Below are 118,125 nucleotides of genomic sequence, written 5' to 3'. Positions count from 1 at the left end.
GTATTGATGTGGGTCTCTGCTCCAGATGTGTTCCATGGTGTCTTGTGGATCCTCCTTGTAACAAATCCTCCTTTCTCATTCTCCCCCTCTCCTGGCTGGGATCAGAAGTCCAGCCATAGTCTCTGCTTTGCTCAGCTATTGGCTGATCAGCTCTTTATTGACAATTCAGAGAACAAATGGGGAGAAGTGTTTACACAGTGCCATGTCCGGATTACAACAGATAATTGGGGTGGGGTAGGGGATAGAGGGTGATCAGCATTTAACAATGCAAGGTTAATCTTTACACAGTACACAGTAACATTATGCCTACATATCTGCTTGTGTGTGTGTGTGTGTGTGTGTGTGTGTGTGTGTGTGTGTCTGTGTGTCTGTGTGTCTGTGTATATACGCCTGTGCCACACAGCATGCATGTGGAGGTCAGAGGACTTCCTGTGGGAGTTGATTCATTCCTACCACGTTGGTTCTGAGAATTAAACTGGCCAGGGAGGCTTGGCAACAAGTGTCTTTACTTGCTAAACCATCTCCTTTGACACCATAATGGTCATTTCTCAAAAATGTTCTATTTTCTTTCTGTAAAGTACACATGATATCAAGTGTTTCATTTCCAATATTACTCACTGTTGTTAACTACATTCACACAGTGTGGGACCATCACTACTAATGTTCCAGAACTTTCCTCATCTCCGATGAAAGGATGAAAGTTTATTTTAATAACTGAAAATCAGTTCTCCATCCCTCAGGCCCTGTACACATGCTCGACCCAAGTACAATTTCTACGTTTTGTTTGAATATATTTCTTTACTCTGCATACCTCAAATAAATAGTATTAACCTGTTGTCCTTTCGTGTCCAACTTATTTTACTTTGCATTGGTGCTTGGCATTTTTCCTGATACTGTGCTGGCCAGTTTTTATGTAAATTTGACACAGGCTAGAGATATTTGGGAAGAAGTACCTTAGTTGAGAAAATGCCCTTACCAGTTTGGCAAGAAAGCTTGTAGGGTATTGATTAGTGACTGATGCAGGTGGCCCAGAATTCCTTATATAGTCGGGAAATTAACCTACGAGACATGATTTGTAAATGTCTTTTTCCCCTTTTCTGAGTCTTTTTAATTTCTTGATAGCGTACTTTAATGTTTCAGGGTTTTTCTTAATTTGGTGAGATCCAATTTACTATTTCTAGTTTGTTGTCCTTTCATTGTCATAACCAGATAATTAATGTGAAATTTAGTGCCATGAAAAAAATTTATATTGAATATTTTAAAAACATTGATTTTACTTGATTTTTACATTTTCAGAGATGATATCAGCTAGTGTTTGAAAGGACTGGAAACGTCAAAACATAAAACTAAATCACTGGGAATTTAAGGTTAAAGTAATCCATAGACATTTGATTTTCACGTCCTGTACATAGCAACTCACTCTCTCTGTCGGTCTCTGTCTCCCTTCCTACCTCCCTCCATCTCTCTTTTCTCCTTCCCCCATGCACATATTTTAGTAGAGCAAAAAAGTTAAAAAGGAAGGGTTCTCACGCATAATTGACTGATAGGTATTATCACAAAGGACTCTAGCAGAACTGTATAGCCTTTCATAAAAGCCACTACAACCACATGCCTATAAAATCTATTTATAGACAAAACGATATGTGATTTCTAGGCATGCATGCACACACACACACACACAATTTCTGTGGAGGCATTTACCCAGAAACTATCATTCAACCTTAGTCACCTTACATTTTGGTTATTAATCCTTGAAGTCAAGGACAACTATTTCAAAATGCCAGACGTGTCACTCCTTATTTTTGCCCTTATAATTTTCCCTTTGCCTCAGCTTCTTTGAATATGCACAGGACTTATTGAGGAATATGTGTTCTAATGTGCAGTTCTAGACTATTCTCAAATCTACATTGTACTGCTGGCAATCTCTCAGATTCTCGTTTAGAATGACAGAATCGATAGGAAGCCTTGAATCTTCTGGATTACACCAAGTGACTCCTAGATGTCACACTGCCTCATGGTTCTGAAGCTCTTGGCATTCTGGGTGGCTGTATTACCATTAGATATTTTAGATGCTAGTTAAGTATCCAATGTGCATTTCTTCAGTGTTTGCTGTCCCAGTGAATTCTCCACATGAGCCGTTTGCTGTCTCATTTCCTCTTTTTTAATGTGAGCTGGGTATTCCCTTTACCCTGGAAATGTCTATACTCATTGCTGAAAGGACTTTGTTCTTTTCTTTTAGTCTTTAACAATGTTAAACCATGGAACATAACCAAATGGGAAGGTCATGCGTGTTCATCTGGCTTCAATTTTACTTATACGATGTTTCTGTCAGATTTTAAGCAATGTTATTTTAGCTTCATAGAGCTAATAAAAATGAGCCCTTTCTTATTTTGGTGAAATTTCTCATTAAATGAGGAGGAAATCATTAGTTGGGCTGCCTGCTCTTGGAGTTTTCTTTCTTTTTTATCAGATATTTTTTATTTACATTTCAAATGTTATTCCCTTTCCTGGTTACCCGGCCATAAACCCCCATGTCATCCTCCTCCTTTTCTTCTATAAGGGAGTTCCCCCTCCCCAACCACCCCCTTATCCCCTCCACCCTGACATTCCCCTACACTGCAGGGGTTAAGCCTTGGCAGGACCAAGGGCTTCTCCTCCCATTGGTGCCCAACAAGGCCATCCTCTCCTACGTATGCAGCTGGAGCCATGGGTCTGTCCATGTGTAGTCTTTGGGTAGGGGTTTAGTCCCTGGGAACTCTGGTTGGTCAGTACTGTTGTTCTTATGGGATGGCAAACCCCTTCAGCTCCTTCAATCCTTTCTCTAATTCCTCCAACGGGGACCCCGTTCTCAGTTCAATGGTTTGCTGCTAGCTTTTGCCTCTGTATTTGACATGCTCTGACTGATCCTCTCAGGAGACAGGCTCCTGTCAGAATGCACTTAATAACTTCATCAATATTATCTAGTTTTGGTGGCTGTATATATATATGGGCTGGATCCTCAGGTGGGGCAGGCTCTGAATTCCTTCAGTCTCTGCTCCAAACTTTGCCTCCATATCTCCTCCTATGAATATTTCTACTCCCCCCCCTTTTTTTTTATTAACTTGAGTATTTCTTATATACATTTCGAGTGTTATTCCCTTTCCCGGTTTCCGGGCAAACATCCCCCTCCCCCCTACCCTTCCTTATGGGTGTTCCCCTCCCAACCCTCCCCCCATTGCCGCCCTCCCCCCATAGACTAGTTCACTGGGGGTTCAGTCTTAGCAGGACCCAGGGCTTCCCCTTCCACTGGTGCTCTTACTAGGATATTCATTGCTACCTATGGGGTCAGAGTCCAGGGTCAGTCCATGTATAGTCTTTAGGTAGTGGCTTAGTCCCTGGAAGCTCTGGTTGCTTGGCATTTTGTACTTTTGGGGTCTCGAGCCCCTTCAAGCTCTTCCAGTTCTTTCTCTGATTCCTTCAATAGGGGACCTATTCTCAGTTCAGTGGTTTGCTGCTGGCATTCGCCTCTGTATTTGCTGTATTCTGGCTGTGTCTCTCAGGAGCGATCTACATCCGGCTCCTGTCGGTCTGCACTTCTTTGCTTCATCCATCTTGTCTAATTGGGTGGCTGTATATGTATGGGCCACATGTGGGGCAGGCTCTGAATGGGTGTTCCTTCAGTCTCTGTTTTAATCTTTGCCTCTCCCTTCCCTGCCAAGGGTATTCTTTTTCCTCATTTAAAGAAGGAGTGAAGCATTCACATTTTGATCATCCGTCTTGAGTTTCGTTTGTTCTAGGGATCTAGGGTAATTCAAGCATTTGGGCTAATATCCACTTATCAATGAGTGCATACCATGTATGTCTTTCTGTGATTGGGTTAGCTCACTCAGGATGATATTTTCCAGTTCCAACCATTTGCCTATGAATTTCATAAACTCGTTGTTTTTGATAGCTGAGTAATATTCCATTGTGTAGATGTACCACATTTTCTGTATCCATTCCTCTGTTGAAGGGCATCTGGGTTCTTTCCATTTTCTGGCTATTATAAATAAGGCTGCAATGAACATAGTGGAGCACGTGTCTCTTTTATATGTTGAGGCATCTTTTGGGTATATGCCCAAGAGAGGTATAGCTGGATCCTCAGGCAGTTCAATGTCCAATTTTCTGAGGAACCTCCAGACTGATTTCCAGAATGGTTTTACCAGTCTGCAATCCCACCAACAATGGAGGAGTGTTCCTCTTTCTCCACATCCTTGCCAGCATCTGCTGTCCCCTGAGTTTTTGATCTTAGCCATTCTCACTGGTGTGAGGTGAAATCTCAGGGTTGTTTTGATTTGCATTTCCCTTATGACTAAAGATGTTGAACATTTCTTTAGGTGTTTCTCAGCCATTCGGCATTCCTCAGCTGTGAATTCTTTGTTTAGCTCTGAACCCCATTTTTTAATAGGGTTATTTGTTTCCCTGCGGTCTAACTTCTTGAGTTCTTTGTATATTTTGGATATAAGGCCTCTATCTGTTGTAGGATTGGTAAAGATCTTTTCCCAATCTGTTGGTTGCCGTTTTGTCCTAACCACAGTGTCCTTTGCCTTACAGAAGCTTTGCAGTTTTATGAGATCCCATTTGTCGATTCTTGATCTTAGAGCATAAGCCATTGGTGTTTTGTTCAGGAAATTTTTTCCAGTGCCCATGTGTTCCAGATGTTTCCCTAGTTTTTCTTCTATTAGTTTGAGTGTGTCTGGTTTGATGTGGAGGTCCTTGATCCACTTGGACTTAAGCTTTGTACAGGGTGATAAGCATGGATCGATCTGCATTCTTCTACATGTTGCCCTCCAGTTGAACCAGCACCATTTGCTGAAAATGCTATCTTTTTTCCATTGGATGGTTTTGGCTCCTTTGTCAAAAATCAAGTGACCATAGGTGTGTGGGTTCATTTCTGGGTCTTCAATTCTATTCCATTGGTCTATCTGTCTGTCTCTGTACCAATACCATGCAGTTTTTATCACTATTGCTCTGTAATACTGCTTGAGTTCAGGGATAGTGATTCCCCCTGAAGTCCTTTTATTGTTGAGGATAGCTTTAGCTATCCTGGGTTTTTTGTTATTCCAGATGAATTTGCAAATTGTTCTGTCTAACTCTTTGAAGAATTGGATTGGTATTTTGATGGGGATTGCATTGAATCTGTAGATTGCTTTTGGTAAAATGGCCATTTTTACTATATTAATCCTGCCAATCCATGAGCATGGGAGATCTTTCCATCTTCTGAGGTCTTCTTCAATTTCTTTCCTCAGTGTCTTGAAGTTCTTATTGTACAGATCTTTTACTTGCTTGGTTAAAGTCACACCGAGGTACTTTATATTATTTGGGTCTATTATGAAGGGTGTCGTTTCCCTAATTTCTTTCTCGGCTTGTTTCTCTTTTGTATAGAGGAAGGCAACTGATTTATTTGAGTTAATTTTATACCCAGCCACTTTGCTGAAGTTGTTTATCAGCTTTAGTAGTTCTCTGGTGGAACTTTTGGGATCACTTAAATATACTATCATGTCATCTGCAAATAGTGATATTTTGACCTCTTCTTTTCTGATCTGTATCCCTTTGATCTCCTTTTGTTGTCTGATTGCTCTGGCTAGAACTTCAAGAACTATATTGAATAAGTAGGGAGAGAGTGGGCAGCCTTGTCTAGTCCCTGATTTTAGTGGGATTGCTTCAAGTTTCTCTCCATTTAGTTTAATGTTAGCAACTGGTTTGCTGTATATGGCTTTTACTATGTTTAGGTATGGGCCTTGAATTCCTATTCTTTCCAGGACTTTTATCATGAAGGGGTGTTGAATTTTGTCAAATGCTTTCTCAGCGTCTAATGAAATGATCATGTGGTTCTGTTCTTTCAGTTTGTTTATATAATGGATCACTTTGATGGTTTTCCATATATTAAACCATCCCTGCATGCCTGGGATGAAGCCTACTTGATCATGGTGGATGATTGTTTTGATGTGCTCTTGAATTCGGTTTGCCAGAATTTTATTGAGTACTCCCCCTTTTAAGAAGGACTGAAGCATCCACACTTTGGTCATCCCGCTCCTTGAGCTTCATGTGGTCTGTGGATTGTATCTTGGGTAATTCAAGATTTTGGGCTAATATCCACTTATCAGTGAGTGCATACTATCTGTGTTTTTCTGTGGTTGGGTTACCTCATTCAGGATGATATTTTCTAGTTCCATCCATTTGCATAAGAATTTCATGAAGTCATTGTTTTTGATAGCTGAGTAATATTCCATTGTGTAAATGTACCACATTTTCTGTATCCATTCCTCTGTTGAAGGGCAGCTGGGTTCTTTCGAGCTTCTGGCTATTATAAATAAGGCTGCGATGAACATAGTGGAGCACGTGTCTTTTTTATATGTTGGAGCGTCTTTTGGGTATATGCCCAAGAGAGGTATAACTGGATCCTCAGGCAGTTCAATGTCCAATTTTCTGAGGAACCTCCAGACAGATTTCCAGAATGGTTGTACCATTTTGCAATCCCACCAACAATGGAGGAGTGTTTCTCTTTCTCCACATCTTTGCCAGCATCTGTTGTCACCTGAGTTTTTGATCTTTGCCATTCTGACTGGTGTGAGGTGGAATCTCAGACTTATTTTGATTTGCATTTCCCTGGTGACTAAGGATATTGAACATTTCTTTAGGTGATTCTCATCCATTGAGTATTCCCCAGCTGTGAATTCTTTGTTTAGCTCTGAACCCCATTTTTAAATAGGGTTGTTTGACTCCCTTCGGTCTAACTTCTTGAGTTCTTTGTATATTCTGGATATAAGCCCTCTATCAGATATAGGATTGGTAATGATCTTTTCCCAATCTGTTGGTTGCCGTTTTGTCCTAATGACAGTGTCTTTTGCCTTACAGAAGCTTTGCAGTTTTATAAGGTCCCATTTGTCAATTTTTGATCTTAGAGCACAAGCCGTTGGTGTTTTGTTCAGTAAAATTTCCCCAGTGCCCATGTGATGAAGGTTCTTCCCCACTTTTTCTTCTATTAGTTTGAGTGTATCTGGTTTGATGTGGAAGTCCTTGATCCACTTGGACTTAAGCTTTGTACAGGGTGATAAGAATGGGTTGATTTGCATTCTTCTACATGCTGACCTCCAGTTGAACCAGCACCACTTGCTGAAAATGCTATCTTTTTTCCACTGGATGGTTTTAACTCCTTTGTCAAAGTCAGGTGTTTAGGTTCATTTCTGGGTATTCAATTCTATTCCACTGATCTATCTGCCTGTCTCTGTACCAATACCATACAGTTTTTATCACTATTGCTCTGTAATACAGCTTGAGGTCAGGGATGGTGATTCCCCCAAAAGTTCTTTTATTGTTGAGGATAGTTTTTGCTATCCTGGGTCTTTTGTTATTCCAAATGAATTTGCAAATTGCTCTTTCTAACCCTATGAAGAACTGAGTTGGAGTTTTGATGGGGATTGCATTGAATCTGTAAATTGCTTTTGGCAAAATAGCCATTTTTAATCCTGCCAATCCATGAGCATGGGGTGTCTTTCCATCTTCTGAAATCTTCAGTTTCTTTCTTCAGAGATTAGAAGTTCTTGGCATACAGATCTTTCACTTGCTTGCTTGGTTAGGGTCACACTGAGGTATTTTATGTTATTTGGGACTATTGTGAAGGGTGTCTTCTCCCTAATTTCTTTCTCAGCCTGTTGTCCTTTGGGTAGAGGAAAGCTACTGATTTGTTTGAATTAATTTCATACCCAGCCACTTTGCTGAAGTTGTTTATCAGGTTTAGTAGTTCTCTGCTGGAACCTTTGGTGTCACTTAAGTATACTATCATATCATCTGCAAATAATGATATTTTGATTTCTTCCTTTCCAATTTGTGTCCCTTTGACCTCCTTTTGTTGTCTAATTGCTCTGGCTAGAACTTCGAGTACTATATTTAGTATATAGTGGGAGAGTGGGCAGCCTTGTCTAGTCCCTGATTTTAGTGGGATTGCTTCACGTTTCTTTCTATTTAGTTTAATGCTGGCTACTGGTTTGCTGTATATGGCTTTTACTATGTTTAGGTATGGGCCTTGAATTCCTGATCTTTCCAGTACTTTTATCATGAAGGGGTGTTGAATTTTGTCAAATGCTTTCTCAGCATCTAATGTGGTTTTTTTTTTCCTTTGAGTTTGTTTACATAGTGGATTATGTTGATAGATTTTCTTATATTGAACCATCCCTGCATCTCTGGGATCTAGCCTTCTTGATCATGATGGATGATCATTTTGATGTGTTCTTGGATTCAATTTCAAGAATTTTATTGAGTATTTTGCGTTGATATTCATGAGGGAAATTGGTGTGACGTTCTCTTTCTTTGTTGGGTCTTTGTGTGGTTTAAATATAAGCGTAATTTTGGCCTCATAGAAGGAATTGGGTAGTGTTGCTTCTGTTTCTATTTTGTGGCATAGTCTGGACAGTATTGGTATTAGGTCTTCCATGAAGGTCTGATAGAGTTCTCCACTAAACCCATCTGGTCCTGAGCTTTTTTTTTTTGGTTGGGATACTTTTATTAACTGCTTCTATTTATTTAAGAGTTATGGGATTGTTTAGATGGTTTATCCGATCCTGATTTAACTTTGATACCTGGTCTCTATCTAGAAAATTGTCTGTTTCATCCAGATTTTCTAGTTTTGTTGAACATAGATTTTTTTGAATCCTCAGATTCTGTTGTTATGTCTCCCTTTTCATTTCTGATTTTGTTAATTTGGAAACACTCTCTGTGCCCTCTGATTAGTCTGCCTAAGGGTTTATCTATCTTGTTGATTTTCTCAAAGAACCAGCTCCTAGTGTTGTTGATCCTTTGTATGGTCCTTTTTGTTTCTATTTGGTTGATTTGAGCCCTTAGTTTGATTATTTCCTGCTGTCTGCTCCTCTTTGGTGTATTTGCTTCTTTTTGTTCTACAGTTTTCAGATGTGCTGCCAAGCTGCTAGTGTATGCTCTCTCCAGTTTTGTTTTGGAGGCACTCAGAGCTATGAGTTTTCCTCTTAGCACTGCTTTCATTGTGTCCCATAAGTTTTTGTGTGTTGTACCTCATTTTCATTAAATTCTTAAAATCTTTAATTTTCTTCTTTATTTCTTCCTTGAGCAAGTTATCATTGAGTAGAGCGTTGTTCAACTTCCATGTATATGTGGGCTTTTGGTCACTGTTGTTATTGAAGAACAGCCTTAGTCTGTGGTGATCTGATAGGAGGCATGGGATTATTTCAATCTTTTTTTTATCTGTTGAGACCTGTTTTGTGACTGATTATATGGTCAATTTTGGAGAAGGTACCATGAGGTGCTGAAAAGAAGGGATATTCTTTTATTTTAGGATGAAATGTTCTATAGATATCTGTTAAATCCATTTGGTTCATAACATCTGTTAGTCTCTCTTTTATCTTCTGTTTCCATGATCTGTCCATTGATGAAAGTGGGGTGTTGAAATCTCTCACTATTATTATGTGAAGTTCAATGTGTGCTTTGAGCTTTATTAAGGTTTCTTTTATGAGTGTAGGTGCCCTTGCATTTGGAGCATAGATATTCAGGATTGAGAGTTCATCCTGGTGGATTTTTCCGTTGATGAATATGAAGTGTCCTTCCATATCTCTTTTGATAATTTTTGGCTGAAAGTCGATTTTATTCTATATTAGCATGGCTACTCCAGCTTGTTTCTTCAGACCATTTGCTTGGAAAATCATTTTTCCAGCCTTTTAGTCTTGGGTAATATCTCTCTTTGTCACTGAGTGTGGTTCCTCTGTTTAGCAAAATTTGGGTCCAGTCTGTTAGTCTACGTCTTTTTATTGCGGATTGAGTCCATTGATGTTAAGGAATAGTGATTGTTGATTCCTGTTATTTTTATTGTTCGAGTTGGAATTATGTTTGTGTGTCTCTCTTCTTTTGGTTTCTTTGCAAGGAGATTACTTTCTTGCTTTTTCTAGGGTGTGGTTTCCCTTCTTGTGTTGGAGTTTTCCATCTATTTTTCCTTTGTAGGGCTGGATTTGTGGAAAGATATTGTGTAAATTTGGTTTTGTCATGGAATATCTTGGTTTCTCCATCTATGTTAATTGAGAGTTTTGCTGGATACAGTAACCTGGGCTGGCATTTGTGTTCTCTTAGGGTCTGTATGACATCTGTCCAGGATCTTCTGGCTTTCATAGTCTCTGGTGAGAAGTCTGGTGTAATTCTGACAGGTCTGCCTTTATATGTTACTTCTCCTTTTTCCCTTACTGCTTTTAATATTCTTTCTTTGTTTGGTGTGTTTGGTGTTTTGACTATTATGGGACAGGAGGAATTTCTTCTCTTGTCCAACCTGTAGGCTTCTTTTATGTTCGTGGGCATCTCTTTCTATAACTTTGTTGAAGATATTTACTGACCCTTTAAGTTGGAAGTATTCACTCTCTTCTATACCTATTATCCTTAGGTTTGATCTCAGTGTGTCCTGGATTTCCTGGATGTTTTGGGTTAGGACCTTTTTGCATTTTACATTATCTTTGACTCTTTTCTCAATGTTTTCTATGGTATTTTCCGCAGCTGAGATTCTCTCTCTCTCTCTCTCTCTCTTTTTTTTTTCAGAGCTGAGGACCGAACCCAGGGCCTTGTACTTACTAGGCAAGCGCTCTACCACTGAGCTAAATCCCCAACCCCGAGATTCTCTCTTCTATCTCTTGTATTCTGTTTGTGATGCTTGCATCTATGAATCCTGATCTCTTCCCTAGGTTTTCTATCTCCAGGGTTGTCTCTCTTTGTGATTTTTTTAAAAATTCTTTTTCTATTTCCATTTTTAAATCCTGGATGGTTTTGTTCAATTCCTTCACCTGTTTGGTTGTGTTTCCCTGTAATTCTTTAAGGGATTTTTGTGTTTAGCTGTGTTGTCTTGTATTTCTTTAAGGGAGTTCTTTATGTCCTTCTTAAAGTTCTCTATCATCATCATGAGATGTGATTTTAAATCCAAATCTTTCTTTTCCGGTGTGTTGGGATATCCAGTATTTGCTTTGGATGGAGAACTGGGCTCTGAGGAAGCCAAGTCATCTTGGTTTCTGTTGCTTAGGTTCTTGCTCTTGCCTCTCACCTTCAGGTTGTCTCTGGTGTTAGCTTGTCTTGCTGTCTATGCATGGTCATTCTGTCTGTGAGTGTCTGGCTCTGTTCCTTCCCTTTTCCTCTGTTGCTTTGTCTTGATTCCACAGAACAGGATTCCCTACCTTTGTTTAGAGTCAGTGTGTTCCTTCATAGGAACACATTCTAGATATTGTTAGTTGCAAATTACTCCTACCAGATATGGTGAGTTTCAAACTTTACAGACTTTTGGGTCATGCATTTTCCATTCCTCAAGTGTTTAATCATGAGGTAGTTTAAAAATGTGTGTTACGGCGAGGCAGGTCATGGTGGCTCATATCTTTAGTCCTAGCACCTCAGAAGGCAGATTTGTGTGAATTCATCCCAGCCTGTTCTCCAGGGTGAGTTCCAGGAAAGCCAAAGAAAGCAATGTCGAGAAACCTTGTCTCAAACAAACAAACAAACAGTAAAACTGTAGTACGTACTTGGGTGTTGCTGTGTCTTCTGGGTTTAAAGAAAGAACTAGGGCAGCTCAGTGGTGTGAGCACCTGTGATCCCAGCACTTGGGAGACTGAGACAGAAGTACTGGAGCAAATGCAAGGCTGGCCTGGGCTACAAACCAAGTGCTGGTTTAGCCACAGCTAAATAGCAAGAGCCTATCTCACGTAAAACAGAAATAGCCTACAATCTCCTGAATGGCTTACGCCCCAAGCTGTTTTCTTCTGATTACTTTTCTCCAAATATAAAATGTGAAAACCAGAGAGGAGAGGAGAGAAGGTGGATTTGTCAAGAGTGATTAATATCCTATAAGAGGATTGAGCGTATGAGACCTCAAATCCCTCCTTCATAGTGACACACGTCCTCCAACAAGGACACACCTCCTAATAGTGCCATTCCCTGTGGGTCAAGCATTCAGACACACGAGTGTATGGGAGCCATTCCTATTCAAATCACCACACTTCAGCCCCCCTTTTTTTCCTTATCTGAATCGAAAAAAATTTTTTTTGAAAACCTCTTAAAGCCAAGCATGAGTTCTACCGTCAAGATTGTCCAGCCCCCAAATCAGCCTTTAAAGCATTTAACTGAAAGTGTCTCTTGTTTTTATTTCCTTTATCGCTGGGAGGGTAACTGAAATTCATTGCTTAGTTTCCAAGCATTTAAATTAATTTGATTATTTTTTTGTTTGCCCAATTACTCTGTGATCAGTGAATGCAGTAGAATGATTTAAATCATAAGTTTGCAGAATGGTCTGACATATGTTGCATGAACATTTCCAAAGAATGTGTTTGGTGTATTGTATGTGCTATTTAGGTCAATTTTGGTAACTACTATTTGTATCTCTTGTATGTTGGTGGACTTTTTATTTCTCATTTTTCTCCATTTTTCCTAACATATTTGGAAATTATATTTTTTAAAGATATTTATTTATTTAACATGTATATGTGTGTGCTTGTATAAGTTTATGTATACCACTTGTGCATACAGGATTCTACAAAGGTCAAAGAGGGCATCTGGCCTCCAGGAAATGGCGGTATAGACGATTGTGAGCCACCGTGTGGGCACTGGGAACTGAATGTCTGCAAGAACAGTAAATACTTTTAAGCACTGAACCATCTCCCAAGCCCCAGAAATTACGTTGTAAGTCTGTATGCACTGAGGATTTCATACTTTCCTAAAAAAATAATACTTTTATCATTATGGAATATCACTCATGATCTTGAGTAGATATTTCTTTCCATAAAATGGAATTTATTACTAGTATATTCCACGTGGCTTTCTTTTGGTTTATGTTTACTTTGTTTTTTTATTTAATGGTTTTTATTTTTTTAACATGCAATTATTCTATACCTTGTCATGTGTTTCTTGTAAGCAACATTATAAAATAATTAGAAAATAACTACTTGTCTGACGATGTATTTAGATAATTAGTATATTTCAGTTCATTTATTTTTGTATGTATGTGTATGTATGTATGTATGTATGTATGTATGTGCATATGTACTTACCATGGCTTATGTGTGGAGGTCAGTGGACATCTTGGAAGTTTGTGTATGGGAGTTGGCTCTCCTACAACCATTTGGGGAATTGATCTCAGATCATCAGGCTTGGCGTTGTGTGCCTTTAGTTACTAAACCATCTCTCTAGCTTTATTATTTCATTATTTTAATGAACAAAAAAGGTACTGATATACATGCTGGGCCATATATATATGTATATGTATACATATATATACATATATATATATATGTACATATGTATATATATATGACTCCCCAAACCTGGAAAGCAACTACCTTGTCTTCTCCCTTCTCCTCTTTTTTCTTCTTTCTTCCTCCTCCTCCTTATTCTTCTCCACCCCTTTTCTTGGTCTCCTTTTCTTCCTCTCTCCCCTTATTTCTCCCCCCACCCCCTTCTCTCCTCCTTCCAGACTGAGCTGTGCCGTTTTTCTCTCTAAGAGTCTGGTTCTGCTGTGTGCTCTTTTTGCTCTACCCCAGTCCTTACGAATTGGTCCAGCTTTACCCTTGAGAGGACATTTAGCTCAGTCTGGAAATATTTCCGCCTGCCATCCTGGGGAATGGAGGGAAGACGTTTCTCTTCGCGCAGGCCCAGGGCGCTTATAATCACCCTGCCATGCCTGGGATGTCAGCCACAGTGCCTGCTCCAACACCGCCACCGCTGAGGCGCGGATCGTTATGTGTTTTCTGTTTGGAGATTTGTACTTTTTAATCTGAGCTTATACATCTTGGCGGTTTGTGTACGAGGCATTCTGAGAGTTCCGGTCTTTGTATTTTAACAGGTTTTTAGCATCTGCCCGTTGCCTAGGGACTTTACTATTAGGGGACATCCTACCTTCTCAGTCTGTTTTTTTTTTTTTTTTTAAATTTTTATGTTGTTTCGTTTTCTGAAAACTTGATTGTCTATTTTCTCATAAAAGAAATGGAAAAACAAAAAACAAAAAACAAAGCCAGGATGTCAGGTTGTGTTTCCACTCCTAACAGTTGTGGTGAAGGTGGAAGAGGGTTCTTCCTGCAGGATGCAGACATGCAGAGAGCCGATCTCTGAGATGCACTTCTCCTCTAACTGCCTTTTCATCCTGGGGAGTTGTTAGATTTTCTCTTTGTTCTGACAAAGTGTCTGGCAGAAGCCGTGGGCAGAAGGGAAGGATTATTTTGGATTGAGTTCGAGAGGACGGGCCGACCTAGAAGGAGGTCAGAAGTGTGAAACAGCTGGCCCTGCTGTTTTTACAGTCATGAAACAGAACAGAACACAAGCTCCTCCCCATCTCCCCTCCCCCACTTCTTTATATTCTGTCCTTGGTTTAAGTCTCTAGTCCTTGGAATTTCCCATCTCCGTTAAATCTTCAAAAGTTCTCTCACAGACATACTTTGAGGAACTTTACTCTAGTCACATTGGCACAGATGATAGCCAAGAAAAGACATGGCCAAAGCAAGACAGGAAAAACAAAACAAAACAAAGCAAAAGAACAACCAACCAGCCAACCAAACAAAAACCAAATCATCTTGTGGCTCCAGCTCCCATATATGGAGTTCTTGGTGCATCATTGGGGCACCAACTTTTGGGTGGCCCTGACTGTCCATCTGTCACCTGTTGCACATAAAGCCCCTCTTGAGCCAGTTCCATCCAGTCCATGCCCGTGGCTTTCCTAGATGAGTATCTCATAGTTCCCTCCCACCCCCTAACCTTCCCGTTTCATTCAATGGCTTTTTAATGCCTCCTTGTAGGGGGATTCTGATCTGACCGTACAGTGTCTGGCCTCAATGGCTTTCCTGCCTGCAAAATCCAGTACCATGTGGAGAGCATTGACACGTTTTGTCAGCTCAAGATGGACCTTGGCCCTTTTGGACTTCACTTTCTGTGGCCTCTGTGAGTATTCAAGGCTGACACAGGAAGACACTTCCACTGAAAGACCCCCGGAGCGGGGAGACCCTCACTCAAGTCTCAGGATGATGCGACCCCCGAAGAACTCACGTGAGACCGTCCTTGCTGTAATAAACATGAGGTTTATTGACAGGAACCAGTGCACTGGGGTCGAGACTCCTATCCCACGCAGGGGCAGTGGAGTTTGACCCCGAGAGGCTGGGAGAAAGGGTATTTAAAGGGAGAAACCACAACCCAAGGGGGCAGGGATGGTGCCATTGGAAAGTGTGGAGAATACCAGTGAAATATCAGGAGGAGAAGCTTCCTGTTTCTCAAGATTGTTCTCTAAGGGCCTTTAAGTCCTTTTATCTAGTTCCTGGGAGAGCAGGCTCAAGAAATGTGACCTTTTACTTACAGGTAGAGGGCGGGGTCTGGAATTTGAGGTATTTAGGGCTTTTTTAAACTTCTGGCTTCTTAGCTGCATTTTTTTTAATTAACTTGAGTATTTCTTATATACATTTCGAGTGTTATTCCCTTTCCCGGTTTCCGGTTAGCTGCATTTTTTATTCTTTCACCACATGCAGCCAGTTTGGAACAGGGAACCTCTGATGGTATTTATGAATAATATTGTAATTAATTCTTTAAGAATTTCACACCATCTTGAACATATTCCCCTTCCTCTCCCAACTCCTCCCATCCCTTTTCACCCAATTTGAGATTTCCCCATTGAATCCAGGTTGTGTTTCTCAGCTGGTCTTGTGAGTGGGACACTTCTAGCTGTAGCAGAAAAATGTGAGGCAGCTGGTCCCGTTGTGCTGCTGAGTATGGAGCGGATATGATGCTGGAGTGTCACTTGCTTTCTTCTTTTTATTCAGTCCTGGACCCCTGTGCACGGAATGTTGGGAAATGGTGCCCAACCCAGTTGAATGAGTCTACCTACCTTACTTAAAAACTTGGGAATGCCTTCTCAGACGTACCAAGCTTCCTTTCCTAGGTGATTCTAATCTAGTCCAACTGATAATGGAGGTCAACCATTGTGGGGAACATCCAACCTTTATTCTGTGTCTTGTGTGCCAAAGGAAACAGAAACTAATGGGTAAGAGTCTGATGAAGAACAGATGTGTGTGTAGTCTTAAACTTACTCGTTATAAAGAGAAAAATAGATTCCTTTGCAGGGAAGGCAAACTACATGATCAAAATCAGTGAATGGGAGGAGGGTGCCTGTTTGAAACATGAAATTGTGGAGAGCCCCCAATTTTCAGAAACAATGTCTAACTTCTCTTCTGTGTTGGACTCCCCATCCTGAGCCTCCCAAAGGGACATGGCTCAGTACACAAAGGTACTTCCCTATAACCTTGATGATCTGATTTTAATTGCAGTCACTGAGGTGGTGGATAGTCTGTAATCCCAGCATTCCTAGGGTGAGGTAGGAGGCAGAGTCACCTGGAAGGTTATGGGCTGTAAGTGCTGAGGCGGTAGGAACAGCAAGATAGACCTGTTTCAGCAAAGTGGAAGGAGACAGCCGACTTCTGAACGTTGAACTCTGACCATCATGTACACACTCACACATGCACTTCACATGCACAGCATTCATATACATACAATCACATATACCACCCTTACCCACATACAGTCACACACACTCACACAATCACACATAACATAGCTACACACACACACACACACACACTCACACAATCACACAACACACTCACACACAACACGTACATACTCACTCACTCATAATACATACATAAATAATTTTCCGTAAAGTGCTCTTATTCCAGGACCATGGCAAATCTTCCTCTTTTGGCACATCCTTCAAACTGGCCTTTGAAATCTGTTCCCTTTCGTTGGTGCAATTCTCAGGCTCCTCTAAGAATCAGCTTTCCCGGTGGCTCTGTCTTTACCATTCCACAAAGTTTGGGGACATGACTCTTCTTTTGACACCTCCAGTCTCTCTACCTTCTTTTTTTTTATACCTTTAAAAACATTTCATCAATGGGATGCTAATGGAATTATCGGATCATCTATTAAGTCTAAATTCTATTTTTATTCAGATGTCCACTCCGTCTCCAGGAATCGAGGCATCTCTAGGGTGGGTCCCACCAGCCATTCCAGTTTGAGTGGTCTGAAGGCCACTTCAGTCCCCATTTCTGTAAGAATAATTTTAGCCCTGGTGATGGAAGAGGATGTAGGCTGGGCCTTCCAGGAAAGCTTTGTTCTTGGCTTTCCTTGTGTGTGAAGTCCTGGAAATGCCCCTTTCCTTGGTTATTTATTACACATGGGTGTGAGTTCTAGAGCTGCCGGGTCCACCTCAGGACTGGTGTGGGGCCCGTGTCTGATGAGGCAGAGCAGAGATAAAGCAGTTACCTTCAATCAACCATCGATGACATTGTATACCTGGGCTCTGAGTTCAATGAGTTGACCAAAAGTTCTCCTTTTCTTTTTTTCTTTTCCCCTTTTCTTTCAATCCATATACCCTGACTTAGATAGCTGTGCTGATCCAAGATCTAACATGTAATTTATCAATGTTAGTGTCCTGGCTTCGTGCTGTGGTCATCATGTGCATGAGCGTTTGCGTTTCAAAGTTCTAGTTTATGGCTTATCTACCCCCATTGTGTGATTTCACATAGAAGTACTTTCCCTCCCAACCACCGGGAATAGCAAGGCTAATAAAATTCCCGTCTTGCCTTTGCTGAGAGTGTTGTTAAAGTTTTCTGTGTAAAGGCTTTTAGCCTTTAAGTTGCATGATGTATTAAAGAGCAAAGTGTAGGGCTGGCTTATAAGCTATAGCTGGTGATCTGTAAAATCTACCCATTATTGTGTACTCTCTCCCTTTCCCCACATGAACACACAGTTTACCTTACACGTTTTACCTTAACCCCAGTTAAGTTTTATGTTCTTTATTTCATTTTTTCTTTCTAAGTTGATCTCTGACACACTTCCGTATGCTGGAATTTTTTATTTTGTTAATATAATTGTAGTCATTAACATAGTTTAACAGTGTTGTTTTGATAGACTTCTTTAAGTCTGTAGACTCACTGCTTATCTTTTGTTGAGCTTAGTCCAAGTTAGTAAACAGGTTGGTGGCATTAGAGTTCATCCTGCATTCGAGTTTTGCTTTGTTACATTGTCTCACACCCGATTTGAAGCCAAGCCTCCTATCTTCCTGTCTTGCTTAAGCCAGCAGATCTCAGTGGTAGACTTAACCCATTGGCTGGCTTTGCTGGAAGGCCCAAAGAAAACTGCCCTGTGCCCCCCTCTTTCCAGCATCTGCTGTAGAGTTGGTGCAGTGCTTAGAGCTGTCAGTTGTATGCCTCTCGGTCTTCACCTTAGTGTTGCATAAACACGGAGGGAACCACAAAGTCTGAAGAGGTTAGATAGCTTGTTAGCAAATTGTTGATCTCTACAAGTTCTATGTAGGACATTCCCACCACTGCTGCTGCTGTATATGGTTTCTGTCATGCTAGTGGTCTAGGAAAGGGTATGGTTGATGATCTCGGATTCAGTAGACAGACAGCCAGTGTCAAGTGTCAGACTGGAAGCCAGCATGGAGCACAGTGGTGCAGGTGCTTCTATTAGCAGCTGTGACTGTAGACTTGGTCATGTCCCCTTACCATGTGACATGCTGGGAGGTACCGCATGTCTCCTCACAGCACAGGCGCCAGTTCAGTGACTACCTTATGAAGACGGTGGTCTGGTGGGGTGTATAAAGTATAGGCTTGGCTTCTGATTTAATTCCAGATGTCCCCAAGTGTTGACCATTGACAATCTCCATTGAAACTTACAGCATGACCAGCCTTCTACAGAAATTTCTGAGGTCTTGGTAAAGAGACTAATTTCCAAGGTAAGTCTGGCTTCTGGTAGCCAAGGCACTCACTGAAGTGCGGGGAGACAGTCGTGAATGGGTTTCATTAGAAGAACCTGACCCTGCTGCTTACTGAACACGGCTATAGGCCATGAGTGATGGAGAGCCACGTGGTATGGTGTCTTGTTAGAGAAGTATTGATTATAGGACCAGTGATTTTAGGTGTATCTCACATTTAACCTACATCTTGGAGCTACTGCTTTTAGATGACTTTTCTCCTCTTGTCTAGCAACATAAACATTTCTACGCTAACTAAAATACAACATTGTTGTTTTAATTAACTCAGTAATTCCATGGGAAGACTGGGGTTTTTCCTCAGCAACGTGATCTCTTCTTAGCCATTGTTGGTGATGTTGTGAGTTCAGTAGTTATCCCCCTAGGGAATCCATAATTAAACTTCACTTGTTTATGTGCAAAATGCTACATTTTCCCACAGTATTGCATAATAATTCAATGGGATATTTCTTGCCTTAAAACAAAACTTTACAGGAATAGTAAACTGTGTAACTGAGGTTAATATTCTTTGAAATAAAGCAACATTGTAATCGATTAGTTGAAATTGTTCTAAATCCAAAAATAAGTATATGGTTTCATTATTAACATTCCATCTAGTCCACACCAAAAATAAGTATATGGTTTCATTATTAACATTCCATCTAGTCCACACCAAAAATAAGTATATGGTTTCATTATTAACATTCCATCTAGTCCACACCAAGTGATTTACATGACAGTTAGCACCTCTTTATAAAGATGCTTCCCATTATGGCTGTGGTCAATTGGAAAACAGCAGGAAGAGCAACGATTATGAAATAACAATAGTTTTTATGACATATTCAACTATGTGGTAACTACGCTGTATTCGCAAGAGTTCTAATCAAGGCTGGATGAGTCAGCCTGGTAGGAGGAAAAGGGTCCCTAGAGCAGGCAAAAGATTTAGAGACAATCCCTTATCTTACTGTTTGGAGTCCCACAAGAACACCAAGCTCCACAATCATAACATACATGCAGCCGACATAGCTCAGACCCACACAGGCTCCCTGATGGTTGATTCAGTCTCTGTGAGCCCCAGTGAGTCCTGCTTAGTTAATTCTGGTGACTGTGTTCTTGTGTTGAAACGACTCTGTTAGTCCATACAATCCTTCCTCCCCTTTTCTTCCAGATTGGCCGAGCTCTGCTTACCCTTTGGCTGTGGGTCTCTCTGCATCTGTTCCTATCAGTTGTTGGATGAAGCCTCTGAGATGACGATCATGCTAGGCTCTGGTACAGCAGAATAGTATTACTAGGAATCATTTCATTCAGAATGTCAAATTATAGACTGTCAATTTATAATACATATCGACAGGTTATTATATAGCAGAGAGGTAATATTGGTCTTCTGTTGAAAAATCAAGAAAGAACCTTTTTTGGTTGTTTCTTGAGAGGATAAATAAATAAACAGAAGGGAAAAGGTCCCCTGATCAAAAAGTGCACTGACTGAGTGTGACAGTACTCTTCTTTGACACATCACAGAGCATTGTCTGTAGTATTAGGGGTAATGTAATACCATCAAATTCTTACATATTATAGTCATATATATATGAATACAAATTTAAAATTACAAACACCGAATCATGACTACATGATTTTGGAGTCTTAACTCACAGCACTAACATGTTTCTTACATCCTAACAGCTTGTTTAGACCTGAACAAAGCTTCATTGAGCGTACTAGTAATTTTCAAATGACTTGATAAGACTCTGCTTGTGGTATTTTGCTTTTTATGAATTAATTTGAGGAAAAGAAGGCAGCTGCCGCACTTCACCTACTTCGACACTGCTCTGTTCTGGATTGTATAATTACAAATGTATGTATGGAAACTTAAAGGGATCGCAGGTTTCCCAGGATGGAGACATCATTTAGTGCGTCTCATTGGTGTGAGCATTAGACAGTGTAAGATCAGGCATGGGAAAAGGTTTATCCTCTACCACAGTGACGCTAGGACAACAGGCCTCTTAGTGAGGTTAATCAGTCATAGGTGGGAGTTTATCAACAAACTGCCAACATCCGTCATGTCCCGCTGACAAGAGCTGGGCATCACGCCTTCACAGGTTTGGAAGATTACATAGACTGTCTTGCCAGTGCTTTTACTTTCTCAACAGCAAAAGAAACACATTTTAGCAGAACTAAAATATCACATTCTCCGAGGCGCAGAAGAATAGAAATACATCTATCAATGTCAGAGATATTGATAGGACCCTGAGAAACAAAGCCCAAAGTGGAGGTCTGCTAGTGAGTACAGTGACATCAGCATTTTTCCCTGTGTGTTGAGAAAAATGTATAACTAAACGATGTCTCTATGAGAGAATCCTCCCTGAATAACTGTTAGGAGGAATGCCATTCTTCACGCCTTGATCTATCAGAACTTTTGCATATTTCTGCCGCCTGTTTGATTCCAGAGTCATCCTGGAAATCAGGTGAAAATTCCAACAATACCCCACCAAGAAGGCATAGCGATATACATATTTATTGCAACGGCATAATGGACACATGTGGGCAGACATATTTCTTGTGTGAACTTTTAACACCTGCAAAAGAGTCTGTCCCCTTGTGCCCAGTACATCTGGATCCACGAACAAAAATACCTGTGGTGGTCAGGCCGTGGGATGGACAGGTTGTTTCCGCATTGGAACTGGAGTTCACAATTCTAAAGCATGTCCTCACAGTCTTATGTCTATAACTTCTGGATCCTTTGCTTTCGTTGTGGCATTGTTATCCTCCGTGACTATCAGTGAAGTTTGTATCTGATAGGACTGCCACACTCAGTTGTTCAGGTCTGACTCACTCATTTGGATTTAGAGTTTATCTGCAAGCTTCTTTCGTAAAACTCTTGATACAGATGACTGCTAAGCGAGTTACTAAGTGACTTGTTTAATAAACTGAAGAGTGTAAGAGTATATATTTTATAAAAGATTATCCTTCTATTAGAGATGTTTAAATCAGATGGTGTGTTGAATATATATATATGCATATATATATATATATATATATATATATATATATATATATACTTGAGTTTCAAGACGCTAGTAGGGGCCAGGTCCTAGTTTGGGAAATGAACCCTCTCTAGAAGACAGCTGCCTTGTGTGTAAGAATGTATGTTTGATTCTGTTTGTGAGTATGTGAGGAGAGAGGCAAAGGTGTCTTTGCACACAAGGCAGTCCACGTGTATACCTCGTACACTTACACAGGGTGAAGCACAGGGATAATGTTTTTTCTTTGGGTACAATTACACCAATCTGTTTTAAAGCACGTTTTGCTTTTGCATTTTAGAGTTCTGTTAAGTTGGATTTCCGTTGGAAAATAATTTTCACAAAACCCAAAATATCCCTGCCCTAAGAACTCCTATTTAATTTTACATCTATATAAAAACGACTGTCTCCGGGAAGGAGTTTCTGAACAAATCAAGGCTGTGTGTATGCAAGTCTAGGTTTCATGCTGTGTGGCTTAGGTTGGCCTTTAATTCATGAATTTAAGAGAATTCTACTTTAATTTTCAAAGTAGCTGGGACTTGAGGTGTGTATCCCATGCCTGGTCTGATCTTGGTTCTTGCATAGGGTCCATCGTGGTGAGGCCCCCTGATGAGCGTCCCTCCCTCCAAGACAGCACCTCCTTTCCAGGGCTCATCTGTCTGTTAAAAAGTTTCCTCTGGCATTGCTGACAGCAGTCCTTTCTCATTTGCGCCCAATCTCCATGTCACATCTTGGAAACTGACCTTGGCTTTTGGTAAATCTCTGAATCCTGGGTTAAGAACTAGACCAGACACCCATCCTTTCTAGTTTCATCCCACAGAGTTCAAGGAGACATCCTGTATTTGAGTAAGATCTGGTGCTTGTTCTTCCCCAGAGCAAGACAAAGATAGCCATCTGTCTGTCTCTTTTCCTAAAGACTACAATAAATGGCTAAAACTTAAGTGCTAGTGTGAACGTAGTCCCATTCTAGGGTCAGTAAAGATTCATAATTCTAAGGTCCAGACATAGACTTCTTTTTAAAAATATATTTATTTATTCTATATAAGTACACTGTAGCTGTCTCAGACACAACAGAAAAGGGCATCAGATCTCATTACAGATGGTTGTGAGCCCCCATATGGTTCCCGGGAACTGAACTCGGGACCTCTGGAAGAGCGAGTCCATGCTCTTAACCACTGAGCCATCTCTCCAGTCCCCAGACATAGGCTTCTTGGAAGTGAAATGAGGATAAACTCATGAGGCTTTGAAGCCACTGCTATCATGATGCCAAAACTAGCCCTGAGACACATATTGAGGCTTCAAATTTTGGTAAAATGATTGTCCGTTCATTGTGCAAGCCTCTTTCTTTTCTTTCCCCCTTTCTGTTCCTCTTGCTTTGTTTCTTTGTGGACTGAAGACAGAACCCTGTTCCCAGCGATGCTATTCAGAGGCTCTGCCACTGAGCCGTATCCTAGGCTACTGCGGGTGCTGTGTTAGCTTGGTTTGCTTTCTTGCTTGTGTTTCTCCATGGATGCTGACTCACAAATACTGCCGAGAAGAAGGCCGTCATGGTTCGCATGCATCTTCCTCCCCATCGGGTTAGTGTGGCAAACTCTCTGATGAATAAAGGAAAAGAATTAGTAGCACCGAACGCTAAGTCTCAGGAAATAAAACAGTAAATGCTACAGAATGGCTGCCTCTGCGAAGTCAAGATGGGCACAGAATTGAGGAAAATAGAAGAAGATGCAGATCCCGGTGAACATGCCGAGAATGGTCTCTATATGCAAACTCTTTCTGAGTTCATCTAAGCATCTGGGTCACTATCCCGTATCTTCATAACGTTTTTAAGTTCTGACACAATAGATGACTGTAGGAAGCAAGTGGCTTTGAGGAAACTACCCTGGAGAGGGGAAACATGAGTCTTAGTAGCAAAGGTGACAACGTGGGACCAGTGGCACAGTGTGGTGTGCAAAGTGGATTGTGCCTGTCGCACAAAAATAGCTCAGACGTTTCCTTTCCCTTCTTAATCAAACTGCAAAGGGAGTAAACGTTTTTACACAGAAGGGTTCGGTTAAGAAGAGGGATCAGGAAATTTAATAAGAAATCCAGTAACCCGAGTCACTTTGCTACTTAGTTGACTGCATAGGTCATCTCGACTCTATGACAGTATGAAAACAATATGCACTCAATGGAAACTACACATTTTTAATTTTGATCATTTCCCAGGCCCAATCCTCTCTCCTGACACTAGGTGGCAGTAGTGAGCCACAGCAGGCACCTTTTCTTGGAAAATGAACCAGTTCAGGTTCCAACGTATTGTGTTGCAAATGGTGAGTCTGGGTTAAATGTAAATGCAAATTTAAACTTATGGTTGTTTGAACGTACCATAGGCATATAGGCTATAACCTCATGGGGAGGAGCACCTGTATGCTGACAGTCGATCAACTGGGTCTAATGACGCAAGCACGCAAAACCAGTTCAGAAGGCAGAGGCAAGAGGATTGCCAGCTTGAGAGAGCTTGGGCTGTATAGCAAGCTGCAGACCAGCTTGAGATACTCAGCAAGACTTTTCTCAAGTCCTGCCTTCTCCCAAAATAGGGAAATCATTTTAATAATTTTCAATGTGCAATTAAAAGACTGAAATATTAAATCGATTATACAAATACGCAAGGGAGTGTAAACATACAAGAACGTCTCATTTAGTATCAATAGGTGTGACTGGATGAGGACAAAGGTCCCGAGGGATACCGAGAAGGCACCAGCCACCCTGTGCCTCGTCACTGTTCTCTCCTTTACCCCCCCCCCCCACCAGGTTTTAGCCACGTTAACCTACTTTTATTGGGATATGGTAATTGCACAAAACTATGGGTTTCACTATATTTTTCTCACATAAACAATACTCTTTGGTTTTTTTTTTTCTCAGCATCTCTGTTCTTTGTACCTAATTTTCTTCTTAGACTCGTCTAGGACAGCTGCAATGTCATGTCTGTGGTGGTCATCTCTACTTTCTTGCAAGGACAGGCCTCTATCTACTTCACAGAGATACTTGCAGTCCCAGAAGCACTACAGAGCAGTCATTGGCTTACAGCCTGCTTCCTAGAGCTGACACAATTGAGCCCACCCCTTGTTTCTTCAGCAACTTACATGCTTAATACAACACACACTAGATAAATACTGCTATATCTTATCAATATTGATTAGCAGTATCAATATCAATTATGCTACAGACCACTGTATCCTTGGTTCCTTCTAAGATACTCACCAAATTGTACACAGTTAATACGTGAATGAATAAACAAAGCATAGGAAGAATTAAAACATTTTATGGTGCTAAATTTTTTGATGGAACTCATGTAAGAAGCAAGTTAACTGATTGATAAAGTATGCCAATGTATGTAAATCTCCAGCAACAAGCCCTACTAGTGAGGAATTTAGAATCAGTTAAAAATGCTTTTCTTTGGTGATAAATCAAAGCAACCGAAGCTCAGTGTTCAGGGTCATGGTGATTCAGAGTTCTTTCTACAGCACAGTGCATCGAGCTTTCTGTGAATCGAATCTAGGAATTGTTGAGGTATATTGATCAGTTCTGCCTTCCTGAAGTGTGATAAAGAGGTGTCTGTTAGGTATTCGAGGGCACAGTTGAGCTGATTTTGCAGAACTCGTGTGACTAACCACTGTAAGGAACAGGGCACCGCACAACTGATTGCACATGTTCAGGTCTGAAAAGGAGTAGCTGGTTTACAGGTAGGATGTGGTGGCCTGAAGCTTATCAAGGTTCTGTCTGTAAAGCAGAGTGACAACCTAGACAGGGAACTGTGATGCCAAAGAAGTGTTATAAAGTAACGATACTGTCACCTGAAAAGTCTGGAAAATGTTATTCTCCTTTATCTACTCAGGTCACATTATTTAACTATGTATCCTCCTCCCATCTCCTTTTCCTGCTTTCGAATATCAACAATGTTATTTATATGGGGAAAAAAGTGTCCCAAGATTCCTTATGTGTTTCCCAGACTTCCTTGGTGGTACCTTGAGTCCACTATAAACACCTGGATGAAAAGTGAAACCTGGATCCTACTCTTTGTCTCCTTCCTTGTTAGTGTTTCCTGGTCTCCAGGCAGGACTGAAGCCCCTCCCCGTCTGATGTCCTCAGTGCAAGTGAATGGTATCAGTGTCCCAGCTGCCCTTGGCATTGAGTGTTTCTTCTCCGTGGACTTTTATCCACTGATCATCTTTACTGATGACTGTTGCTTGAATCAGTTTTTACTGTGATGGACTACTTTATAGTTTTTCCAGGAAAATATTACTGTGCGGCAAACAGTATACTATTCTGACCCACCAAGCATAGTCAGATGGGTAAGTGCTTACACTGTTGTCACTACCAACTCTAGTTCCAGAACAGTCCCATAATCCCCAATTGGAATTCTGTGCCTATGAACCAACATATGTGTAGTCTGTCCAGCCCACACTCTCCAACTCTCTATATCCTTCTATTTTCTTTCTATAAGGTTCTAACTCTGTGTACCTTCTTAAAATTATGCAAAATCTATACATTTATGTGATTTGTTTCACTTAGCATAGTATTGTAAGGTTCATTCCTACCGTAACATGCCAGAATTTCAAAGCTCTTTAGAGATAAGCAATAAGCTATATATCTATATCATATATTTTGTTTATCTACTCATCTGTAGATGAATGCATGGGTTATTGTCATCTGTTAGCTACTATGACTAATGCTGTTATGAACTGGTGTACAAAACCGAGTCTTTGCTTTCTAATATTCTGGGTATCTGGCTAGAAGAGGAGTCACTGGGTTATATGGTAACTCTTAGTGTTTAAAGAACCACTGTGTCCTTCACAGTGGCTACATCATTTTATTTTCAATGGCAATAAATCTGGCACATATTTTTCTTACTCTTTCACATGTATTATGTTTCTGGGAAATTGCCTCCCTAATATATATGGAGCAGAATCCTGTGGTTTGAATTATATTTTCCCAATACCCAGTGTTATTTTCCTTTATCTACCCAGGTCACATTGTTTAACTATGTATCCTCTTCCCATCTCCTTTTCCTGCTTTTTTTCTTTCTTTTTTTCTCCATCTTTATTAACTTGGGTATTTCTTATTTACATTTCGATTGTTATTCCCTTTCCCAGTTTCCGGGCCAACATCCCCCTAACCCCTCCCCTTCCCCTTCTCTATGTGTGTTCCCCTCCCCATCCTCCCCCCATTGCCGCCCCCCCAACAATCACATTCACTGGGGGTTCAGTCTTGGCAGCTTTTCCTGCTTTTGAATATCAACAATGTTATTTATGTGGGAAAAAAAGTGTCCCAAGATTCCTTATGTGTTTCCCAGACTTCCTTGGTGGTACCTTGAGTCCACTATAAACACCTGGATCCTACTGCAATGAGTATCTCTTTGCATACTTTCTGGCTATTCATACATAATTTTTGGAGAAGTATCCATTATATATTAATGTAATATATTATATATTTTATTATCTTTCTGTGTCTGGGCTATTTCACTTAGTATGGTTATTTACAGCTCCTATTATTTACCTGTGAAAATTTTAACTTCTTCTGTTCTTAACAGCTGAATGATATTTCATTATGCAAATGCCCCACATTTTCATTGTTCATTCATCAGTTGATGGGCATATAAGCTGTTTCTAATTTCCAACTATTGTGAAGATGAAGCAATGAACATGGATGAACAGTACCAGTGTAGCAAGATATAAAATTCTTTGGGTATATTCCAGGAGCAGCGTAACTTGGTAACATTCTTTATATAGTTTAAATGTCAACTCTTTACAAGACAATTTGGTTAGCAAATAACTTGTTTTTTCTTTTTTTCTTCCTCCCTCCCTTCTTACTTTTTTATTGTTCTCTTTTCTCTTCCTCTCTTTCCTTCTATCTTTTTTGTTTGTTTGTTTGTTTGTTTGTTTGTTTCATGTGTCTTTGAGGCAAGGACTTGCTAAATAGCTTTGGCGATCCTAACTCTGTATGTAGTGTTAGATTGGCCCTAGATGGGTCTCAAACTTACAATCCCATTTCAGCCTTCCAAGTGTTTGGATTAAAGGATCACCAGCATGTGTATGATGTCCTTTTCAATCTGTTACTTTATACATCATTAAAAAAGATTTATTTATTTTATTTCATTAGGTGAGTGCCTGCATTATGTACAAATGCTGTATGTATATGATGCTGACAGAGGCCAGACAGAGCAGTCAGATTCTCAGGAACAGTAATAAGCTGCAGCGTGGGTACTGGAAACTAGGTCCTTTGTAAGAGCAGTGTGTGTTTGCAGTGGCCTTCGTTTTACTCACCTTGGGGAAGTAAGGTCTGTGTGCTGTGTCTTGTTCAGGCACAGCATCTAAAGTATGGCCTACAGATCCAATGCTGTGAAACTTTCTTCTTGTCTGTTTTCCAGGAGGTTTATAGTTTCTACTCTGACCTTCGAAGCTTTGATTGATTTCAGGCTTTTTTTTTTTTTTTTTTTTTGCATATGGTGAAAGTCGTGGACCCAGATTTATTTTCTTTTAATGTGAGCATCCGTTTTTACTTTTCAGTTGTTCAAAGGAACACCTTTTCCTTTTCAATAGAGCTGAGAACAGCTTTGCAATTCTTGAACTTTCTCAGGTTAAGGCCCCTTAGCAAATTCATAGGGACCCCTACCTCAATAGAAATAGTTGATGATGATGCCAATCATTAATGCCTACACATGTAAGACTATTCAGACCTAAACTAAGGGGCCATTTGAAAACCTGTTAGGTATAAATGATAAAAAGCACATGCTAATTAGTTAGCAGTTAAACTTTTACTAACAAGCACCGATCATCCATGATAATGATTTCTTGTGCATATTGTTTTAGTGCATTTTGTTCTCACTCCCGTTTCTTTGTTTTGTCCCTCCCCCACCCTTCGTTGATCCTTTTCCTTCTCCCACTGAGTCCCCCTGCTACTTTCGTGGTTATTTATAAGGAGCAGAGTTATTTATAAGAGCGTGCAGCATACGGTCATCAGCTGCCTATAAATCCTCAGGGGAGGGCAGGGCATTGTGGCAGTCCCTTACCCATAGGAAATATCAATGGTCGCAGTCCTGTACAGGTCCTGTTCAGGCAGTCATGGCTGCTATGATCTCATGCATGCAAGCCATGCCACTCCTGGAAGGCTGCCGCACAGCACGCCTTGCTCTCTTCTGCTTCTCACGTCATTTCCATCCTGTTCGTTCACGGCATTCCTCAAGCCTTGGGGAAGATGGTTTTGATGCCTGATTTAGGGCCCAGCCTTCAACAGTCATTTATTTTCTTCACTCTCACCAAGTAAGACTCCACATTAATCACTAACCAGTACGGAAGGGATTTTCATTGACTAAAACGGAAAGCACTAACCTATGGGACCAAACGTAAATACTCAGAAGGTAGTTCAGTGGGCACAGGATGTCTATTTAGCACGGAGGAGCTTTCTACTGGACCGTCTTCAGCCACAGCCTCAACCAAGGCTTAGAGCACCAGGTATGAACTTGACTCCTGTTTCTATTTCCAAATAAGGATACGTGGATTTCCTTCTTTCCTATTTGTAACTCATTCATTTACATCTCTTGCCATCCAACTTTGAGACTGTATTGAAGAATAAAGAAAGTGGACTCTTGTCTTCTTCTTGATTTTAGTAGAAATTCTTTGAGTTTTCCCTGTTAGTATGATTTCATTGCACAACAGTTTTGCTGATAAGAGTATGCATGTGCAGGTATCTCTGAGGTAGGATGTACAGCTCTTTCCGTGTATATTCAATATTCAGGAGTGGTACAACTGGGTCATATAGTAATTCTATTTTTAATTATTTGAGAACCTCATGATTTCCATGGTGCCTGCACCTGCTGACACTCTTACCAACAGTGACCAAGTGTCTCTTTGCCCACATCCCTGCCAGCATTTGTTGTCTTTTGTTTTCGTCGTGGTAGTCATTCTGAAAAGGGTGAGGTGGAGTCTCAAAGCTTTAGTTTGCCTTTCTGTGACTTCTAGGGATGTTGGACACCTTGAAAATTATCTGCCAGCCCTCCGTATTTCTTCTTTTAAGAAGTCTCTGTTCAGTTTCATAGAAGTCTCTCCCTTTTATTGGCTCTTTTCCTTGTTTAGTTCCCCCCCCCCCCAATTCTTTGTGTACTCTGTATACCAATGCTTTGCTGGAAGTGTAGCTGGCAGTGATTTTTCTTTTCTTTTTTTATTTCTGTGGGCTTCACTGGAGTAACAACTAGCTTCCTTTGGTATACAGTAGGTTAGCAATTTTATGACTTGGTTGTGGGTTCTATCCTTGAATGACTACGTTTTTATTTTAAAAACTTGTATCTAGGCTTGCTTGCGCCTTCATGTGTTTCCTCTAACTGCTTGTGCTTTGGGGTCCTGCAGTGGATAGTCGTCCTCCATTTGGAGTCCGTGCTTACGAGGGGCGAGAAGCAAGACTATAATTTCTGTATTCGATATTTATAGATCTAGCGTTTCTAGCACCTTTAAAACTAAAAGAGGCTATCTTTTATCCACTATGTATTTTTGGCATCTTTCTCGAAACTCCTGCGGCTGAACCTGTGCGAGTTCGTATGTGAATCCTCCATCATTTTCAATTGATCGACACATTTGTCTTTGTGTCAATACCACGATGCTTTTCTACCTATGGCTCTGTGAGTGGCTTGAAATCAGGTATGTGGCTGCAGCATTGTTGTTCAAGTTCTTACAGAACACAACCTAGGTCTTTTTCCAAATAGAGTCTAAGATTAAAAAGCAATAATGTGGAGAATGGCATTGGGACTTTTATGTGGTTTTTATTGAACCTGTAGGTTTCTTTGGGTACGTTAGCCACTTTTGCAATATTAGTTCTTACAACCAGCAAAGGTGAGAAGACTTTCCTATCTTCCAATGTCGTCTATTTCTTCCCCGACTGATTTAAAATGTTCATTTTTGAGGTCTTTCATGTGCTCGACTAGGGGTGTTTTTCAATGCATTTCTTTGTTTCTGTGGCAATTGTGAATAGGAATTTTGCCCAGATTTCTTTTTCAGCATCTTCGTTGGAAAATAGGAAGGCTACTGACTTTTATATATTGATTTTTGTATCCTGCTACTTTTCTGGAAGCATTTATCATTTCTAAGAATTTTCTGGGGCTCTTTAGAGTACCCCATGAATAGAGTAATACCCTCTTCAAAGGAGAACACATGGATCTCTTCCTTTCTATTTGTATTTTTTCTTTTACATCCATTGCCATGTTACTTTAGCTAAGATTTCTGGTACTTTATTGAAGAAGACTGGAGAAAGTGGGCACTCTTGTCTTGTTCCTGACTTTACTGGCAATATTTTGAGCCCCCCCCTTTCAGTACACTGTGGACTACAAGTTTGTTGTATGTGACCTCTGTTATGGTGATCTTGTTTTCTTTTATTCTTGTTTTCTTCAAACCTTTTATGAAGAAAGGACGTTGTACTTTGTCAAAACCCTTTTTTGGCGTCTATTGAGATCACGTGACTTATGTCTCCAATGGCTATTGTCTACATTTGTTGATCTATGTATGTTGAAACACCCTTGACTTTCTGGAATAAAGCAAAATGGATCACAGTGAATGACCTTTTCCATGTATTATTAAATTTAGTTTTCTGGTGTTTTGTTGAGAATTTTTGTTGTTTTGTTTTTTCAACTGAAATATTGGTCTATACGTTTCCTTCTTCATACCCACCTTCCTTCTTTCCTTCCTTTATTACTTTCTTCTCTTTTTCATTGTGTCTTTATTTTGGTTAGCATAAGGATAATGCTGGCTTCATAAACTCTATAATACAAACAGAAACTCCATCTCACTGCTTTCTATAGATTTATTCAAATTGCTTATCCTCTCTTGGTTCGACTTTGGTACATGGTATGCATGTAAAATTTCATTTATTTCTTTTAGAATTTAAATTTAGAACTTAGTGGAATATGTTTTTAAGATTTATCTTAATGACTTTCTGAATTTTGTTGATGTCTGTTATAATGCTTTCATTTTTATCTCTCATTACATTAATTTTGTTTTTGCAAACTTTCTTTTGATTAATTTGGCTAAGGGTTCGTCAATCTTGTCTATTTTAGCAAAGAATAAACTCAGTTTCATTTATTTTGTATTCCCATTTCATTATTTTCTACATTTACCTGAATTATTTATTTCTATTTACTGATTTTAGGGTTTACCCGTTCTTGTTTTGCCAAAGGCTTCAAGGGGTATTATTAAGCCATTTATTTGAGTTTCTTCTGATTTTGCAAAGTAGGCTCTTTTCTCTATTAGGATTGCTCTCTTTATATTCCATAGAACTTGGTATGTTTCCAATTTCATTTAATGCTAGGAATTTAAATTTATCTTGATATTTTTTCTTTTAAAGATTCATTCAGGTGTATGGGTGTCTTGCCTGCATGTTGCCAATGCCAAATGCACGCAGTGCCTGCAGATGCCAGAAAAAGGCATCAGATTCCCTGGAGCTGGAGTTTCAGACAATTCAAGCCCATGTCCTGTCCTTTGAAATACTCTTAACTACTGAGCCTTTTCCTGATTTCTTCAACAGCCCATTCATTATTCAATCGTGTGTCTAATCTTCATGCATTTTTATGTGCTCTATCTTTTCTATGGGTACTTATTTGTAATTTCATTCTATTGTGGTCAGAGAGAATACAAGAGGTATACTTTTCCTATATAAGTTAAGACTTTCCTTGTGTCCTCTCTTAAAATCTATATTAGAAAAATCTCCATTGGCTGTTGGAAAGAATTCTAATGTATTTGGGGGGGATATTCAGTAGATGTCTGTTAAGTCCCTGTGATCTACAATGCCATCTCCCTTCCCTCTCCCTCACTCTGTCCCTGCCCTCCTCCCCCATCACGGTGATCTGTCAGTGGGTGAGAATGGGGTATTGTAATCATGTACATCTATTATTGTTCTGTGCTTATTCTGTGACTTTATATATAGTTGTATTTGTTTTATGACATTGGGTATACCTGTGTTTGATGCATATATGTTTAGAATATGATGACTGGTTGATGAGTTGTTCTTTTGTAAAGTTTATTTAATTTTTAATTATGTGCATGTATCTATGTGTTGGTAGTGTGTGGCCAAGGAGCCCAGAGGTGTGAGATTCCCTTGAAACTAGAGTTATAGGCAGTTGCAAAGCACTGATGTGGATGCTGGGAGTTAAACTTGGGTCTCTAGAAGAACAGTTCAGATCCTAAGCCACTGGGCAATCTCCAGCCCAGAATAGGTGCCTTAGTATAAACTGACCTTCATTTTCTTTCTACTAGTTTTGGCTTGAAGCCTATTTTGTAAATTATTAGAACAGTGACACCTGTGCCTTATTTTCAGTTTCTTGGCATAACTTTCCATCCTTCATCCTAATGGAGCATCTTCCATTCATTTGAGGTAACAAACAATAGATTTCCTTTTAATCCATTCTGTTAGTCTGAGTCTTTTTTCTTTTTCTTTTCTTTTTAACCTCTGTGTTTTCCTGATTAAAGCAGCAGATTTAACATCAGCAGTCGTCTTGGTGTCCCCGAGCCTGCCCCACACCTCGTGTGTGTGTGTGTGTGTGTGTGTGTGTGTGTGTGTGTGTGTGTGTCTGTAAGTCATTGCTTAATCATTCCCACAGACCTCAGCCTTCCCCTCACACTCTGTTAGCTTTTGTCTATTTCCTCAGAAGCACTTTCTCCTGCTTCCCAATGTTCTCGCACAGTTTTGTTCAGCTGGGTGCTAATTTATGTCACTTTGCAGTGGGTTCTGTCTGCTTCCCTGCAGAGCTCTCACCTGCTTAATAAGATCGTTTAAGGAGCTTGTCTCTTGCAGGAAAAGAGTTTCTTGTGTATTCTGGCACATTACTTTTCTGAAACTGAAATCTGATTACTCAGCCCTCATTTCCGGTTTTTATTTGCTTTCTTGTGGTGTTATTTTGCTGTCACCAATTACAGAAAACCAAGCTTTGCAAAGAGATAATGACACTGAAAGGCAACAGCACGATCTAACACTGAAAAGGTTGATGACCTCACATTTGTAATCTGTGTGGTGTCTGCCTGATAGCCATTGCATTGTGCTTGCCATGAATCTGCATCTCAGCATGTCCTAAGGTATGGAGTGCTGGAGTAACTGATGGGACGTCTGGTCCTTTGCCCCCATGCTTTCAACTTCTGCTCTAATGACCACATTGCAGTCCTAGCCATAGCCTGGAAGGGCTCTGCTTTCACCCTACGCTCTACTCCCAAATGCTCTAATCATGCTGGCACGTCATCTGCTGCATAACTCTGTCTCCTAATTCCTGGCTCTATCTCATGAACAGCTCAAAGATCTTGCACTTATCCAATGTCTGTCAGCACAAATGCATTTTCTATCAAAGACAATCATTTCAATTCCCTGCCAATGTTGCCGATCTGGTCAAGCATTGAATATTCTGTGTAAATTGGGCATTAGTAGTCCCCTAGCATCAGCTAGACCCTCTCTCCTGCCTGACGGTTCTACAAGTGAGTTATCCGCACAATCTACAAATGATTCTAAATGTCCCCTTAAATTTTAGATTGCCCACTACTATCCTACCACCCACAAAGACCTCTTTTAGTCATACCTTTGTTTTCTAATCTTAGCTCCCGTATCCCTGTTCACTTTAAAGGGGAATGCCACTGTGTCTGAGTAGATTTGTCGCTGAAGATTAATACTTTACTACTCCTGTTGGAAGCCAAGACTGATCTAAGACTCTCTCAGAGGCCCCGATGAAAGGACAAATGGAATGTCACTTCTGTGTTCTTGTCCAGGAGCAGACTTTGGAAGCTCCAGTGTGGAGCTGGAGCCTGGGAGCCAAAGGAATTCAGGTTTTCATTCCTGCGAACCTAGCTTCCTCCCCTGAAGGGCCGTGATCATCAATCCTAAGGCAGCAGCTGTATCTGAGAAATCTTGTGCTCTCTTTGCTGATATTATCTGACTTAGCTGGCCTTTGCCTATTCTCCCCCTACAAATAGTAGATAAGATGCTGTACTTGATAAACGTGCTCAACATAAGTCATGAGCTTATGTGGACTCCCTGGTTCCAGCTATCTGCCTTCTTCATTTCTCGTTCCTGGTCCTCCTTAGAGACACTTTTGCTGTTGGACCCTTATTCCTGCAGATTTGGGTTACTCCCTGCTTGTACTTTGTGGAAAGCCATTCCCAAGACCCCCTGCTTTATAATTTGGGCCAACAGAATAGAAGCAAAGACACATAGGAGTAGGAGGAGACAGAAGCTGCTGACCCTGGAACTCATCCATGCCTAGCTTTAAGTCTTTGTTAGGCTACATCTCCTGCCACGTGAACTTCTCCTATATCTGATGCATTTTTTTCTTTGCTTCTCTATGCCTGAGGGACAGTGATTTCTGCTTTTGGCACAAGAGCGGTTTTTCGATTTTTCTCCAGTTATTTGGATAAACAGCATCTTTTCGGATCTCTCCATCACTCTTTCAGACTGTGTCATCTGTGGATACACTGGTGGGAGCTCTCTGGATCATGATTATGGTGAGGACGAATTAGCAATAATTACAGCAACACTATGATTTATTGAAAACGTTTGAGTTCTAGGCATAATAGCAGCAGCTTAACATGTATGATTATATTAAATGCCTATATTGGGGTCACTGTGGCATGTTCATATTTCCCTTCTACAGATGAAAGAAATGTTATAGACTTATGTATGTGTGATGGTTTAAATGGGTTTGGCTCCCATAGACTCATGTGTTTGAATGCTTGGCCCATGGGGAGTGGCACTTTTAGGAGGTGTGGCCTTGCTGGAGTACATATGGCCTTGTTAGAGGAAGTGTGTCATGGTGGGGGAAGGCATTGGCTTTGAAGTCTCTTCCTATGCTCAGGATCTGCCCAAGCAGATGATGTCTCCTCCTGGCTGCCTGTAGAGAATAATCTCCCCCAACCTGTCTTCAGATCAAGACGTAGAACTCTCTGCTCCTCCGGCACCATGTCTGTCTGCATGCTGTCATGTTCCCCACCATGAAGATTATGGATTAAACTTCTGAAAGTATAAGCTTTCTTTCCTAAGAGTTGCCTTCCTTAGGGTGTCTCTTCACAGCAATAAAACCTGAACTAAGACAGTATTTAAGAGATATAAGTAACTCTTGAAATCAAAAATTGGGAAGAAGAAGACTTTGGATTTAAGCCCCAAGAGTGCTGCAGATTCAGTGACGAGCTATCTAAGCACAAGAACTCACCTCACTTCCAAACTGCTCATGACTTACCCAGAGCAAGGAGCAGCAAGGAAAGGTCAGATATCTGCTCATGGTGTTACTCCGGTGACTTCATTTGGGTTCAGAATTTTGCTTGTCAATTACTTGGATCATGCAGAATGCAAACTAGCCACCTCTGGAGATGCAGATTATTTGTTTGAAGTTCTTCACTGATGCAGTACCCTGGACACAAATGCTTGGGGGCAGTGAATAGAGATGAACATTGGCGTTATAGAACACACAAAGAAAGTCTGACACATTGATCAGGGGCTTGATTTAGTAGAAGGAGCATATGTATGCTATTGAAGACTTATATTGTTAATTTTAAATCTTGACATTCCATGATATAGAAAAAAATAAATAATGGTGCTTTTTGGCAAAGTGTTGCTCTAATTTAGGGATTAAGTTATACTAGGAAACATTAGATTCCCAAAGAGAGTAATAACTGTCCTCTTACACCTTAACTGATGGGTGCTTTAAAGTATCTTTTCACCTTTGCTCTCAAATTTGAGGTAGAGAATAGAATAGGATAGTAACATGGTAACAAGAGGTAAAGAAGAAGAGGAAGAAGGAGGAGGAGGAGGGAGAGGAGGAAGAGGAGGAGGAAGAGGAGGAAGAGGAGGAAGAAGAGGAGGAAGAGGAAGAGGAAGAGGAGGAAAAGGAGGAGAAAGAGGAGGAGGAAAAAAAAGAGCAAACCATCCAGATCTCTTCTGTATGCCTTCCAATATCTCACACAGCTAGGCTTCCCAGGTCTCCTCCAAGGTCTAGCCAGGTGCATTTTCCTGATCTCCAGATCCACATCTTCTACCCAACCTGCTAGGTTTAACCCAGGTTCCACACGTAGTACTCTAGCCTAGTCCAGCCATCCCTGCATGTACTGCCGCCCATCTTTAGGTTTAGATGCCCAGAGGTTGGCAGTGCATGTGATCCAGCAATCACCAGGCTGCCTTACTTGCAGCCACTCACAGATCCATTCTGCTCTGCTTCCAACCAGCTTATATACTCTAAACTTCCCACATTCTTCTCCAAAATAGGATCTAGCTTGGTGATTCTCCCTGACCAACTCACCCATCTCATCTCTGAAATGCCAGATCTAGCCTGTCTCTCATCCGGTATACCAGTTTAACCTGTCTACCCCTGACAGTGCCCAGCTAACATTTAGGCTTCAGACAGTATCCATCTTACCCATAGGTTCCTTCTGTGTTTTCAAGCAGCCCATTCAGCCAGACTTCCCCCTTCCTTCTCTAGGGTCAAGTCTGGTCACTATCTCTGGCCTGGCATTCCATGCCTTCTCCCCAACTCACTGCATTTAGCCAATGTCCCATAAACAGTACTCTGGCCTAGTCTACTCACCTCCTGCACCCCCAACCTCTAGGCATTAGTCAGAACATCCCCTGTTACCCAGAACCTACAGGATAATTCCATCCATATTCAACCTTCCCACCCAATCAAATCTAATTACTTGCTCTAACTTGGGCCAGGAAGAACAGGAACCCAGTCTTTGTCTACCCAATTTCATCCCATCTAAGCCAAACTCTAGGCCTAACCATCCCACACATTCTTTCTTATGCCCCAACCCGCTCTGTCTACACCAGAGCTAGGAAAAGAAGTCTAATGATTAGCTTTCATACAAAATAGCAACACTATGAAACATCAAGCCAATATCTTTTCTTAAACTCCCTGTTCTGTAGAAATGTTTGCCACTAAGGAATACCTAGATGAACCCAGGACACAGGATTTAAAAGAACAATGATAAACATCATCGAAAAATTCAAGGAGTTTATAGAATGCACAAAGAAACAGCTCAGTGAAATTAAGGACAAAATATTAAAAAAAAATGTCTGACTGATGCCAAAGAAAAATCAGACAAGGCTAATAAAAATTACTAAGAACTTGACACTGGAATCCAGTAAGGTTATACAAATATTGAAGAGTACTCAAGTTCACATGAAGATGGTATACAAAACCAAAACCAAAACCCAAAAAGTCATTAGAAACCCAAAACGTCCTCAAAGTGAAACCTTTTTTTTTTTTTTTTTTTTTTTTCCGGAGCTGGGGACCGAACCCAGGGCCTTGCGCTTCCTAGGCAAGCGCTCTACCACTGAGCTAAATCCCCAACCCCCTCAAAGTGAAACCTTATAAGAGAATGAATAAAGCAGAAGATGAAACATCAGAAGCTAAAGATAAAATAGAGGATCTAGTCCAAATAAGCACGTATAAAAATTACAAAACACAGGAAAGGAATATACTGAAAATGTGGTACACCATGAAAGCAAGCAAACAAACAAAACTACACAAAAAACAAACCTTTAAATTGCAGGCATAGGTAGGGCGAAGAAACCAAGACAATGGGGTAGCGTAGATCTTCAGCAAGATCACAGAAAATATATTTATACAGATACAAGATACACACAGAATATCAATTAGACAAAAGTAGGAAAGAAAATGTCCACAACATAACATAGATAAAGTGCTCGAAGTACATACCAAAGAAAGTATATTGGAAGCTGCAAGAGAAAAAAATGCAAGTCATGTATATGGGAAGAACTGTCAGGATAATGGCTGGTTTCTCAATGGAGTCTTAGAAAACTAGAGGAACCTGGAGAAATGCATTCCAGGTCTTAAAAGACTTTGATGGCCGGCCTAGATTAATATATCCAGTAAAACTATCTGCCTAAATTGAAGGAGAAGAAAAACTTCTTATGATATAAATGGGCTAAGAAAATAGATTCAAAAAGAGCAAATATAAAGAGAATTCAGGGAACTATTTTGAGCTGAAGACAGGAATAAGCGTAGCGGGGAGACTGTAGAAAGAATACAAAGACATAATCATTAAAACAAGATATCACCGAGAACACAGAAAACACCACCAAAAATCACCAGCAGTGTAACCATAATTAACACATGTCAATTGCCTCAAATTTTCAATCATAGACCACTGACTGACTGGATGAGTCGAGAAACAAAATCTGTTATCAGATGTTACTATTGAAAACATAAATTCTGGGGTGCTGAATTTTGTAAAATTGTAAAAGACAAAGACTGACACTAATCCATTAATAATAGGTGTTTTTTAATATTTCACTTTGTTGCATAAATTATTAGATGATTAGATGATAATCCATGCTACCGCTGGCAAGGCACCAACAGACAGACTGACCTGTTCTCAGCCTGGCAGACTCTGACTCAAGGCTCTGAAAGCTTTTTTTTAATAGAAAAGGGGAGATGTGCCAAAACCTTCCCCTAATGAATAAAGATTTCAAGGGACCAATCACTGGACGAGTAGGCAGGACTTCTGAGTCAGGAAGAGGAAGAAGGGAGGCAGGAGAAAGGAACTTCCTTTTGGAAGGGAAAGAGCATGAAACCAAACCACAATGTAAAGGGGGGAGGCCCCCTCCCCTCTCCCCCTTCAGGTGGCAGATCCAATGGGATCTGCTACCTGAGGATTTGTAACTCAGAATACCTGACAAAATTAGGATGCTAATTTCTGCGCCCAGCGAATGTGCTACCTGTTGACTATAAACTAAGATTGTGTGGTGTTTTCCTTCATGTGGGCACCCCAGCCAGCCATGGAATTTTGGAAGCGTGGGTTTGTGTGGCAACAGCCCACCATGAGAACGTAATGAACCAGGTGGAGAGATTTCAGAGCTCTGAGTTAGAGAGTCTGCTAGGCTGAGTGAGACAAGGCTGAGTAACCTGTCTGCTGGTGCCTTGCTGGCTAGTGTGGAATGATTTTTTATATTTCATGTAACACCACTTTGTTCAATAGAGAGGTCATCTGGCCCATCTGAAATAAAAAATAAATAGAAAAACATCAGAACATGTTAAGACCATATATCAAATAGACTGAATAGATAGCTACAAAATACTACATGAAACACCAAATGATACACCCTGACACACACAGAACTTTTATAAAAACAGACTATATCCTGGGACAGAAAACAACTCTTTTACCAATTTACAGAGATTGGAATAATTCTTTGTATCCTATCTAACCAAGATATAATAAACTGAAACTTGACAGCAAACAAATCTCTAGCAACTACGCAAAGTCATGGAGATTAAATACCTCATTACTGAAGGACTAATGGGCCAAAGAAGAAATTAAAAAGGAAATTATAAAATTCCTGGAACCAATAAAAATGAAACAGTAACATAACAAACCCTCCCAGAGACATTGAAAGTAGTCTGATAGGAGAAATTCATGGCTCTATGTGCCTAAATTAAAAGGTCAAAAAGACAAATCCTGTAGGGAGAGAGCTAGACTCTCAGAAGTGCAGACAATCCTGAGAGCTCAGAGGAGACCACCACTCCTGTTCACATTCCTGGGCCAAGAGGAACCTGCCTAGTGCCCTCTGGATACAGGAATATAGGAGCAGTCAGCGGCAGGACTCTTCTGGTTTCTGCCTGAGCCTAGAGCTGAAAGCCAGTAGCCAGGAGCACTGACACACCTGAGAGCAGAGGTAAGACCAACTGGAGGTCAGCATGTAGAAGAATGCAAATCAGTCCAGTCTTACCACCCTGGACAAAGCTCAAGTCCAAGTGGATCAAGGTCTTCCACATAAAACCAGATACACTCAAATAGAAGAAAAGGTGGGGAAGAGCCTCGAACACATGGACACTGGGGAAAATTTCCTGAACAAAACACCAATGGCTTATGCTCTAAGATCAGGAATCAAGAAATGGGATCTCATAAAATTCCAAAGCTTCTGTAAGGCAAAGGACACTGTCAATAGGACAAAACAGCAACCAACGGATTGGGAAAAGATCTTTACCAATCCTACAACAGATAGAGGCCTTATATCCAAAATATACAAAGAACTCAAGAAGTTAGACTCCAGAGACACAAATAACCCAATTAAAAATGGAGTACAGAGCTAAACAAAGAATTCTCAGCTGAGGAATATCGAATGGCTGAGAAGTACCTAAAGAAATGTTCAGCATCTTTAGTCATCAGTGAAATGCAAGTCAAAACAACCCTGAGATTCCACCTTATACCAATCAGAATGGCTAAGATCAAAAAAGGTCATATCAGATGCTGGCGAGGATGTGGAGAAAGAGGAACACTCCTCCATTGTTGGTGGGATTGCAAACTGGTACAACCACTCTGGAAATCAGTCCAGAGGTTCCTCAGAAAATTGGACATTGCACTACCTTAGAACCCAGCTATACCTCTCCTGGGCATATATCCAAAAGATACTCCAACATATAAAAAGAATACATGCTCCACTATGTTCATAGCAGTCTTATTTATAAAAGCCAGAAGCTGGAAAGAACCCAGATGCCCTTCAACAGAGGAATGGATACAGAAAATGTGGTACATCCACACAATGGAATATTACTCAGCTATCAAAAACAATGAGTTCATGAAATCCATAGGCAAATGGATTGAACTAGAAAATATTATCCTGAGTGAGGTAAAAAAAAAACAAACCAAAAACCAAACATGGTTTGCACTCAGTGATAAGTGGACATTAGCCCAAAAGCTCAGATTACCCAAGATACAATCCACAGACCACATGAAGCTCAAGAAGTAGGTCAACCAAACTGGGGATGCTTCAGTTCTTAGAAGGGGGAACAAAAATAATCATAGGAGGAAATATGGAGACTAAGTTTGGAGCAGAGACTGAAGGAAAGGCTATCCAGAGACTGCCCCACATGGGGATCCAGCTTATACATATGTAGCCACCAAACTCAGACAATATTGCTGATGTCAAGAAGTGTATGCTGACCGGAGCCTGATATAGTTGTCTCCTGAGAGGCTTTGCCAGAGCCTGACAAATATAGAGGGGGATGCTCTCAGCCAGTCATTGAACTGAGAAATGGGTCCCCATTGGAGGAGTTAGAGAAAGAATGGAAGGATCTGACGTGGTTTGCACAACCCCATAAGCACAACAATGTCAACCAACCAGAGCTCTTAGTCACTAAACCACCACCATCCAAAGAGTATGGATGGACAGACCCAAGGCTCCAGCTGCCTATGTAGCAGAGGATGGGCGTGTTGGGCACCAATGGGAGTAGAAGCCCTTGGTCTTGCCAAGGCTTGATCCCCCTAGTGTAAGGGAATGTCGGTGTGGGGTGGCTGGACAGGGGGTCGTTGGGTGGGGGAACACCCTCACAGAAGAAGGGGGAGGGGAGCTGGGATAGGGTGTTTATGGACAGGAAATTGGGAAAGGGGATAACATTTGAAATGTAAATGAAAAATCCAATGAAAAATAAATAAAAAAGAAGAAAATATAGGTAGTTCCGTTTATGATACTGGTATAGGAGAGAACTTTCTGAACAGGAGTCTGTTTGTATAAGAATTAAGGCCAACTGTTCTCAAGTAGGATTTCATAAAACTAAAGATTCTGTGCAACTAAAGAAACAATCAGCTGGATGAGCAGTAAGCCCATGAATGCAAGAGAATCTTTTCCAGCTATACATCTTACAGAAGATTAACATCTAACATATATAAAGAAATCAAGAAACAAAATGTTTTTTTAAAAAAACTGAGTCATTAAAAAAATGGTCCTGGGAACTTTCCTAAAGAAGAAATAAAAATGACTAAAAGAAAACATTCCTTTAAAAGGTTTATTTTTTCCTACAAATAATAGAAATGCATATCAAAACAATTTTGAAATATCATCTTACCACAAAAAATCCACCAGCACCACCAACAAAAACCCCTGACAACAAATACTGGAGGGGGTTTGAGAGAAACCGAGCCCTAACTCACTGTTGTTCAAAGTGATGTAGCCAGTATGGAAAGCACCAGGGAGCCCTCAAAAGCTAAAAATAAATTTGCCACATGATTCAGCCATACAATTCTGTGGCATATGCTCAAAGTATTGACATCTTATGCCACAGCTACTCGCTCAGCCTTGTTCATTCCTCTCTGTACAACAGCCATAAAATAGAAGTGCTGTAAAATGTTTTCCAACTGAAGAATGGGTAATGACAATGTGGTACATACACACTATGGGAATGTATTCAGTCACAATGAAAAATGAAATCATGAACTTTGCAGGTAAATGGATGGAACTAAGATCATGTTGAGTGAGGTAATTCAGTCCCAGAAAGAAAAAAACATTACACGTTCTGTCTCCTCAGAGGTTCCTAGGTCTAAATCTTCCAATATGAATACATATCCTAGAGGAACTCTAGAAAGCAGGGAATTAAAAATGGACCATTGCTGGGACAGCAGGGTGGATGAACAATGAAGACAGGAATCAGTGTACAAGTGATCTGACTGAGGAAATGGGAATGGGGTGGTATTCATTACGGCAGAGGGGGGAGGAAGGTAAAATAACAAGAATGTCTACAATAAACATAAGGGTCACATTATTTATCTAAAATAACTACATAATTCTGTTTATAAATATACATATATAGTTTAAACGAACTTTTCTTAGGTGGTCACCCCTCTAAGAGATAAAGATTACTAAAAACCAAACCAAACAACCAATCAATCAAACAAACGAACAACCCCAATTCCATGCATGAGAGGTCCTCTTTTGAGTTTTTAGTCAGAGCTTTCCATGAGACATCCAAAGCATACAGCTTATGGCTATTACCTTTGGCTGTTCCCAAGAGGCCAAAGGTAAATTCCTATTCATGAAGATACCATGCGGTTTAGACACAGAGGTCTGAGCTAGAATTATCTTGAAAGTCCACTTTCTCAGGATTAGTTTTTATGGTACCAGAAGGTGTCATGCAAGCTTCCAAAGAAGGGAAGCCACCAAAGTCCAATCCAGCTATGGCATCTATGGGCCACAACAAAGACTAGCATGACACAATAACCCTAAGGGTATAGTAGTGGCATTCAATAACCAATAGCCCTCTGGTTGGACTTACAATTCATTTAAGAAGAAAAAATATGCCTTGGAGAGGAGCCTACAACTTTTACTTTAATAAACCAACATAATCCTTAATTACATCCTGTGTTTATGTCCTTATACCCACAAATAAGTATATTTCTCGCCTCTCATCCAGGAAATCTCTCTTTCCAACAAAGAGAGACATGAAGAAAAACCCACATCTGTTCAAAATGCAGAGTTGCGAAGTCCAGTTATAACTGATATATCACAACACAATATCTACCCCTAAAGCTTGGGGATCATTGTGGAAGAAGGCTTGTAAGAGCCACAGGATCAGGGAGTTTGTTGAGAATGTCTCTCAGTAAAGTCAGAAACTACATCCACGAAGTCTCACCAACATAACTGTCTAAACATGAACTGAACAAGGAACACGGACATCAATAGAGATGCTAATGTGGACAGGGAAAGCCCGGGAGGCCTCAGCCCTATATAAAGAAGCACAGGCATCTAAGGAATGTTCAGAGCAGCAGAAGTAGTCTCCTCTATGGAGATCACATCAGTTGGTTATCTAATACCCAGTAACTACAACATACATATGACCGACATTATACAGACTAAGCAGATTATATCTAGGATTTTATGCATACATACATACATACATACATACATACATACATACATACACACACACATACATGCATGCTATAACAATAAAAAGGGGGTCACGAGCATGAAAGAGAACAAGAAAATGAATGTAGGAGTTGTTGAAGGGACGAAAAGGAAGAAATGATGTAATTATACTGTAAAAGTGTACGTAGAAATAGAAGAAAAGAGTAACAGAATGGGAAAAAAGAAAGAGAAAAACAAGAAGAAAAAGGCCCCTTCCCCTTTCCCCTCTGATTCTTCATTTTAAAATATTAGGGCAAGAAAGGATAGACAGAAAGGACATCAGAGTTCAGCTAAGGAACTCTGTCTTCTCTTTCTTTCTTTTTTTTTTTAATTTTTTTTTTATTAACTTGAGTATTTCTTATATACATTTTGAGTGTTATACCCTTTCCCGGTTTCCGGGCAAACATCTCCCTCCCCCCTCCCCTTCCTTATGGGTATTCCCCTCCCAACCCTCCCCCCATTGCCGCCCTCCCCCCAACAGTCTAGTTCACTGGGGGTTCAGTCTTAGCAGGACCCACGGCTTCCCCTTCCACTGGTGCTCTTACTAGGATATTCATTGCTACCTATGAGGTCAGAGTCCAGGGTCAGTCCATGTATAGTCTTTAGGTAGTGACTTAGTCCCTGGAAGCTCTGGTTGCTTAGCATTGTTGTACATATGGGGTCTCGAGCCCCTTCAAGCTCTTCCAGTTCTTTCTCTGATTCCTTCAACGGGGGTTCTATTCTCAGTTCAGTGGTTTGCTGCTGGCATTCGCCTCTGTATTTGCTGTATTCTGGCTGTGTCTCTCAGGAGCGATATACATCCGGCTCCTGTCAGTCTGCATTTCTTTGCTTCATCCATCTTGTCTAATTGGGTGGCTGTATATGTATGGGCCACATGTGGGGCAGGCTCTGAATGGGTGTTCCTTCAGTCTCTGTTTTAATCTTTGCCTCTCTCTTCCCTGCCAAGGGTATTCTTGTTCCCCTTTTAAAGAAGGCGTGAAACATTCACATTTTGACCATCTGTCTTGAGTTTTATTTGGTCTAGGCATCTAGGGTAATTCAAGCATTTGGGCTAATAGCCACTTATCAGTGAGTGCATACCATGTATGTCTTTCTGTGATTGGGTTAGCTCACTCAGAATGATATTTTCCAGTTCCAACCATTTGCCTACGAATTTCATAAAGTCGTTGTTTTTGATAGCTGAGTAATATTCCATTGTGTAGATGTACCACATTTTCTGTATCCATTCCTCTGTTGAAGGGCATCTGGGTTCTTTCCAGCTTCTGGCTATTATAAATAAGGCTGTGATGAACATAGTGGAGCACGTGTCTTTTTTATATGTTGGGGCATCTTTTGGGTATATGCCCAAGAGAGGTATAGCTGGATCCTCAGGCAGTTCAATGTCCAATTTTCTGAGGAACCTCCAGACTGATTTCCAGAATGGTTGTACCAGTCTGCAATCCCACCAACAATGGAGGAGTGTTCCTCTTTCTCTGCATCCTCGCCAGCATCTGCAGTCACCTGAGTTTTTGATCTTAGCCATTCTCACTGGTGTGAGGTGAAATCTCAGGGTTGTTTTGATTTGCATTTCCCTTATGACTAAAGATGTTGAACATTTCTTTAGGTGTTTCTCAGCCATTCGGCATTCCTCAGCTGTGAATTGTTTGTTTAGCTCTGAACCCCATTTTTTTTTATTTTTATTTAGTTTTTTATTTTTTTTGCAATCAGCAAGAGGGTTTATTGGAAAACACAGGTACCTGCGGGCACACAGTCTCTTCGGAGGACTTGCGCCCCAGCAGCTCCAGCATGGGGCTTTTTTTTTTTTTTTGGTTCTTTTTTTCGGAGCTGGGGACCGAACCCAGGGCCTTGCGCTTCCTAGGCAAGCGCTCTACCACTGAGCTAAATCCCCAGCCTAGCATGGGGCTTTTATAGGGTTTGGGGAAGCAGAAGCGGGCATACAGAAGCAGATGCATAGTTACGGGGATTGGTGGGTTTAAACGAGGCATATAGACATGTTCCCATATGATTGGTTATCTCACATGATGAGGTAATAAGGTATAGCTACACACATTGGCAGGTTTGAATCATATTCGAATGAGGTTGTAACGTGGTAAGAGAGTACGTGCGGGCTGGGACGTCCTGAATGTCGGGGGCTAGGGGCTTATCCCTTCCTGCCAGGTGGCCTGTGAGTCAGATCCAGTTCTCCTAGTCTGTTCTGTATTCCTTTCCTTTTATGGTCTGTTAGTTTTAACGGTGACTCGGCCCTAGGTATCTGGGCGTGCCTGGGCTCGTTCAAGCCTGTTGCAGCTCTGAGTTAAGACTCATGGGGTGGGTCTTTCATTTTCCCCCATTTTCTTTTAGACTTGAGTAAAATCCTTTACTCAAATCGAATTCTAAGGAATCTCTTTCTGTTGTCTTACCCTCTGGTATTGTTGGGTGAGAACAAGCGTCTGAATGACTGAGAGTCTGTTCTTTATGAACTGCATCAATCTGTTTAGAATGCAGGGGCCAAAGAGGAGGATTAGGAGGAGGATGATTAAGGGTCCCATCAAGGTGGACACCAGGGTAGCAAACCAAGGGGATCGGTTAAACCACCCCTCGAACCAGCCTTGTTGGGAATCAAACAGCTTCTGTCTCTGGGCCAAGCGTTCTCGGAGCTTAGCCATGTTGTCTCTCACTAATCCTGTATGGTCTGCATAGAAACAACATTCTTCTTTTAGAGCAGCACATAGCCCTCCTTCGTGAAGGAACAGCATGTCTAGCCCTCTCCTATTTTGTAAGACTACTTCAGACAAAGATGTTAAGGACTTTTCTAATGCACTCATGGATTCCTCGATAGCTTTTAGATCTGCATTCATGGCCGCTTGTAGCCGCTTGTAGCTGACGAAAGTCACCCGTCTCGATGAGGGCGGTGGTCCCCGTCCCTATACCTGCAGCCATTCCTCCTAAGGTGATTCCTCCTAAGAGTAGAGCTAGGGTCATGGTGATGGGTTCTCGCCTGAATCGAGTCAGCCCCTCAAAATGTGAGTATATGTACTCGGGCCCATGGTAGGTGACCTTAGGCCAAATTTCTACCAGTACACAGTAGTCGGAGGATCTGCGGAGGATTACTGCGGAGATACAAGGTGTCAATCCGGTGTTACCGGCCCAATAGGTGCCTGTAGGAGCTGCTAGGTAGTAGCTTCCAGTGGGGATCCTCTTGGTGATAGCGCAGAGGACCTGGTGAGTGGGGGGTATGGTCCCTATACAGAGTCCCTGTCCTGAGACTTCCGGCAACGTCAGCCTATGGCTAGGGAGGGTTGTGCAGCTGGCCGGGGCCGTGGTCTGATTAGTATAATTCCTCATGACTGCCACACCCTCATAATAGGGCGGGCTAGAGACCAGGTACAGCCAGCATTCTTGGGTCTTGTCAGGTTCTGAATAATTGAGTGCCAAGTATGCCCGGTCACTAAGTTGATTAGCCGGTCTCCCATTCCTAGCAGCCGAGGGGCCAGTGTGGAAGGGTCCCTAGTCGGGGAGGGAGTTGTCAAGATATCCCCGGAGTTCTGAGTGGTGTTTAGCCATAGTGGGGGTCCAACCGGGGGCAGTGCCGGTGCTGGTCGGGAAGGGGGCTTTTGATCCATGAGGACTGGGTTTAGACCAATCTCTTGTCTGACCCGTTCTCTCACCAGTTAGAGGGAGAACAGGAGTCCTGGGTTAGTTTGGCCAGGGGTATACAACCGTATCCCCCACCTACGCCCCACCTTCCAGTCTGTGTTTTTACCTTGATCCGTGAATTCTATTGTAATTCGAGATTCGCCTGGAGTCTCAGGGGAGAAGGCCACTAAGTCCCCCTTCTTGGTCCCCCACCATCCTCGAGTGTAAGTCTCACACCCCCACTTAGCGCAGTAGAAAGTCTCAGGACCTCCGCACTCCCGTGTCCTCTTACCTCCGGGACAAGTATACCAATCAGAGTGTCTGCAGGGTGGGTATGAGTTGTGGGGAGTCCGCTCAGTATGCTCCCAGGAGTCCTTAGCCAGTTGACAAAGGTCGAAAGTCAAAGGGGGCCACCAGGTTCCTTCAGCATACTTACCATTAGCTAGGACTTGAGACCAGCCTGTCTCTAAATTAGTTATTATCCAGGACATATTATATACCTGGTGGGGGCTAGCCCCCAGAATCGCCCCACCCCTAGTCCATAAGACAGTTAAGAGCAACAACGTGAAAATCTTAGCTTTAGGGGGTTTTGATTGCGTTGAGCCTTCCATGTCTGGGGCGCGATGTTGTGATCTGCTGTTTCCTCAGGTCGGGCTGCCTTGGCGTGAGATGCGTGGATCCAAACCGCAATTCCGTCTACCTTCAAGGCTGTCGGGGTAGTCAGGAGAACTGTATAGCGTCCTTTCCACCAAGGCTCGAGATTCTTGGTCTGATGTCTGCGCACCCACATGGTGTCTTCGATCTGGAACGGGTGTGGCACCGTCGGTTGTTCAGGCCTGTCTTGGTAGGCTGAGGCTAGAGGTTTCCAGATGTCTCTCTGCACGATTTGTAGGGCCTGAAGATGTGCTGCCAAGGAAGGGCTATTAGCAAATTCAGCGATATTTGAATCAAAGAAATTGATAAATGGGGGTGGGGTCCCGTATACTATTTCAAGGGGAGTCAGGCCATGGGAGCCCGGTGTATTCCGGGCCTGGTATAGGACTAGGGGTAGTAGGGACACCCAATCCTTTGAGCCAGTTGCAAGCGTTAATTTAGATAAAGTCTCCTTAATTGTTCTATTCATGCGCTCTACCTGTCCTGAACTTTGGGGTCTATAAGCACAATGTAACTTCCAATCAATCCCCAATAACTTGGCCACCAACTGACTTACCTGGGAGACGAAAGCGGGCCCGTTATCTGACCCCAATACTTGGGGCATTCCATACCTGGGGAAGATTTCTTCGAGGAGCTTCTTGGTCACCACCTTGGCCGTTTCATGTTTCGTGGGGAAAGCCTCTACCCATCCGGAGAAGGTAGCTATGAACACTAAGAGGTATTTGTGTCCGTACATACCAGGCTTGATTTCAGTGAAGTCAATTTCCCAGTGGGTACCAGGTCGATGTCCTCGGGGACGGACTCCTTGTCCAATTTTAGCTTTTCCTGGGTTTACCTGAGCACAGGCCCTGCAGCTTTCAGTCACCTGCCGCAAGGCCTGATCTCGTCCCAGGAGGTAGGTGTCAATCTCTTCTCGTCTTAAGAGGGTCTTCATCTTCTTGAGTCCCAGGTGTGTTAATTTATGTAGGTAGGAGATTAATTCAAAGGTCATCTTCGTAGGCATGACTGTTTTCCCTGTGTAGACCCACCGTTTTAGTTGTGGGTACCAGAACAGCCCCCATTTTCTGTAGGAGCTTCATGTCCTCCGTGGTGTAGAGCCAACCGGTCTGTTCCGGCTGTGGAGACGTGGGTTGATCTTGGTCTTTTAAGGACAGAACTTGGGTGCCCATGGCGGCCTCACGCGCTGAGATGTCAGCTAGCCGATTTCCCCATGCCTCGGGGCTGTGTCCCTTCTGATGCCCTGGGCAATGTATAACGCTCAGTCTTTTTGGTAGGAACAGAGCTGCCAGGAGGGCCAGAATTTCAGTCTTGTTCTTAATGTCCTTACCCTCAGATGTGAGCAGCCCTCTTCTCCGGTAGATCTCTCCATGGATGTGTGCCGTAGCAAAGGCGTAGCGGCTGTCTGTATATACATTCAGCCTCTTACCTTCTGCCATTTTTAGCGCCTGGGTTAAGGCAATGAGTTCAGCCCGCTGTGCGGAGGTACCAGCAGGCAAGGCGCTTGACCAGATCACTTTGTCCTCTGTAGTGACCGTGGCTCCAGCTTTCCGTTCCCCGTTCACCAAGTAGCTGCTACCATCGGTGTACCATGTATGGTCAGCATCCTGGAGAGGTCGGTCCGATAGGTCTGGTCTGGTTCCATGTACTTCTGCAAGGATCTGCAGACAGTCATGCTGTTCTGCCTCCTCTGGCAAAGGAAGCAGAGTGGCTGGGTTGAGAGTGACCACAGGCCCAAACTGGACCCGTTCCGCATCCAGTAGCAAGGCTTGGTTAGTGGGTCATGCGGGAATTAGAGAGCCAGCGGTCAGGGGGCTGTTTTATCAAAGCCTCCACTGCATGGGGTGCCAGGATGGTGAGTGGCTGCCCCAAGGTCAACTTCCCAGCATCTTTAGTTAGGACAGCAATGGCTGCCACCATTCTCAGGCATGGTGGCCAACCGGAGGCCACAGGGTCTAATTTCTTAAACAGGTAGGCTACCGGGCGCTTCCAGGGTCCCAGTCTTTGTGTTAGGACCCCCTTAGCATACCCTTGCTTCTCATCCACAAATAGTTCAAAGGGCTTGGTGATGTCTGGGAGACCCAAGGCAGGGGAGGACAGCAAGGCCCGTTTAATGTTATCAAATGCTTCCTGTTGTTCTGCCCCCCACTGGAAGAGCACCCCCTGTTTAGTGAGAGGGAACAAGGGGGCTGCCATCTCGGCAAACCCAGGAATCCAGAGGCGGCAGAATCCCGCCGTTCCTAGGAATTCCCGTAGCTGTCGGCCATTTCTTGGGGCTGGGATGTTGGCCACGGTCTGTTTCCTAGCCGGAGTCAGCCATCGCTGTCCGTCCCTTAGTTGATAGCCTAAATAAGTAACCTGGGTCTGGCAAATTTGAGCCTTTCTGGCAGAAGCTCGATAGCCCAATCGCCCCAAAGTCTGCAAGAGGGATTCTGTTCCCTGGTGGCATGCTGTCTCAGAAGTGGCCCCTAGAAGAAGGTCATCAACAAACTGAAGAAGTATAAGAGTGGGGTGCTGGACTCGAAAGTCAGCCAAGTCCCGGTGTAAGGCCTCATCAAAGAGCGTTGGGCTGTTTTTGAAATCCTGTGGTAACCTTGTCCAAGTCAACTGTCCCGAAAGCCCCATTTCAGAGTCTTTCCACTCAAAAGCAAATAAAGGCTGGCTTTCTGGGCTCAGCCGGAGGCAGAAGAAAGCATCCTTCAGATCTAAGACCGTATACCAAGTATGGGTGGGAGGCAGGGTGCTGAGTAGGTTATAAGGGTTTGGGACAGTTGGATGAATATCTTCTACTCTTTTGTTGACCTCTCTCAAATCTTGTACCGGCCTATAGTCTCCAGTGCCGGGCTTCTTAACAGGTAGTAGAGGCGTATTCCAGGGTGACCGGCAAGGGACTAGGATGCCTTGGTCTAAGAGCCTCCTGATATGTGGCTTTATGCTCTGATAGGCTTCCCATGACATGGGGTACTGTTTAATGGAGACAGGAGTCGCGGTGGCCTTTAACTGGATAATTAGGGGAGGCTGTTGGAGCGCCAACCCCATCCCGCCAGTCTCCGCCCAGGCCAGCGGGAATTTCGTGACCCAAGAGTCTATTTCTAGAGATTTTGGCTTGTCCTGTTCTGGTTCATATAATCTATATTCATCTTCTAACTGAAGGGTTAAAATCTGAAGAGGAGTACCGCGGGGCCCAGTTACTCGGGTCCCTCCTTCTTCAAAATGGATCTGAGCTTTTAATTTGGTAAGCAAGTCACGGCCCAGCAAAGGGTATGGGCAGTCCGGAACATGTAAGAAGGAATGGGTCACCTTACCAGTAGCCAGCTGAACCCGTCGATCTGTAGTCCAACGGTATCTCTTGCTGCCAGTGGCTCCTTGTACCCAGGCCGTCCGGTCGCTGAGTTGTCCAGGGGCCTGGGTGAGGACTGAGTGCTGGGCTCCTGTGTCCACCAGAAAGGTGACTGGCTGCCCCCCAACTTCAAGAGTTATCCTGGGATTGGGGGGGGCTCCTGGCCCTGACCTCCCTAATCTTCATCTAGGGCCAAGAGGGAGGTCTGTGGGCGGGGTCTTCAGAGCCCGCTGGGTTTCTTAGGGCAATCTCTGGCCCAGTGTCCTCTTTCTTTGCAATAAGCACATTGATCCTTATCTAGCTTTGGCCCCTTTCGAACTCCCACCCTCTCTCCCCTTTTCTCTTGACCCTGAACTACGGCAGCCAAGATTTGACTCAACTCTCTGCTTCTTTTTCGGTCTCTCTCATCCTTTTCTCTGCGTACTCTATCTTCCTTTTCTTCTTGTGTCTCTCTCTTGTTATAAATTCTTTCTGCCTCCTTAAGTAAATCCTGCAACGTATACCCTTGTAAATTTTCTAGTCTCTGTAGCTTGGCCCTGATATCTGGTGCTGCCTGCCAGATGAAGAACATGGAGACATTTGTCATTTGTCCTGGATCATCTGGATCATAAGGGGTATACATGCGATAAGCTTCCTTAAGTCTCTCTAGGAAGGCTTAGGGAGTCTCCGCAGCCTCTTGTACCACTTGTTTCACCTGAGCCAAATTGGTGGGGCGTCGTGCCGCCCCTCGGAAACCCACTAGGAGCAACTGGCGTTAAAGGCGTAAGTGTCTCCTACCTTCAGCCGTGGTGAAATCCCAATCAGGTCTCGTAAGTGGGAATGCGTCATCGATCTCTTCCGGGAGCAAGGTGGGGCGTCCATTGTCCCCAAAAACATGTTTCCTGGCCTCTAAGAGCACTCTCTGCTTCTCCTCAGAGGTCAGGAGGGCCTGTAAAAGTTGCTGGATATCATCCCAAGTGGGCTGATGGGTAAGCAAGACAGATTCTATCAGGTCGGTGAGAGCCACCGGATCCTTAGAAAAGGGGGGGGGGGTTGTGCTGTTTCCAGTTATATATGTTGGCCGCTGAGAACGGCCAGTATTGCGTCTGGCCGCCGGCCCCTTGTCTAAGCGGAAAGGCCTGGGAGGTGGAGTCTGGCGCCACCTCTCGTCGTCCCCGCAGTCTTCCAGCCACAGGGGAAGGGGCTGCCTCGTGTTGCGGTCTAGCAGGCGGCTCCACTTCCTCTTCTCTGGGTGGGGCTGTAGGTACAGGGTACGGAGGAGGTTCTTCCAACAGGAGATCTATAAGGGGGGAATTTGGGTCCTCTGGGAGGACAGGTTTCGGGGGAGGGACTTTGGGAGACTCTTCCTTAGTTAGAGCAGGATAGAGAGAGGAAGAAGCAACCAAAGGGTCAGGTGGGCTCAGGGAAACAGGTTTAGGGGAAACAGGAAGCCAATTCGGGTCCACAAAGGGTTCTGCCCAAGGAGGAGGGCTAAATGCCAAGCTCTCCCAGGTGACAATGTAGGGCACCTGGTCAGGGTGTCCGTACGGCTTCTGGCGGAAAATCAGGTCCTTAACCTGCAAAATAGTGGTCTTGTTAAAAGTGCCGTTCACCGGCCATCCCACATCCTAAGTGGGCCACTCGGACGTGCAGAGGGTCGGCCATTTTCTTTCTTGATCTCGACCGACTGATCACGTGCTCGGTCTCGGACGTCCTTCCAATGGTCTAGAGTGAGACTCAAGGGGGTTGTTAGCGATTGTCCCATGGTAGCTCCCGGTGGGTGGTCGGTGATCTCTGGGCGGAGGATCTCCAGGTCCCGGGCGAGCCCCCAAAATGAAAGACCTCCGGAGAGGACCTTTGCCTCAGGAGGAGACCCCAAGCACCCAATGACCGAGCCGAGGCCACTCGGATGCAATCAGCAAGAGGGTTTATTGGAAAACACAGGTACCTGCGGGAACACAGTCTCTTCGGAGGACTTGCGCGCCTGAACCCCATTTTTTAATAGGGTTATTTGTCTCCCTGCGGTCTAAATTCTTGAGTTCTTTGTATATTTTGGATATAAGGCCTCTATCTGTTGTAGGACTGGTAAAGATCTTTTCCCAATCTGTTGGTTGCCGTTTTGTCCTAACCACAGTGTCCTTTGCCTTACAGAAGCTTTGCAGTTTTATGAGATCCCATTTGTTGATTCTTGATCTTAGAGCATAAGCCATTGGTGTTTTGTTCAGGAAATTTTTTCCAGTGCCCATGTGTTCCAGATGCTTCCCTAGTTTTTCTTCTATTAGTTTGAGTGTGTCTTGTTTGATGTGGAGGTTCTTGATCCACTTGGACTTAAGCTTTGTACAGGGTGATAAGCATGGATCGATCTGCATTCTTCTACATATTGACCTCCAGTTGAACCAGCACCATTTGCTGAAAATGCTATCTTTTTTCCAATGGATGGTTTTGGCTCCTTTGTCAAAAATCAAGTGACCATAGGTGTGTGGGTTCATTTCTGGGTCTTCAATTCTATTTCACTTGTCTATCTGTCTGTCTCTGTACCAATACCATACAGTTTTTATCACTATTGCTCTGTAATACTGCTTGAGTTCAGGGATAGTGATTCCCCTGGAAGTCCTTTTATTGTTGAGGACAGTTTTAACTATCCTGGAATTTCTGTTATTCCAGATGAATTGGCAAATTGTTCTGTCTAACTCTATGAAGAATTGGGTTGCAAATTTGATGGGGATTGCATTGAATCTGTAGATTGCTTTTGGTAAAATGGCCATTTTTACTATATTAATCCTGCCAATCCATGAGCATGGGAGATCTTTCCATCTTCTGAGGTCTTCTTCAATTTCTTTCTTCAGAGTCTTGAAGCTCTTATTGTACAGATCTTTTACTTGCTTGGTTAAAGTCACACCGAGGTACTTTATATTATTTGAGTCTATTATGAAGGGTATCGTTTCCCTAATTTCTTTCTTGGCTTGTTTCTCTTTTGTGTAGAGGAAGGCTACTGATTTATTTGAGTTAATTTTATACCCAGCCACTTTGCTGAAGTTGTTTATCAGCTTTAGTAGTTCTCTGGTGGAACTTTTGGGATCACTTAAATATACTATCATATCATCTGCAAATAGTGATATTTTGACTTCTTCTTTTCTGATCTGTATCCCCTTGACCTCCTTTTGTTGTCTGATTGCTCTGGCTAGAACTTCAAGAACTATATTGAATAAGTAGGGAGAGAGTGGGCAGCCTTGTCTAGTCCCTGATTTTAGTGGGATTGCTTCAAGTTTCTCTCCATTTAGTTTAATGTTAGCAACTGGTTTGCTGTATATGGCTTTTACTATGTTTAGGTATGGGCCTTGAATTCCTATTCTTTCCAGGACTTTTATCATGAAGGGGTGTTGAATTTTGTCAAATGCTTTCTCAGCATCTAATGAAATGATCATGTGGTTTTGTTCTTTCAGTTTGTTTATATAATGGATCACGTTGATGGTTTTCTGTATATTAAACCATCCCTGCATGCCTGGGATGAAGCCTACTTGATCATGGTGGATGATTGTTTTGATGTGCTCTTGGATTCGGTTTGCCAGAATTTTATTGAGTATTTTTGCGTCGATATTCATAAGGGAAATTGGTCTGAAGTTCTCTTTCTTTGTTGTGTCTTTGTGTGGTTTAGGTATAAGAGTAATTGTGGCTTCATAGAAGGAATTCGGTAGTGCTCCATCTGTTTCAGTTTTGTGGAATAGTTTGGATAATATTGGTATGAGGTCTTCTATGAAGGTCTGATAGAATTCTGCACTAAACCCGTCTGGACCTGGGCTCTTTTTGGTTGGGAGACCTTTAATGACTGCTTCTATTTCCTTAGGAGTTATGGGGTTGTTTAACTGGTTTATCTGTTCCTGATTTAACTTTGGTACCTGGTATCTGTCTAGGAAATTGTCCATTTCCTGCAGATTTTCAAGTTTTGTTGAATATAGGCTTTTATAGTAAGATCTGATGATTTTTTGAATTTCCTCTGAATGTGTAGTTATGTCTCCCTTTTCATTTCTGATTTTGTTAATTTGGACACACTCTCTGTGTCCTCTCGTTAGTCTGGCTAAGGGTTTATCTATCTTGTTGATTTTCTCAAAGAACCAACTTTTGGTTCTGTTGATTCTTTCTATGGTCCTTTTTGTTTCTATTTGGTTAATTTCAGCTCTGAGTTTGATTATTTCCTGCCTTCTACTCCTCCTGGGTGTATTTGCTACTTTTTGTTCTAGAGCTTTTAGGTGTGCTGTCAAGCTGCTGACATATGCTCTTTCCTGTTTCTTTCTGCAGGCACTCAGCGCTGTGAATTTTCCTCTTAGCACAGCTTTCATTGTGCCCCATAAGTTTGGGTATGTTGTACCTTCATTTTCATTAAATTCTAAAAAGTCTTTAATTTCTTTCTTTATTTCTGCCTTGACCAGGTCATCATTGAGTAGAGCATTGTTCAATTTCTACATATATGTGGGCATTCTTCCCTTACTGTTATTGAAGACCAGTTTTAGGCCGTGGTGGTCCTATCTGATAGCAGGCATGGGATTATTTCTATCTTTTTGTACCTGTTGAGGCCCGTTTTTTGACCAATTATATGGTCAATTTTGGAGAAAGTACCATGAGGAGCTGAGAAGAAGGTATATCCTTTTGCTTTAGGATAGAATGTTCTATAAATATCCGTTAAGTCCATTTGGCTCATGACTTCACTTAGTCTGTCTACATCTCTGTTTAATTTCTGTTTCCATGATCTGTCCATTGATGAGAGTGGGGTGTTGAAATCTCCCCCTATTATTGTGTGAGGTGCAATGTGTGTTTTGAGCTTTAGTAAGGTTTCTTTTACATATGTAGGTGCCCTTGTATTTGGGGCATAGATATTTAGGATTGAGAGTTCATCTTGGTGGATTTTTCCTTTGATGAATATGAAGTGTCCTTCCTTATCTTTTTTGATGACTTTTAGTTGAAAATTGATTTTGTCTGATATTAGAATGGCTACTCCAGCTTGCTTCTTCTGACCATTTGCTTGGAAAGTTGTTTTCCAGCCTTTCACTCTGAGGTAGTGTCTGTCTTTGTCTCTGAGGTGTGTTTCCTGTAGGCAGCAGAATGCAGGGTCCTCATTGCGTATCTAGTTTGTTAATCTATGTCTTTTTATTGGGGAGTTGAGGCCATTGATGTTGAGAGATATTAAGGAATAGTGATTATTGCTTCCTGTTGTATTCATATTTGGATGTGAGGTTATGTTTGTGTGCTTTTCTTCTTTTTGTTTTCTTGCCAAGACGATTAGTTTCTTGCTTCTTCTAGGGTATAGCTTGCCTCCTTATCTTGGGCTTTACCATTTATTATCCTTTGTAGTGCTGGATTTGTAGAAAGATATTGTGTAAATTTGGTTTTGTCATGGAATATCTTGGTTTCTCCATCTATGTTAATTGAGAGTTTTGCAGTATACAGTAACCTGGGCTGGCATTTGTGTTCTCTTAGGGTCTGTATGACATCAGTCCAGGATCTTCTGGCCTTCATAGTTTCTGGTGAAAAGTCTGGTGTGATTCTGATAGGTCTGCCTTTATATGTTACTTGACCTTTTTCCCTTACTGCTTTTAATATTCTTTCTTTATTTTGTGCGTTTGGTGTATTGACTATTATGTGACGGGAGGTGTTTCTTTTCTGGTCCAATCTATTTGGAGTTCTGTAGGCTTCTTGTATGCCTATGGGTATCTCATTTTAGGTTAGGGAAGTTTTCTTCTATGATTTTGTTGAAGATATTTACTGGTCCTTTGAGCTGGGAGTCTTCACTCTCTTCTATACCTATTATCCTTAGGTTTGATCTTCTCATTGAGTGTTGGATTTCCTGTATGTTTTGTACCAGTAGCTTTTTCCGGTTTACATTATCTTTGACAGTTGAGTCAATGATTTCTATGGAATCTTCTGCTCCTGAGATTTTCTCTTCCATCTCTTGTATTCTGTTGGTAAAGCTCGTATCTACAGCTCCTTGTCTCTTCTTTTGGTTTTCTATATCCAGGGTTGTTTCCATGTGTTCTTTCTTGATTGCTTCTATTTCCATTTTTAATTCCTTCAACTGTTTGATTGTGTTTTCCTGGAATTCTTTCAGGGATTTTTGTGACTCCTCTCTATGGGCTTCTACTTGTTTATTTATGATTTCCTGGAATTCTTTCAGGGATTTTTGTGACTCCTCTCTATGGGTTTCTACTTGTTTATTTATGATTTCCTGGAATTCTTTCAGGGATTTTTGTGATTCTTCTCTATGGGCTTCTACTTGTTTAATTATGTTTTCCTGGAATTCTTTCAGGCATTTTTGCGATTCCTCTCTGTAGGCTTCTACTTGTTCTCTAAGGGAGTTCTTCACGTCCTTCTTGAAGTCCTCCAGCATCATGATCAAATATGATTTTGAAACTAGATCTTGCTTTTCTGGTGTGTTTGGATATTCCATGTTTGTTTTGGTGGGAGAATTGGGCTCCGATGGTGCCATGTAGTCTTGGTTTCTGTTGCTTGGGTTCTTGCGCTTGCCTCTCGCCATCAGATTATCTCTAGTGTTACTTTGTTCTGCTATTTCTGACAGTGGCTAGACTGCCCTATAAGCCTGTGTGTCAGGAGTGCTGTAGACCTGTTTTACTGTTTTCTTTCAGCCTGTTATGGCGACAGAGTGTTCTGCTTTCGGGCGTGTAGTTTTTCCTCTCTTCAGGTCTTCAGCTGTTCCTGTGGACCTGTGTCTTGAGTTCACCAGACAGGTCACTTGCAGCAGAAAAGTTGGTCTTACCTGTGGTCCCGAGGCTCTAGTTCGCTTGTGGGGTGCTGCCCTCGAGCTCTCTGCGGCGGCAGGAACCAGGAAGACCTGCACCGCCGTTTCCAGGAGCTTCAGTGCACCAGGGTTCCAGATGGAGTTTGGTGTTTTCCTCTGGTGTCCGAGATGTGTGTGCAGAGTGCAGTCTCTTCTGGTTTCCCAGGCGTGTCTGCCTCTCTGAGGGTTTAGCTCTCCCTCCCATGGGATTTGGGTGCAGAGAACTGGAACTCTGTCTTCTTGCTCTGACACAGCCTTGGCTCATTCACAGCCAACACATAATTTAGTGGTTGTCATTTACATATGTAAATCACCCAGGCTTCTCACAGTTCCTCATTCTCTTTCATTGTCTTTTCTGCCTATGATTCTATTTCAAATGAACTACAGGGTTTTAACTCTGCCAGGTCAGGTTTGCTGGCGAAATTTTAGTTCCATGTTTGGATTTTCATCTTCAGAATGTCACTGGTTCCTTTTGACAATCTTTTTCATCTATCTTCTCAGTTTGTTCATACATATTTTAATTTTCATAGCTTTATTGTGTTCCTTTGGGTTGTTTTTCTGCTTTTTTTTTTCTTCTGAAAACAGATAAAGCAGTGACTAGTTTAGTCTGAATGGGATGACTTCATGTGGGCCAAGACCTCACCAAGTCAAGCCTCCTGGAGACTCTAGGATGCCTCTAAGTTTTCCTGAGGATGAGTTTTTTCCTAGAGTAACTTTCCCCATCAGTTTTAGTTCCTTAAGCAGCTTACGTTTGCTTCATTTTAGAAACCTGTAATCTGTTGCTGTGCCTGCTGGTTGCCTGGGGAACTACAATTCTAGCATGCTGTGGTTTTAGTGTAAATTCTCAGCGGCTTCCAGACAAAGCTGCTCGTCCCATCAGCAGTGCGTCCAGTGCCTGTCGGTGGTCTATTGGTCCACATCCGGTGAGACAGCCGTAGTCCTTCTGGCGGTCTCCAGGCTAACCTGGACTTCAGATACATGCTTCATTTACCTCTCTGACTCAAGGGAAGATCTCTGATGAGGGAGACTTTTCTTTAAGTGGCAATGTGTTAGGTTGGATATTGAGAGAGATATGGGTACGTGCACACAATACCAGGAATTTTTCTTTCCATTTTTTTTTCTAGAAATATTTGTTTTATTCTTGTCTAGGTGTCTTAATTAGTTTTTGAGTTCTCAAAAGCCATTTGCGCTCCGTATTGCTAACCTGTGTCAGACTGAAGGTTCCTATTCCTATATCTTACTGATATTCACATGAACATTTTTGACGTCTGCTTTCTATATTGCCTTAAAAATATTTTGAACTACACACTATACAGAATTTTTTATTTAATTTTTTTCCATCTAGGTAATATATTTTGATCATATTTACCCCTCCCTCAAAGTTGCTAGTATGAGATCACCATAATTTCTTTGTGAAGATCTGTAGTTCCTATTTGCTTACCTAAATTCTCCCTCTCCAGAATTCCCTCAGTTTGTGTTGCTTTTGGCTTCTGTTTCCATTTTCAGGTTTTGAACAGTTTCCTTCTCCTGTCTCCCCCCAACCCCCGCTTTCTTGGAAATCTTTAAGGGATTTACTGATTTCCTCCAATTTTTAATTTGTCTTTTCCTTGATTTCTTTAAGAGATTTTTTTTTTTCACTTCTCTCTGAGGACCTCTATCATCCTGAGTTTGTTGTAAAGGTTATTTTCTTGTCCTTTAGCAGATCGAAATATTCAGGTCTTTCTGTCATAGGTTCTGGTGGTCCCATATTGTGTTGGCTGTTGTTGATTGTGTTCTTACACTGACAATTAACAATTTTGGTATCAAATAATTATAGGTCTAGGTGCTGATTTCTGAGTCTTTGTTGGACGGGTTTTTGTTCTTTGGTTTCTGTTTCCTCTTCTGGTCTTTGTGCTCTGGATTTTTGATGGCTATCATGACCTCTGAATAACTACGGAATCTTTGACCACATTGGGGACCTCTATAGACTGCTAGCTTGGCCTTTGGTGCAATGCGGGTTGGGGGAAGGGTGTTTCTGTTCTGAGTAGTATGGCCTGCACCTGTTTTTTTTTTTTTTTTTTTTTTCTGACTGGTGTGGCCTGTATTTGAACAGGGAAGTCTGTTAGAATTAAGGGCAGGGGCCCAGAGGTAGGATAGGTAGTGAGGTGGAAGGGGGAAGTGGGTAGAATTGGTCTTGGGAACTGAGTTTAGAGAGTGGAACAGTTCTATGCCAGACATGTCTATCACCTGTTCTCACCGGTGTGGCTGAATCCAAGCAGCTAGCGTCCTCCAGAGCTCGGGGCAGGGACCTGACAATTCTAGATAGTTAATAGTATGATCTCTTATGACTTTTCAGGTACTCTTAGTGCTTTTATCCCTCCCCCGTCTCCTCCCTAATTAGAGTCTTTCTGCTTTTTCCATTTCCCCAAATAGATCATTTGTACTCTTCTACTCCATTCTCTTTTACTACTCTCTTCAACTGTCCTTGCCCCCAGTGGTCCCCTTTTCCTTTTCTGATTTCTGCAATTACAAGATATATATTCACATCTGAAGATTTGGACGTAGGAGAGAGAACATGGGGTGTATTTTTTCTATATGGGTCTGGGTTACTTCACTCCATATGATCTTTTCTTGTTTCAATAACTTACTAGACTAGACCCTGGAGAGAAATCATGTTTTCATGCACATAAAGTATGATTGTATTATGCATACTACATTTGTAGCCTTTAAAAAACAAAATATAGGCATTCCAATAGACAATACTCTTAATTATCAGTATCTATTAATAACATTTTATTCTACAGCTTCATTACTTATTTAATGACTTCTGTATTAAGAATTGAAAAAAGAATGTTACCAAGGGCCAGTTTCAGCTTAGAGAGGGGTTCCTGAGGAAATGGTGTTGCAGAACTGCTAAAGAATTGGCTTGAAGTCAATAGTGGGTAAAAGATGACAAATCTGTGTTCTGCTTGGGATGGCTCTCTAGACAGCTGGGTAGAAGCTCATCTCTGGCAGACCAAAGCCCAGTCTTTTATTTACATATCAATTTAATTGTTATCCCTTTTGATTATCCCATGAGTCACAATTTTATGATCTAAGCCCCTTAATTCTTATAAGAAGTGAGCAAGTACTTTTTTTTTTTTTTAACATAGCAAATGGATTCACCGATTTGTCTGCCTTTGTAAGCACAGACAGTAAGTTAGCTAGGTGGGATCTTGCTCCAAGATCTCCACTTCCTTTTCCTGGTAAACTTGCTTTTACCAGGCTGACCTTTAACTCAGGAATCTGTCTGCCTTTGTGTCTTTCTGACAGCTGGCTCATTAGTGCAGCTGCCTTTGTTCTTTTAGGTCCATGAAGTCCCTCATAAAATTCATATTGTGAAAAATTATATATTCTTGGACTCATGTTTTCAGAGTTCTTTCCCATAGCCTTAAGGACTGTCCTGAAGAGCACAGTGTTCACCATCTTGCTGAGGAATACCTACACACCTTCACCTCCTGGACTTCTGCTGTTTATAATTATCATGGAGTCATTGACCTTGGCAGGGAGAATATTTTCTAAAGGAGAAACATGAAGTAAATTAATAAATTATAAATGTGCATCATTATACAAACAAGTATGTGTCCCGCGCGCGACTTTCCGCCGGCAAGAAGCACGCGAGACATAGAAATTCTTGCTATGAGTGATACTTTATTCCTATCTCATGGAGAAGCCCCGCGCGCCGGCCAGGCGCGCCTATTTAACCCTCGAGCACGCATCCACACCTGATTGGTTGCTTACTCATGATCTCATCAGGCACGCCCCGGAATGGGCAAAGACCTGGCAGGAAGGCACTCTTGCACATGTGCACAGTTAACTACCTGAAAGGGGGGGCCGGCTGGCGAGGTGAAGGTTGGAGCCATCTTGCAATGGCGGAGTCTATCCTGACCTACCACGTGGGGCGCAGTGGAAGACAGCGCCAACTAGGGGTGGCGAACGTATTGCGGCCCTCTACAAGTATGCTTAGCAACCATCAGCTGTGGAGACCTATACCCTGTAAGCTCTGCTCTAGGGGCAGGAGCTGTGTCAGGCCATCTCTTCTGCAGGTCAGGACTTGGCAACGTGCTTTCTAGCTTGTTGCTGTTTTGGTTAGGACTCATCTAACACGCTTGTGCATGACATTTGGTTTCTCCACATATTTCTTTAAGATAACTTTATCTATTATTATATTGTTCACTTTGAATGCCTGATGCAGAACACTGACCTGTTCTGAGGCAAGTTTTCACTTTATCTATGAAGCCTACGAGGGTGGAGTCCTGTGCTGAGGAAGTCACAATGTTCTGAGTGTGACAGTGACCTAGGTGACATTCTACTTAATAGTTCTAAAAACAGTTGTGCATACTCATGTAGTTCAGGTACTTTGTGCTGTGGTTTTTATTTATCATTTTTATCACATATTTAAAATTAAATGGAAAAGAATTTGGAAGTATTATCAAAGAAGAAAATCCTGCCCTCATCTTAGTCTGAACGGTTGCGAAACAGGCCAGCCATTTTAGTTCATTAATGTAATCATGCCATTTTTTTTTCAACCTTAAATTTCTTGCTTGAACTTTTTTCAAAATCTCCCTTTTCAAAAAAATCCGTAAGTGACTTTATTCTTCTGCATTTTATTAAGTGTTTATTTACTTAACGCATCTCTATTATTTAGGCCTTCTATTTTGTGCCGTTGGTCTACATGTCTGTTTTTATGCTAGTATGGTATTATATTTTTTTTTAAAAATATCTATTATTTTTATGTGTATGGGGGTTTTCTCTGACTGTATGTTTGTTTACCACAGTGTGTGCCTAGTGTCCTTGGAAGCATGAAGAGTGTCAAATCCTATGAGACCAGAGTTACAGATAGTTGTGAGTTGCTGGGAAATGAACCTAGGTCTCTGGAAGGGCAGCCAGTGCTCTAAACTGCTGAGCCATCTCCCCAAGATGCATAAGAATATTTTTATTACCTTAGCTATGCAAAATAGCTTGAACTGCCTCTTTATTCGTTTCTTTTGTTCAGGATTATTTTGGTTCTTCAAGATTTTCTGTTATTCCATATGAATTTTATGAAGATTCTTTTCTTTCTCCTTTCTCGTTTTCTTTTCTTTCTTTCTTTCTTTCTTTCTTTCTTTCTTTCTTTCTCTCTTTCTCTCTGTTTTTGTAAAGAATGTCAGTGTCATGGGATTTAGACTGAAATTATGTTTAATCTATACATTGCTTTTGGTCATTTTCAAAATATTATTCTACTAATTTATGAACATCTTAGTACCTTCCCACCAGGTTTTTCACTTTTTTTTGTCTTGTGACGTAGTATCCACGATCTCTTTCTCAATGAACTTTCAAGGCACTTTCATTACTCCCATTCAGCAGTTACTGCCCATTACCTATGTGTGAGCACTTGTCAGATAAACAGATACGGAGATTTAAAAGAAACGACCAAACATCTTAAGTTGGAATTTATGTAGTGTTATACAAATATGTATAAATTTCCCATTTCCTCTGTAAAACTTTGTTGAAAGAAGGTTCACTGTGTTCTTCTCTATGGATAAAGTCATTCCAAACAATAAAGAACATTGTCAATTACTTTTATTGTATTTCATGTCATCATATATATATATATATATATATATATATATATATATATATATATATATATACCAATACATATATACATACAATATATATATATTGTAAACATCAGGTATATATAACATGTCCTTTAAGTACTTTCATGTCTCCTAAAATAAATGATTCACAATTTATAAGTTTTGAAAATCAAGTTACCCAAATATTTCAGTACTGATTATAAGCTTATTTAATCAAACTTTCATTAAATATAAACAAATTAATACAGTTAATGTTTCACATATTTTTGAAAAGAATAAAGGGAAAGAAAAATGTAATTAATACTTATAACACTAATTATACCTACTCACACTAGTTCATTCAGAATATCTTTCCATAGCTGCTTTCCTGAAATTGTAGATATCTTTATAGAGAGTGGATTGGAGATATATACATATTTGTTCCTAGACTGCTGAGCTTGCAGATATCTTAAGCAACTAGTTCTTGGCTAGAAAACAGCATTCACTGTCAGGCCATGAGTTTTATGTGAGTTTCCATAGAAGCTTAGTCCTTTTTCTTGTAGTTCAGCCTCCCCTTTTTAAATTAGTGTCTTTTAATTCCACATCTTTCAGGAGGCTTTTTGTTTGAATTAAAAGTTTTGTGTATTTCTAAGAAGGTCCATCTCAAAGCTTATCTTGTCCTTGTGATTCAATTTCTTAGTATTCTTGGGATTTGGGAGTGTTTTGCCTTATAATCTATCAAGGCCACCCAGTGTTTTCATTTCAAGTGATTAAAGGGTTATTCTCTTTGAGATTTAGGCTGTCACTGTGAGAAATTTTTTCTGTGCATTCAAGTACCGAGAAGTTGCATTTTTCATTGCCACGGGAGGACTCACAGTTCTCTGTGGTTCCATGTACTTTTAAATGTGTCTTTCTCTCTTTGTTTTACAGGTCAATGATTTCTATTTTTATGTCCTTGTTTATTTCTTGACATTTTTGAATCCTCTCAAGTTTATCTAATGAATTTCAAATGTCAAGTATTAAACTTGCAGGCTTAACATCCTTTTTACAAAATTTTCTTTGGTATTTTCTCTGCTGAGACTTTCTCTTTGCATCAACAATGAACACATTTTCTTGTGTTCTGAGCACAGTCTTTGTGGCTGATTTGGAACTCCTGTTTACTAACCCCTGCCTACACATCACCTCGGGATTAGTGCGTGGTCATTGTCTTTTAAGTATGAATCACTGCCCTCCTTTGCATGTCAAACAGTTCTGAGTGTGTTTTGAATACCACCGCGAATGGTCTTTTATGTGTTTTCTGGGTTCTTCTATTATTCTCAAAGCACTTATACTCTGTCTGGGTCAGCGGGCCGTGTGCAGTGTGTGGGTGTCGACTGCTTGCTTTGCTTTAGCCTGGGCTAGTGCTGGGTAAATGCGATTCAGAGGTTGGTAGGAGGTGGCCACGGTTTACATTGGAATTTCTTTCTCTGGCTCTCTCCTTCCAGACAGAGGCTTATCCCTCCACCTTCCAGTTGCTTCTTTTTTTTTTTAATTTTTTTTTTATTAACTTGAGTATTTTTTATAAACATCCCCCTCCCCCCTCCCCTTCCTTATGGGTGTTCCCCTCTTAATCTTAGTTCTGTTAGTCTTCAGGTCAATGTGTATTAGAACCTCTTCCTCAAGGCTGTAACCATAGGAATGGGAAACTCAGTGTCTCAAGAATGTTCTTCCTTAATTTGTTCTTTTGTGTTTTCAGGTGGTTGTTCTTACAGTTTATTCAGAGTTTTATAGTGTTGATTGCCTGAATATTGGTCCAATAGGAACGATTGCTGCTGCCAGCTCACCTTTGTAGGTTCAAGAGTTCAGCCTACCCTCCCCCATTCACCACCTACCCTCCCCCATTCACCATGATACATGTTTCTCTCCTTTTTACAATGTAAAGTTTTATTATTTATTAATACTTCACTCTAAAAGCAGAAGTGATTGCAAGAGAAACATTTTCTCAAAAGAAAAAGACACTGCTAAAGCTGATGTCTAAGCTATGCCTGTATAAATATAACCCTATATCATGTTGTAAGAAGTTATGGTAGAATGATTTATATAGAATTTAACTCCATGCTACAACTACATGGTTAAGGGCAAGACTTTTAAGGTTTTTGGACAAAAGGTAGTGCCTCCTTTCCAAGTCTAAGTCCACAAGGTTGGTGCTAGGATTAAGTGGTAGGCTACCCTTAGCTGCAGTTAAAAATGAAAGCAATTATGGATCGTCTCATCTGATTGTCGTGGGGTGTTCACCAGAGATGACTTCTAGACTGTCTTTATTAGCTGACTAGCGACTGCATTAGGTGTTTGGGATTCCAGTACAGCTTTGAGTTTCCCTTAGGGTGAGCTTTTAAGCCTCAAAGTCAAGTCCTTGGGTGGACACACTTCAGTTAACAAGAACAGTTAGCCAGCAGCAGAACTAGAGAAGTCAAAAGCAAGATTAGTACATTCAGAGACTTTCCCAGAATGGTTTGCTAGATTAGGCCTTTGTTTAGTCTTGGCAGGTGGTGAATTTTACAGTGTGAATGATTTCTTCATCATGACCTCAATAGTGCTAAGGCATCAAGGTCTACTAAGGTCTAGAGCCTGTTACACGACCTCATCAAATATCCAGTGTCATAAGGGCTGATGAAAAGATGGCTGCTTTTCTTCTAGCCTTTGCTCCCATGTCTTTAGAATCTGTCACCAGACACTGGGATGGTACAGGAAAATCAGAGCAAGGGTTTTGGCTTCACCCAGTGGCGGGCATTAGGACACACATGTGTGGGTTGCTCCACTAAATATGTGTGGAGGCTTCATTCTCCAAGTTTGAGGAGTTGAGATGTAAGACTTTTATGAAACCATGAAGTGAAGATTAATGTAATCCCATGAAAATGGGTTGGTTTAGAAGCTGGTCTGCTGTGAAGAGAGCCAGATCAGCTCTGCCTTCTAATCTGTTCTCCTTTCGTAGCCTCTACAATAACGCACCGAAGAAACCTCTGTAATTATAGCTGAGCCACATCTCCAGCCCTTAGGTGCTTTATTACGGCAGCAGAAAACAGACAAAGACAAAAGCCAATGTCATTTCTAGAGCGAGCGTTCCTCACACTTCCACTTAGTTTTAAGCATAGTTTTACTAGTATTTCAAAGAAAACCAAACTGTGAGTTGACCACTCACAAGATTCTTGTGTGTATGCCTGGGAGCTGATTTATTGGTCTGCAGGATCCGCAGGGCTAGGATGAGGCTGGGATGTAGTGTGCGCTGCGTCCATCACGCTGTCAGTAATTCTGTATGCTCAATTAATCCAGAAGTTTCCTGGTTTAGAAATGGGGAAAAAGAAAATAGCAGCAATACTCGCCCTTTTCTTAGCATAGCACATTTTAAACTTAATGTTTTCAGCAAATTTATGAAGAATCACAGTATCATACCTGTTTTATCATTATACCTGTGATGAGGCTAAAATGCAGACTACTTAGACGTCCCTTCTGTTTTTGAGTCAGGGTCACACAGAGCTTATGCTGGCTTTGAACTCACTATATAGTTAAGGGTGACCTTGAACTTTTGTCCCTGCTGCTTCCATCTTCCAAGGGCTAGGATTACAAACTGATTATCATGCCTGACTTTAGGCTTTAAATACTCTTTTAATGGTTCCTAAAATGGAAATGCTTTTCCAGGGTATTGTAAAGTGAGATGAAATTCTGCTCCCATATGAAGAAGCAGAAATTCACCAGTGCAATTTCTGTGCATTTAGCGGTTCTAGATAAAAAAATCTTCAACTCACAAGACTTTACTGTCTAGGCTCCATGTTTACTGGTCTTCAGTTTTATTTTATTTCTTTCTGGATTGAGCCTGTTACAATCTACCCATGAGTTAATTCTTCCTCTCTTCCGCCTCCGCCCCCTTGTTTCTCTCTTCTAACTCCAATTGGCTTTAAACCTGAGATTTCCCTACTCTATTTCTACAGTGCTGGAATTAACATCATGCCTCCCTATGTCCAACACTGTTAGTTCCACCACCCCTCTGTGTGTGTGTGTGTGTGTGTGTGTGTGTGTGTGTGTGTGTGTGTACACTCTGTGCAGGCATAGAGGACAGTTCATAGGGTTTATTTTCTCCAACTATGTAGGTCCTGGGAATTGAAGTCAGGTTATCAGGCTTGGAAGTAAGTTCCTTTACCATCTGAGCCATTTCACTTACTCTCTTAGTTTCATAAATTTATGTACAAAACCCTTTTTGGCTGTTTTAGCGACTGTCTCTATTGAGAGTCAATGCACTTAGTGCCAACAATAAGAGTCACATACAGTTGCTGTAATGTACCTGTAAGGTTCTGTGAAATACTAATACTATCACTTCCCTGAAGTTTGTATTCTCATTTTCACATGTATATATTTGTTTTTTTAATTCTAATTTTTATTCATTCATTTATTTTTTTGAGATGGGGTTCTCAAACACCCCAGGCTGACCTCGGAATGCCTATATAGCCTAGGATGTCCTTGAACTCCTGGTCCCTCTTTCCTCCGTCTCCTGAGTGCTGAGAGTACAGGCACACTACTAACACTGTTTTTTGCAGTGCTGGAAATTGCATCTAAGGCTTTGTGCATGCTAGGAAAGCATTCAGCGTATGTATGTCTTAACACTTACTGAAGGAATGTGGGAGGAAACCAATATTCTATTAGTTAAAAATTTGTCTTTATATTCAAAATACAAATGTGCATATTAAGAATTTGTTCTACCACTGAGTAACAACCCCAGCAAGGTTTGAGTTGAGGGACAGTTTGCACACAGGTGGTGCTGTCACGTGTGCCTCCCTTTCACATGCCAAACAAGTTAGGGTCACGTCTACAGTTAGAAATAAATGAGGCTGATCATCATTTTTTCTCAGCTATTTCTTTTTGCTTTTCCAGGTTTTAAGGTAATAAATTAGAAGGGGAGGCACGTGTAACATTTTGGGCTCATTCTTTATTGCCTGTGGTTGTGTCTTGGCAGAGATCTTATCCAGAAGTGTGAGTGAGAAGAAAGATTTGAGAGTCACAGTCAGAGTTGCAGACAGATCCTTCATTTCTGGGCTTTACCAGCCATATTCGTCAATGCGAGATGAGTCCAGCTCCAATCCTCTGTCAGCACTTCTGGGCTGAGAGCACAGACAGATACCCTCGGTGTTGACAGTTCTTTTTGTTTATGCCCCCTACTTGGAAACCTGGGAACTTATCATCATCACCAGGCTTGTCAGAGAACATTAAGTAAGATACACCAGACAACTGAAAATCATATTCCTTTCCTTAGAAAACAAGAAACCCGTTTCAAGAAGGAAGCTTTCTATAAAGCTGCTCCTGGCTCATAGCCTTGCACAAGGCCTGTGGTTCCCAGGAGGTTTGCATGAGGTCCAATGTGCTTAGTTGCTCTTCATGGTGCAGGTCTTACACAAGCGCACGCGTGCACACACACACGCACACACATACACACACACACACACTCTCACACACACTCACACACATACTCACACACATATACTCACACACTCACACACACTCACACACACTCATACACACTCATACACTCTCACACACACTCACACACTCTCACATTCACACCCGTACACACTCACACACATATACACACACAGACACTCACACAGACACACAGACATAGACACACACACACACACACACACACACACACACCCCTCTGTGATTTTGCAGATTCTTAGACTTACAAGGTTAGTCCCCTGTCTTAGAAAATTGCCGTTAAAGAATAATGGTGAACGAGTTCAGATTGAGGATCAGCTGAATGCCATAAGCTAAGGTATTATTAAGTCAGGGCAAGACATCATCCTCAGAGACAAGGTGGTGACAGCAAATTAACTGTATTTTCTTTTTCTGCATTCTTGGTATAGCAGCCCCCCTCCCCAGCATTCCTAATTAGCTGTAGTTTCATATTTGATTGATTTAGCTATCTGAGATCAGCTCTAATCCACAAACATTAAGCAAACATTTTTCAGAAATAAATGGTTCACAAGTTTGAAATTGTGCATCATTCTAAAGCGTGTGATGACATCTTTCACTGTCCCTCTGATCCTGTCATGGGCATGAATCACCCTCTGTCTAGTATAAGTGCAGTGAAAGCTATTTGCCCATGGCAGGTACTAGACTCTGGACTAACATACTTTTTTTATTCTAGTGTATTGTTAAAATTGTTGTAGTTTATAGTGAATTATTGTGGTCAGTCTTAATGTGATTAATATCTAAGTTAAATTTTAGGTAATTATATATAAGGAGAAGCAGGCACACAGGATTTGTAGTATCTGCAGTTTTGAGCACAGCATGGTATTCATGAAACATGTTTCCTGATGATAAGGAGACTAAACTGATACATCGGCCTTAACTGATCAAGGGATTGACCTCCCATTGCAAGGCCAATAGCAAACACTATGGCTAGAATCACCCTTGACATCTAAATCAACAGATATTGGACAATGTGGGGGACCAATAGACATTGCCTGATACCTTTGATACAAGTGTCAGAAAGGGCAGAAAGGAATAGTTAGTGAACAGTTGGGTGGGGACAGCCCAGTCCATACCCAGCCCACTCTACTATTCAGGCCCTTGCTGTCCAGAAACTATCTGAGTGCCCTGCGTTCCCCCAGGCCAGGCACTGAAGAATTAGGAATCATTCCTGGAACTCAGAATCCATGGAAATTACTCAAAATATGAAGTCCCAAACCTGCCCTGCTAATCTTGCATGCCCATTCCTCCCTCAAAAGCTACATTTAGGGTCTCGGAGTGCTGAATGCTTGCCCAGCATGTATACGAGGCTAATTCCACTGACCAGCATCTTAAATAGGCAAGCAAAGGAAGCACAATGAGGACTTCTCTCATCCTCTGTTCTGCCTTGATGATGGGTACTTTTTGAATCAATGTGCTCCACTGCTCTCTGGACTCTGGAAAGGTAGAAGAACTGTATGGCAGACAGTTCTGTTGGAGGGAAGCTTCTGACTGCCAGAAAACAGAGATGGAGGGAAGACAAAACAAATCCACCAGAGATACAAGCCCCTTGACTCACTCCACATTCCTCTGTGTTCTGCATCACCCAATGGTCCCATCCTGAATCCATCCAAAGATGAATCCATCAATTAGGTCAATGCCCCAATGATCCAATCAGTTTCCCAAAGCCATACCTCTGAGCACTGCACTGGAAACCAAGTTTTCAACACATTAATGGTTCAGAGGACATTTCATACACACACCGCAATGTCTGCAATTTTTTTTGCCACCTTTAATTTCTAGAATCTGAGTTGATACATTTAAATTGTACCTTGATGGGATACTATGTGAAATTTTGATACTTATATGCATTGTGCTGATTTTAAAACAGATTTGGGTGAGTTTATATCTTTTAACACCAGGGCATCACTCATGGCTAATGATGACCTACTACTAATAAATTTAGGATGATTCCCTATTTCATCACAATCTTGCCAATGTTTTTTGGTATTCAATTGGTTAAAAATGTAGAAAACATGTCAGTATTATGAGTAAAAAAGCGTGAGATAGCATTTACATTAAATAATAATGACATTCATTAATGGTACTCTTTTATACTTGCAAACAGGAGTCTATCAAACCTGTTCTCTGAGAGGCCCCTCTTAGCAGCCGACTCAGACAGATGAAGATATCTAGCTGGGCTGCATTATCTGGCTTCAGTCAGAGAAAATGTGCCCCACAGAGATTTGATATGTGTGTGTGTGAGTGTGTGTGAGTGTGTGTGTCGGGGAGGGGTACCCAGAGGGGACCTCGACCCTCTCAGAGTAAAAGGAGAGGGAAGTGAGAGGAGGAATTGTGGGATGGTGACAGGGGAGGGGGGCAGTGATTGGGACGTAAAGTAAGTAAATAAATAAAGGAATTTATACTTAATAAAATAATAGAGTCATTAAACAAAAATTTTGCCACTGTAATGATTAAGACAAATGAAAGTTTGACAGAGCAAATGTAATAAACTCCACTAAGAAATCAGTGGATTTCTGCTTAATGGCAGCTTAAGTATTTTTTATTGAATATTTTTATTTACATTTTAAATGTTATACCCTTTCCCAGTTCCCATCCATAATCCCCCATCCCATCCCCCTTCCATTCTTATATAAGGGTGTCCCCAGGCCCCAACCACTTCCCTTCCTGCCTCCCCGCCCTGACATTCCCCTACGGGGGGGGGTTCTCTAGCCTTGGCAGGACCAAGGGCTTCTCCTCACATTGGTGCCCAACCCATCCTCTGCTACATATGCCAGCTGGAGCCCTGGGTCTGTCCATGTGTAGTCTTTGGGTAGTGGTTTAGTCCCTGGGAGCTATGGTTGGTTGGTATTGTTGCTCTTATGGGGTTGCAAGCCCCTTCAGCTACTTTAATCCTCTCTCTAACTCCTCCAACAGGGGTCCCGTTCTCAGTTCAGTGGTTTGCTGCTAGCATTTGTCTCTGTATTTGTCAGACTCTAGTTGAGCGTCTCAGGAGACAGCTTTTTCAGGCTCCTGTCAGCATGCACTTCTTGGCATCAGCAATATTATCTAGTTTTAGTGGCTGTATATATATGGGCTGGATCCCCAGGTGGGACAGGCTCTGAATGGCCATTCCTTCAGTCTCTGCTCCAAACTTTGTCTCCATGTCCCCTCCTATGAATATTTTTGTTCCCCCTTTTAAGAAGGACCGAAGCATCCTCACTTTGGTTGTCCTTCTTCTTGAGCTTCATGTGGTCTGTGGATTGTATCTTGGCTAATTCTAGATTTTGAGCTAATATCCACTTATCAATGAGTACATACCATGCGTTTTGTTTTTTGTTTTTTGTTTTTTTTTCTTTGTTGTTGTTGTTGGGTTATCTCACACAGGATATTTTCTAGTTCTATCCATTTGCCTATGAATTTCATGAAGTCATTGTTTTTGATAGCTGAGTAATATTCCATTGTGTAGATGTACCACATTTTCTGTATCCATTCCTCTACTGAAGGGAATCATCTGGGCTCTTTCCAGCTTCTGGCTATTATAAATAAGGCTGCTATAAACATAGTGGAGTATGTGTTCTTGTTGTATATTTCTGCCTAAAAAAAAGACACAGAGGCTGTAGGATAAAATAATGTGTGGTTCTAGGCAATACAACACACATGTGGTGTGTAGTGTAGACCAGAGGAGCCAGAGGCTCCATTTGTACATTTTTATTACATGAGCAAATATTAGATCTAGGCTAATCATTATTCTTTGGAAGCCCTCTTTAGGTATTGGAATGTATTCATAAACAAGTGACAGTAGTAGTAGTAGTAGTAGTAGTAGTAGTAGTAGTAGTAGTAATAATAATAATAATAATAATAATAATAATAATAATAATAATGGTAATAATAGGTTAGAAGCTATCAACTAATATGGATGCCTCCAAAAACTTAGGAGTTGGGGGTAGAGAGATAGCTTAATAAAATGTTTTCTGGGTGTTTACCGGAAGTCCCACACCCGAGGATCCTGGCCCGCAGCAGCTCTCTGCTCCCAAACCCCGTGGGAGAGAGACCTCACCGCCTGATCAGGTGGGCACTCCTGAGGCTGCAGAGCGGAGGAGACCACCAACACTGCCCACCCCTGCCCACATCCCTGGCCCAAGAGGCAACTGTATAAGGCCTCTGGGTTCCCGTAGGGGAGGGCCCGGGAGCGGCAGGACCCCTGCGCCTGAGACACCGACAGAACCTGAAGGAAACAGACCGGATAAACAGTTCTCTGCACCCAAATTCCGTGGGAGGGAGAGCTAAACCTTCAGAGAGGCGGACACGCCTGGGAAACCAGAAGAGACTGCACTCTGTGCACATCCAGACGCCAGAGGAAAACACCAAATGCCATCTGGAACCGTGGTGCACGGAGGCTCCCGGAAAGAGCGGCGCAGATCTTCCTGGTTGCTGCCACAGCGGAGAGGACTTAGGCAGTACCCCACGAGCAAACTTGAGCCTTGGAACCGCAGGTACGACCAACTTTTCCCCTGCAAGAAACCTGCCTGGTGAACTCAGGACACAGGCCCACAGGAACAGCTGAAGACCTGTAGAGAGGAAAAACTACACGCCCGAAAGCAGAACACTCTGTCCCCATAACTGGCTGAAAGAAAACAGGAAAACAGGTCTACAGCACTCCTGACACACAGGCTTATAGGACAGTCTAGCCACGGTCAGAAATAGCAGAACAAAGTAACACTAGAGATAATCTGATGGCGAGAGGCAAGCGCAGGAACCCAAGCAACAGAAACCAAGACTACATGGCATCATCAGAGCCCAATTCTCCCACCAAAGCAAACACGGAATATCCAAACACACCAGAAAAGCAAGATCTAGTTTCAAAATCATATTTGATCATGATGCTGGAGGACTTCAAGAAAGACATAAAGAACTCCCTTAGAGAACAAGTAGAAGCCTACAGAGAGGAATCACAAAAATCCCTGAAAGAATTCCAGGAAAACACAATCAAACAGTTGAAGGAATTAAAAATGGAAATAGAAGCAATCAAGAAAGAACACATGGAAACAACCCTGGACATAGAAAATCAAAAGAAAAGACAAGGAGCTGTAGATACAAGCTTCACCAACAGAATACAAGAGATGGAAGAGAGAATCTCAGGAGCAGAAGATTCCATAGAAATCATTGACTCAACTGTCAAAGATAATGTAAACCGGAAAAAGCTACTGGTCCAAAACATACAGGAAATCCAGGACTCAATGAGAAGATCAAACCTAAGGATAATAGGTATAGAAGAGAGTGAAGACTCCCAGCTCAAAGGACCAGTAAATATCTTCAACAAAATCATAGAAGAAAACTTCCCTAACCTAAAAAAAGAGATACCCATAGGCATACAAGAAGCCTACAGAACTCCAAATAGATTGGACCAGAAAAGAAACACCTCCCGTCACATAATAGTCAAAACACCAAACGCACAAAATAAAGAAAGAATATTAAAAGCAGTAAGGGAAAAAGGTCAAGTAACATATAAAGGCAGACCTATCAGAATCACACCAGACTTTTCGCCAGAAACTATGAAGGCCAGAAGATCCTGGACAGATGTCATACAGACCCTAAGAGAACACAAATGCCAGCCCAGGTTACTGTATCCTGCAAAACTCTCAATTAACATAGATGGAGAAACCAAGATATTTCATGACAAAACCAAATTTACACAATATCTTTCTACAAATCCAGCACTACAAAGGATAATAAAGGGTAAAGCCCAACATAAGGAGGCAAGCTATACCCTAGAAGAAGCAAGAAACTAATCATCTTGGCAACAAAACAATGAGAAGAAAAGCACACAAACATAACCTCACATCCAAATATGAATATAACAGGAAGCAATAATCACTATTCCTTAATATCTCTCAACATCAATGGCCTCAACTCCCCAATAAAAAGACATAGATTAAGAAACTGGATACGCAATGAGGACCCTGCATTCTGCTGCCTACAGGAAACACACCTCAGAGACAAAGACAGACACTACCTCAGAGTGAAAGGCTGGAAAACAACTTTTCAAGCAAATGGTCAGAAGAAGCAAGCTGGAGTAGCCATTCTAATATCAAATAAAATCAATTTTCAATTAAAAGTCATCAAAAAAGATAAGGAAGGACACTTCATATTCATCAAAGGAAAAATCCACCAAGATGAACTCTCAATCCTCATCTTCGGTTGGTTTATATACAAGTGTGCAATTTCTAGGCTTGAAAGTAAAATGATGCTATCTGGTGCTGGATAGAGGAGCCTTATTTTTTATGATGGCAGCTTGCTATTTTTGTAACATGGTGATTTGGTTGAACACAATAAAGTACAGTAGTAACTGATAAAAAAAAATAAAATGTTTTCTGTGTATGCATGAGGATCTGTGGTTCAATCTTCAATACCCCCATAAAAGTTGGTTTCAACAGCATGCTTCTGTATTCGCAGTGCTAGGGCACGGTCCTGTAGAGACAGGCAGATCCCTGGGGTTTATTGGTCAGCCAGTCTAGCCAAATTGGGGATCTCCAGGTTCAGTGAGAGATTTTGTCTAAAAAACAATTAATAAAAGTGGAGAGTAATTGCAGAAGACTCTAGTGTTGACTCTTGACCTCCACATGTACATGTATATATAGATATAGGCCTCGGTACGTACATGTGTACAAATAAGTACATACAAGTTCAGACTGTCTGCCACAATAAGGGATTATATGTAAAACAGGACCAGGTTTACTCTGTGTAAAAGGAATTAGGCCTCTAGTTAGCCCATATAAAAGACGCACAATCCAGATATTTTATTTACAAGCTGTAAGCCTAGATTGGGCAGGTTTGGGGCTATTCTAACTTATTTCCCAGACAAAATATCCCTTGTTACTTGTTTTTTCCTGCCAGGTGCTTATGGTCTGTCTCTCATGGAGGCCTTCTTCACCTCCGTATCCTCTTTTCTTCCCCCCTGTCTCCCTACAGCTCCCTCGCTGGATCCTCAAGTCCCACCTTTCTCCCTCTGCTGCCCAATCACAAGTTCTGACCTTTATTGACTATATTGTGGAGCAAGGTTTACACAGCATTACTTACACAGGATCTGCTCACAGGGGCAATCAGGCCTTGAGAGCCAGTACTTAGCATTAGAATACAAGCAGCATCAGACCAACCCACTACAGTTGTGTGAAGCTCAAGGTACAGAACCAAAACCCAGGAAGAAGTTTGCCAAACAGAGCATTTTACCTTTATTTATACAAAGGACTTTCTAATGAAAATGATGATTAGAAATGAGTGTTTCAGTTCAGAAATGAATGTTTTCTTAATCATGGGAAATATTCAGAGAAGAAATAATTACTAGTTGGGAAGAATGTAGTTGAATTTCCTTAATAGTAGATAACTAAACACAATCTTTAGGATACTTTTTAACTCTAAAGTGGAAGAAAATGTTTTTTCCCATTCCCCTAAACCCATTTTATTATACATTCATGGCCTTGAATATAGCCTTATTCATTTTGTAATAAACCTATAAAAATATAAGCAACTAAGTTAGGATTTCTGTTGCTGTGTTAAAACACCATGGCCAAAAGCAACATGTAGAGGAAAAAATTTATTTCAGCTTGCCTTTGTAGAGAAGCATGAAGGGAAGTCAGAACAGGAACTCAAGGCAGGCATCTGGAGGCAGGAACTGAAGCAGAAGCCAGGCAGAATGTGACTTCCTGGCTTACTTCTCTTGGCCTGCTTAGCTGCCTTTCTTATACATACCAGGATCACCAGTCCAGGAGTGGCACCATGCACAATGTTCTGAGTCCTCCTATATTAATCAGTAATAAGGAAATTGCTCCATAGAATTGCCCACATCTCAGGAGCATTTTCTGGAACATGGTTCCCTCATCTCAGGTAATTCTAGCTTGCATCAAGCTGACAAATCAACCAAGGCAGCGACCAATTGTTTCTCTTTTCAGGAAACATAGCTTGCTTATTCCGTGTAATACGTATGTGTACTCATGTAGCTTCTTTGGCCTGCACACAAACACGGGTGGCATTCAACCCTATCATTATGCTTAGAACCACTTATTCAAATCCAACAGCTTTCACATAAAATTTTGTGGGGAGTATATTTAAGCTACTATGAACGAGTTGGTTTTTAATGAATTTATTACATCGATTCATTTAAATGCTCTTTTATTTGATTCACGATAAATTTAAGGTGCCAAGAAGTTTTAAAAACTTAGGCTCTCTAACGTAAGGTACCCATTAATGGCAAGCATGTCTTGGAAAACTAAACTTGTGCTGGAATTACATGTGTGCAAAGCATGCCCCAGCTGCAGTCATCTTTTTATTCACTGATGTTTTGCTCAGTTGATTTAGAGGGCCCCGTTTTCCTGGTGTCCTCCATCCCTGCTGATTCATACACTCTTTCTGACTCCTATTCTTTTTTCTCAGGGTTCCCTGACAGGGGGAATTTGATGGAGACGTTCCATTCAGAACAGTGCGTTCCAAGGTCTCCCTCTATATAAGGGCTGGGTACAGGTCTTTCTATTTGTTTCCATCTGCTGCAGGAGGAAGCTTCTCTGATGATAGCTATGAAGGCACTGGTCTATGAGTGCAGCAGAATATAATTAGGAGTACCTTTCCATATCAGAGACAGTAGAGTGTAGTGGGAGAAGGTTCTATTTGTGCACCAGCTCACCTTCTCCATGTTCAGTCAATTGTATGGGTGTGTCTTCAGAAGCGGGACCCTGCTGTCAGTTTCCGGAAAGCAACCTATTGTCTTGACAACTTGGGTTGTTTGGCGATTCCTATGGGGCCTCTTTGACCAACAGTTGAATTGGATATAGCACAGTACTAGTTCTGGAAACATCATTTGGTGACAAGAGATGGCCAGCTGAGACTCTTGTCTCTCTCATTATTAGGAGAATTTAGGATAGCCTTTATATATCTTAGGAAGTTTCAATTGCACAAAGTTTGCATACCACCCCTCAAATGCCCCTCAGGTAATCTCTCCCCGCATTCTCTTCTTCATTCCCATCCTCTCCCCCTACCCACCTGCTCCTCCTTTTTCCATCATCTCCACCCTCAGTTCAACCATAAAATCTATTCTATTTAGCCCTCCCAGGGAGATCCATGTGTCTCCCCTAGTCCTCTTTTGACCTCACAAGGTGTATGGATTGTAGCTTGGTTATCATTTACTTAACATCTATTATCCATGTAAGTGATATTGTATTTATCTTTCTGGTTCTGGGTTATCTCCCTCAGGATGATTATTTCTAGTTCTACCCATTTGCCTGCAAATTTCATGATGGCATTTTTAGAAAAAGAAGAACAGCTGGGTAATACTCCTTTGTATAAATGTACCACATTTGCTTTATCAATTCTTCTTTCTGGCTATTATGAATAGAGCAGCAACGAACGTGGGGAGTAAGTGTCCTTGTGGTAGGCATATTCTTTGGCTATATACCCAAAAGTGGTAGAGCTGGATCCTGAGGTAGATTGATTCCCAACTTTTTGAGGAACCAACATATTGATTTCTGTAGTGGCTGTCCAAGTATGGCCACTCACCAGCCATCCATGGAGGAATGTTCTCTTCATTATACATCCTTGCCAGCATGAGCTGTCACTTGTGACAACATATTGATCTTAGCCATTTTGACAGGTATAAGGTAAAATCTCAAAGTAGTTCTTATTTCCATTTCCCTGATGGCTAAGGATGATAGACATTTCTTTTGTTTTTGCTTTTGTTTTTTTTTTTTTGTTAACCATTTCATTTTTTTAAAATTAAGAATTCTCTGTTTATGTCTGGACCCCATTTTTAAAATTGGATTATTTGGTTTTTGGTACCTAGTTTTTTGAGTTCTTGATATATTTTGGATATTAGTCTTCTATTAGATGTGAAGTTGGTAAAAATCTTTTCCCATTCTGAAGGCTGCCTCTTTGTCCAAATGGGAGTGTCCTTTGCTGTACATAAGCTTTTTAGTTTCTGGAGGTTCCATTTATTTATTGTTCTTAGTGCCTGTCTAGAAAACTTTCTGTGTCAATGAGTTCAAGGTTGGTCCCCAATTTCTCTTCTGTCAAGTTCATTCTATCTGGTTTTGTTAAGGTCTTTGGTCCACTTGAATTTGACTTTTGTGCATGGTAATAAATATGAATTTATTTGCATACTTCTAGATGCAGCTATCCAGTTTGATGAGAACCATTTGTTGAAGATGCTGTTTTTTCCCCCCATTGTGCATTTCTGGCTTCTTTAGAAATGATCAGGTATTCACAGGTGTGTAGATTTATGTCTGGGTCTTCAATTCTATTTCACCGGTCAACATGTCTGTTTTTATACCAATACCATTTCTGTTTTTTTTTTCTTTTCTTTTTAACCATAGCTTTGTAACAAATTAAACTTGGAAGTTAGCAACTCTTTTATTATTCAGAATTGTTTTCTCTATCCTGTTTTGTTGTTGTTTTCCAGTATGAATCTGAGAACTGTCCTACCAAGATCTGTGAAGAATTGAGTTGGAATATTGGTGGAGACTGCATTGAATCTGTAGATTGAATTGGTAAGATGGTCATTTTTACTATGTTAATCCTATTAATCCATGATCATCCATCCATCCATTAATACCTTTCCATCTTCTGATTTCTTTTTCAACTTCTTTTTTGAAAGTCTTGAAGTTTTTAATCATACAATTTTTCACTTGCTTTGTTAGAGTTACCCCAAGATATTTTGTTATTGTCAAGGGTGTTGTTTTTCTGATTTCTTTCTCAGTTATTTTGTCATTTGCATATAGTTAGGGCTACTGATTTTCTTGAGTTAATTTTGTACCCAGCTACTTTACTGAAAATGTTTATTAATTATAGGAGTTCCCTAGTTATATTTTTAGGAGTACTTATGTATACTATCATATTATCTGCAAATAGTGATACTTTTTTTTTTTGGGGAAAAACTTTAAAACTTTAGTAAAAAAAACACTGGAAGAAATACAGTCACAGATATGCAAAACATTTCTTTTTTTCCCCTCCATCTTTATTAAATTGGGTATTTCTTATTTACATTTCAATTGTTATTCCCTCTCCCGGTTTCCAGGCCAACATCCCCCTAGCTTCTCCCCCTCCCCTTCTATATGGGTGTTCCCCTCCCCATCCTCCCCCCATTGCCACCCTTCCCCCAACAATCCCGTTCACTGGGGATTCAGTCTTGGCAGGACCAAGGGTTTCCCCTTCCACTGGTGCCCTTACTAGGCTATTCATTGCTACCTATGAGGTCAGAGTCCAGGATCAGTCCATGTATATAGTCTTTGGGTGGTGGCTTAGTCCCTGGCAGCTCTGGTTGCTTGGCATTGTTGTTCATATGGGGTCTCCAGCCCCTTCAAGCTCTTTCAGTCCTTTCTCTGATTCCTTCAACGGAGGTCCCGTTCTCAGTTCAGTGGTTTGCTGCTGGCATTCACCTGTGTGTTTGCTGTATTCTGGCTGTGTCTCTCAGGAGAGATCTACATCCGGTTCCTGTCGGCCTGCACTTCTTTGCTTCATCCATCTTATCTAGTTTGGTGGCTATATATGTATGGGCCACATGTGGGGCAGGCTCTGAATGGGCATTCCTTCAGCCTCTGTTCTAAACTTTGCCTCCCCAAATAGTGATACTTTAACTTACTCCTTTCCTGTTTGTATCCCCTTGATCTCCTTCAGTTGCTTCATTCTGCCCGCTAAAACTTCAAGTTCTATATTTAATAGATATGGAGAGAGTTGACAGCCTTGTCTTATTCCTGATTTTAGTGCAATTGTTTTGAGTTTTTCTCCACTTAAGTTGATGCTGACTATGGGCTTTCTGTAAACTGCCCTTATTATTTTGAAGTATATCCCTTTTATTTCCAGGTCTTTTACCATGAAGGGGTGTTGGATTTTGGCAAAGGCTTTTCCCCCCATCTAATGCGATGACCATTTTTGTCTTCTTTCAGTTTGTTTATATGGTGGATTACTTTTACTGATTTTCATATATTTACCAATCCCATCATCTTGGGATCAAACCTACTTGATCATAGTGGATGATCTTCTTAGATGTTTCTTGGATATAGTTTGCAAATATTTTAAGTTTGCAAGTATTTTATTGAATTTGTATTCATAAGGAAACTTGTTCTGTAATTCCCTTTCTTTGTTAAGTTTGTTCTCTTTCTTTATGTGGTTTGGATATAAGGACAACTGTGGTCTCATAAAATGAATTGGGCAATGTCCTTTCTGTTTATATTTTGTGGAATAATTTGAGGAGTATTGGCATTGATTTTCCTTCAAGAGTCTGGTAGAACTGTGCAATAAAACCACCCTGTACTATTTTTGTTTTGTTTTGGTTGGAACCCTTCTAATCACTGCTTCTGTTTAATTATGGGCTACACTATAAATCTGCTTAAATTGAAATTGCTTATTTCATCTCGATTTAACTTTGGAAAGTGGTCCATATTGAGAAAATTATCCATTTCTTTTAGATTTCCAACTTTTATAGTACAGCTTTTTAAAGTTTGTTCTTATCATCCTTTGGATTTCCCTGGTGTCTCTTGCCATGTCTCACTTTTAATTTCTGATTTTAATTTGGTTATTCTCTTTCTGACTTTGAGCTAATTTGAATAGGGATTTATTGATTTTGTCTATTTTCTCAAAGAACCAATTTTTGTTTCATTTATTCTTTTTATTTTTCTTTGTTTCACTTTTATTGATTTCAGTCTTTGATTATTTCTTACAATCTATTCTTAGGTGTGATTTCTTGTTTCGTTCTATTGTTGCTTTTAAGTTGCTTGTAGGAGATCTCTCCAGGTTTTTTGTGTAGTGAGTTAGTGCTATAAACTTGATTCTTAAAACTGCTTTCACTGTGTCCCCTATGTCTCCTAAGTATAGGTATGTTGTGCGTTCATTTTAATTGAATTTTAGAAAGTCTTTAGTTTGCTTAATTCTATCTTAACCCATCTTTTATTTACTAGAGAATCATTCAATTTCCATGATTTTATAAGCTTTTTGTTGTTTCTGTTGTTGATATCCAGCTTTAATCTGTAGTCTTTTGATAGGACTCATGGAGTTATTCGAGTTTCTTATATCTGTTGAGATTTGCTTTGTGTACAAGTATGTGGCCAATTCTGGAGAAAGTTCCATGAAATGCAGAGACAAAAGTGCTTGGGACAGCATACAATGACAGGGACTGCCAGCAGTAGGCCGGGATGGAGACCTCTCACTAGCCTATAACAGTTCTTTGTAAAAACTGGTTGTTCCCATTTCTCCTAACCTTAGCCCTGGACAACGGCTGTATAGATTTCATTTGTGCGTGACTGCCTTTCAGTGGGCCTTGGTGTGCATAATTATTCTATTATCTACTTCCTTCTCCTTCTGCTCTGGTGAATTCTGTGAAACTAGATGTTCCTTGATGTTATGATTCTTAAACAATTGGAAATTGAGGCATAGGCCTAATGGCCCAGGTGCATGCTGTGTGTTCTCATCTTGGAAACAATGTAATAACTGCACAATAGCAATTCCAGATTAATGTTTGACTTGCAAAGAAACTTTAAGGAAATTATAAGAAAATGAATTAGAGCCAACATTGGGATCTTAAGAAAGGAAAAAGTTATTGAGTTAGGAAATAAGTTTTATGTAATATTTGAGAGTGGTTCCTGGATAAGGAAGTATAGAATATATAAAATTATATACTAGTAACACTAAGTCAAAATTCTGGGACTCTTCATGTGTACAAGGAACAGAAAGCTAGTGGAACCACTGAGTTAAGGGTTAACTTGATTCTTTCTGGCCACTGCCTGGCAGCTTTGCCCATGTCATTTATCATTAGAGCTTTACAGGAAAATGCAAGTGGCTGATCTTGGAGCTTTGAGAGATGAAGTATAATAAGTTAAAAGTTAAAGTTTAAATAATGATAAGTTTACAATTATTATTATTTTAGCCACTGGCCTGGGAATAGGGGAAGCTTGAAACTTTGGGGAACAATTGAAAATCCTGAGTTCTTTGTGGGAAGTGGTTATTCTTTTGAATTTGATTTGTCAATGATTATACAATGTGTCTTTTCTACCTACTTTTGAATTATCAATAAAAGACTGGGGCAAGAGAAAGGCTGGAGAGCATGAGAAGAACATGTGAAGGGTGAATGAGAAGAGCATGTGAAGAGTGAGTGAGAAAGAATGTGAAGAGTGAGAGAATGCAAAGAGTGAGTGAAGAGAGAATGTGAGGTGTGTATGAAGATTGCGTGTTAGTGAAAGGAGAGTGCATGTGGTGTGTGTGAGATATGTGTGAGGTGTGTATGAAGAGTGTGTGTGAGAATGAAAGGGTAATGAACACAGATGTGTACGAGTGTGGGAGTTCGAGAAAAGAAAACCGCAATAAAAAAATCAGAGTGTGCAAGAGAATGCAGAGTGTGTGCAGCCTCAAGGAGAGAGAGAGAGAGAGAGAGAGAGAGAGAGAGAGAGAGAGAAGCTTTAAGCCTTGAAATTGTCTGTCAGTTTGTACACAAAGAGTAGTCCGTATATATTTATTATGTGCCTTCCAGATACCCTTGCTTCTAGTTGAGAACTCCAATCCTTTGTCGAGACCGGACTCTGGCGCAAAATTATATTATTCTATGTTTGGGTGAATTGTTCTATAAATATCTGGTAGGTCAATTTGGTTTATAACATGCTTGCTTTAACATTTCTTTATTTAGTTTTTTGTCTAGATGACCTGTCTATTGGTAAGAATTGGGTATTGAAGTCTTACATTCTGTTTGAGGATCAATAAATGAGTTAAACCGTAGTAGTGAGTCTTTTATAAAGTTGGGTATTCTTGTGTTTAGGGCATACATGTTAAAAATTGAAGTATAATCTTGGTAGATTTTTTCCTTTCATGAGTATGTAGTGTCATTCCATATCTTTTCTGATTAGTTTTGGCTTAAAGTCTATGTTGTTAGATATTAAAATGACTAGACCAATTTTCTTCTTAGGTCTTGGAATACCTTTTTCAACCATTTACCCTGAAGTAATGTCTGTATGTGATATTGAGGTGTGTTTCTTCAATGCAGTAGAAGGATAGATCATGTTTTTATACTCATTCTGTTAGTCTGTGTTTTTTTTTTTAATTAGGGAATTGAGGACATTGATGTTGAGAGATACCAATGACCAATGATTGTTGATTCCTGTTATTTTGTTTGTTTGCTTGCTTGTTGTTGTTATTGTTGTTGTTGTTGGTGGTGGTGATGGTGGTGATGGTGGTGGTGGTGTGTGTATGTGCGTGTGTGTGTGTTTGCTTTTCCTCAATTGATTTTTCTGGTGTGAGATTGTATTTTCCCTGTGTTTTTATGTACTTTACTGCTTTAGGTTGGAGTTTTACTTTTAGAACCTTCTGTAGGGCTGTTTAAATACTGTTTAAATTTGGTTTTATTGTGGAATATTTTATTTTCTCCATCTATGGTAATTGAAAGTTTTGCTGGGTATAGTAGTCTGTACTAGCATCTGTGTTCTCTTAGAGTCTGTCCAGGCCCTTCTGGCTTTTGGAGTCTTCATTGAGAAATCATGTATAATTATAATAAATCTGCCTTTATAGGTTACTTTATAGGTTACTTGGTCTTTTTCCCACGAAGCTTTAATATTCTTATTCGGTATGGTTAGTGTTTTGATTATTATATGCCTAGGGAACTCTGCTTTCCATTCCAATCTATTTGGTGTTTTATATGAATTTATGTCTTTGTAGTCATCCTTATCTTTACGTTAGAAAAGTTTCTTCTATAATTTTGTTAAAAGCATTTTCGGGCCTTTGGACTGGTTTCTTCTCCTTCCTCTATTCTTATTATTCTTAGATTGTCTTTCACAGTGTTCCAGATTTCCTGGATATTTTGTCAGAAGTATTTTAATGTTAACCTTTTCTTTGACCAATGTATCCATTTCTTCTATGGTGTCTTCAATGCTTAAAATTACCCTTTGCATCTATTGTATTCTGTTGGCAAAGTTTGTCTCTGTAGAAATTCCTTTTGAATTTCTAAATTTTTTATTTCCAAGAATTTCTGCAGTTTGAGTTATCTTTATGATTTACTTTTTTCCAGGACTTGAAAACTTTTATTCATATTTTTCCACTATTCATATTATTTTGGTTTTCTTTTCTTTTTTTTTCTTTTTCTTTTTCTTTTTTAAAAAAGATTTATTTATTTATTTTACGTACAGCATTCTGCCTACATATGTGACTGCAGGCCAGAAGAGGGCACCAGATCTCATTACAGATGGTTGTGAGCCACCATGTGGTTGCTGGGAATTGAACTCATGACCTCTGGAAGAGCAGTCAGTACTCTTAACCACTGAGCCATCTCTCCAGCCCTATTTTGGCTTTCTTAAAGAGATTTATTAATTTCCTCTTAAGGACATCAGTCAATTAAAAAAAAATTGCATTGGAGTTTGTCTCCATGTATGTCTGTTTCAGGGTGTCAGATCCTCCGGAACTGGAATTAAAAACAGTTGTGAACTGCCATGTGGATGCTGGGATTTGAACCTGGATCTCCTGAAAGAGCAGCCAGTGATCTTAACTATTGTGAAATCTCTCTAGTCCCCAGTCATTTTATATCAGTAGTTTTAAGGTATTTTTTTTCCTGCTTCAGATATGTTGGGCCATTCAGGGCTTGCTGTGGTATGGGAGCTGGTCTCTAGTGGAAACATATTCTCTTGACTGTTGTTGATTGTGCTTTTGCACTGGTGTTTGCACATCTGGCATTGGGATAATTATGGTAGTAGGTGAAAGGGGCGGTTCTAATGCTAAGTCCTGTTCCCCAGTTGGTTCTTGATCTGTCAGTGAAGAAATCTGGGGGCCAATTACTGGGCAGAAGGTATAAGCAGGACTTCCATGTCCCAGGAAAAAAATTTAGAGGCGAGGAAGGAGAAGGAGAATTTCTGCCATGCTTTGGTGGAAGAAGAAGCCAGCAGCCATGTGAGGTTTTGGAGGAACCGGGGCCTGTGGCCACTACTACAAGCAGGTGGTTATAAATGTTTGGCAGGGGCTAAGTTGGACTAACCACTGAAGTTTAGGACAGGTGGGAGGAGCAGAGATAAAAATAATATTAAGGGCAGATCTTTACAGGTGGCAGATACTAACACAACAAGTAAGTGCTGAGAAATTGCTTTGTCTGTGGTGAGTGAGTGTTTGTTTTTTAGTTTCTGTTTCCTGTGTGGATTTTAGGAGAGTATGATGGCTGTGTGTTGCCTGGTAGAAAATTTTCTAAGCTGCTAAGTATAACCAGTTTTAGGGAAGATGTGTTTCTGTATATTGGAGCTGACACTCAGGTTCTGAAAAGGAAGTTCACAGGAGGGAGGAAGCAGAATATTCAACCAGGATTGGTTTATTTATTTCCTTGGGATTGGGTTAGACAGTAAAGTGAGGTCACCCTAAAAGGTCTGCCTAGCTTGCTTTTTAATCTCATTATATTCTCTCTCTCTCTCTCTCTCTCTCTCTCTCTCTCTCTCTCTCTCTCTCCCCCCTCCCTCTTTCTTTCCTTCCTTCCTTCCTTTTTTCTCTCTCTCTTTCTTTCTTTCTTTCTTTCTTTCTTTCTCTCTTTCTTTCTTTTTCCCATTTTACTAGGTGTGGCAGTGACCTCCAGGCTTTTCTGCCACAGTCTTTTTAGTTCCTTTCTTTTCCTTCTATTTTTATTTTATTGAAAATAGAATTTTTTCATACAATATATTCCGATTATGGTTTCCTTCACCCCAGCTTCTTCAAGACTCTTACTTCCATCACCTCCTATCCAAATCCATATTCTTTTTTTCTCTCATTAGAAAACAAGCAGGTATCTAAAGAACAATAGTACTTGCTATAATTTTGAAGCTGGAATATCCTGAATATAAACTTTGCATTGCTCATTGATAAGTGGCTATTAGCCCAAATGCTTGAATTACCCTAGATGCACAGAACACATGAAACTCAAGACAGATGATCAAAATGTGAATGCTTCACTCCTTCTTTAAAAGGGGAACAAGAATACCCTTGGCAGGGAATAGAGAGGCAAAGATTAAAACAGAGAAAGAAGGAACACCCATTCAGAACCTGCCCCACATATGGCCCATACATATACAGCCACCCAATTAGACGAGATGGATGAAGCAAAGAAGTGCAGGCCGACAGGAGCCGGATGTAGATCTCTCCTGAGAGACACAGCCAGAATACAGCAAATACAGGGGCGAATGCCAGCAGCAAACCACTGAACTGAGAACAGGACCCCCATTGAAGGAATCGGAGAAAGGATTAGAAGAGCTTGAAGGGGCTTGAGACCCCATATGAACAACAATGCCAAGCAACCAGAGCTTCCAGGGACTAAGCCACTACCTAAAGACTATGCATGGACTGACCCTGGACTCTGACCTCATAGGTAGCAATGAATAGCCTAGTAAGAGCACCAATGGAAGGGGAAGCCCTGGGTCCTGCTAAGACTGAACATGATTGTTGGGGGCAGGGCGGTAATGGGGGGATGGGGAGGGGAAAACCCATAAAGAAGGGAAGGGGGAGGGGTTACAGGGATGTTGGCCTGGAAACCGGGAAAGGGAATAACATTCGAAATGTAAGTAAGAAATACTCAAGTTAATAAAAAAAAACTTTGCATTGACATATTTCTTTTTACAAGTTTTTCAACAGCCTGTGGAGAAACCAAATGTTATCAACTTTATAGCTCTGGCTTGACAAGAACTCTCTGATAATCTCAAATCAAGAAACAATAAGATGTGCACCTTATACAGAAAGATAGAAATAATCCCATGCGTGCTATCGGACCACCACAGCCTAAAACTGGTCTTCAATAACAATCAAGGAGGAATGTCCACATATACTTGGAAATTGAACAATGCTCTACTCAATGATAACCTGGTCAAGGAAGAAATAAAGAAAGAAATTAAAAACTTTTTAGAATTTAATGAAAATGAAGGTACAACATACCCAAACTTATGGGACACAATGAAAGCTGTGCTAAGAAGAAAACTCATAGCGCTGAGTGCCTGCAGAAAGAAACAGGAAAGAGCATATGTCAGCAGCTTGACAGCACACCTAAAAGCTCTAGAACAAAAAGAAGCACATACACCCAGGAGGAGTAGAAGGCAGGAAATAATCAAACTCAGAGCGGAAATCAACCAAGTAGAAACAAAAAGGACCATAGAAAGAATCAACAGAACCAAAAGTTGGTTCTTTGAGAAAATCAACAAGATAGATAAACCCTTAGCCAGACTAACGAGAGGACACAGAGAGTGTGTCCAAATTAACAAAATCAGAAATGAAAAGGGAGACATAACAACAGATTCAGAGGAAATTCAAAAAATCATCAGATCTTACTATAAAAACCTATATTCAACAAAACTTGAAAATCTTCAGGAAATGGACAATTTCCTAGACAGATACCAGGTACCGAAGTTAAATCAGGAACAGATAAACCAGTTAAACAACCCCATAACTCCTAAGGAAATAGAAGCAGTCATTAAAGGTCTCCCAACCAAAAAGAGCCCAGGTCCAGACGGGTTTAGTGCAGAATTCTATCAAACCTTCATAGAAGACCTCATACCAATATTATCCAAACTATTCCACAAAATTGAAACAGATGGATCACTACCGAATACCTTCTATGAAGCCACAATTACTCTTATACCTAAACCACACAAAGACACAACAAAGAAAGAGAACTTCAGACCAATTTCCCTTATGAATATCGACGCAAAAATACTCAACAAAATTCTGGCAAACCAAATCCAAGAGCACATCAGAACAATCATCCACCATGACCAAGTAGGCTTCATCCCAGGCATGCAGGGATGGTTTAATATACGGAAAACCATCAACGTGATCCATTATATAAACAAACTGAAAGAACAAAAGCACATGATCATTTCATTAGACGCTGAGAAAGCATTTGACAAAATTCAACACCCCTTCATGATAAAAGTCCTGGAAAGAATAGGAATTCAAGGCCCATACCTGAACATAGTAAAAGCCATATACAGCAAACCAGTTGCTAACATTAAACTAAATGGAGAGAAACTTGAAGCAATCCCACTAAAATCAGGGACTAGACAAGGCTGCCCACTCTCTCCCTACTTATTCAATATAGTTCTTGAAGTTCTAGCCAGAGCAATCAGACAACAAAAGGAGGTCAAGGGGATACAGATCGGAAAAGAAGTAGTCAAAATATCATTATTTGCAGATGATATGATAGTATATTTAAGTGATCCCAAAAGTTCCACCAGAGAACTACTAAAGCTGATAAACAACTTCAGCAAAGTGGCTGGGTATAAAATTAACTCAAATAAATCAGTTGCCTTCCTCTATACAAAAGAGAAACAAGCCAAGAAAGAAATTAGGAAAACGACACCCTTGATAATAGACCCAAATAATATAAAGTACCTCGGTGTGACTTTATCCAAGCAAGTAAAAGATCTGTACAATAAGAACTTCAAGACACTGAAGAAGGAAATTGAAGAAGACCTCAGAAGATGGAAAGATCTCCCATGCTCATGGATTGGCAGGATTAATATAGTAAAAATGGCCATGTTACCAAAAGCAATCTACAGATTCAATGCAATCCCCATCAAAATACCAATCCAATTCTTCAAAGAGTTAGACAGAACAATTTGCAAATTCATCTGGAATAACAAAAAACCCAGGATAGCTAAAGCTATCCTCAACAATAAAAGGACTTCAGGGGGAATCACTATCCCTGAACTCAAGCAGTATTACAGAGCAATAGTGATAAAAACTGCATGGTATTGGTACAGAGACAGGCAGATAGACCAATGGAATAGAATTGAAGACCCAGAAATGAACCCACACACCTATGGTCACTTGATTTTTGACAAAGGAGCCAAAACCATCCAATGGAAAAAAGATAGCATTTTCAGCAATAGGTGCTGGTTCAACTGGAGGTCAACATGTAGAAGAATGCAGATCGATCCATGCTTATCACCCTGTACAAAGCTTAAGTCCAAGTGGATCAAGGACCTCCACATCAAAGCAGACACACTCAAACTAATAGAAGAAAAACTAGGGAAGCATCTGGAACACATGGGCACTGGAAAAAATTTCCTGAACAAAACACCAATGGCTTATGCTCTAAGATCAAGAATCGACAAATGGGATCTCATAAAACTGCAAAGCTTCTGTAAGGCAAAGGACACTGTGGTTAGGACAAAACGGCAACCAACAGATTGGGAAAAGATCTTTACTAATCCTACAACAGATAGAGTCCTTATATCCAAAATATACAAAGAACTCAAGAAGTTAGACCACAGGGAAACAAATAACCCTATTAAAAAATGGGGCTCAGAGCTAAACAAAGAATTCACAGCTGAGGAATGCCGAATGGCGGAGAAACACCTAAAGAAATGTTCAACATCTTTAGTCATAAGGGAAATGCAAATCAAAACAACCCTGAGATTTCACCTCACACCAGTGAGAATGGCTAAGATCAAAAACTCAGGGGACAACAGATGCTGGCGAGGATGTGGAGAAAGAGGAACACTCCTCCATTGTTGGTGGGATTGCAAACTGGTACAACCATCCTGGAAATCAGTCTGGAGGATCCTCAGAAAATTGGACATTGAACTGCCTGAGGATCCAGCTATACCTCTCTTGGGCATATACCCAAAAGATGCCCCAACATATAAAAAAAACACGTGCTCCACTATGTTCATTGCAGCCTTATTTATAATAGCCAGAAGCTGGAAAGAACCCAGATGCCCTTCAACAGAGGAATGGATACAGAGAATGTGGTACATCTACACAATGGAATATTACTCAGCTATCAAAAACAACGACTTTATGAAATTCGTAGGCAAATGGTTGGAACTGGAAAATATCATCCTGAGTGAGCTAACCCAAACACAGAAAGACATATATGGTATGCACTCACTGATAAGTGGCTATTAGCCCAAATGCTTGAATTACCCTAGATGCCTAGAACAAATGAAACTCAAGACAGATGATCAAAATGTGAATGCTTCACTCCTTCTTTAAAAGGGGAACAAGAATACCCTTGGCAGGGAATAGAGAGGCAAAGATTAAAACAGACACAGAAGGAACACCATTCAGAGCCTGCCCCACATGTGGCCCATACATTTACAGCTATCCAATTAGACAAGATGAATGCAGCAAAGAAGTGCAGGCCGACAGGAGCCGGATGTATATCGCTCCTGAGAGACACAGCCAGAATACAGCAAATACAGGGGCGAATGCCAGCAGCAAACCACTGAACTGAGAACGGGACCCCTGTTGAAGGAATCAGAGAAAGAACTCGAAGAGCTTGAAGGAGCTCGAGACCCCTTATGAACAACAATGCCAATCAACCAGAGCTTCCAGGGACTAAGCCACTACCTAAAGACTATACATGGACTGACCCTGGACTCTGACCTCATAGGTAGCAATGAATATTCTAGTAAGAGCACCAGTGGAAGGGGAAGCCCTGGGTCCTGCTAAGACTGATCCCCCAGTGAACGTGATTGTTGGGGGGAGGGCAGTAATGGGGGGAGGGTGGGGAGGGGAACACCCATAAAGAAGGGGAGGGGGAGGGATTAGGGGGATGTTTGCCTGGAAACCGGGAAAGGGAATAACACTCGAAATGTAAATAAGAAACACTCAAGTTAATAAAAAAAGAAAAAAAGAAAAAAAAAGTTAAAAAAAAAAAGATGTGCACCTTATTTATCTAGCCAACAGAATACTAAGTCAGTGGAAAAGAACAAGTGGAATAGAACATATCTTCAAACATGATCATAAAGAATACCCCCTCAGACTAAGGAAAGATATACTCATACTCCTTAACAAGAAGGAAACCATGCCTGGTAGTGGAAACCTAGTCAACTACCCAGGACTAGTGCTATCATGGGTCTTAGGAGAGTAGTGTTTTTAAGGAAGAGCATAGCAGTTGATTAACCAATACTAAAATGTCAGCCCTCAAAGTGTATACATATCAGAAACATACAGAATTGCAGGTTATATTTATGTATTTATAAATACAAAACAAACACACATACAAATACATGTGTATATATAATAATTAATGAAAAAGTTGAATTTAAAAGACAGTAAGAATGAGATTTATAGTCACAAATAAAAGTGGTTTTAGAAGTTAGTCTACCCTATAAGAAAGGTTATAAAGGGTGATTTAAACTGACTATTCTAAAATATTTTAGATGAATATTTCTGGGACCTAGCGGACTCATGACAAATGATCAGATATAGTTGGGTCTACTTATTTAGTTACTCAGGCTAAATTTAGTTGGAAAAAATTGTCTTGAAGGATTAACTTCCCCCTATCATTTAGCTGTGTTCTGTAAAGTGACCACTGAAAATAAAGATGGTGGGTTGAGAGCTGGAAACATACCAGCACAGTTTTACCAGGGCTGGCATACAATGGCAGTGGTGATAAGTCTGTAAGTGCTTAATCATCTTCTAGGGTAGAATATTTGGATTCAGTCCTAAGCTGGCATAGAAATTTGCTTTCAAGAAATGTTAGCCCAAAGTTGGGAACACACTTTTGGCCCATAATCTTGTTAGACATGGGTATTAACATTCATTGTCACTGTCTTTCTGGTTTTTGAGACAGGCTTTCACCATGTAGACTATGCCCTCACCATGTAGACTATGTTGATGATGAACTTTGAGCTCTCTTGCAAAGATCCCTTGAAAACATAGATTATAGGAGTGTGTCATGTGTTCTTAATTTTTATAAGTAATTCAAATACATGACTTTTCAAAACTTGCAGGAAGAATACAGAGTTTGACATATTGTCAGTATATATAAACGTTACCATAACTTGCTTCTCTCTTACGCCCTTTTCAAGCAGAGAGAGGGATTTACCTGTATGCATTGTTTTTCTCATTGATGTGACCAAGTTCCAGACACAATTTAAGGGAATGAAGATCTAATTTGGCTTTGTGGCTTAGTAGCTCAGTCAGGGTCATTTGATCTTTTGTACTTGGGCAGGATGTGATGGAGGCAGGAGCATCAGATGCTCAGTTTATGGCTGAACTGAAAGTATGGAGAAAGCCAAGAAGCAGTAATGAATAACATGCCCCCCCCTCCAATCCCTAATGACATACTTTCTCTATCAAGGTCCCATCTCCCAAAGGTTCTACAACATCCCAGAGTAGTGCTGCTGGTTTCAACCAATCACTGAAACATGGGCACTATAAATACTATTCATTCTTCCTCTCTATCTTTCCACAAAAATGGAGCCTGGTTACTCACTGCTAAGGCATGGGCTCCACTTAGAGTAACAGAATCCATGTCTCTGAAATGGAGCAAAGAGGTCTGTGCTTAGGAGAGCGATGCTTCTTCAGAACGGAGAGTTGGCACTCTCCCTGTTCTAACTGATCAGGGCTTATCCAGAACCATCCCCACTGAGTATTACTGTGGAATAGAGCTTACAAGACCTCGATAGAAACTTGCAAGGAGAAAACATCCAATTTTCTGAAGAGTACAGCAACTATACATTATGCTTCTTCACTTGAGTATACGTGGGTGGGTCATTGTATGGGAGATGGTTACTGTAACCCCTCACTCCCTTGACCAAGGTAGAGTCTCCTTCCTTTCTCTTTGGGTCTAAGGAGAAGATTTCAATTTTCTTCTTATTTTAACCATTCAGTAGAAATACAACAGTGCTGTAGACTTACAGCCATAATTCTTTCTTGTCACCCAAGGCAATGTCAGGCATTCAGTGTCACCTAGAATATTTTCTTAAGGTCTCACAGCTGTGGACAGTTATTGCTTCTCCAGTAAATAAAAGTTACTACATCTTATGGCTAAAGTAAACTTTGAAGCTAATTGAATTTGTTTTTGGCTTTTCTTTGGCAATTAGCAATTCTGCATTAAATATATAGTCCATTTTTAATAACTAACAATACATGCCATTATGACATCCAAGATATGCTTCCCTTGTTTTTACTCATCCCTCAACATCAGCCCTCCTTTGTATTGAGTTTTTAATATATGTGCTAGACTTAAATTGTCCTCTAAAAGGACACCTTTTGGCAGTAAATCCTCTAAAAATGAAGATGTGAACTCAACACCAAATAGAAACAATAGTATATAAAGAATTTAATTTTCTTATTGTGTTCTGTACTATATACTTAAAAATTTTTGTTGAATGATTTATAGAAAATATGTCACACACACATACACACACACACAAATACACCTTAGCAAAGGACAAAAGATAAACCAATAATTAATAATCTAGTTGGGTATGATAGCACATGCTTACTATGTCAAGATTCAAGAAGCTGAAACAGGTGGACAGAAAGTTTGAAGTCAGTTTGCGTTACATTGTAGATCATGTTTCAAAAAAATAAAACCTGAGCAATTCAACAATAATTTTAGTAATTGACTCCAATTCTGAGATACTTGCTGCGTGTGTGATTTTATTTAAGTTACTACAAAGAGTGCATGTGCTTCATGAAACTACAATTTTTATTTTACAGATAAAGACATTGATCTATATCAAGAACATTGAGTTCGTCATATCATCAGGGGCTGAAGAAGTCACTTGGAGCATATGTCTTACACCCTATTCCTAGTTTACACATTGGGGCAACCTAATAGCTGCAGGCCTGGTTGGCTTCGGTGGCCTCTGTTCCAGGAATTAATTTGCTTTGTGCAACTCAACTCTTAGCTGAGGTCATCTTGTCCTTTGAGACCAAGATAAAAAGGAATGAAACTCTTGTTTCACATACTGAATAAATTTTCCAGTGTCTGTGGGTTCCCGATGGTGATGCTCCCACATACATTCTGACTCAAAGTTCTTGCACGGATAGGTTCTTCAGCTCATTTTTTTCTTCATCTTTTCTCTTAGGTTCACTTCTGTTCTGCTCTGTATGGATGAAAGTAGGACTTAGATGATCAGACCGGTTTCCTTTCCTGCTTTTGGGATACACTTGTGTGTAGCAGATATTTAGTAAGTTTGGGAATGAAGAACATTATACGGACTGTCAAGTTAACACTGGCCATTGGACACTCCTCTCCATAGCACCTTTCCACCATCTCACACTGGGAGACCTCATTCTTTCCAACATTTGGCAGCCCTGAGACTCAGGCCTTCATCCCTCTCCCTACCAAGTGGCCATAGAAGCCAGTGCATTGTGGTGAGGCCCCATCAAAGGTGCCCTATGCTTTTTAAGTATGGGGAGCTTCTGTTCTCAAGACAGGTTCTTTCATTTATTTTCTCATGTTCAGAGTGGACTACGGCATGCAATCCTCCTGCCTCAGATTCCCAAGTGCTGGGATTGCAAGCATTGATCATTATTCCTGCTTGATTCTGGAGAAATTTAAGACAAGCAATCTTAAGATCATTGATTTGTGGGTTGGTTGTTTTGCCTAGGATGCTCTGGCTCAGGAGTCTGTCAGGTCTCTTTTTTTAATAGTGAATCTTGTCCACTATTTTCTAGAAGGCAAATTTTCCCTCAATCTATATTTTGCTTTGGTATATTGGCCTACATTGTTGAAACTTTCTAACAGAAGAATTATTGGAAATATTTGTATGGGCTGAAGAAAGTGACAAGTTCTAGTGAGTAGTTTGCAATTCCTTCTATGCTGAGTCATTTATTTTCAATTTTTCTTCCTTCTGTCTTGTAAAAAACATATTTTTTATTGGAGAATTTTATACATGTGTACAATGAAATGTAATCACATATACTCCTTAATTTCCTTCTCCAAATCTTTCCCAAAATATATCCTTTCCAACATATATATACATATATATATATCCATCCATCATCTATCTGTCTGTCTGTCTATCTATCTATCTATCTATCTATCTATCTATCTATCTATCTTTCTTTCTATCTATCTATAATCTATCTATTATCTACTATTATCTATCTATCATCTATCTATCTATATCTATCTATCTATCTATCTATCTATCTATCTATCTATCTATCTATCTATCATCTATCTATCTATCTATCTATCTATCTATCTATCTATCTATCTATCTATCTATAATCTATTATCTATCTATCATCTATCTATCTATCTATCTATCTATCTATCTATCTATCTATCTATCTATCCATCCATCATCCATCCATCCATCCATCTTACAATCAGAGCTGCTCATATGTGCATAGGTTTGGGGGCATGTGCTGGATGGAGCAAAGGAACCGACAAGTGGCCACATTATCAATAAGCAATGCTTTCCCCTCTAAAGCCACTATCAACTACCAATATCTTTTCAGGAATGAATGTGACCCAGGGAACATTTTCCTCTCGCCTCCCAGAATTTTAGTTGGCTTAATCTTCTGTGGTTTTGTGTGGTTACCATAGATGCTGTGAGTTCATGAGTGTAATCGTTTTGTCAGATCCAGAGGACAGACTTTTACAACATTCCTCTCCACCATTCCTTTTGCATTGTTATCTCCTCTTCCTTAACATTTTTTTTTGAGACCTGGTGGGGCGATGTAGAAGTTGATAAAGCTGTTCCACATAGGATGAGCACTCAGTCTCTTATTATTAACACTTTGGCCAATTATGCCTTTGCATTAGCTCCTGCCCATTGCAAAAAGAAACTTATTTGACCAAAGTTGAAAGCAGCCTAGGTTAAAGTTTATAAACAGATATTTAGAAGACATTGACGTCATGGCCTCCCAAACTGGGGGCTTTTGATTTAGATTATAACTTCATCCACAAAATTCTCTCCATTGGAGTAGACCTTAAATCCAACCTAACCGCCCTAGTTACTCTCGAATGGTCATACTACTATCGCACGAGAGGGCACATCTTGTCTGGCAGGGTCATATTGCACGCAGGGTCCAAAGCTGGGTAAGACCATTGACCATTCTCCATCAGCGGTCTGTACAGTACCTTCCAGGACTAGGAATTTAGCTGAAAGGGAAGAACATTTCCTGTTTGTTTTTCTTTATTCACTACTGCCAAAATATTCAGTAGATAACCAAAGTAATTGGTAATGGTCTTGATTTTTTGGAGACACCTGCGGTCTCCCTGACCAATAACTGCCAGTGAAGTATTCCATTCTTTGCACTGTGATTTAATTGAGACATATGGCTGAATTGTCAAGTGATTACTTATACTGACAATATGGAACTATGCCGTGATTTGGGAATTCTGCAACTAAGTAGCTTTGCTATGCTAACTGCTTTCATCCTGTGTGTTTATTTAGTGAGTGTGTTAGCTTTTCCTTGCTGTAATCAAATACCCAAGATAAGCAGCTTACGGGAGGAAATGTTCATTCTGACTGATGAGTTCAGAGACTCTAGTCTGTGATGTGCTAGTGCCCCTGCTTTGAGGCCTGATAAGGAAAGGGTATCATGACGGAAGGGCGTGGCAGAGAGCTGCTCATCTAATGGTAGCTGGGAAAGAACAAGAAAGGAAAAAGGAGAAGCCATGTCTCTTCCCTGCTCCTAGTTTCTAACACCTTCCAACAGTGCCATTAGCTGGCAACCAAGTCCTTAATTCCCTGACCTTTGTGAGGTATTTTAGATTCAAGCTGTAACAGTGCGAAGGGCATTTCCCATGAATCTGTCTGCTCCATTTGCCAGCTTCCATCTGGAGACTTTTGGAATTCCTTCCTGAACCCCAGATTCCCGTCTGTTCAGGAAACTTTTTACCACTGCTAGACTGACTCCCAGGCTTTCTTATGTGAGCTGTATTTTGTCTTAATGAGTCTTATTGCAAAATTTGGCTTTGACCTTGTCTAAAACCTGATATGAGTGTGGCTTGGAACTTGTGTTTACATTCCTGTGCAGACTGGTTCTCACCAGATTTTTACCTCAATGATCAATGTATTGTGCTGTTTGAAGTTTTTCTTTTCTTTTCTTTTTTTTTTTTTTCAGTTTGGGGGTATTCTGTTGGTCTTGTTTTGGCACTAAGTCAGAACATGAGCTTAGAGTCTCCTGAGAAAGCTGGGTCTTGCTCTCTGTTGTTTCAGCAGGTCTTTATTAATGGTGTCGTGAAGCTGATTTGGTGGGTATGGCAAGAACTCTCATGGACCCTCTTCTACCTTTTTCAGTGTTGCCCTGTACCCCTTTTGTCTGGCTCCCCATTCTTTTCTGCTTTTTAAAAATTTCCATTACTGGAGATATAGTTCAGATTTCCCATGCCCATCTTAAGGTGTAGCTCCTGCTGGTTTGCTGTTTGTGCCCCCTCTCGGGTAGATTCTATGCTCTGTCTATTGCTATGTAGATTTCCTATACCATTCTTTTTTTTAAATAAAACTGAAGCTATTTATGCAACTTCTACTGCTAATGATAGCTAGTTTAAAGTTTTATTTACTTATTTATTTGCATGCATGTGTATATTTGTATACACATACATACTCACATACTCATGCATGTACATGTGTCCCAGCATGCATGTGGAGGTCAGAGGACATTTTTAGGAGTCAGTTTTTACTTTTTAGACCATGCGAATGGTGGAGATTGAACTCAGATTATCAGACTCTGAAGCAAGGATTCATCAAGACGTTCTGAGAGGTTGTCTATCCCTTCCTACTCACTGCCTTTGGAGATTCTGTCTCTTGTCTGCCTTCTTTAATCATAATCCTAGTTTGAAGGGCTACAGTCCATCGCTATGGGAGAGATGTGATGGCAGGAACATCAGATGACCTGCCACATTGTGTTCACAGTCAGAAAGCAGAATGGTTCTTTTCGATGTCTTATTTTATTTTTGGGGTTTTTGTTTGTTTTGAGACAAAAATCTTATTCTGTAGCCCACACTGGCCTAGAATCTGTGATATGGTCCAGGATGACCAGGAACTTAGTACAATCTTTCTGTTTCAGGTTCTCAGATGCTGCAATCGCATGCCTGGGTTATATCCTGATAATTCAAATCCAGATGGATATTTTTCATTTAAAACCATGGTTTCAGAGGAAACAAAAAGTTGAATTAAAAATTTTGACTTTTGTCCATTTGGTATAATCAAGAAGAAGACCTTTACATATAAAACATCGTTTGAACAGAATTCAGTGGAAGAATAGAACAGAAATGTAAGTTTAATGATACACATACATACCAGTAAAAGAAGAATGAAAAGGAACTATGAGTTGGGTATATAGTTATTTACCAGCGCTTGAATCATATGCACAAACCCATGGGTATGATTCTCAGCACTAAGGAACTCACTAACTCACCAACAGAGGGAGGCACGAGGCTTCGGTTTTGTACCTTTGAGGATCACTTGCCAGCTTGTAGTCCAGGCTTCTCCACCACTGTGGAGGGAAGTGCTGTAACTCACTGGGCAGGGAACTTCTCCTTTTTCTGTGCAACATGAAAAAAAAGCTAAGTGAGGCTGGTTTATGAGTATGGGTTGTACACCTCTAACTCAAAAATCTGAAATCTGAAATGCCCCACTAAATATGAAGTTTTTCACTGGCCGAGATGGTGCAATAATCAGAAAATTCCACCCGTGACCTGTTTGTAAAGTCAAATGTTGGAGACTATTTGTGTACTGTGTGTATGAGACATACATGGAGTTTGTATTCAAACTTGGACCTTATCTCCAAGATGTGTCATTAAATATATTCAAATATTCTAAACCTGGAAAACCTCTGAAATCTGAAGCACTTTTGCATAAGGGACTCAATCTGTATGCTACTGCTGAATTGCTACCCTGGGCTGGGGTCCCCATGGTCACTGACTTGTAGCCATTTAATTTTCTCCTTTTCAATATAGTCAGTTTTTACTGAAAAAGGTTTTTTTAATAGTTATCAATGAAAAGAATCTTGTCTCTTGTCTCCAGATGCTTCAAAAAATACCCCCAAATATTAATGAACTTTTCTGAACTGTTCTAGGTAGGAGAAAGAAGAAGGAGCAGAGTCCCGAGTCCTCATGCTAGGGTGATTGAAAGGTAACTGGTGAATACAGGTGTGAAGTAGGGCATGGCTTGAGGATTCTTATGGGCCAGGCAGCATCCTGTTCAAATAAATGATGATTCAGCTGTTGGATGTGTGTAGCCCCCACTCATGCTCATTTTAGGACCACCAGACAACTTATCCCTGGGATGCTGGGTTGGGAAATGGTGGACATAAAAAAGTTGAGACTATTACTTTTCTCATGGACTCTCTTTTATATTGTTACAATTCAAAGGTTTTCAGTAAATTACTTATGAAAGGAAACAGTCCATTTTAACAGTGGCATTCTCTGGAAAGGAAAGTAAAATATTAGATGAAGTGTTTGGTTGTGTGTGTGCATGCATGCACGTGTGTGTGTGTGTGTGTGTGTGTGTTTGTATGTGTGCATGTCTGTATGACTTAGGGATGACATTTTTTAAAATTTTCTCTTATTGTATGTTTTCTTTATTAACATTTCAAATGTTATCCCCTTTCTTAGTTTTTCCCTTTGGAAACCCTCTATCCCATCCCTCCATGCCCTGGTTATATAAGGGTGCTCTTCCCTCACCTGACCCCCCCTCCACCTCCCTGCCCTGACACTCCCCTACACTGGAGAATTGAGCCTTCACAGGACCAAGGGCCTCTCCTCCAACTGATGCTAGACAAAGCCATCCTCTGCTACATGTGCAGCTGGAGCCATGGGTACTCTTTGGCTGGTGGTTTAATCTCTGGGAGCTCTGTGAGGTCTGATTGGTTGATATTGTTGTTTTTCCCATGGGGTTACAAGCCCCTTCAGCTCCTTCCGTCTTTTCTCTAAATCCTTCATTGGGGACCCCATTCTCAGTTGAGTGGTTGGCTTCAAGCATCCACGTCTGTGTTTCTCAGGCTCTAGCAGAGCCTCTCAGGAGACAGCTATATCGCACTCCTGTCAGTGTGCACTTCTTGGCATTTGCAGTAGTGTCTGGGTCTGATGACTGTATATGAGATGGATTCCCAGATGGGACAATCTCTAGATGGCCTTTCCTTCAGTCTCTGCTCTAAACTTTTTCTGTGTATTTTCTCCTGTGACTATTTTGTTCCCCCTTCTAAGAGGGACTGACGCATCTACACTTTGATCTTCCTTCTTCCTAGAGTCATGTGGTCTGTAATTGTATCTTGGGTATTCTGAGCTTTTGGGCTAATATCCACTTATCAGTGAGTGCAATGTGTGTTCTTTTGTGACTGGGTTACCTTACTTGGGATGATATTTTCTAGTTCCATTCATTTGCCTGTGATTTTCATGAAGTCATTGTGTTTTTGTTTTATTGGATTTTTCTTATTTACATTTCTAATGTTATTCCCTTTCTTGTTTCCTTTCCATAAGCCCCCTATCCCATCCTTTCTCCCCTTCTTCTATAAGGGTATTCTCACTTCCCAACCACATGCCCTTCCCTCTTCCCTGCCTTGACATTCCCCTACACTGGGGAGTCCAGCCTTGGCAGGACCAAGGGCGTCTCCTTGCATTGGTATTCAACAAGACCATCCTCTGCTACATATACAGCTGGAGCCATGGATCTGTTCTACTACTCTTTGGGTAGTGGTTTAGTCCCTGGGGCTCTGGTTAGTTGGTATTGTTCTTATGGGGTTGCAAGCTTCTTCAGCACTTTAAATCCTTTCTCTAATTCCTCCAATAGGGACCCCTTTCTCAGTTCAATGGTTTGTTGCTAGCATTTGCCTCTGTATTTGTCACGCCCTGGCTGAGTCTCTCAGGAGACAGCTATGTCAGGCTCCTGTCAACATGCACTTCTTGGCTTCATCAATATTGTCTAGTTTTGGTGGCTGTATATATGGGCTGGATCCAAAGGTGGGGCAGGATCTGAATGGCCATTCCTCCAGTCTCTGCTCCAAACTTTTTCTCCATATCCCCTCCTATGAATATTTTTGTTCCCCCTTTTAAGAAGGACTGAAGCATCCACACTTTGATCATCCTTCTTCTTGAGCTTCATGTGGTCTATGGATTGTATCATGGGGAATTCCAGCTTGTGAGCTAATATCCACTTATCAGTGAGTGCATTACCATGGTTTTTTTCTTCTTCTTCTTCTTTTTGTGATTGGGTTATCTCCTCACTTAGGATGTTATTTTCTAGTTCCATCCATTTGCCCATGAATTTCATGAAGTCATTGTTTTGATCGCTGAATAGTACTCCATTGTAGATGTACCATATTTTCTGTATCCATTCCTCTGTCAAAGGGGATCTGGGTTCTTTCTAGCTTCAAGCTATTATAAATAAGGCTGCTATGAACATAGTGGAGCATGTGTATTTGTTGTATGTTGGAGGATCATTTGGGTATATGCCTAGGAGTGGTATAGCCGGGTCCTCAGGTAATGGTATGTCCAATTTTCTGAGGAACCTCCAGACTAATTTCCAGAGTGGTTGTACCAGTTTTCAGTCACACTAACAATGGAGGAGGGTTCCTCTTTCTCTACATCCTTGCCAGCATCTGCTGTCACCTGAGTTTTTGATTTTAACCATTCTGACTGGTGTGAGGTGGAATCTCAGAGTTGTTTTGATTTGCATTTCCCTGATGACTAAGGATGTTGAACATTTCTTTACATACTTCTCAATCATTTGATATTCCTCAGCTGAGAATTCTTTGTTCAGCTCTGTACCCCATTTTTTAATAGGGTTATATGATTCTCTGAAGTCTAACTTCTGAAGTTCTTTGTATATGTTAGATACTAGCCCTCTATCAGATGTAAGATTGGTAAAGATATTTCCCTAATCTGTTGGTTGCCATTCTGTACTAATGGCAGTGTCCTTTGCCTTACAGAAGCTTTGAAGTTTTATGAAGCCCCTTTATCTATTCTTGATCTTAGAGCATAAGCCATTGGTGTTCTGTTCAGGAAAATTTCCCCAGTGCCCATGTGTTTGAGGTTCTTCTCCACTTTTTCTTCTATTAGTTTGAGTGTATCTGGTTTGATGTAGAGGTCATTGAACCACTTGAACTTGAGCTTTGCACAGGGTGATAAGAATGGATCAACTTGCATTCTTCTACATGCTGACCTCCAGTTGAACCAGCACCATTTGTTGAAAGTGTTATCTTTTTTCCATTTGATGGTTTTAGCTCCTTTGTCAAAGATCAAGTAATCATAGGTGTGTGAGTTCATTTCTGTGTCTTCAATTTTATTCCATTGATTTACCTGCTTGTCTCTGTACCAATACCATACTGTTTTATTACTATTGTTCTGTAATATTCCTTGAGGTCAGGGATGATGATTTCCCCAGAAGTTCTTTTATTGTTGAGGATAGTTTTCCCCATCCTGGATTTTTTTGTTATTCCAAATGAATTTGCAAATTGTGCTTTCTAACTCTATGAAGAATTGTGTTGGAATTTTGATGAGGATTGCATTGAATCTGTAGATTGCTTTTGGTATGGCCATTTTAATAATATTAATCTTGTCAATCCATGAGCATGAGATATCTTTTCACCTTCTGAGATCTTCTTCAACTTCTTCAGAGAATTGAAGTTCTTGACATACAGACCTTTCACTTGCTTGGTTAGAGTCACATTGAGGAATTTTATATTGTTTGTGACTATTGTGAAGGCTGTCATTTCCCGTATTTCTTTCTCATCCTGTTTATCCTTTGAGTATAAGAAGGCTACTGATTTGATTGAGCCAATTTTATGTCCAGCTACTTTGTTGAAATTTTTATCAGGCTTAGTAGTTCTCTCATCGAACTTTTGGGGTCATTTACATATACTATCATATCATTTAAAATTGTCCATTTCATCCAGATTTTCCAGTTTTGTTGAGTATAAGCTTTTGTAGTAGGATTTGATGATTTTTTGAAGTGATACTTTTACTTCTTCCTTTCCAATTTGTATGCCTTTGACCTCTTTTTGTTCTCTAATTGCTCTGGCTAGAACTTTAAGTACTATAGTGAATAGGTAGGGAGAGAGTGGGCAGTCTTGTCTTGTTCCTGATTTTAGTGGGATTGCTTCAAATTTCTCTCTATTTGATGTGGGCTACTGGTTTGCTGTATATTGCTTTTACTATGTTTATGTATGAGCCTTGAATTCCTGATCTTTCCAAGACTTTTAGTAAAAGTTTTTTTGTCAAATGCTTTCTTAGCATCTAATGAGATGATCATGTGTTTTTTTTTCTTTCAGTTTGTTTTTTTAGTGTATTACATTGATGGAGTTCCGTATTTTGAAACATCTCTGTACCCCTGGGATGAAGCCTACTTGACTCTGATGGATGATTGTTTTGATATGTTCTTGGATTCGGTTTTTGAGAATTTTATTATTTTTGCATTGATATTGCACAAGGGAAATTGGTCTGAAGTTCTCTTTCTTTGTTGGGTCTTTGTGCCATTTAGGTATAAGCATAATTGTGGCTTCATAGAAGGAATTGGGTAGTGCTCCTTCTGTTTCTATTTTGTGGAATAGTTTGTACAGTATCGATATGAGTTCTTCCGTGAGGGTCTGATAGAATTCTGCCCTAAACCCATCTGGTCCTGGGCTTCTTTTGGTTGGGAAACTTTTAAAAACTGTTTCTATTTCTTTAGGAGTTATGGGACTGTTTTGATGGTTTATCTGATCCTGATTTACCTTTGGTATCTGGTATCTGTCTAGAAAATTGTCCATTTCGTCCAGATTATCTAGTTTTGTTGAGTATAGGCTTTTGTAGTAGAATCTGATGATTTTGAATTTCCTCATATTCTGTTGTTATGTCTATCTTTTCATTTCTGATTTTGTTAATTTGGATTCTGTCTCTGTGCCTTGTGGTTAGTTAGGCTAATGGTTTATCTAACTTGTTGACTTTTTCAAAGAACCAGCTCCTGGTTTTGTTGATTCTTTGTATAGTTCTTTTTGTTTCTTTTGGTCCATTTCCATTCTGAGTTTGAGTATTTCCTTCTCTGTACTCCTCTTGTGTGTATTTCCTTTTTTTGTTCTAGAGTTTTTACATGTGCTGTCAATCTGCTAGTGTATACACTCTCAAGTTTCTTTTTGGAGGCACTCAGACCTGTGAGTTTTCTTCTTAGCACTGCTTTCATTGTGTCCCATTAGTTTGGGTATGTTGTTCCTTCTTTTTCACTAAATTCTAAAAACTCTTTCATTTCTTTATTTCTTCCTTGACCAAGTTATCATTGAGTAGAGCACTGTACAGCTTCTATGTGTGTGTGGACTTTCTGTTGTTTTTGTTGTTATTGAAGACCAGCCTTAGTCCCATGCTATTCTGATAGGATCCATGGGATGATTTCAGTCTTCTTGTATTTGTTTATTTATTTTTCTGATAATTTGACAATATACCCCCTTATTGCTGTGAACAGACACCATGGCAAATGTAAATTTTATAAAGGACAACATTTAATTGGGGCTGGCTTACAGGTCCAAAGGTTCAGTCCATTATCATCAAGGGGGGAGGATGGCAGCATCATAGCATCGAGGCAGGCATAGTGCAGGAGGAGCTAAGTTCTACATCTTCACCTGAAGGAATCCAGGAACAGACTGAGCATCCTAAGACAGCTAGAATGAGCATCTTCAAGCTCACCTCCACAGTGACACACTTCAACAAGGCCACACCTTTTAATAATGCCACTTCCTGGGCCAAGCATATGCAAAGCATCCCACCTCCCTCTTACTTTGCCACTCTTATAATTGTGCATTTTCTTGATGCAGAGTGGGATGGCTCAGGATGTTGGTATGGTGCATTGATGCCTCAAGATACTTAGGGTATCCAGTTCTTTCACTTTACTGTTTTCCTGTGATGAGAACAAAAGCTGAACTCTTGTAGTCTCTAAGAAAGACATCAGAGATTAAATGGACTTAGTATATACTTATAGTATATGCCACTTAAACATCTACTAACACTCATTCTGGTCAGTAGTACATGGAAACTTTTCTAAACTAGGTCAAATTCTGGGGCACAAAACAAATCTTAATGAATTCTGAAGTAGTATACGAGGAGTGAATGAATCCAAGATCTGGCTCAAGAGAAGATAAACAAGATTGACAGACCTTTGAACCAAATAACCAAAATAAAGAAGAGAGGACCAAAATTAATAGAATTAGAAACGAATAGGGAAACATTACTACATACACCAAAGAAAATAAGAATACTGTAAGGGCATATTTAAAACACGTGTACTCCATTAAATTGAATAATTTGAAAGAATCAAACTAACTTCTAGACTCATCCAGACTACTGAACAAGACACTGAATTTTAACCAAGAAAAGACTTACAACTTAAACCTAAGACTGAAATAGTAGCTTAAACACTGAAAAAGTTATGGTCCAGATAAATTCACAGGACTATTCTATCAGACTATCAAAGACCTACACTCAGTCCTTCTTAAATCAGTCAAAGAACTAGAAATAAAAGAAGCACTCCTAAACACCTTATATAAAGCCAGTATTAGTCTAATGACCAAACCAGGTAACACACACACACACACACACACACACACACACACACACACACACGGGGGTGGGGGGAGAAAGAAAGAGAGAGAGAGAGAGAGAGAGAGAGAGAGAGAGAGAGAGAGAGAGAGAGAGGCAGGCACAGGACAAAATAAACATACATTTGAAAATCTTCAGGAAAATACCTGTAAACTGAATACAGATGTATATCAAAAATATCATCCACCATCACCAGGTTGGCTTTATCCTGGAGATGTGGGTTTGGTTCAACATATGTAAGTGAATAAATGCAATAAGTTATATAAGTGGATATAAAACCGCAGTCATATGACTATCTCAAAAGCTGCAGAAAAACTTTTTCATAAAGTCATTTCTATGATGAAATTCTAATAAAAGTCCAAAAGAGAGTAGAATTGAAGATCATGTATCTCAACACAATAAAGACTACATATTACACACCCACTGCCAACATAATCTTGAATGGAGAAAAATTTGAAGTATTCCCTTTGAAATCATGAATGAGACAGGGTTGTTTGAAGCACTAGCTGTAGAAATAAGGCAAAAGAAGGAAGCTAAGGGATACAAAGAATGAAACAAGAAGTCAAGCTATCTTATTTTGCAGGTGACACTGTACAACAGGGATCCCAAAACTTCTACCAAAAACTTCTAGAAATCATAAAAAGTTTTAGCAAAGTATCAGGTTACAGAATCAAATTATGAAATAGTTTCCCTATAATTACCAACAAACATATAGAGGAGATTACTGACATATTTAGAATATCCTCAAAGAAAATAATATCTAGAAACAATCCTATCCAAGAAGTGAAGGACTTTTACAATGAAAACTTTAAATTTCTGAAGAAAAAATTTTGAAAAATATTCTAGATTTTAGAATCTAGAAAACAGAAATCCCATACTCATGTGTTGACAGAATTAATATTATAGATTCAATGAAAGTTCAGCAAAAAAATCCTCATTTTATTGTTTTCAGAAATAAACATACCCATTCTAACATTTTCCTCCCCTTTTGAACTACAAAATTCTCAGATATATTTCAAGATATATAACAGAGCCATTGTTACAAAACCAATGTATGAATGGCACAAAAATAGATATGTAAATTAATAAAACAAAAGACTAATGTGAGTACACATAAACATAAACACCACATCTAATACTTGACAAAGATACCAAAAACCACCCACTGGAGGAAACACATCATCTTCAACAAATGGCCTTAGAAAAACTGGATGTCCTTATGTAGAAGAAGAAAATTAGACCTATACTCACCACCTTGTACAAAAACTAACTCAAAATATATTCAAGACCACAATGTGAAATCTGAAACACTTAAACTGTTAGAAGAAAAACACTAAAAGTGTAGAAGAAAAGCAGTGCCTTTAATGACATAAGTTTAAGAAAGGACTTCCTGAATATTATTCCATTTGCCCAGGAATTGAAGCTAAAAACTTACAAATGAAATTTCATAAAACTAAAAAGCTTAAAATCATAAAGGTATAATAGATGGAGTCAAGAGAATGCATATAGAATGAGAATCTTTGCCAGTTATGCATCTAACAGAATTCGTATTTAGAATATATAAAGAACCCTCCCTCCAAAGAAAATGAATTAAACAATCCATTTAAATATTTTATGGAATAAAACAGAGTTCTCAAAAAAGAAGAAATAAAAATGGTGAACAAATATCTTTTAAAAAGTATTCATTTTCCTTGGAAATTGCAGTAATGTAAATCAAAAGAACTCTAAAATTTCTTCTCACCCCAATCATAATGGCTAGATCAACTAAACAATAAATTCTGAAGAGTATGTGGGAAAAGGGAAGCCCTCATTTACTGGTGGTATTGCAAACTTGGTGGTCATTCTGAAAATCACTGCAGATAATCATTAAAGAGCTAAAAGTAAATCTACTATATGACTATGCTGTACTACTGGTTAGCATATGCCCAACAGACTCAATATCCCAATCCATAGATACTAGCTTTGCTTTGCTCATTGCTGCATTATTCACTATAACTAGGAGATGGAAGAAATCTTTATATCCATAATCAATGAATGATAATGGAAATGTAGTACACATACACTATGGAGTACTATGCAATTGTAAAGAAAATTGAAATCATGAATTTCATAGGTAAATTTGACAGGAACTAAAAAGATCATATTGATTGAGGTAGCCTAGACCCAGGGAATCAAACATCACGTGTTCTCTCTCATTTCTGGTTTCTAGTTCTGAATCTTCATGTGAGTATATAACTTGGCGTAATTGGAGAAAACAGGAAGGTAAAAATGCGTCCATGGGGGAGAGATAACTATAGAGAGGAGTAGAAAAATTAAGTGATTTGGAAGGGTGAAATGTGTGTGTGTGTGTGTGTGTGTGTGTGTGTGTGTGTATGTATGTGCATGTGTTCACTTGTCTGTGTACATGTTTTATTGGAGTGAGTGAAAGACATCAATATAGAAGGAGAGAGAATAGGGGGTTAAAATAACTCTTAGGAGATTTGTAAAGGGAGGAAATCATGTACATCTCTGGGCTTACATATACATATATAACTTCACATGAAGTTACTCTCTTGGTGACAATACTTTTGCAACTTGAGCCACAGACTCTTTAACAAACCCCCAATATCAGGGATGAGAAACCCCCGTTTTGAGTTGGTTAGGATAGTACAAGAGACTTACAAAACAATAAAGGTTATTGCTGTTGCCCTTGGTTGATTTCCAGAAGCTGAATGCTGGCTTCTATGACCAAAGGAACCATTCACTTTAGGTGCGAGACCTGAAGAACCTGAGCTCTATCCTTGAGTGTTAGATTTTACATTACTGAGATGTGTTTTGTAAGCAACCAAGAGTTCCACCCAGCTGCAACACAAGACTGGACCACAAGACTGGCCTACATAGCAGAATAATCCAAAGGTTGTAATAGTGGTACTCATATCGTGGTGGCAACCAATAGCTCTCTAATAGCTTTCAAGGCTCTCATTACCAGGAGGGAAATCATGCCTGATATGGAAAACCTAGCTAACCACTCAGTGCTAGTGAGGCCTGAAGACAAGCTATGACAACCACATTTCTAGATCAGCATAATTCTTTTTTATTATATATTTCTTTAGTTACATTTCACAGGTTATTCCCTTTCCCGGTTTCCCATCCATAAGCCCCCATACCCCCCTCTCCCCCTCCCCCATACGGATTTTCCCCATATAGATCCCCCTTATTGCCTTCCCCCATATTCCCCTGAACTGGGGGTCCAGCCTTGGCAAGACCAAGGGTTTCCATTTCCACTGGTGCCCCAACAAGGCTATTCTCTGCTACATATGCAGTTGGAGCCCTGGATCGGTCCATGTATAGTCTTTCGGTGGTAGTTTAGTCCCTGGAAGCTCTGGTAGGTTGGCATTGTTGTTCTTATGTCTAATTCCTCCCAAGGGGGTCCTATTCTCAGTTCAGTAGTTTGCTGGTACCATTGACCTCTGTATTGGACATGCTCTGGATGTGTCTCTCAGGAGAGATCAATATCTAGTACCTTTCCGCACACATTTTTTAGCTTCAACAATCTTACCTAGTTTTGGGGGCTGTATATATATGGCCACATGTGTGTCAGGCTCTGAGTGACCAATTCTTGAGTCGCTGCTCTAAACATTGCTTCCATATCCCCTCCTATGAATATTTTCCCCCTTTTAAGGAGTTGGAGCCATGTGACCCATACATATACAGCCAGCCAATTAGATAAGATGGATGAAGCAAAGAAGTGCAGGCCAACAGGAACCGGATGTAGATCGCTCCTGAGAGACACAGCCAGAATACAGCAAATACAGAGGCAAATGCCAGCAGCAAACCACTGAACTGAGAACGGGACCCCCGTTGAAGGAATCAGAGAAAGGACTGGAAGAGCTTGAAGGGGCTCGAGACCCCATATGTACAACAATGCCAAGCAACCAGAGCTTCCAGGGACTAAGCCACTACCTAAAGACTATACATGGACTGACCGTGGACTCTGACCCCATAGGTAGCAATGAATATCCTAGTAAGAGCACCAGTGGAAGGGGAAGCCCTGGGTCCTGCTAAGACTGATCCCCCAGTGAACTAGACTGTTGGGGGGAGGGCGGTAATGGGGGGAGGGTGGGGAGGGGAACACCCATAAAGAAGGGGAAGGGGAGGAGTTAGAGGAATGTTGACCTGGAAACCGGGAAGGGGAGTAACAATCGAAATGTAAATAAGAAATACTCAAGTTAATAAAGATGGAAAAAAAAAGGAGTGGAAGCATCTGCATTTTGGTTATCCTTCTTCTTGAGATTCCTGCGGTCTGTGGATTGCATCTAGGGTAATTTGAGCTTTTTGTCTAATATCCACTTATCAATGAGTGCATACCATGTGTGTTTTTCTGTGATTGGGTTACCTCACTCAGGATGATATTTTCTAGTTCATTCCATTTGCCTACGAATTTCATAAAGTCATTGTTTTTGATAGCTGAGTAATATTCCATTGTGTAGATGTACCACATTTTCTGCATCCATTCCTCTGTTGGAGGGCATCTGGGTTCTTTCCAGCTTCTGGCTATTATAAATGAGGCTGCGATGAACATAGTGGAGCACGTGTCTTTTTTATATGTTGGGGCATCTTTTGGGTATATGCCCAAGAGAGCTATAGCTGGATCCTCAGGCAGTTCAATGTCCAATTTTCTGAGGAACCTCCAGACTGATTTCCAGAATGGTTGTACCAGTCTGCAATCCCACCAACAATGGAGGAGTGTTCCTCTTTCTCCACATCCTCGCCAGCATCTGCTGTCACCTGAGTTTTTGATCTTAGCCATTCTCACTGGTGTGAGGTGAAATCTCAGGGTTGTTTTGATTTGCATTTCCCTTATGACTAAAGATGTTGAACATTTCTTTAGGTGTTTCTCAGCCATTCGGCATTCCTCAGCTGTGAATTCTTTGTTTAGCTCTGAACCCCATTTTTAATAGGGTTATTTGTCTCTCTGTGGTCTAACTTCTTGAGATCTTTGTATATTTTGGATATTATCCCTCTATCAGATGTAGGATTTGTAAAGATCTTTTCCCAATCTCTTGGTTGCCATTTTGTCCTAATGACAATGTCTTTTGCTTTACAAAAGCTTTGCAGTTTTATGAGGTCCCATTTGTCAATTCTTGATCTTAGAGCATGAGTCATTGGTGTTTTGTTCAGGAAATTTTCTCCAGTGCCCATGTGTTCGAGACTATTCCCTACTTTTTCTTCTATTAGTTTGAGTGTATCTGGTTTGATGTGGAGGTCCTTGATCCACTTGGACTTAAGCTTTTTTCATGGTGATAAGAATGGATCTATTTGCATTCTTCTACATGCTGACTTCCAATTGAACCAGCACCATTTGTTGAAAATGCTATCTTTCTTCCATTGGATGGTTTTAGCTCCTTTGTCAAAGATCAGGTGGCTATAGGTGTGTGGGTTCATTTCTGGGTCTTCAATTCTGTTCCATTTATCTACGTGCCTGTCTCTGTACCAATAACATACAGTTTTTATGACGATTGCTCTGTAATGCTGCTTGAAGTCAGGGATGGTGATTCCACAAGAAGTTCTTTTATTGTTGAGTGTAGTTTTCAATATCCTGGGTTTTTTGTTATTCCAAATTGCTCTTTCTATCTTTATAAAGAATTGAGTAGGAAGTTTGATGGGGATTGCATTGAATCTATACATTGCTTTTGGCAAAATGGCCATCTTTACTATATTAATCCTGCCAATCCATGAGCATGGGAGATTTTTCCATCTTCTGAGATCTTCCTCAATTTCTTTTTTCAGAGATTTGAAATTCTTTTCAAACAGATCTTTCACTTGCTTGGATAAAGTCACACCAAGGTATTCTATGTTATTTGGGACCATTGTGAAGGGTGTCATTTCTTTCTCGGCCTGTTTATCCTTTGAGTAGAAGAAGGCTACTCATTTGTTTGAGTTAATTTTATACCCCTACACTTTGCTGAAGTTGTTTATCAGGTTAAGTAGTTCTCTGCTAGAACTTTTGGGGTTGCTTATGTACACCATCATATCATCTGCAAATAGTTTTATTTTGATTTCTTCCCTTCCAATTTGTAGCCCTTTGACCTCCTTTCGCTGTCTGATTGCTCTGGCTAAGACTTCGAGTACTATATTGAATAAGTAGGAAGAGAGTGGGCAGCCTTCTCTAGTCCCTGATTTTAGTGGTATTGCTTCAAGTTTCTCTCCATTTAGTTTGATGTTAGCTACTGGTTTGCTATATATTGCTTTTACTATGTTTAGATATGGGCCTTGAATTTCTGATCTTTCCAGGACTTTTATCATGAAGGGGTGTTGAATTTTGTCAAGTGCTCTCTCAACATCTAATGAAATGACCATGTGGTTCTCATCTTTGAGTTTGCTTATATAATGGATTACTTTGATAGATTTTCATATATTAAACCATCCCTGCATCCCTGGGATGAAGTCTACTTGATCATGATGGATGATCATTTTGATGTGCTCTCGGATTCGGTTTTCAAGAATTTTATTGAGTATTTTTGCATCAATATTCATAAGGGAAATTGGTCTGAAGTTCTCTTTCTTTGTTGGGTCTTTGTGTGGTTTTGGTATAAGAGTAATTGTGGCTTCATAGAAGGAATTTAGTAGTGCTCCATCTGTTTCAATTTTGTGGAATAGTTTGGACAGTATTGGTATGAGGCCTTCTATGAAGGTCTGATAGAATTCTGCACTGAACCCATCTGAACCTGGGCTCTTTTTGTTTGTGAGACTTTTAATAACTGCATCTATTTCTTTAGGAGTTATGGGTTTGTTTAGATGAGTTATTTGTTCCTGATTTAACTTTGGTACCTGGGATCTATCTAGAAAATTATCCTTTTCCTCCAGAGTTCCCAGTTTTGTTGAATATAGGCTTTTGTAGTAAGATCTGATGATATTATTAATTTCTTCAGATTCTGTTGTTATGTCTCCTTTTTCATTTCTGATTTTCTTAATTTGGGTACACTCTCTGTGACCTCTCGTTAGTCTGGCTAAGGGTTTATCTATCTTGTTGATTTTCTCAAAGAACAGCTCCTGCTTTTGTTGATACCTTGTATAGAGCTTTTCATTTCTACTTAGTTGATTTCAGCTCAGAGTTTGATTATTTCTTGCCTTCTACTCCTCTTGGGTGTATTTATTTCTTTTTGTTTTAGAGCTTTAAGGTGTGCTGTCAAGCTGCTGACATCTGCTCTCTCCTGTTTCTTTTTGCAGGCACTCAGAGCTATGAGTTTTTCTCTTAGTACTACTTTCATTTTGTCCTATAAGTTTGAGAATGTTGAATCTTCATTTTCATTAAATTCTAAGAAGTCTTTAATTTCTTTCTTTATTTCTTCCTTGACCAAGTTGTCATTGAGTAAGCTGCATTTTAAATATTTATCCTCATAGCAACAGCTAGTGTAGCTCTTACCCCTTGTCAGAGAAGCTTCTCTTTGCAATAGAAGTATACCATCACAGAACACTACAATTAGTCAAAATACAAAGGTTATTGTAGGGTGCCTAGACCAAGTTGATATGTATAATATATATATATATATATATATATATATATATATATATATATATATATATGCTCAGGGAACAATGTGAAAGAGGAGTTGGAAAGACTGTTATGAGTGAGGACTAGAAAAGCTGTTGTGAGATTGTGTTTTCTAGAAATGATTGGGAAGTTTCATCCATACTACTATTACACCATGATGGCCTAAACAAGATCTGAAGAAATAAAACAGAAAGAGACACACTAACATGGAGGAGATAAATTTTACAGGACACCATATGTAGACAAAGAACTGCAGGCAACTAAGAAATGCTCAAACACATGGCCCCTGGGGAAACATTTTCTGAATAGAAACCCAGTGGATCATGCTCTAAGATCAACAATTGACAAATGGAACCTCATAAAATTGAAAAGCTTCTGTAAGGCAAAGGACACTGTCAATAGGACAAAATGGCAACCTGCAGATTGGGAAAAAAATCTTCCTTAACCCCACATCCGATAGATGGCTAATATATAAAATATATAAAGAACTCAAGAAGATAACCTTCAAAAACCCCAATAACCCAATTAAAAATGGGTACAGAGAATTCTCAAGAATTCTTCACTTCTCAAATATTAGAATTTTATTATTTATTTTAATATGTTTCTAATTGAAATAGAATTAGACCACTTTCCTTCTTTTATTTCCTTTCTCTAGTCCCTTCCAGCTACCCTCCTCTAAACCCTTCCTATGTTCCTCCATGTTCTCAAGTTATAAATATATATATATATATATATGTATATATATATATATATATATATATATATATCTCCCTTGTTCTACTCTTATATATATGCAGCCACTTCTCAGCTAGATTATTTCATAGCCTGCAGGCTTTCTGGTATTCTGGGTTGTGCAGTTTTTCCAGTTTTTCTTCTTGGATGGTCTCTGAGCTACCAAAAATTTTAAAATAGAAATGTTTCCAAATTTTTGATATAGGGAAGATTTGGTATTAATTTTTCATAATACATCTGGGGTCAAACAAAATACCTATAATTTCCATTTATTTGATTAGGCTTAAAAACATCTAAGTCTTAATGAAAAGAAAACATTTTTATTTCCCTATAGCATAACCATAATTGCTTATTTTGGAAGTGTGTGTTAGTTGGGCACTACACAACTTCTTGGAATGTTAGTTAAATAGACATTTTACCAGCATTTCCAGTTCTATATGGATTGCTGTTCTGCTTACCATCAGAGCTGTAACTCAACCCCGGGTTCACAATGTTGTCATTTCTTTTTTTTCTTTTTTTTTTAAATGTTGTCATTTCAATGGACTCTGTCCTTCTCTAGTGTTGAAATGGCCATCCACTCTTAACGGAAGTAGCTAAATTTTAGTAATTAAAAAATATTTTAAAAATACCTAGTTCCCACATGCCCTCTTCCTATTGGCCTCCATGGACCTCCTTGGGCAGTGGTTCTCAACCTTCCTTATAATGTGTTCCTCTAAGACAGTTCACCATGTTGTGGTGACTCCCAAACATAACACTCTTTCCACTGCTACTTCATAACCATAATGTTTACTACTGTTATGAGTCATACGGAAAATATCTGTGTTTTGTAATGTTTTAGCTGACCCCTGTGAAAGGGTTGAGAACTGCTGTTCTAGTTTCATCTAATATGACCAGCGTTACTCTAATTCAGAAAGCAGATAGAGACACAAGAAAATGAAAATAAACTATGGCGTTGAGATGGTTCAGAACAAAAAACCTTGAGTGTGACACCCTGACTTCAGTCCTTGGATCCCAGGGTGGAAGGAGAAAATGATTCTTAAAAATTGTCCGTCACATGTGTTCCCTCCCTCCCTCCCTCCCTCCCTCCCTCCCTCCCTCCCTCCCTCGCTCCCTCCCTTCCTCCCTCCCTGCCTCCCTTCCTCCCTCCCTCCTCCCTCCCTCCCTCCTCCCTCCCTCCCTCCTCCCTCCTTCCCTCCTCTCCCTTTTTCTCCCCTTCTATCCTTTATCATTGGGTAGCTGCTGAGTAACGTGTAAACTCATGACACCCAGTTGATAATTCCACCCTGTGCTCGGTACACTATAGTATAATTTGTCTCTCCTCTTTATAAATTCTCCAGCCACAGAAGCCACCTTTTAGCTGCTGTCTTTCCAGCAAGGGGCCTGGTACAGTGCGATTGAGAGAAAAACTGAAAGAATGAACTGAGTGATGAATCAAGAAGCCACCACCCCCTTACCTTTAGGAAACAACTTACTATAGAATTTTGGACAGCACTGTAAGCAATCATAACCATAGCATGGTTACACCATTGGAGTCAACCAGAGATAATAGATGCGAACAGATTCTGGCTGCTTCAAAGGCAGTTACTCAACCATTTCAAAGCACACAGGATAGGCACAGAAGTTGTCTCACTCTTAAGATTGCCACTTTTAATCTAGAGAGTTCATTGTAAGTTTCAGCCTGAATGTGCTTAAATGAAAGGGAATTGAGAGCAGATGAAAGTGCAACAGGTTGCAGGATGATTGTATACTTGCTATGATGCTCTGACTAATTAGAGCACAGCTCAATGAACTTGGCTGTGGGATCTGCTCCTGTGGTAACTAGTAGACACATCTGTGTGTACCAATCTGCATATTTTCTCATTTGCCAAAAATGTAAAGTGGATCCCTGAATTAGTTCAGTTCACTCAGTCACTTTGAAGCTGAAGAATCAGCTGAATTGGCAAAATGCTTCTCCCTCTCCCCACATCAAGCTGCTTTTCATCTGTATGAGAACCTTCAGAAGAGGCAACAGGACAGCAGATTGTCCAGAATAGTGAAGCAAGAAGGGTTTTGGAGGGGTGTGGAATACTCTCACTTCAAATACAACCTGGGGATGGCACTAAGGAGAAGACAGCTCTTTTGAAGCTTTATAAGTGTGCAGACTATAAAACTGGTATTTTCTTAAAGGAAGATCCCTAGACCTTTTTGGACGTATGTGCACTAGTAGATGAGTCTCTGCTTCATGTACTTCATGAGTTGTGCTTCTGACAGAATTCAAGTTGAGCCTTCATTAGTCTCAGTGGTGTGTGCGCTAAAATAATTTGCATGATGCTTTAATGCTGTGGTCATTTTATTTTATCATACTTCTTAAGCCACATTAACACTGCTGCTATTTAGACTCACTATACAGCAATGGAAGTTTTCATATTTGTGTTATGCTTGGTACACTCAGGACATCTTCAAAAGTTCTACATACCAGCTTGCACTGCACTCTGTGAGGAAGACAATGTTATGAAGAAAGGGCTTGGTTTCCTTCTCACAATTCAGATAGAAAAGCTCACAATGCTTCTGTTGGTTAACACAGAGCATAAGGAACTAAGTAACTGTAAGTTACTGAATCACCTTTTGGGTTAAAAGTTCACTTCTGGTAAATGTCTTCCCAAGTTGTATCAGTTCCACTTGGGTTGGCAGGAGATAGAAAAACAAGTGATTGTTACATATGCAAGAGATGAT

The 118,125-nt window shown here is 40.5% G+C and overlaps 2 long non-coding RNA genes across 2 annotated transcripts; both read left to right on the top strand.

Moving 5' to 3' along the window:
- Positions 1 to 14,789: 14,789 nt before the first annotated feature.
- On the top strand, positions 14,790 to 100,916 carry LOC120103059 (uncharacterized). Its single transcript, XR_015620627.1, has 5 exons — positions 14,790 to 14,931; positions 80,078 to 80,177; positions 80,370 to 80,457; positions 99,653 to 99,859; positions 100,664 to 100,916. It is a non-coding gene; the product is annotated as an uncharacterized LOC120103059 (long non-coding RNA).
- On the top strand, positions 31,759 to 35,826 carry LOC148005650 (uncharacterized). Its single transcript, XR_015620628.1, has 2 exons — positions 31,759 to 35,306; positions 35,657 to 35,826. It is a non-coding gene; the product is annotated as an uncharacterized LOC148005650 (long non-coding RNA).
- Positions 100,917 to 118,125: the final 17,209 nt, after the last annotated feature.

Source organism: Rattus norvegicus, chromosome 5 (genome assembly GCF_021556685.1).
Source record: "Rattus norvegicus strain SHRSP/BbbUtx chromosome 5, alternate assembly SHRSP_T2T, whole genome shotgun sequence".
NCBI classification, from domain to species: domain Eukaryota; kingdom Metazoa; phylum Chordata; class Mammalia; order Rodentia; family Muridae; genus Rattus; species Rattus norvegicus.
Note: the sequence above shows the minus strand (reverse complement) of the source record. Positions and strands in the feature narration are given on the sequence as shown.